At 42.9% G+C, this 121,896-nt stretch overlaps 1 protein-coding gene across 2 annotated transcripts; it reads right to left on the reverse strand.

Annotated features, from left to right (window-relative positions):
• Window positions 1-963: 963 nt before the first annotated feature.
• On the reverse strand, window positions 964-121,060 carry Neto (Neuropilin and tolloid-like). Of its 2 annotated transcripts, none has more exons than XM_076773488.1 (10): window positions 120,727-121,060; window positions 115,083-115,519; window positions 49,100-49,551; window positions 47,193-47,427; window positions 24,998-25,258; window positions 18,696-18,853; window positions 16,963-17,212; window positions 14,175-14,290; window positions 6,380-6,517; window positions 964-4,907 (listed from the first exon to the last, which is right to left on the reverse strand). In XM_076773488.1, the coding sequence occupies exons 2-10, from the start codon at window positions 115,225-115,227 to the stop codon at window positions 3,891-3,893; spliced, it is 2,772 nt and encodes a 923-aa protein (XP_076629603.1). In that variant the 5' UTR covers window positions 115,228-115,519; window positions 120,727-121,060; the 3' UTR covers window positions 964-3,890. The 2 variants fall into 2 exon arrangements, with proteins under 2 accessions (XP_076629603.1, XP_076629604.1); XM_076773489.1 differs by lacking the exon at window positions 120,727-121,060 and adding an exon at window positions 116,866-116,986.
• Between the last annotated feature and the right edge of the window lie 836 nt (window positions 121,061-121,896).

The following is a 121,896-nucleotide window of genomic DNA, read 5'->3' on the forward strand; positions in this document are numbered from 1 at the left end:
AAGCATAGCTAATTATTACGAAAAGTAGATCTTCAGAGGCGATCTAAGAATCATTTAAAACTAATTAAGCGCCGTACGGAGCACGAGGTTTCCGTTAAGAAGCGAAGTGCCCAGAGGCAACGAGGAAGTTAATAATGCCAGAACGAATAACCCGAGGAGAAACGCTTCCGTTAATCGTTACATTTCCGTGAAAAAGCTTTGATTAAAATACTGTTAACGCTGCGAGGCATGCGCCTGGCTAACGTGCGGACGTAAGTTTATGCAAAAATGAAACAATTAAGTGTAAAAAAAATCTAATCGACGGAAATGGGAGTGCCTACATAAAACAAACAGTAGAGCAATCAAGCAAGCGAACAAAAATGCTTGTACATCGTTATTCATTTATAATCAGCCAAAAATATGTACTTGTCGATTGATAAAAAAATTTTTTAAATCGCTGTTCGCTAATATCTGCTCGTAATTTGCATGGCGTACCAATGTGTTTCAGGTGGCCAGTCCGAAGAGAGCGTACTGGACGCTTATGGTCGTCCAGAGGTTAAACTGGGATATAACCGCATATATGCCTAAAGTGCGGACCAGTTTTGCCAAGTTTAAGCTTTGAGAGCTTAGGAAGGTACCCCCACTTCGTCTCCGTTTTCTGAGTACGAAAACATTGGACGATGTCGCGTTATATGCACGCGCCACCCACATAAATATAATACTATATGTTGTGGGGGGCAAAGCCGCCCACGACTTCCATCGATGGTCACCGGTAGTATAGACTTACCTCCACTAAAACGCTAAGCACCGTGAAAGTCCCTCAAGAGTCTTTTCTAGAAAGCGATGTAAACGGGGGAAAAGTCGATATTTCCGTGCTTTGGCTGCATTAATAATTCTCCAGGGTTACCCTACGGTTAAAGGAGAACCGGATTAAGAGTCTGGGATTATTTTAAAAGTACTATATTTATTATTCGTCTGGCGCATCACTGTTAACAGACGAACATGCGTCGTTTATATACAAATGTGTACACTCTGTACATTTTGTCCTATTAGATAAACGTTAACACGTAACCTGTACAGAAGCGAGAATTTTCGATTACTAACCTCTAAGTTCCTGACAGCTTTACAACGTATTTGCTTATATCAGTTACAGTTAACACGCACGTGGTTCGCACATTATTACACGTCCTTCTTTTATTCTTGTTCGATCGTTTAACATTTAATTGACTAATTTAATTATTCGTCTTATCGCGTGCACGATGGCGGTGCACACGATCCGCCGAAATTTCATTCGTCCCGGAAGCCTGTGATGTCGTTTCGATAGATCGATCGCTCGATAAACCTCGCGTAAGCAGAAACGATGTGAATGTGCGTGTGCGATCGTGTTCTTCGAAATCATAACAGATTATCGTACGAAGAAAATATTCCCTGTTACGCGATCCTGGGGCCCCGAGAAACAATTCTGGTCGCCCTTCGGAAAATTCGCGGGAACGGTAAACAAATTTCTTTTCGCTCGTCAAGACGATTTTTTAAGTCGACGACGCGACGATCACCTTCCCGATCAACGTTACGATTCGAATCGAACATGCTCGAGCTGAAGCGCGTTACCTATTATAAATGCATTCTTTCGACTCTCTCGACTCGGTGCGCGCAAACACGTTTACATCCTCGTCTATCAGTGGAAACACCGTGGAAAAATAGTTTGCCTAATATCGGAATATCGTACTTATTTCATACGTTAACGTATTCGGCGATCGTGCCGCGCAATCGATACCTCGTGTACAAAAGGGGTTAGACTAACAATAGGATCAACCTGAATATCATCGACCGTGAAACGGATTCACGTTCTCGGATGAGAAATCTACTTACTCGTTGGCGGAAACAATCAACCGTTCCAAACAGCTTTGCACGTTTATCCAAAGTATCTTCTAAACACTTCACACGCGTTTACTTGATCTCGTGAACAACATGATCACTCGTAACCTGTCGAACTGCGAATGGCGTCGCCACAACCGTTGCGCCATCTCCGGACGCTCGAGCGCAACTGACTATCGCAATGAAGTTGTATCCGGATCCGATATGTTTCGTTTGGATTTAACTGTTGGTGGGAAAAACGTCCTAGAGAAACATTAACCGTCGTGTTCGTGCTTCGAAGCCGTGCTTTGTGTCGTAAGGTCACGTTCGGAACGAGCCTATTGTTCGCCAATTTTAACGATGCCGTAATTAACGAGAACGCGATGGAAGCGGGGTTATGGTAAATACCAAGCTAACCACGTGTTTGTAAATGGCGCGAAACGAGCGTCGTCGCACCGATTATTTTCGTTCGTATTCGCGAATGGAAAAAATAGATTAAGCATTCTGTTAGTGCAACTTCGTTTTAGAACAATTATGATTTAAGTACCTGGGTTTCATTTATCTTGGCCAAATGATGCCAAAATCGTAATATTTATGATACTATGCGTACGTAAATTCATATTGAAAGTTGTGTCTTGATATTTAAGACACATTTATGAAACCAACCGACGAATTCTAAGTTTATTTTTTCGTAGCTACGTAACTCGAATGGCCAAAATGAACGAAACACTTCGTATCGTATCGGCGTGTACGATGTGCCATTTTGTAAAAGTTTGATTTTCGCGGTGCGCCGCCGTACGCGAATATGATATTCCATTTTTGTTCTAAACGACTATTCACGTAACGTAACAGGAGTCATAGACATAACGATTTATACCATAACCCCACACACTTAGCATAGTCCAAATAGTGTTGTCAACGACAAACGCACGAACTATTACGCGAAAAATCGTTACGCCTGTGACCCGTATAACAGTGACACTTGCAATCCCAGTGAAAACCATAACGGTAACAAGATTTTCAAATATACCGTAACGTACAAAGGAAACAGCGTGTACGGAACGTGCCCCATCCAATCGATAACAATTCCCAATCGAACAATAATACAACTGATGACTTTGGTCCATGATCCAATCGATCCAACGCGCAAAAGAAACACTTCGGTTCAGAAGTAACCACTAGAAAGGTATGGTAGCCCCGATGTCCAGATCCATCGATCTTTCCGTCATATCGATCGACCTGACGACGCAACGGAGAGCCCCGAGAGACGATCTCGAGCCGTCCAGTGAACTTTGCGTGCCCACGGTCCTCCTCAGCGGTCGTCCGAACCTTCTGACCGTCCTGTTCGGCCAGGTTCGATAAAAAGGCTCCTGGTTGCAGCGTTTCAAGGCACTCCAGATAACCGACGATCTTCGCGGCGGCATGTGAGAATGTGAAGGACAACCGCAGTGCTGCCAGGCCAAGGTTGGCGCTTTGCATCGGAAGATAGGTGCCCTGAAGCCCTCCGGAGGCCTCAGAATTGGAAGATCGCTAATTTTTAAAGCCACCCCCGCTCGCAGCGGCTTCGAAACCGAAACACCGTCCATTGATTCTTTTCTGTCGCGTCCAACCGACCGTACCACCACGGCATCGTCGTGCAACGTCTCCGCATTTGTCCCGATAAACTCCGTCCCGGAAACCCCGTTCGATTTCGTCCCCTCGATTTCACCGACATTGTCCGTAAGCGACTCGGCCCCTTTTATTGCGTCGACATCCGTCGGCCTCGATACGTCGTTCCGCTTTACTGAACCGGTTGACCGCGCAAACCCGCCCGAAGACGCTCGATCGTCCTGGTCCGAATAGTCCAATTGGTCGGGCGGATGCATCGCGCCGTTATACGTGGATCAGGAGGACGAGTTCGCCTCGATCGTCGAGCTGGTCGAGGCGTCGTCGTCCAAAGAGCTCTGCGTGGCCACGGTCACTTTGTTCCCGTTGCTCTGTCTCGTTAGCTGACGGTCGGTGACCGTCTGACGGGGATGGCGTCTCTTATAGGGCTCCCAATCCCCAGGACCCCGGCGTCAGTGAGTCGCGATCACGTCCGGAGCGCTCTTCGTGCTCTCTATGCTGAACGGTCGCCTCTGGTCGACCTCTATCACCGCCTCCGCCCTATACCTGGGATCGCTCGCCATTTGCTGGGTGCACTTTGGCGTGCCAGAGTGCGGGGTGCTCGACGCGTTGCTAGATCCGTGTCCAGACCCGTAAATGGAGGCGTACCGCTCGCCAGAGCCGGCCGTCGCTTGCCTCACGAATTTGGGTGATTGACGATAGGCACTGTTTTCTCTGCTGGGTTTCGGACTCTGATACCTTTGGTACGACGGATAGTCCGGCGGATCCGTGTATGGGGACTCTTGATGCGGGGGCAGCGGGTAACTGGACTCGTGGGTCGACCAGCCGGGCGGGGCTGGGATAGGATTGTGCTTTGGGCAGACGCCCATGCTGCCGTCCCGACCTCTGGACGCTGGACTGCAACCGGAACACTGGGTGCCAGGATGCTGAGGACTCTGCTCGGAAGACTTGTACGTGCTCTGGTGAGAAGGCTGAGAGCTCTGACGCGACAGCGACGGACTCTGGTGGTGGTGCAAGTGATGATGACGATGATGATGAAGATGACTGTTGGTCCCGTTTTGTGAAACGCTCGGCCCTCGGACGCCAAAGGTTGTAAAGCCTGGTGGCATCACGTTGTCCGGGATTCTGGCCTCGAAGAGGCTCTCTCGCGTCTGGCAGGAGTTGTCGCGCATCTCTGGCTCCTCGTTGGATTCCTGTAACCGTTCCTGCGTGGCGTTGCTGACGTTATTGCTTTGGTGAATGTCGTTCATGTCCCTCGCGTTGTAGCCCATCTCCAACACCAGATCCTTCGTGTACTCTTGCGCTATCAAGGTGGTGGGTGGCAAAAGTTCCTTGCTGGGCACCACTTCCAGGCTCGGAGACTCGCTACCCCGGTCCCCGATGTCCGTCCTCGAAGACGAGATCGGACAAGGTGTTGCCTTGCGACCCAGCTCGTCCAATCGATTTTCTCTGGACTGCCTGATGTGTTCCTGGGAGAAGACAAACGAATTCTTTCAATTAGTCGGGCAAATATTGAAGTTTCAACGGCGCGTGACCGTCAGGAGTCACGACAGTATTTTGCTGGCTCTGATAGAATTGTTCGAAGCCCCGAACAGTTTTGCAATCGCGAACCACTGCTTGTGCAAACTATTTCTGAAACGTTTATAGTCTTGAATATAATCTCTGTTGTATTTTCTATTTTGTGGATCGAATAAAGAACGATCAAACACTCCTTGCAATATTGACACATCGTTTGTTAACTTTCAATTAAAGTTACGTATCAGTGCTGGACCGAATACCGAAATATTTCGCGCACGCGCCCGTCCGTTTCTGTAATTGAAATGGGAATTACCGTGTTGTTCTTTGCGCAGTTAATTTTCGTAATGTATTGTTAAATTAGTTTTGCATCGAGCATAACGTAATTTGCATAATAATTGGAAAACCGGACGTTCTTGCGTTAAGAAGTTTCCATGTTGAAGCGGAAAAATATGCATGCCCAGCGAAACGCTTGGATAAATATGATTATAGCTCGTTAGAATATTAACGAGTAAAGTTTTACGAGACTGTAACAATTTCTCCTAACCAATTACCACGTGTCTCAATCAGATCGTTTCTACGAAATTAATTTTCGTTCGGTCCAGGTTTTTTTTTATAAAAACTGTTTCGATTCGTCGAACTCTACATTTTAAGCTCGATTTAATCCGAAAAACGCTTGTATTATTCGTATCCTCTGCTTGTCAGTACTTCACTATCCTTCGTGAATGGGTGAAACGAACCGTGGGCCTATTTCGTACCCATACGTTATCAGTCTTTTTCCTGCGTGTAGCGCGAATGTTAGCCACGTATGGTCGTACGTGACAAATACGAGCCGTGAATCGAATCGAAATCCTGTAGGTTCGTCGTGTGATTGAAATTCCACGAGTACCTTGCAACGCGACTGGCACATAGCACGCAAAAATCGTCGGTTGTTCGTGATTTTTTGATACATATATATATATATATTTTTTTTTTTCTGTTTCGTTGTATATACGATCCTCGAGACGACGTGTCTTCGAAGAATGTTCGAGCCATTCGTCAGCCTTTAGTTTCGACGTCCGTTGTAATGGTCTTTCGCGATGAAGTTACAATTTTAATGGCGCATAAAACGGAATCGCGTGGAATACTAGCCAGATTTTGACACGGAGGCCGAGAAATTCGTGGATAAATACTTCCACCGTAACCGGAGCTTTAATGGCCGGTAATAAAGTCGTTGAATCATCGTACGTCACGTCACTGCGGGACCTGTAAAGTTTTCGATTCGCTGATATACCGTTCGATCGTAAACGTCAGAGGTGGTCGTTGCTTCGAACGCCACGATCACCGACAGATATTCAACGGAACTTTTAATCTAGCATCCTATCAATTTTCCACCCGACTGTCGCAGTTACGAGCTCAAGCGATTGTTAAAGGTAGGTTCACTTACCCGAATGATTCGATGATCCCTGACGAGCTTCCGTACGCAATTGAAAACGAAGGCGAAGCTCATGCCGAACAAGATCAGGGAGAAAACGATGAGGATTATAACGATATGCTGGGAGTCGATCAACCGTGACTTTTTAGTCTGCAAGAATAAACACAATAAAATTGTTTATTAACCGTTGTAGACGCAATCGTTGTTTCCTCGGTTTAGTATCCATGCGTTCTTCGCGAGAGATTACGAGTTACGAATTTTACCCTTTAATTTATGGAACGACTTAACATTATACGTTACGATCGATGCGATCCCCCAGTTTTCCAACGGATCTCTGCGCGTCTGGTATTTAAATAATTAAATAAAAACCGATCGAGCGCGCAAATGCCAACACGTGACGGCAGCGAAAGGAACTGTCGCGCGTAACTCGCTAATCATCGGCTACGGTATGCAGAACTTTCACAGAGAACGGATATGTGCCCGTGTTGACAATAGATGACAAAGTACACATTCATCGGGAACAGTTACCATGGCACGATATAGGAAGTTGCGCATAACGTAGCAAACCGAATCTCATTCTCTTCTCGCCCTTTGTGTACCTCGTTTCTCGCGTTTGCTGGCTGCGAAGCCGCATTAAATACCCTGCTAAAATTTACAGAGCCGGTGCTATGGAATGCTCCACGCCCGCGTGTGTGTAGATCAAAATTCGCGGATGAGATTCTTGGCATAGCATTAACGTTTGAATGCACACAGATGGAAACAAGACGCTCTTTTTCTCTGTTTCTTTCCGGTCCGTCTTATCCGTGTCGCGTCTACGTGTCGGTATTTGGTCGGTTGTAAACTATGGTAACTATCGTCGGTAATTAAATTCGATAATCTTCCCACTCCGGGGCCAGAACTTTTATGAACAGGGATAAAAATAACTGGAATAGTTAAACGATCGGGAGGCGAGCTTGGGATATTTCGGCGGAAATAACAGGGACCAGAAGCGAGTTAGCCATTTATTAAAATCGATTAGGAAACGAACGTAGACTCGATGGCTCGTAATCCACGACGACTCACAGAGGACGATTTTAAGAATTCAGGTCGGGGGTGGGGAATTGGAAGTACGTCGATGCATGTCCTTTAAAGGTTGATTTCGTCCCCTAAAAATGAATGTACGCGCGAAAAATTTTACAACTTCTTCAACTATTCTCGTTAGAATTAATTTGTACAAAATCGTACCGTCGCATCGATCCATTTTAACTTGATAATGACTGGGTTTTGCCTGACCTACCGCGTATAAAAATTTAACGTTAATTATCTCGGTCCACCGGCTGGCAAAGGAGTTCGAAAAATAATAATGGCTACCATTCGTTTTAACTGGTATCTTTGATATTCGTAAGTGGATGAAAACGGGTTTAGGACGATGCTCTTCCATAGTTTTACGAACTATTCGAAAGCTGAAATGCGAAGCACCGTTTCGCGATAATAGTAATAAGAACAATGGCGTATAATGAGCACATTTGGCGGTGAGTCGGTACAATTAACAATATAGACGGTGTTATCGTGTTACGGGCTTTTGCGGTGGTTCTCGCGGTGCGTACACCGTACTCAAACGTCTCACGAATGAGATTTCTGTGTATTAGACGGTTACACGTAGCGAGAGCTGAACCCCGGTAGTGCGTGGATACGAAAGGATGGCCCAAAGAGGGAACGGGAAGCGCCGGTTGAGGGGTTGGAAATGCTTCTTTCTACTTCCGTAAGCCCGAGAGGTTTATTGTTATGCTTATATGGCCGAGCACACACTCGACAGACGTCGCTCGTGTTTGCGACAGTCTGTGCAAAAATACATCTGAAACGGTCACTGCATTCGCAACGAGGCAGGACACTTTTGATGCGTTCCTACGCTGCTCGACGACGGATTTATTCCGCTCCGAATGCGTGGCAGCTCGATATTTTTCCCTCGATCCTTCTCATATTTAATACTTCGATTCTCTCCGGTTCGTTCCCCTCTGTCTGGAAACGCGCTCTCGTTCTTCCAATTCCTAAATCGCTCGTCTCGTTTCGCGATCATTAAACTTCAAAGTTTATAGACGCGAATAATATTTTCACGTGTCCTCGTCAAAAGCAATTCACGCTCGTTCGTAACATGCTCTTCTTTCGTTTCGAATAAGAAATTAATGTTTTTTTTTTACCAAAACTGCATCAAGTCGCTAAGAGGGTATAATAATTCGTGGCCTGTACTAACAATATTATTTTCCGTTGCATCGAAATATACTCGACTCGAGAATACCGGGTCGTTATACCGCGTATAACGAAGGTCTTCTTTCGTGTACCAGGAATATATTTTTTTTTTTCGTTTGCAGCGCGCGTCCTGCTTTGTCGGTTTGGTCGATACTTCCGTTCCCGCGTTCTTCGCGTCCGCGCTTTTTGTCGAAATTAATGACTCCGATCCCGGAAACGATACGCCTGTTCAACGTCGATATCCGCGCGACGCTTTCGGCCTTCGATCGAGTCAACGGAAGTTTATATCCATCGACGTTTCACCAGCGTACCGGGGTGGCATCAAACTGTCTGTCAAATAAGGAAAACGGACACGCGACGTTCCTGCCCTTTGCTTCTCCCTTAGGTTTGCTGGAAGATCAACAGGAGACTCCTTTGAACAGTCTTGCGGGTCGTGTGGGCACAGATAATATTTACTCGCCATCGCATTAAATTTATGACGACTAAAGTCAACGATTCCGACGACTCCACGGACCTTGGAGTTCAAAACGTCTCGGGTCCACGACAGAAAGCTGATCCTTTGCGTAAAAGTGGAATGCAAGAAAGCCTGACAAATAACTTTAGGTAATTTTTCGCTTCGAGAGTATGAAATATAAAAATTCATTACTTTTCCAGCGATGTTAATGCAGTTTCAATTCCACCCTCGGTCGTAATTTTTTTATTCGCCTTAAAGGATCCTTTCGTTGCATCGCGAGATTCACGGAGAGCGGAACGAAAAAGGGAGCGTTAACTAAGAAAAGTTTTCAACTCGCGAACGCGTTAAATTTTCGCTCGGAAACGTTCGTGCTTGGTTTCAAACGATTTTACGGCGCGCCCGTGAATTTATGCGCGATCAGAACTCCACGTATCGCGAGAGAATCCAACGCGGTGTTCTGTTCTACTCAAACCGGCTGTTATCGAGTTTCCGCGAGCGCGAAACGTTCTAGGCTGACAAAGAAAAACCTTGTTTTCCGCGTTTCCGATCGCAGCCTTGTCAACTCCACTCTTTCGAAATTTCTCGTGCATATTGAAAGACGTACGGAGAGGAATCGTTCGGTTCATCCATTCCTTGACCCGGTTCGCTCCAGAGACAGAGATTCCCGAGCAGCCGGTGAAATTAATGACAGTCCAGTGAGAATCTCTCGTCTCTCGCGAAAAGAAATAATTAGTCGCCGGAACACCACCGATGAAGTTCTCATTAACGAGAAGTAACGACTGTACGGATTTTGTTATGTTACGGCGCTATATCGCCGGGAGAAGTATTAGGGGAAGGACTGATAATTAAAGAACATTCCCTGCGGTTTAATTATTGCAAAAATCCAGGCGGGATGGATCGCTATCGAATCGATGCTTCTACGAGGGATGTCAAGAATGATGGAAATAAATGGAGTCGCGAACTTATTTCGTTCGCACTGTACGATTCAAGATAACGATACAAAAACATCCCTGACGCGAAGATTGATAGTCCAAGTTAAACGAAATGGAAAACATTTTCATTTTTTCAATTTTCGTTTCGAACTTGGGCCTAACGATGCTCGTCCAAACCAGTAAAAAAAATAAAAATGTCTTGGCGAACTTAACTGGAACTATTTTTATTACACTCCCGATGGTGCATATTACGCGCCAGAGGGTTGGAGTATGAAAGGTTTCCTGTGTTATTTCTGCAGCATGTGTTTTACGAGCCTTCCTCTCGTTTCAAGGCAAATCTCCATCCCTTATCGAACATAAATATATACTATTTGCAATTTTACCTATTCTCCATAGTATTTCTTCCACCTGGAGTGCGTAGATCTACAAAACTCCCAATGAATTACAGTGAATTTTCCACGGGGTACTTTTAAAATTACCATGGATCATGCAGTCTAATATATCATCACAGAATATTTCCTTGACTTTTACAAATACGACGATATATTTAACAAAACTTGTTTTCTGTTATTTCTCGAAAGATCTCTCTCGTCGGGAACGATCTAAAATATTATTTCCGACTGCGAATCTTTGAGATGGAGATTTGTTTAGAGACGCGCTATTTTTAAGCGTTGCACCTGAAATTTGAACGCGTATTTTTGTTTCAGCGGGGAAACTTTGGCCGTGTCTGATTGTGTACTAGGAAAACACGTTCCCCGGATGTTTCGACCGTTCCTCCATCGCGACTCTTTCGCAGCGTCCGGTTTCCATTAGCATTTACCTGGCGAGCACGAAACGAGATAAGTGGTATGGGTGCAGTTTCCATTAGACGGGAATAAAATTGGATAGGACGGCTCGTATAGTGTATTCCTCCACGATTTCGTCCTGCGTTCTGTCCGTCCCGTCAATTTCGTGGCCGGTTTCCCACGTGAATAGGAAAACTCGCATATCGCGACGTACAATCTTGCCGTGGTTTACTGCAGCCGCGAGACACCCAGTAAATATATTTCGCGATAAAATAATAGAACATTGTCGGTCATTTGCATTTCACAGCATTAATGAAACGCAAACAGGAGCTTGCTTGTTCGAAACAAACAATATCCTATACAGAATGTTATCGAAAAGAGTTTAATATTTGTCGTTTAGATTTAGAAAATTTGTCTGGCTGTTGCTGGCTGACTCTACTTATTTGAACCAGTGGCTTTTAATCAGTGTTCCGTGAATTTATTGCAAGTGTTTCCTGAAATTATGACGACGGTGTGCTAGGTACGGTATGCCAGGTTAGCTAGGAAATTATGCTCGAACGAGCTTTAGTGTAAACGCGCCAAGTTTGCAACGCGAACAAGAAATGCAACGAATGACAACTGAAAGGCTGGAGATGTAATTGTACTTAGTTCGTAAACACGCAGGACACACCTTTTAATTAATTTTAATTAACTTGAGTAGCTCAGCAACCCCAATAACAGAATTCCCTGCAACACTAGGCAGCTTTGAACACTGCATTTGGACGAGCAATAAAAATACATAAAAAGTATTTTACATGCTACGAAAGATTCTCAGGTACGGCTTGAATAATTTTTAATATATCGAATAATTGTTTTTATAAACGCGTTATTCGCGTTCCGTGGATGTCGCGTAGCGATACTATTTCGTAACAATTTGAAACGCGCTCGACCGTATTAAAGAACGCTCAGAAAATTTCTCGTTACTTAAACGGTCCTGTAAAAAATGCCTACGTCGTTCGCGTAATTTCCCGGCGTGTCGGCTGCGAGATTACAGGAGCTTCGTCGAAAATGGAAGCGGAATCGCGATCATTTTTTACATTGCACCGTGAAGCTTCGCGAGTGATTTCCTAAGGAGAAAAGCTGCAAACTGGCTGCGCCAGTCGTGATAAATTCGCGTCGAACGTGCACGAATGGACTCACATCGCTTTCAAGACAATCCGTTTATTGATAATCGACGACGCCACGAGCAAATTTTTGCACAGAAAAATTGAAAGATCAGCACGAATGTAAATATACATCGCGAAGACTCGTAAGAAACAGTACGGGCCAAGTGCCGCCCAATTCCGTGCGCGAAAAAGGTTTTGGAAAATAGAACGGGACCTCGAGTAAATTGGAGGGAAATCTTTCTTGTGCTCTGACGAATCGCACTGGCAGAAAGAAATCCTCGAGCCCCTTCAGCCTGCGGCCTGTTTTCCAGTGATAAGAAACTCGCGATCTTGCGGATGGATATTGCGGAACAACCGACCGCAAAGAGTTTCATTTTTTGCGGTTAAAACGAGGAGAGTCTGCTTTTCCTTTGTCCATAGTAGAAATCGGGCCGAATCGACCTTATCCGCGGCCACTTCTTTTAATCCGAACGTTTTACTTAGGAGGCGAATTAAACTCTGACCGCGTCTTTGTCGCGTCCGTTTCTTCGACTTAACAAGCCACTCTCGATCCGTCGATAATATTTCCTATCCACAGACGCAAGACAGGCTCGACGGTTAATTGACCCGACGTTCCTCGTTTGACGAAACGATCCGTCCCCGTTGTATCACCGTTTCTCATGGAAATTTCAAATCGAAATGTTTAGTAGATCGCGAGATGCGCTCGACGATTTCTGTTAAGCATCCGAGGCGGAACTTTCTTTCGTTCCAACTTTCCTGGTAATTTGCACCTAGTGTCTCGACTAATTGCTTCTGGATTTTATTAGAGTAGATCTCAAGAGTTGGGCGATACAACTCCAAGAACTGTATCGCATCTAAGGACGTTCTCTCTTGGATTTTCTCTGTTCTGTAATGTCAGAACGACTCGTTCACGATTGAAGCAGGATGCACGCTGAAACAAGGACTCGATCGAACTAATTGCCGTTAGATTAATATCCCGTTGGTGCCGCGGTGCCGTCGTTTCTGGTGGCTGCCTGTTTTGGTAGTTTGCCAGCCGCGCGTACTATTTCGCGCTCCCGGAACCGGAAACAGCTTTCCGTACAGCGGGACGATACGTATTCGGATATCACGAAACCGCGAGTCGGAGGTCAGGGAAACGGAACGACTGGCTCCGGCCAGCGAGAGCAGTCCTGAATAAATTAATTAACCACCGAGAGAGCGGATAGAGAGACAGCACGGAGAGGCTGGAGGATATTAAGTCTCTGTTACGGTTCCACACACCGGATCCCCGCCGGTTTGTTACAAAGAAGTCGGCTTACAAATGAACGCGATCAAGAATTCATGGAATATTAATGGCCATCGACGGTGACGATAATCGTGGGGCTCGATGAATTCCAATTCCTGCCCGTAGAATCGATGTTCTAACGTTTCAATAATTCCGACATTGAAAAGTTAGTGTCAGGGCCATCTTTGAAGGTACAGGGGTTGGTGGATTTTTTTTTAAAGGATGATGATGTTGGACAAAATATTTCTAGGAACGTGTCGAGTATGGCTTACGAAACGATCGTAATTCTTATCGAGTGAAAAGAGGGTGGTTGAAACTTAACGAAAAAGCGATGACCCGTCTTATTACTGGCTCACCGGTAGAGCTACGACGTACATATTAAATATAGCGAAGGCGGTGGCTCGACTTTAGATGGGAGTGCTGAACTTCCCTCGAATAAATTAATTAGCCCCCCTGGAACAGGCGGAGGCGGCGCAAAAGGGCGGAAAGCGATTAAGTCTAGGCGACGTGCCATTCTTGCGGTGCAGGATATCCTGGATCCCCTGGTTTGGCACTAAGAAATGAGAAACCAGGATTATTTCAGCCAAGAAACGTGGACCGACTGCTGCGTAACCGAGTCACATCGTTCGTCAGACACAGTGACAATCGTTTGTTTACTTGTGTAATTGCACAGTGAACATATACCGAAGAACTTTTATCGAGTTCTCGAACGGAATGATAAAGAAATGGACATTCTTAAAGTTTCGTATCGCCTTTCTCCGCTACGATTTTTCTGAGGAGGATCAACGTTACAAAATTACGTTGAAACTTTTGCGCGGTGCTGTGCATGGAACTAGACTGAACGAAAAAAGCTCGCGATGCTTTTTACGAAAAGGGAGGAAATGGATGCGGGAAGGAACGACTCGGAAATGAGTCGAAATCCCAGAAATCGAAAAACATTTATCGACCTTAACAACACGACAGGATGGAATTTAGTCTGGATATAACGTTCGCTCACTCACGTTGCAGGCCTGGTCTTCCTCGTCCCACCGGAAACGGCAATTGACTCGTCCGTTGCACTGTAAATCCGCGGCGATGCAGGTCGCGTCCTCGCAATAGTACTCGCCGTCGAGGCAGGCTGGAAAAAGGAAACAGAAACGATCGAATAAGAACCTTACACGCTCGTAATTCCATATCATCGTTTAAGTTTTGGCACCGTCTACGTTCCAGCGAACGTGATTCGACGTTTTCGCGAATTAACACATATGCAACGAATCGCGAACCGGAGACTTCATTTTTACACTCGGGGAAAATATTCACACAGATTATTTCAGTCGTAATTACAATGGTAAATCGCACGGTGATTTTTTAAGCTTCCTCTACAAAGTAACTTCCATGTTTGGAACTTTATAGATTACATCGTAACGAGCTGTTAAATGCCGCATTGCAGCTCGTTTCCGGTAATCGATTAGAGTCCTCTATTTCACGGGTACGCGGGTACTCGTGGATTCAAGGTTGCGAGCAGTTCGTTACGTGGTTATCTATTGCCACGGCTAACAACTTCGATACATCAAACTACAACAAATTTAACGCTAGATTTACGGACATTGATTGCACATATTTTCATCGAAATTGGGTACAAGTGAATTGGCCACGTACGTGGCGATATATTAGTTTCGGTGGCAGGTGCGGAAAGTTGGGAATTCTTCCAGGATCGAGATATAGCAGGGAGTTCTGTACGCGTAACCGCATTACGGCTTACTCCATTTACCATTCAGCCAAGGGCTTTGCCGCCATTAATATAGAATTCGAATCGTTTAGCGACCGATTATTCCCTTTGCTACAAGCCGGTTAAATAGATTATCTCTTTTCGCCGATATCGTTGTAATTATCTGCTTAAACGTTCGAACGAAGTGGAAGTCGGATCGAATTCGGTCCAGCTATCAACCGATAGCTTTCAACGAACGATTCAATCGTTACCCTTTTAACGATCTGGGGATTTCGGTGAAATCGAAACACGAAGAATTCGAAAGTCAATCTCATCGTTTTTTCGCATGAAACATGCTTTTTACCAAAGCTTCGACCGGCTGTGGAATTCGAATCGCTATCGATGGCAAGGATTCCAATCGAATCGAAATATAGTATTGTCCGTAATAGGTTTTGGAATTCATTTAGGATATGGAGAATTCTTCGTTTAGAATCAGGCATCAATTTGGCGTGGAATGATCGTTACTCAAATTCCATGAGCGGTTTAATGTTTCGCATTTTGTTTTCCGCGACGAGATAGTCATTCGAAGCACGTCGCGAGGAAAATATGGTCGACGGAATTCTATTTTCCGATCGATGGAGATTGATATTCGATCTTACCCGAGTTTAAGGGATAAACGTACCCGGTAATCGATACGTCGAGGAAACTGTAAGACAATATTGTGCTCGGGAACGTTTACATTTTATTTTAATACCCAAGAGTTTCGATTTACTTTTCTGCCTAGCGAAAGATAAACAACAAGAATATAACCAAGGGGTTGATACACTGTCTGCTATCCTTCGCGGTAAAACCAACAAGAAAATTTAAACTTTCTTTAAGCAAGTCGATATCGCCGCAAGGCGTACTGTCCGACTCCTTTGACGTAACAAACTTTCTTTTTCTATTCAATTTACTCGTGCGACACTTTAACCGGTTTCTAACGGATGTCTTTCAGTCGACCAAAGCAATCCTGAGCGTTTACTACTTAACTAAAAGTACCAGAAGCGTTTAACGACCAGTTTGTCGTAGCAATTTACGATTTCGAATAACAACCAGGAGTTAACGACACTCTGCCTTACGCGTCTAGAGATCTACTTACGCAACTTTCCTCGAGTAAAAAGTAAAAAGAATGACGAAGAACGTTCGCTTCGCTGATGGATACGTCGATATCGGTTAGACGAATAAAGTGGTTAATTAATCTTCGTTTAACGAGCCTTTGGAAACAGACGAAAACTTCGTTGCAAACAAGATCGGGATTAAACGTAGACAAATCCGACTAGAATTTTTTAAACGATTCTTCGCGCGATAACAGGCTACGCACTAGTAATTGGCGAACAGGAAAGTTTAATTTCCATTAGGCGGTCACGCTAGAGGGATATTGCGGAAATCTTTGTTCCCTGCACGCCCGTAATTTCGATGTTAAGTTTCATTAAAGTTAACACCGACGTGTCGGGTTCCACCGAAACCGTTGCGTGCCCCGGGGATAGAGAGATACGATCTAATGGAAATCAACTAAATTAACGGCGCGCCGCGTGTTTTTACAGTAATTGAAAATAAAAGTAACTGGAATGACTGATCCCCCGGCAATTAGGAAATTGCCAGACTAATCACCGGAAAAGACAGAGGGTTATTATTCATCGGCGGGACCCGGCTCGCGAATTACTAGAACATTAACAACGCGAACGGTCCATTATTCAGAATAACTCGGAATCGCTGTTCCCCTTAACGGTTCCGCAGTAGAACGCTCGTACCGGGGAATTAACGAAATCCTACCGCTTGAGATATTTTATCTCGTGCAACCGGAGTTTAAATATATGCTTTCAAGCTCCGTAACGTTAAGTTTGGAATCTAAAACCAATCGAATCAACTTGTTCCGTAAATCTAGCGTTAAAAAGATACGATCTCGCTGCTGGACGCTACCATAGAGCTCACGTTCTCGATTAGAAGTCGTCTGGTCACGCGCTCGCATCGGGACGGAATATTGTACCCAAGCGTTAAAAATGACGTCTTCGACGATATCGAATGGAAGCTGAACAATTAATGGACTATGTATGCGCACTCACGTTTGTCACCCGGGTCTCTGTCCCTGAGGGCTGTCATGACGGCCTCGAAGCTGCTGTTCAACGCTTTCGGTTCGGCGTAAAACCTGACAAAGGCGATATTGGTCTGGATGAGGACGGTGTCGGCGATGCTGCCGCAGAAATTCTTCTCTCTCGAGGACATGTCAGTGCGTTCTTTGAATATGTCCACGAAGTTGGCGTCGCACTCGTTCGGTCGTTGCAGCTTGAAGGGATCCGAGAACGTCAGCTGAATCTGAAAATTGTACGTGTTTCCGCGATGAATGTCGGGGGGACTCTTTCCCGACGCTTAACGGCGTACCGTCAAAGGATTCGTACCAATTAGGACGGCGCGTTTTACGAGGAAAACGAACCGAAACGTCACGGTCGTCGACATTTTTACGTCGGATAGGATTTCGTTTGCGAAACCAGGACGAATGATCCCGAAATGGGAGGGTCGGGGACAGGGATTAAAGACATTCCCAACGAAAGGATGCGTCGAGGAGTCTTTGAGCGACCTCGTTGGAAATACACGTCTCGTGAACGCGGGTTCACTCTTCCCTTAATTGTCGAAAATCCAGGCGTCATCAACGCAGTGTCTGCCGACGCGAACAGAGAGGAGACTAAAAGCTCCATTGGACGAGATGCTCTGTTGCGGGACATTGACTGGCATCCCATAGAATAGTGATTCTCAATGGGAGCTCTATGGACCTTTCAATCTAGACCCGTCATTGAAGTTTCCAACAATTTATAGCGAACGTGATAGCCGGCTGACCGTTGTTCTTCGATGAAAAATTGGGTTCCGTGGACCGAGGAAGTCATATCCAGTCAAAAAGAAGCCCTATTTGTGAATTTTTTTCAAAGGAACCACGTGGACCGTTTGGTACGAGGATTTTGCTCGGTGCTTTGTCCATCTTTAGAGAATGCTTCATAAAACTACAACTCGACCTGGTTAATTTCAATATCATCAAGGGGGAAATTATTTCCAACAATCTGTGGACTAATATACGCGCGGATGCCTCAACATCGCTGTAAATTGTTCTTGAAGAGAATGTGCAATAAGGACGAAACGTCGGTACAACTACGAACGTACATCATAGACATAGTGTGAACGTTCAAACAGTAAACGCAGTGTAAACATTCTGATAGAACTATGCGGTAGCTTCTCCTTTTGTGTAGAATGTCAAATAGTTATTTCATCAAGTCCATTGCTTTGTAGATCACGCTCAAACTAACGCTGTATCTCTCGTCCCTGCGTTTCGTGTGTCCTCCGGGTCCTATTCTATCGTTCGTTTTCACACGACCACAGATGCTTTGAATTTGAGCAATTGTTTCGCCTAATCGACGCGAATAAGTAAACAATTAAAATAAATAATTGCGTGTGTACCGAGATAGATGCTTAGAGTCGCTCAATGCAAGTAGAAATATCGAGGTATGGTCAGGCGCGCCGGACGAGTCACACGATCACAGACTGATGCTTCGAATTTAAGCTGCTTTCGCTTAATTGTTGCGATTAAATAAATAATTTCGTATATACCAAGATAGATGCTTAGAATCGCCAAATGCTGAATGGATGAATTAATTATGTCAAAAATGGAGACTAGTATGGGAGAACTTTACTCTATCTTTTCGATTCATTTTCTTATACAGAAAACTTCAGAACAAAGTATTTTTAATAGTTGAACGTTTTAGGAATCTGTTTTAAGACGTCAAATGATATATACATATTTCAGTCTCACCTTCCATCCATCCTTAACCGTGATATTCCACATGCAGTCCAACGGGATGCCTTCCTTCTCGGAGAGTTTCTTCCTATCCTGGACGTCGTCGCTGTTAATAATCGCCTCCATGCCACCCACGTGTATCACACACGGCTCTGGTTCTGGTGGCACTCCCGCTGGAAATCATGCTTATTAAATCGTTCCGTAGCTGTAAGCCTTGCCGCGAAAACTCATTAAGAAGCTTGAAAACGGTCGGGTTATGAATCTGCGCGTATTGAAATGACCGACGCTGTACGACGAGTAGAAGGATGTAAAAACGAGACACGTTTGCCACGATATATGATTAAAAACAAGTCGATGACTGCATTTATACAAAGTGATTCTAGTAATTGAGCTGGAAGGTAGATAAATATCTCTGGTTTCATTGCAAGAAGAGAGACAGTGACGAAATTTTTACGACGACCTTTACAGTATTACGTTTCCTCGAGACTGTCGACGTCCTTTCGTCAATTTATGCGTGCTCGCGTTTCATTTGCTACGAACTCGCCAATATTCGATCGCGATTCACTCGAGACGAAGCTGAGCGACGGTAATGCAGAAGAGCGCCAGCGGAAAGAAACAAAAAATTCCACGGGGGGCCATTGTTCGCGGCATAATTCATTTCTCGTTCCCGTTTCGAATTGCCGTTGTAAAGTCCCTCAACACGGCGACGCACAATAAAAGCGCAGGAAATTAATCAACCGCGAAAACAGATTCGACCCTCGTCCGATTCATTTCCTCTTTTATCGTAACATTGTCCCACCGCCCACGGCTAGCGCGAGATGAGCCATGCCGCGAGCGATTGTTTTCACACTGAAGACAGTATACGTATGCATTAAAATAACACATAGAAACGGAAAAATGAATTTTTTTCATTTTAGATCCAGTTTTCTACGCATCCCACCTTTCGATCAGCTTTTGCATAGTGGTGGACGTTGACGTTTTTGAGATATTCGAGATTAAAGTTCCTTCGACGTTAGTTTGACGAATTACAACTACTACTATCGCAAACGAAAGTTAATAGGAAAGAGTGTAGCTGCTCGGTATTAGAATCACTTGCGTGTCAATATTTTTTCGAGGAAGAAATTTCCGTCCGTGTTCTTTTATTTCCTCCAACTGCACAAGTGATTCCTGTAACGAATAGCTTACAAAGTGTTCTACCAGTCTTGACGCGCGATTGATTTGCATTTTGACGAGGGGCGGGACCGTGGAACGTATTCAATTGTTAAAAGAGAACGGTCACGTTGCATTTTACAACGCAGACTTCGCGACATCAAAAATTCCTTTCATCCGCCGACGCTCCTCGCGATAGAAAAGGGCACTATTATCGAGTTCGAATTTTATATCGAGGAATTTTGCGTCTGGGTGGGTTCTTGCTGCCTCATGAACGACGTTTCCATCCGGAATATTTTACAACGTCGACGAACAGCAGCGAAAATGAAGCCTTGTCGCCGAGACGATCGAGACTGCGCTTCTATTATTTCCAACGTTATTTGTAGCTTCGATTTACCATCGATCGATGTTAAAAAACAGAATCACAGACGAGGTATACGAGTAGACCTTGCACCCAATGTATTTCTTCGGCCCATTTTTATGGGGTCTCGTTGGGGACACGTATTAACAAAAATTAACGAATAGAAAATGAGTAATACTTCAGATACAGAATAATACAGATTTGTAGTCTCAACTGCCCAGGTATTTTTATTTTCCAACCCATGTATACCTATTACACATAAACGAGGTAAAGAATAGGCCTATCGCTAGTGGGATGAACGCTATCGTTGTACCATGAGTGTTTTATAATATGAGATACACTCTTCCAAAGTAGAACAAAATGTTAAAAAGATCATGCATCAAATTGTAAGGGGATCCTCGTAAGAAGGCTTTAATCTTCGTAATGGTTTCAATGATGATCAATAATGACTAACTTATGGTCACTGGTGGTCAACAGTGAGGTTGACATGAAGGTCAGCGGTCAAGTGAAGATCCAGAAATGGTCAAGAGGTGGGACCAATCCAAATAGTCTTGTTCTCTAGGCCAAGCGTGAAGAGAACATTGACACTGTCTCCCCACTCTTCGACTTCCCCACTCGAAGACTACCGCTGGACAAATTCTTCAGTACCCCTGGAGCATCCAGGGGGATCGGGTCTCGCGGGCCTACGCCAGGCCATTCGTGGAGCGGTGACCACTGGGGGGACCAGGAGTGACCAGGACTGACCAGGGCTGACCAGGACTGACCAGAACTGACCACTACTGACCAGTGCTGACCAGTGGAGATCCGACGACTGACCACTACTGACCACTACTGACCAGTGCCGGACCGTGATGACCACTGGTAAGAACTATTTAAAATTGCTCTCCCCACTTCTATTTTGTCGTATGATACCAATTGAACGTTATGGAACTGTTCATCGCTTTTACTAAATTACGAATCGTTTCTTATGTTACAGCTGAACCTCCGGTACTGCTTCCTTGGTAATGGTAACTAATGGTCAACAAGTAGTAAGCTCACTTTACTTATTTATATTATTATCCCCAAATTGACCAGTTTATTTTACTTGTTTGGTCATAATTCAGTGTTGTTTGACTGTTTGATTTTATCTGGTTATTATGTATCCCTCCTCTATTTCTACTACTGCCTTATTTTTTGAATTGGCATGGTTGTGTCGAATCATATACCATTTTTGTTTGCGTACTATTTCACGAATTTTGATGTCAATAATTAGAATAAGATTTTTATTCTTGTTCTATTTCGCTGAGATATTTTGTTTAATTCTTGGGTATGTTCAATCTTCCATTTCATCGTTGGATTTTCAATTCTGCTCAATCTTTGTTTCTGTTCGTCTTCGTTTGTATGGTTCTTCAGATAATTTTTATAATCGTTTGCTATTTTACTTCGACATTATCTCTCCTTCTATTTATCTCTCATTACGAAAGTTAGGTAGAATACTTTGTTTCTATCATGTGTCAATTTTGTACATTTCCTTAGGTAGGTTTAATCTTATAGATTCTCACTCTTCGATACACCAGCACGACAAATTATTCCATCGTTTTGTCTAGTTTGCATGGTGTTTATTAAATTTCCTTTCGTATGTCACTAATATGGGTATCAATTTTAGTTTCAGATTATTCGCAGGGACATCGAGGGATTCATCCGCCGAGGGACATTTAATTCTAAGTCGATTAGATTTAAGCTTCGTCGCGAATCTTAAAATTAACGTCGAAGATTTCTTTATTATATGTATCTCCGCGTCTGTACCAAGCAATTATTCAATAAGTAGCTTCTCTCTCGCTCGTTCCCTCGTTCCTAGCTTCGATCACCGCTGTTTCATCGATTGAAACATGTGATCGGCCGTGTATCTGGTCCGAAAGATCTAATCGCCTTCCCTTGGTAAGCTTGGTTGAGGGAAAACGGCACTTCGCTGGAAGGTGTGGAGTTTCCGTATTCTGCGGAAACGCATACCTTCCAGCGGAAGTCGACCCTGTCTCAGGTACTCTCTCTTTGTCAGACAGCCTAAGTCGGGTCCTTCGGGCTCCCGGCGGGGTGCGTTGGAGAAATGGAGACCTCGATTCGGGGTTGCAGTTCTCTGTTTTCTTGTTGAGATCGAGTTAGCAAGGGCAGTAGGTTCGATCCTCGGATCCGCTGCACGGTACAGCATCGCGTCGCGTCGCGTCGCGTATCCCACGATTTAGCTTCATCCCTCTTTTTAACCATATAATTGCTTGGTACAACATCCAAGGAACTTTGTTTCCTTCTATCGTCCGAATTTTAGATTCAACTTGACTAGACTTGAGCTTCGACGTTAATTTTAAGTCTCTAGTATATCTGCGTATGCCAAGTAATTATTTAACAAATAGTTTCTCTCGACTCGTTCTCTCGTTTCTTGCTTCGGTCACCACTGTTTCGCGGAACGAAACATGTGATCGGCCGTCCAGTTTGTCCGAAAGATCTAGTCGCCTGCCAATGATAGATCGATTTCTAGAAATAGAAATCAATCTACCAAGGGTAGTGTTGATTCGATCCGAAGATCTGCTGCACGGTTCAGCATCGCGTCGCGTCGCGTCTCCCATAATTTAGCTTCATCCCTTTTTAAACGAAATAATTACTTGGTACAACTAAACTAGAAGATCGAAGGAACATTGCTTCCTTCTATCTCTCTAGTTTAGTAATCTAGTTTCTAGGGATGTAAAAGGGAGATCGATGGAACTTGGATTCCATCTATCTCCCTTCGGGTCTCCACTCGCAGCAACCTCCTCGTGGTGAGACCTGGTAATCGGTGTCACCCACGATAGAAAAGTTATTCTTCGTGGGTGGCACCGAGCTAATGGCTGCGAATTTAGAATTGTTTCTTGATATAATAAACGAATTTAGATTTTAGTTAGGCAGGTGTTTGATTAGCCATTATGTTAGGCAAGTTAATTCAGCGAATAGTTTCTCAACTGACCGCCATCCGTGAGAAGAGGCCGTTAAAGTCCATAAGGTGAAAGGTCTACTTGTATACCTCGTATGTGACAGAATAAAATATCTTTCGCCGAGATCCCTGGTGGATTGGAAGGTTCCCAACGTTCGCCGCCATTGGGGCTAATGTCCGAATGGGAATTCTAATCCGAGAGTCACTCGACGCCGACTACTTTTGTTTTAACACGCCTCGGAGTACGATTTTGACCGTAATGCATTAACCCATCCCATAAAACAGTGTAGGAGTATTCTATTATATTGTAAGAGATGCAATATGGTTCACCGTAGTTCCAAATTAATAATTACAATTTGCAGTCTTTTATTTCATTTTTTTCTAAAAGTAAAAGTGCTTTACGTATGAAATGATGCGCTAGATTTCGTTATTTCTATTTTTGCGAACATTTTCGACGAGACAAAATAATTTGCCAGGCGGAAGTGTTGCAGCAATAGCTTTTATGTTATTAGGTCATATATGAAACAGTCGATTCAACGAACGCATTTTTTTCGGAATTTTATAACTGAAAAGTGCTTTCATATGATTTTTATCGTGCAGCAATATAAAGATTGAAACTACCTGGATGTGTTACGATAAATATTTCGTAAATTGTTCCTATGCAAAATGACAGATTGTAATTTAAATAATGGATACTACACTTAATACTAAAATTTGTACATTTTTTAATTCTTCCACGTGTTAACGACTTTCACGTCTAACATACGCACGTAAAAATGTACAAAGTTAGTAGATATTATTTTCTACAATTTTCACCCGTAGCTTAATACGCGTCTCTTTAATTGTCCGCGTGAAATAATTCCAGAACCAATTACCGTTCGTCTCGGAATCTCGGATAAAATCTATCGTCGGTCGTTATGCGCGTTCAAAGGGCGTACGGCCGAATATTTTCGGCAACAAGCTAGGGAATCACGCGTCCGACGGTTATCCGACAAAATGATGATCGAATATATCACGCAGGTCGAACAATTAACGAGCCCCGCGGCGGTCCAAAGACGAGGCGCCGCTGAAAGGAGATCTATCAAGCAACTCGATGGCTCTTGCCGCGGGTGGATCCCGTGTATTCATAGCCTTCCCCTGTTCTTCCCGGTGACTATGAATTAATTTTGGCTTCCGTCCGCACTTGCACCGCTCCGGCCACGCGGATCATCCATTCCCGAAGTGTCTCGTAATTTCTCGACCAAGGCAAGGACCACCAAGCAACGACTATACAGTTATTCCCCGTGAAATGTTAACAACGATCGCGTTCGTTATTCCCGGAAGTATGACAGTCGCGCTCGATCGCGATAACACGTCACTTTTACACGTAACAACGAAACCGTACGCGGTATCGCCGAATCCAATTATTCCTGCCATTTCCCAAAATGAAGTGTAGCCGAATCTCGAGCTCGAATATTCGTTAACGTTGCTCGCATGTTTTCTACGGGTAAATAACGCACACACGTAACGCGTATCGCTTCGGGGGACCGATAATTTTAAGTGGGAAACAATCCCCACAAATTAATACTCCGTTCGAACCAATAATTTGATATTCTATTATATCCCCTATCGAAAACAGGCACTTTAAATATAATTGCGATAAAAGATTCGTTGTAAAATCTCGATCGTCCGAGGTTCCCAGCGTCCTCGATCTATCCGGTGACCCGTTTGGACCGGGCAACGACGCGCGTCTCGTATCCGATCTTCCGTCGCGTTGTTCATCGAATAGTTACGACGGCGCGAATTCTCGTACGGAACGAAGCTCGAAAATCTCGCATATCGTGGCAAACGTGACGGACTGGAAGAAGGATCGTAATTCCGTGGACTTACGATAGGTCGGTCTCGGTATCATGCTCCAAACGGCCTTGAAGCCCTTGCCTTCGATGCTATCGTCGCTGTGGAATCGTAGCCAGAGGTATCTCGTCTTCGACGTGATCTCTGGGGGGAAATTCGTGCCGCAGAAGTTGCCGAGGAGATTGGAGTAGCCGTGCTGGCCGTCACGTACCTCGAGGAAATCGTAACGGCAGTCGGCGCTCTCCTCGAGCTTGAACTCGTCCCGAAAGTCGAGCTTCAACAGCATATCTTTGTCAGCTGAAACGAGAATGAGAAAACGGCGACGTTAGTGACTGCGGACGAAACGAATCGCGAAGGCGTCGTCCAGCCAAAATTGGGTTCGCGACTTACAATACAAGGGGGACCGAAAAACAAAGGTTTCGCTGCGAATTTTTGTAGTTTCACGTATTTTAAGAAACGAGGGAAATATACTTTTCGAAGTACATTTCGCCCACTTTTGATTTGACCACGATTCCAAAAATTACATTTCGTCTTGCATCGGGTAATAAATTCCTGAGCTGCCCGCAGGACATCCAGCCACAGAGGAGTCTGTTACGGAGTTGGAAACGGACTCGTATACGTCGAGCCTTTAGATCAGTGACCCACGAAGTTTGGCTCGCGGGTCAATTCGGTCCTTTCATCAAGTTTGTCAAGCCCGAAAAGTTTTCTGATTGCTTGTTGGCATCGATATATCAAATTCGAAAGTGCAACGGAGGTTGCCATTTCTTTAAAATATGATTTCCAGTTGTTATTTAAATACTTTAGACGATGCATCGAAGGCCGATAATAGGTTCGATTCTTAAATCGCAGGTTTAAGGAAAAACGCATGGTTTGAGATCACCGATGTTTTCGCTCGTGACTCTTTTTTCTTTTAACCGTAACAAAGTAATATTACATGTTTCTATCTGCATCCAAGAGGTATATTTTATAGAGAGAAATTCGACGAAAATTCGCCTATGGTTTCGCTGGATCGACGGTCCCTGAATCGGAAACAGCGGTACGTTCGTCGGAAGCAACATTCCTGGCTCGTCTTTTCAAGAAAAACAATCTCGTGCGCAGGACACACATTGTTCGAATCCCTGTGCAAGAATGTGCCCGGGATCGGTCGGGTTACACGACAAATATTCTGATGTCGTTAGCCTCGAAAGTCTCTCTGGCATACGGCCAGGTTGTTCGTCGTAGTCATCGCGCGATTCCTTTTTTTTCGGAACGCTTCTCGTCCAAGTACGCGAGCTCGCCGACCCTCCATACCTCATCATTCGATAGTAGGACAAAATTCTTCTGTTTTAAAAATCGTAAAAATAATACAAGAAAACGTATGCGCGAAAAAATCGATGCTTCGAATAGCTTTTCTTGGTAAAGGATTTCAATGTTTGCGGTTCGAGAAATGTACACAGTCCTTAGCGCGCGATAAAGTGTATGTTTAGGTATGTAAAGCGTGTGGACGATAGGGATGGGCGAAAGTGGCGTTCGATGTCGGTTTTCTCGTTCGACAAATCGAAATCGATGCTCTCTTATCTGGCGCGTAACCTTCCCCGTGTGGCGGAATATGAACGCGCGATTTGGAAAAATCCACGGGACTACATGGCCTTGTCACCCCCCTCGGCGAGCGTAAATCTCGGCGATACCCGTTGCAATCTATAATGAGGCACTTGGGATGCAAACGGACCCTGGCTTTCTCCGCACGTACGAAGATTATCCACGAATTATTCAGCGCGATTCGATCGTTAGAATTCACTTTATCTTCTCGACGCGGCGGTCGATCTTTCCACTGCTCTATCTGCGCGATAATATTTTTTCTTAAAGCTAAATTTCGTTAAGAAACCCCCGGTGCATCGAGGCTTGCATCGTTCTTTATCTTTTAGAGTTTCACGATGACATTTTAAAGTAACCGAGCATCGATGGAGAAGCGTTTCGAGCGTGTCTGATCGTGGTTTTCTGATTCCACTTCCTCCAGTTTATTTTCATTCCATCCAAGCACGCGTGTCCTTCGGGACGAAAACGGGACAGTGACTCGCGTGGGTCGATCACGGATCATGTGCCAAACTTTCATTCATAGCTCGGCAAAAATACATGCGCTAGTCGCGATACACGTAGAACATAATAACGTTTCCGCGGACACCACATTCCCGTCTATGCGTTACGCTAAGAAACGTCATTCATCTAAATCAGTGGCGAGCAACTCGCGGCTCGTTCCACGTTTGGTTCGCCGGAGAGAAATGCTCGCCGCTCATTCGAACAATTCGCGCAAAAGTATCGGGCAATCTATCGACGAGAATCTTCATTTCGCGTGACAGGCATTAATAGCGGGTGGCGTTGGCGCGGCTTTAATCGCCACTGAAATAGACGGTCTATTTCTCGAGTGTGTTTAATCGTGGTAACCGGTAAAAGCAAACACGCGACCCGATAATCGACGGTAATTTCCAGTCAATATTTTTCTTTCTATCGCGAGCATAGAGCCGCGCGTAAATCTTCGCCGAGCACGCGAACGGTTATGCAAACGCTATATTTCATTCGCAAATACTGGAATATTCACTACGTCAAAAGTGTCTATTAATCTCGGGTTATTATATTGGGAAAGTTAAGTCTCCTGTTAGTCAGAGAAATCAAACACGATCTTCGTCTTTTTCTTCTAGTTGCTTTTTAAATTAAAATGATTCGAAGACAGAGGGCGGTAGAATTTTTTGACAGGTAGCTAGCGAAATGTTTATTCTATTGTCTCGACGATCCCGTATCGCGATGGTATAAGGCTCGTTTACGCTGGTATAACATTTTCATGCGGAACGTACCTTGGTATCCTTGAAAAGAAAGGCTTTAATGGGCAGTGTGCACGAAAGCGCCTAGCGGTTTGAGCTTTGCTGCGCGTTGTCGGAAACAACATGAAAGGAAGTTGCCGCGCCCGTGTATCCACATTTCAAAGCAAACAAACGCGTCTTTTTATGCCAGTTGTTCGTTTTCGAGTAGGCGCTAGTGTAAAATCGACTTCCGCAAAGGCTTGAAGGGCACTCCTCATTACTTGTATTACTTCTTGTGTGTTAACGAATAAAACGACCGACGAGAAGAAGAGAATTTTTTCTGTCCTCCATTACAAACGTTTAACTCGATTCAAATCACCAGCGTTCCTGTTGTTCCTCTTTACTCTTATTTTTATTTCCGTTTCGATCGATTACATAATCACACACCGGGAAATTTTCAAGTTACAACATCCATCGAGCGCATCGCGACGCATATTTGATAGCATCTCTGTGTGTGCATGGAAAATCGGGAAACGCAGGACTGAATTTTTGCATGTTGGCATCAGCATTCATTACTTTGACATTTTGACGCATCACGCATACGCGAGCGATGTTTTTCACCGATTCCGGTTAATACACGCACGGTAAAATTCATAATTTAACGATGAATTTTCTTCTTTGAAAAATTAATGTATGTTCGAAACCGAGCGCTTTTCAATGCGCATTTTTAAATCATATTTCTCGATGGAAATGATGCTTTTCCCGGGAATAATCCTACTAACGTGGTGTGGTATATCTTTTCCAATTTAAATAAACATTAAATTTAAATGTGATTTCATTTGGTACTTTCAACGAAAGCCACGTCGCTATCTGAAACTTCCATTGGCGTGAAACTACTGTTGTTACAAGTTTCAGTTTGCTCTTCTGGAAGCGTATTTGAAATTCCTGAGGTATTAGGCAAACGATTACACTTTAACCGACAACTAGTGCAAATGTAGTCGCCCAACTCGAGGTTTGGACTAGTCCTTTGCAGTTTATCCTGAAATACTAGTCGTGTGTCGGTGTTGCAAAAGCAGAACAGCACCTCCTTCGTCAATTAAGAATCGAAATCTGTTTCATGGCGACGGACCATAGCGATAAGAAAGTCTGACGGAAATGGCGACCGGGTAGCCGTCGCAGGACTTCCCGTTTCGATCGAGGATGTCGTTTCGAGCAGCGCGAAGAACGTCGTCGACGTCTCTTGGGCGAACCAAGGTTCTCTTCGTTTGGCGAACGGCATTTGAATAGAGGGTCTCAAGACGCTTCGAGCTCCTCGTTTAGTGAAACCGCGTTTTTTGAGGCGAACTGCGGAAAAGGCGGTAAAGGAGAGGACGAGCTCGTGAAAAAAGGAGAAACGAACGCTCCCGTCGCAGCCATTTCCTCGGAGGGAGAGAGGAAATTCCAAAGAGTCGGCAATCCCGCTGTCCGCCCCCGCATAGAATACCAGTATTCCGGTGTTGGAACGGTCGATCGCGTTTTTCGGCGTATTCGAAGCGTCTTCTTTCCGCCCTTTCACGCTTCGTTATCTCCCGATTGTGCCCTCTTCCACCCGGTACTCATAATCGCCGCAAAATTAAGAATTCCCCTCGAAGGACTTCCAGATTCCTCGTCGCGATCGCGATTTATTTATTCCCTCGAGCTGCGAACGAAGACGAGGAACGGCTCTGCACAGAAAATCTTTCAAAAGGCAACAGAACTTTCACAGAGATTGTTGTAGCTGGCAAGAAAATAGAGGAAATATGTTTCTCAAAAATTTGGAAAATTCTAATTGTACGATTTGCGGTTTCAATTTCGCAAGGGTCGCGAGAGAGAAACAGCGTGAGAAACGCGTCGCGGTATGTCGTTGCGTAAGAAACAAGGTTTGCGTCGACGGGGCGCGAGGTTATTATCGCGACGCGACGAACGTTTACACGGAACTGCAAAGTCAGAAATTTCAAGCGAGAACGGTTAATATCCATCCCCAAGTTCAGGCTCCCGTCCTCGTCGGTGTCTACCGCGAACTTCCACGACGCTCGAGTCATCGTGAGAGCACTGCTTACGTAAGGAATAGCTTCCGTCGCGGGGGAAGTTCGCCCCAGCCGCGAGATTCAACGCGCAAGCATTCGCGCGAATCCACGATATTAGCGTGCCACGGTTTCACCCTCGAATCCCCCGAGGCTCATCCGTCTCGGAATTGAGCCACTTTCTGTCGACTATCGGTCTTCGTAGTTCGCATGGTAACGACTAGCATGCTTTAATAAGGCCATCGGGTTCTCAACGATGTTCCAACGACCGTCCTCCTTTCGTTCTTCGCCACTCTTCGACTCCCTCTACCCCTCGATCCGAACCATCAGTCTACAACGCTTCGATTGCCAAAACTCTCTAATCGAAACGTCGCGTGGAATAAATTTGCACGTAGTGTACAATTGTCTAGAATCGAAGTTTTTAATGCACCGTCACGGAGACCGCGAGAACGTATTTTTACCCTCTTTAACCGCTGCCTCTCGAAACTTATCGCGTTAATTCCAAGGTGATTTCTTCGCGAACGTGGCCAGGGTTCGATTTCCACGCGAAGCGGCTGGTCCAACAGTTTATCGCTGACCATCGGGCTACGTGGCCTGCCTGACATTGACTGGTCTCTCTTGCCTCCAGAGAGAACGGAAGAGGTATCAACACGTATAAATAAGGACGTCTTCCTCCAGGTTCGTTCGTGAAAAAAATATCGAAACTCGAACAGACGGGCGGTACAGGCTGACACTAATTTTGTGCAGTATCGTTAGTCGTGGAAAATTTTGAATACTACGAAACGTACGCGTTTAGAAAAGCATTTGGCTTGGCTCCAAATCGACGTACAAAGTATCGCTTCGGAAAAATTGGAAAGTGCCGTGGCAACGAAAATACCGTACCGTCAATAAATAGGTTTCCTCCATGGAAATTAGTCGGAGAAATCTTGGAAATATTTGAGGGACTTTGTTTCATTATTTTACCTTTCCCTTGTTAAAGACATATTATTTAATATCTCTGCTTTGTAAACTGATAGAAATTAAAATTGCCAACTTTCTCGTATTTAAATAAACTCTTTGGTAAACTGGCATGTATACAGAACAAATCGTTCTAAAAAAATTATTTTTGGTTGTAAGAGTCGATTACAATCACTTTTGGTCATTACATATACCCCCGAAATCCTACACACTTTCTAGAAAAAAATTCAGTATGGGCGGAACTTTAAACGTTAATAACTTTTTAACGAAATCTCCATCGACAAATTGGTATTCTTGGGTTTCGTGTTATTTTGGCCTCTAGAATCTCCCATTAAAATTTTTCCCAGGGGTGGCCGAACACCCTGTATATTTCCAATGTTCGTGTTTTGGTAGTCGATGCAGGAGAAGTGCATCGGATGTGAATGACAAGTGTTTGGGATAGTACAGAGGGGATTTGGAGAAGTGTGCGACTGAAGGGATGCTAGCAATGCATTTGGAGTTTTGGGCTTAAGAGATTCCCGGTACGAACGTCTGATATGCATGCGAGTGGCGAAGAGTGCTGTGCGATTGAGGGGTGAGTTAATCCGTAGAGAGTTTGTTTGAGTTGCCTGATCGATTCTGAGCTGGCGAGAGTATCACGGTAAAATAGTAAATAGTTACAAGTAATGGTTGAACAGCTTCCAAGTATTTAGAAGCACTACGAAATATAGTCAAACAATATTACCAGACAGGGTCGTCCACGATTTTCTGAAGAACTATATTTTCCAATCTATTGATCCATCAAAGTCTTAAAAGAGCAGTTCATCCCATACAAAAATGTAAAATAAATGAAATAATAATTGTGGATGCAAGCAAACATCTTTCTTTTATCGTGGAATTTATTCGTATTAATTTATAACGTCAACGAGCGTGTGTAGAAAGGGTTTTTCCGTTAAGAGACGGTTTAACAAGAACTTAGGCATTCGCTAAATTAAAAACGTTCCCTCTTCAGGAAAGAGCATCGTCTTCTCCCGGAAAGTGGTTCTGGCGAAACGAATGAGGAAGGCTCGCGAAGCTTTTTCCAAGCTTCCAGAATTTGTGGTCTCTTCGCAATAATGATCGGCATCTCTCTCGGGGAAGTCATTGAATTTTCCATGGCTGTCCGCTAGATAAGGGTGTGCCTCGCGTGGTACCTGGAAGTTGAACGATCCCAGCTCTGTTCCGGAAACTCTGGCGAAACGGCGAGGCTTCGCGTGGCCCACGCTTTCCTCCGTACTCAATGTTTATTGCTTGTAACTGCGTGCCGCCGGGCAATATTAGCAAAAATTTTTCGCAAGGTAAGAGCAAAGGGGCGCTACGCGAGCAGCTTTTATGAAACGAAAGCAAACAGGATGTTTGCTAATACGCCGCGCTCGTCGAATATCCAGGATTTCTGCCCCCAGGGAAAGTGAAATGTTTTTGATGAACTTCGAGAAAGCTGTAATACTCGAGGGAAAAGTAGTTTTCCGCATTATTTTACGATTTTAGTGAACACTACTCTCGTACAAATGATTGTTATAGTTATTCTACCTCCCTCCTTCGAACAATTATAAGATATTGCACGTTTTTAGAGCTGACGAGCACGAGGTACATGTCTTACTTTCAACGGTGATAACTCAAGTTCAAGAGACGAAACTACCCTCGAAAGTTTCGCGCACTCTGGCTGCTGTACAAATTTGCAAAGTTTCGTCAAAATTCGGGGAGAACAATTCACGGATGCTCCTCGTTAGTACAGTGGAATCACTTCTGCAAGAATACTACTTAAAGTGCTAATTTTCACCTTTCTTCCGTAATTTGGATTCGGCGACATATCGTAAAAAGAATTTAATTATATTTTAGCATACTGCCCTAAGCTTAATAAAATCTTACGTTTCATAAATATTTTTACAATAGACGCCGGAGAATAATTCGTCGGTAAATATATTTTTTATTCTTCTGAGATTTCGCGAACATCCCTTAGAGGTCCACGGCTTGAGAGCCATCTCGCGAAAACGCGACTACAAAACAGAAATGTTATATCGAAACTCAATTTTACGTGGTTGTTTAAACGGCGCCCGAGGCATTGTTCGTTGCTTCAAAAGGGTGGTTGACATCGATTCGATGAAAGCACAATTTTTCGTCCCGATTTCGCGCTTTATACCGCGCCGAATGAACGTGGACACAGCGACCGACGGCGAGAAAATTTATTTGAAAAACCGACCGCGATTGGTCGCGACGTTAATTGCGTGCACCAAGCCGCGATAAGGTTATTCCCTTTATCTTCGAGGAAGGACCGTGATAAAAAAGATACACCAGCCGAGAGAAACGTCGAGTTTATGACACGGAACTAACGTCCAACTCAATCTTTTATGGAACGATAGGACGCCACGAGGTTTATGGAGTTTATCCATGCTTCACCCTCCTTTGTGTTTCCCAGGAATTTTTGGCCTTTCAATATTTCGCAATTTCCCCTCTCTTTTTGTCTATTAAGACTCAGGAATTTTTGTTTATATTTGAGTTTCGTAACATAACATCTTTGGAATCTCAAAAATTTTTAAAGGCAGGATTTTCGAGCGCTTCCGTTACTCTTTTCCGACGTTCAACACAATTATTCCATCAGTCGTGAAATGAATTTTCAATTTTCTCGATTATTTATAAATTGGATTTAAATCAACACGGTTAATCGGGCTCCCCGACCTCAAAGCGATGAAATTGCGCGCGAAACGGTGCAAGTGACGTTTCGCTGAATATTAAGTTTCTAAGGTAACGGATGTAAATAAATTTCCATTTACTTGTTCGGCGTAAGGCGAGCGAGCAAACTTTGTCGCGAAGTTTTATTTCAATTTTCTTACGAGAAAATAAGAGGGAAACTGGAATATCTGGCAAATAGCTTCCCCTTTTCCTTTATTTTTTTCCCCACCACTTAATTTTCACCGCGCGAAAGTGATTCGTAGCATTGCAACTTGCATCCAACTTGTTTTTTCGCACCCGGGATGATTTACCATCTACGATCTTCGAGCGTGCCATTAAACTTGCGTGTATAATGCATAACGGCCGTCAGATCGATAAATGGTCAACGATAATAATGGTTTAACCGCTTCAGGGAATCGTTTCTTGCGACCGATGATTAATGTACGCGGAAGGACCAAAACGGAAGGGCTACGGGCGGCTTGTTTAATTGCGCGTTACGAGCGTTCGTTAAATTTTATTTGGCCGTGGTCGGGATAAGAGCCTCGCAAATAGTCGAGCAAAATCGTTCGACGCGAAGGCAACGAAACATTGTTACTGGTTTGATTAGCGACGATGGTTGCTCTAACGCGATAAAACCCGATCGATTGGGTCGATTTCGACAAATTTCGTCGTGCGTTACCCGCTTCTCATGCATTCAAATTCAAATTAATTAAGAGCTTCTTTGCAAATTATGTAGTCGATTAAATAAAAGATACTCAAGGGGTACTTTATTTACACCGTATAATTGTGTAAAATGTATTTCAAGATGTATGTGCCCAAAAGTATTTGAAATTTTCCCGTGCATTATTTTATCTCCACTCAGCATATAACTATAACCCAGTTACTAGAATAATCCTGTATAGACTAGGCCATATTTCTTCCGCTAAGTGCTAGTTCTGTAAGTACTGCGTGCCGCTAAACCCTTCAACCTCTTTTTCAGACAACCTGGTATTTTGCGCGGGTCTCGAGGGCTGTAACCATATTTTACGAAGCATTAGGCAGGCTTAAGGTCGCTACGAATTCGGAAGAGAGGTTCCTTTTACATTCGCATCAAGTCGTATCTCGTGGAACGGGACTATTTAACGAGCTTTCTGACGGGGATGACCGTAAACGCGCGAAATCCGCCATGAAAGCCGGGTCATTTTGAGGTATACTCTGTTAAGAGCCAAAGGAGGGAGCCGTTTGTCGAGACAGATCTTTTCTCGCGAAGAGGAAAGTTCTATTCTATCCATGGGGAACAGTTGCTACGATCGCCTTCCGATATCTTTCAACTTTATACCAATGTGCATTCAAATTTCAAATGGAAATTCCACCACATAATATTCTTCTTATCGTTTCCCGTACAATTTAAAAACACTTACCGAACCTTTCACCGTGTAGTGAAAATTTATTTAAATTTTCTACCGAATGGACTTTATGGTAAATTTATTTTCGAAAGGCTGTAAGTACACACTGCATTAAATAAAATTGCTGCAATTGCGTTGTGGTTTGTGGCCGACAGTTTTCCACTTCCATGGTCACGGTGAACGCGTGAACGTACAATAATACAGCCGTTTTCTGGTTACGAGGTTTCAAGTAGCACTGAATGTTTAGTTTGGAACGCGACACGAACTGCAGGAGCCACGCGGACGACGAAAACCATTCAATTTTTCGCGAGTTTCCACGGCTTTCCTGGATTTGCTCCAGAAATTTTCTTTCGCTCGCTGCCAGCAGGTGCTTCTGTAGGTTGGCAAAAAAATTACCATACTCGTAAATTCGCACCCCTAACTCGCGTTTTGGCTTCCTTGCGATCAGCAGGGGAATTGCGATATAACCGGAAATAAATCGTTTTGTCTCCTGTAGGAATAAACAACGATCTCTCCTGTAATAACTAGTTGTATTTATAGTAAAAATAATATGCACTGGGAGTTAAAGCACGATTCGACGGTACCACTCATCCCAGAGCGAATCCACGAGGACAATGGGGCACGATGGAGCAGCAAGAAAGGATTAACCGACGCGAACTCAGGACGAACTGCTTCGAATGAATTTACCGATTCGGACACGGGCTCCAAGTACTTCCAACTATCGCGATCGTTAAATCGTGCTTAATTTCTAGCGTTGATTCGATGGACTCCAAACTCTGCATCATCTTATCGCGAAAGGGGACTCTCGTTAAATCGATTTCTGACAACAAGCACAATTTTTACTATACAGAGTGATTTTCGACGCTGGAACCAGCCTGGTTTAACGATGCTTGCAATTTCAAAACTGTCAATGTTTGAAAAGTTTCGAGATATTTAGTCACGGAACGCAGAATGGCGTACTCGAGTCCGTATCTCGAACGACGAACAACAGACTATAACTGCCGTAGTTAAACGGACTGGTCTGTCAGTGCATCACACCCGCCATTACATTGAGCGAGGTGATTATGGCATATTAAGCGCCCCATGTGAATTACGTCACCCAATTATCCGGACGTCAATATGGGCCTGGTAGGGATTAAGGAAGTTTCGCCCTGAACGCGATCGACGTTAACCCCTTGCACACCGGATTGTTCCAAATTACACAAATTGCCTGCTGTTAAGACTCCCACACGCGCTCGTTTCGAAATTCGAGATTTCCGCGCCCGTATCCTCGCATCGAGCATCGTCACCGTTACTTTTTCTCGCTCGTTTCGGCAATTTCTTGCGCGTCGAAACGGGAACTCGTTAAACTTGTTGGCCGAAAACTTCGTTCTCGCCAACAACCGGTAGATCGTCGAAACTTTTCGAGGATCATCGTGTGGGGCAAAGGTCACTGTTCCAATAACGTTTCCGCCGATGTCCTGGCAAACGCCATTGGAGGAGGCTCGATCAAAGTTTAATTGGAACAATTCGAAGTTCCGCGCCATGCAAAGACGAAATCGCTCGAAGCGGGAGGATCTATCGGATTCGCGTTTGCTTGGAATTGCCAGCGAATTGATGAACGATCCGACCAATTCCGCGGTTGATACAACGTAGATAACGTCCAACTACGGACCAAGTATACGAGTAGACCTTACATACAATGTATTTTTTCGACCCATTTTCGTGGGGCTTCGGAGAAACATATCTGGCCACACAGTATATCTTCGGTGAAGATTTTTTTTCTCGAAAATGCGTAGGATTTGGGGGGTACGTCTATTCACCAAAAATGTTTGTAATTAACCCCTGCGCCCGAAAATAATTTTTCCAGAATGATTTAAAAAATTTTTGAAATTTAAGGGAAACATGTCATATATGGTCAGACATTATATTTTCGGTAAGGAATTTTTTTTCTCGAAAGTGCGTAGGATTTCGGGGGTATGTGTAATGACCAAAAACGATTGTAATTGACCCCCGCAACCGAAAATAATTTTTTTAGAACGATTTGAAATTTTTTAATTTCGCCGAAAAACTTCTGTCGGCTGTTACGGAAACTGCTATCCTAAATCAAAAGTACTTTGAAATGAACCCAGATCGTACAATGCAATAGAATACATTTTCAGTATCAAAGTCGGGGGAAAGGAAACGACGTAAATCAGGCAACGAACTCAATTTTTCTTCCTGTTACATCGAGCTGACACGATCGACTAAATTCATTGCCGCGCATGATGGGTTTGCGACCGTTGCTCTATGCATTCGCAATGAAGTTTCGAGTTCGCGTGGTCCTGTATGCACCGGAAAACACACGCACGCCCGAAACTCGTACGACCCGGCCCCGCCAACGAGATCACAGAACTTGGCTAGAAAATCCATTAACGCTATCAAACCCTTTGGAGTTTACTTCATTAACGCGGTTATCGACTGTTTAAAGACTATAGAACGACCCTCGCGACTCGGGTCTGGGAACGTTTGGCAAATTTTCTGTAGGTTAAACGGTAAAACAAAGTCTTAGAGAGCAATAATGAACCACGATGGGGAACGTTACAGTGATAATTGAAACACAGAAAGCTGCAGACTCGGCCTATAGCGTCTAACTTTGTAGTTGTGCGTTAAGAATGAGCTAGTATTCGCACTACATCCGTCAATGGTCGACGTTTTCTGTAGATTTTGCTTAACCACAGGCTCCACGAAGGCGGAGCTGGCGTTTCGTGCCGCGTTTCTTCCGCGGCTTTTCTTTTGAGAACCTTACTTTACGTTTGCTCGCTTCTGGCGAAATCTTTAAAAAGGAAACCCGCTCAAATGCATAAAGCCGGGCGTAACGTGGTTCAAGTTGCACGAAATATACAGATCGAAAGGTCGTCGAACTTTGTTACTGTATGTTTAACGTTTGTAAAGTAAATTTAAGTCCAATAATGAAGATCATATCGCTGCGTCGCCTCACAATGCAACGAGTAGAATTATCGTTCACGACACAGCACGTATGAAAAGACTCGCGAGTGCTGAACGGTGGATCGCGTCTATCCAAAGTGCGCGCGATAACGTTTCCCGACTTAGAAAGATCGTTGGACTGTAAACTACAGATTCTCCCAGCGAGTTCCTCGAAACGATGGAAACTGGAACAAGAAGCGAACTCGATGAATCGACACGGCTGTATAAACCCCCTCAGCCACGGACGGGGCGCCTTCCATTTTGATTCTCTCTTTTGAAAGCGCTCCGCCGATCGTGGAACACGCGAACGGGACAAGCCGCCCTTCGGAAGACGAAAGGTCCTAATTGCACGAATGGAACCTTTTTAATTGCTCGCTCGCGAACACGGTAACGCCGTTACAGAGGTATCATTATGAAATGTGGGACACTTTTAAGCAGCCGTAGCCACTCAGGCACGTTAATGAGATCACAGTCGGTTGGAGACTGGATAAGCATTCGCCGGATGAAACGCGATCGAACCATCGCCGTTCTCCTCGAAGTCACGGGATTCCATTTCGGTACGGTAACGAAGAAAACGGAACCCAAGGAACGGCAGTTCGTTAAACGGGTGCGCTTCATCTCCCACGAGGACCGGGCGGTAACGAGACGAATGGCCGCAACTTCTTTTCTAATTACATCCAGAATCGCCTTCCCCTGCGGATGATCAAGACCGTGGGGGCTGTGGCCGACCGCGATAATGGACGGTGTAGTTTATAATAGTACGCAATTTACCGACGACAGAGCTCGTGAGTTATTAGCCTAATCCGCGAGATTGCCGCCGACGTTACCGAACAGATCAATTCCATAGTGAACGCGTATTCATGGCGATAGTAAAATGGCACCTCGAAGAAGTTCCACTCTCAGGTTTCAAAGACAGAAAAATTAATTCAACCTCGAATGTATTTACGCACACGTTACAACTATCTGTCCATCAATACTAATTCAATGAATAGTGTCTTATAACATGAGATACACTCTTCCAAAGTGAAACAAAATGTTAAAGAGATCATGCATCAAATTGTAAGGGTATCCTCGTAAGAAGGCTTTAATCTTCGTAATGGTTTCAATGATGATCAATAATGACTAACTTATGGTCACTGGTGGTCAACAGTGAGGTTAACATGAAGGTCAGCGGTCAAGTGAAGATCCAGAAATGGTCAAGAGGTGAGACCAATCGAAATAGTCTTGTTCTCTAGACCAAGCGTGAAGAGAACATTGACACTGTCTCCCCACTCTTCGACTTCCCCACTCGAAGACTACCGCTGGACAAATTCTTCAGTACCCCTGGAGCATCCAGGGGGAACGGGTCTCGCGGGCCTACGCCAGGCCATTCGTGGAGCGGTGACCACTGGGGGGACCAGGAGTGACCAGGACTGACCAGGACTGACCAGAACTGACCACTACTGACCAGTGCTGACCAGTGGAGATCCGACGACTGACCACTACTGACCACTACTGACCAGTGCCGGACCGTGATGACCACTGGTAAGAACTATTTAAAATTGCTCTCCCCACTTCTATTTTGTCGTATGATACCAATTGAACGTTATGGAACTGTTCATCGCTTTTATTAAATTACGAATCGTTTCTTATGTTACAGCTGGACCTCCGGTACTGCTTCCTTGGTAATGGTAACTAATGGTCAACAAGTAGTAAGCTCACTTTACTTATTTATATTATTATCCCCAAATTGACCAGTTTATTTTACTTGTTTGGTCATAATTCAGTGTTGTTTGACTGTTTGATTTTATCTGGTTATCATGTATCCCTCCTCTATTTCTACTACTGCCTTATTTTTTGAATTGGCATGGTTGTGTCGAATCATATACCATTTTTGTTTGCGTACTATTTCACGAATTTTGATGTCAATAATTAGAATAAGATTTTTATTCTTGTTCTATTTCGCTGAGATATTTTGTTTAATTCTTGGGTATGTTCAATCTTTCATTTCATCGTTGGATTTTCAATTCTGCTCAATCTTTGTTTCTGTTCGTCTTCGTTTGTATGGTTCTTCAGATAATTTTTATAATCGTTTGCTATTTTACTTCGACATTATCTCTCCTTCTATTTATCTCTCGTTACGAAAGTTAGGTAGAATACTTTGTTTCTATCATGTGTCAATTTTGTACATTTCCTTAGGTAGGTTTAATCTTATAGATTCTCACTCTTCGATACACCAGCACGACAAATTATTCCATCGCTTTGTCTAGTTTGCATGGTGTTTATTAAATTTCCTTTCGTATGTCACTAATATGGGTATCAATTTTAGTTTCAGATTATTCGCAGGGACATCGAGGGATTCATCCGCCGAGGGACATTTAATTCTAAGTCGATTAAATTTAAGCTTCGTCGCGAATCTTAAAATTAACGTCGAAGATTTCTTTATTATATGTATCTTCGCGTCTGTACCAAGCAATTATTCAATAAGTAGCTTCTCTCTCGCTCGTTCCCTCGTTCCTAGCTTCGATCACCGCTGTTTCATCGATTGAAACATGTGATCGGCCGTGTATCTGGTCCGAAAGATCTAATCGCCTTCCCTTGGTAAGCTTGGTTGAGGGAAAACGGCACTTCGCTGGAAGGTGTGGAGTTTCCGTATTCTGCGGAAACGCATACCTTCCAGCGGAAGTCGACCCTGTCTCAGGTACTCTCTCTTTGTCAGACAGCCTAAGTCGGGTCCTTCGGGCTCCCGGCGGGGTGCGTTGGAGAAATGGAGACCTCGATTCGGGGTTGCAGTTCTCTGTTTTCTTGTTGAGATCGAGTTAGCAAGGGCAGTAGGTTCGATCCTCGGATCCGCTGCACGGTACAGCATCGCGTCGCGTCGCGTCGCGTATCCCACGATTTAGCTTCATCCCTCTTTTTAACCATATAATTGCTTGGTACAACATCCAAGGAACTTTGTTTCCTTCTATCGTCCGAATTTTAGATTCAACTTGACTAGACTTGAGCTTCGACGTTAATTTTAAGTCTCTAGTATATCTGCGTATGCCAAGTAATTATTTAACAAGTAGCTTCTCTCGACTCGTTCTCTCGTTTCTTGCTTCGGTCACCACTGTTTCGCGGAACGAAACATGTGATCGGCCGTCCAGTTTGTCCGAAAGATCTAGTCGCCTGCCAATGATAGATCGATTTCTAGAAATAGAAATCAATCTACCAAGGGCAGTGTCGATTCGATCCGAAGATCTACTGCACGGTTCAGCATCGCGTCGCGTCGCGTCTCCCATAATTTAGCTTCACCCCTTTTTAAACGAAATAATTACTTGGTACAACTAAACTAGAAGATCGAAGGAACATTGCTTCCTTCTATCTCTCTAGTTTAGTAATCTAGTTTCTAAGGATGTAAAAGGGAGATCGATGGAACTTGGATTCCATCTATCTCCCTTCGGGTCTCCACTCGCAGCAACCTCCTCGTGGTGAGACCTGGTAATCGGTGTCACCCACGATAGAAAAGTTATTCTTCGTGGGTGACACCGAGCTAATGGCTGCGATTTTAGTATTGTTTCTTGATATAATAAACGAATTTAGATTTTAGTTAGGCAGGTGTTTGATTAGCCATTATGTTAGGTAGGTTATTTTTATTTGAAGACAAATTCGTCTCGTTCGTAGGATTTTTCACAGACGACGTAATTTCGTGTCGTCTCTCTCCTCGTTCTTTTTCGCCATTAGGTTGCCCACAGCCACCAACGATTCTCCGCCATTCGCAAATTAAAGCGTGTCGACGGACGCCGAATTTCTTACTTCCGCTAAGTTTCGCGTTTCACGCCACGGAGCGCGAACTCGCAATCAAAACTTTTTCCTCCTAACTTGGAGCCCTTTTCCTCGGCTAATTACATTCCCGCCTCCGACTGCACTGCTTTTAATTCTTACGTACATTCTGCCCCATCAAACGTGTAGCTTAATAAGTTTAAGAAGATCCTCGAGGTAGTTGTTCGAGCGCGAAGAAATTAATGACAGGGATGGGATGAGACGAGATTGGACTGTCGTTCAAAATACAGAACTTTTTAAACGGATGGAACGAAAAGAAATCGAAAAGTTCTTTGCCACTTTACGATCGGGGGCTTCGTTTTCGAGATATAAGCAGTTAAAGTTTTCTGGTGTAGCTAATGGGGCGTGCTAGTGATTTTCACGATTCGTTAGAAACTAGCCTCCACATGCGTAAGATTTTTAGTTGCTTATATCTCGATAAGAAAGTCTCAGATTGAAAAATGATAAAAGACTTTTCATTTTATTTTTGCACGAGGAATTTACTTGCTTCAGTTTTGGAATATTCTTTATATCAGTGCCAATAGGCAAGGGTTGAAGTAATATTTGCACGACTATTATGAATAATGGGATCAGGATGATCCCAGGTTGTCGGATGAAGGGATCTATTCGGCTCCTCGTCAGGAGGGTTAATACTTTCTGTACTCGAGGCCAATCCACGGAGATTCGAAAGGTGGAAAAAAAGAATTGCGACAGAGACCTCGGGGAGAAAAGGCTCTTCAGAGCCGTCGGAGACAGGAGGAAGTCGTGGCTCGGTTCCAAAGTGGACGAGCAAATCAAGTTATCAACCACTTAGGAAGTAAGGGGCCATCAAAGAACCGTTTAATACGATCCCACGTAAATCAAGGGTGACCGCCCCTCTGCCGTCTCCGTGTTTCGTGGAACATCGAAATACTCTAAGGCCGAGAGTCTCTGCAAGGGAAGCCATTAATTGCGGCAGGACACTGCGCTTGTCCTTGAACCGAAATGCCGGTAAAGACCACCCACAATGTGCTTTCCCATCGATCAGTTTCGCCCAAAAAATCTTGCGTTTCGAGGAAAGTGGAAATCATCGACGAATGTTATTCACATTTTTATCAAATTGTTAAACGCTTTAAAGTTTTATAGATAATTTCATCGGTTGCTTAATCAGGAGCAACCGGTTTAGTCTTTGACAAATACAGCCTCTAAACGTTTCACCTAACGCTGGAATTATATTTCGTTGGTCGTTCGGGTTCTACGGTATAGTCCTCTTTACACAAAACGTTAAGCAGCCGATTTGAGGCGAAGCACACACTTTGTTATCAGTTGGAAGCCAATTGCAGTTTCTTGCGCCCTTATCAGCTGTCCGAGACGAACGTAGGAAAGAATATTATCAGCGAAGTACATCCCTAAATGTATTCGGTGCACGTCGCGACGGTTTAATCCAGTGGCTCTCGATGGGACCACATCCCTCCGTGACTCACCCTACATTTCTTGGGGGATTAAACATTTTATAATTAGCCACGGAAAGCACTGGCAAATTATATATTGTCTCGCGAAAATTCGATAAGAACTTTCTACGTGACAGTGAGAATACTTAGACGCGTGACAACCGAGAAATTGTGAGTCGACAAATACATGTTAGGGGGTTGAAAAGTACATATTGTAAATCTACAATTATTATGGTATGATTTTTACCAACTAACAGAGGTAAATAGGGCTTGAAAGTGGGCCGTGAGCCAGTAGACGTTGAGAACCGCTGGGTTAACCGGCTGTGTTCTCCGCCTTCGATAGTTCACGACGAACTTCCCCATGCAAATCCGAAGCAATACCGCGTAACCCGAGTGAGACGCTGGAAAAGGAAATAAAGCACGTCGGCTAACATCGATACCGGCTGCGTATGATTTACAAGGGATTCGGTTCGAATTTATTCAACCGCGGCATCCAATACCGCCGGTTTACGACGTTGCGTCGCGATATTTATATTAAATTGTGCCACTTCGGCTCTATCGAGGAGAACTACAACGCTAGTCATCCCTTCGAGATGGCGAAACATCGTCCTACAATTTTACACGATTCTCTCCCCGTCTTACATCGTTCCACGAATTTCTACTCTCGACTAGCACCACGATTCTGAAATAAAATTACCTTGGTATATACTCCACTATATGTTCCAGAGAACAATATAGAAAGACATAAATGTTCTAGTTATTTCAACCCTCAACACGGAAAGCTCTAGATCTAATAAAAGTTGTATACATAGCGTATTTAGAAAATTTTAGCAATTTATGGCGACGATGGAACAGTTCTACGATCGTTCTGCGAGAACGTGAAACGACGTACGAATTTTTGAGATCACGTTTTCTGGATTCGTTAACAGCTGGTGCGCTTGCCTTTTGAAGTTTTACGATTGGATCAGGCGCGTCTGCGTCGAGCCTATCGTTTCCAAAACTCGGCCGAGGACCAGCAATCACCGTGGGATACTATTTTGGTACATCAGAAGAAGATTCGGTGTACACGGTCTGCGGCTCGTCGACCCTGACTCAATTTCGAACACGACCCTACTGCCCTCGTTTGCTCAATCCGTTGCGTTTCGAGACGTTCGGAGCGTCTAAAAAGAGAGCGTTTCTCGACAGACACGCGTCTCGTTTTTCTCGTACCAGTTTCCAAGCGTGAATTTCTAAAGAAAAGAATCGAATTTATTATCGTCGTTGTATTTCATTTAAATCGGAAACTGTTGAATTTTTCGCGTCCCCCAACAAAAAGCAGAAACGAATTTCAGGACAAAACGTTCGCCCACGCGTGCGTGAATTTCAAAAGTAAAATACGAACTCTCGTTTTTCTTCTGTGGTTTTGAAATTGTTGGCCAAAAATTTTTACCGTTAGATACGAGAAAATTTAATATGCCCTGTAATAGCAGCGGGGAATGTTCTGCAACAATATCGCCAGATTTCCTCCTTGCAATCAGACAAGGGAATAAATGGATCGCGGTCCCTTGGCGTCGCAATTCAGTTGACGGAAGTGGAAGTAAAAAAGGAGTCGTAAAGAGACGATTGCTTGGTAGTTACATGGAAATTGCTTTAAAGTTTGTGAAAAAACAGTTTTCTCGATAAAATATAAAGCGGCACACCAACATTTTCCTATTTATTTATCACTTTTTCTTCGACTCACAGGGAACAAAGTCGAGTTGAAAGGGTTAAATCGTACAAAATTATTTGTATTTCGCGAATCGAATAAAATCTTGTTAATCCAAACAGTGATTTCGGATAGAGGCTAATTCGTGCTGATATTTTATACGTTAGTTGACCGATTGTCGATGGATATCTTACTATTTTTATCAATGACAGCGCGATATCGAGTGTAGTCGAGCCCTTTCGAACGATTCTCTGGGCGACATTTGAAAACGGCCCTCTTTCTAGATTTATTGATTCGTTATCGAAGCATCTCGTTGGCGCGACCATGGTCAGGGCAAGAGTGCGCGGAATATCATGATTTATCGCCCCGAGCGCCGATCGTCGACGTTTTATGCAATTACTCTTCTCGCGCCGCTGGGAATTCTGAGTGCAGAAAAAGGGAGCAGCTTTGTATGCGGGAAGCGACTAGGAACGAGCACGGAGACGGTTGTTTGCTCCTCGCGAATCATAATGTGCTTCCCTTTACGACCAATCGGTCCACGAAACACCCAGTCAGCGATCGTTATTAATTCTCTGTGCTCGTTTAACGCGCGACTCGTTTACTATAAATAAGTCTATTAAAAAATAGCTTAACTGGCACTGGTCAACGTTTCGTTCAGACCTTTTTACTTATTTCTACTTCTATCCAGTAAAAAGTTTTCTGTAAAATTGACAGTGTTCGATGTTGTTATAAAGAAACGCGAACGAACTTATTGTACAATGTAATTATTGTAGAATATTCTTTCTCACAGTTTCATTTCCAATCGATACATTCAATCGTCAAACGATGGAATTGCTCGTATTGTAATATGATCGATACAAAGGCGAATGAAATATTAAAACTTCTTTTAGAAGAACCCTTTCCGTAAGGACAGGAGAACCGTGCTAGGATATAAGTTATCCGAATAAATAAATCATTCGACTGGTAGAACGATTCCAGTTGAATATTGACGGTTCTACGGGTAGCAAGAAATTCAGTTACGCGAGTGGTAGCCAATCTAACTTCAAAATGACTTCTGCTGAATTTGTCTTTCGAAGTCCTCCGAGGTACCTGTTGAACTTAATTAACTTCCGTCAAGTTTCAATTAGACGAATTCGCACTATCTATAGAGAAACATTATATTCCCCCAACCGATAAGTAGGCGCACAAAATGTTCTGTTTTCTTTATTAATTAATTTGGTAAGCCCTTTGTGCTTTACAGCGATAATCCCTAATGAGGTGTCACCGTAAGATAGTCGGGGATATAAAATATATAAAAAATGCTATAGGATCGAGTTGTTAAATCGCAAACGTGGAACTTAAGGTGTCACGGCGGCACGACACGACGTATAATGGTTTATTATAAATACGGGGGGCTGTTTGTCCACGGAGAGAAACTTATGCGTTTCTTTCGGCCCGGTGACGCGCACCGATGCATTGTATCGGCGACCAGGAGGATTTATACAGGCTGCTCGATCCTAGTCGAGACCGAACGCAACCACTGGGGTGTATCAATCACTCCGACGCGCTACCCTTTTCGAAGTTCGGCCGAGTTTCCGTCGGAAAGTTACGACTAACTTGTACATACGAAGCGACTGGAATATCAACTGCGAGTTGCGACGTTCCGCAGCCCGTCAGAGTCGAATTAATTCCGCGTGTTAAATAGATAAGCGAAAATTCGTTCCTTCGGGGGGATTTACCATCTACGATACAGGGGGTGACTTTGCAATCGCGGGGAAAAAATAAGTCGAGAGCGCGGGGCTTCGCTTTCGAGGGAAACAATTTTGAAATCGACGTGGATGGACAGCCAATTAATTTCGTCGGTAAATCATGTTTACGATTTTCTATATTATCGTCACGTTATTCATATTCCCGTGCCCTAGATGGAAGTATGCAGCAATATCATTCGTGGCATTATAAAATATGAGCATCCTCCGTGTTCGAGTGATCCCCTCTGTGGACTTTACGCGTCACCCTCGTTCGCGTGACACGTCAGCCATCGTATTAACAAATGGCTGCGAAATGGTACGTCTCCATCGTGCCTTTTAAACGTTCGTTCCGTTCGTTTGGATGCGTTACAAATTACGGGGAATCGCTGAATCGGTCCGAGAACTTTTCTTCACCCCCAAATCCCGGATTTCCCGTTGAAATTCTTTATTCTCCTTGAAACATCCCACCGATTTGCGCGAAGATTTCTCTATTAGAATCGAAGCGTCCTTGCCTTTTTATTCCTCTCGTGTCGCTTAGCTGGATTCGAAGTGATTTTAAATCTTAACGCTCGTTTATTTATAGAGTACGAAGGCAACGACGTTTAAATCCTCTTCGAGTTCGCTGATTAAACGAGCGGAAGATTTTTTGCAAAATAATTCGAGAAACGTAAAATTCTTTTGCATTTAATGCCATCACCGACGTTTCGTCGGTCGTTCTAGGTTCAGTATTGCAACAACGACCGAAGAATTTACAATTCCCCGGAGTTTCCACGTTCTGATCGTTGGTTTTCGTACGTAGAGAAACAGAGTTTGCTCACCTTCCAGAACTTTGACGCACTCGGTGAGGTTTGGATAGTTGTCCGGATAGTTGGGGCTGTAAAATTCCTGCTTGGCCTCGTCCCCGACGCTGAACTTGTCGCATACGTCTGGAACGTGTCTCATCTGTCGTCGTACGACGTCGCTCAGAACGAACGTAGTCGGCGTCGTGGAGACGTCGCCTGGTTCCTTCGACGAGATCTTGTACGGCAACCGATTCTCGTTCGACGCCACTATCTGCGCACAATTGAAATTCTCGTGATAGTTAACGCGCGAAACCTGCGTTTTATTTTACCCGAAAATTCGCGTATCTCGTACCTGAGCGTACATTAAATCCGTTGCGTATTAACTTCAGCCTGTCACGATCGAGAATTTATACGATCGATGAGCAATAATCCTGCGATACACAGGTGTCGGGCCGTTAATTAAATGAGAGCCCAACGACGCTTCTGGGCAACCGGTGTCGCGATACCGTTAAATTATAGGTATCGGCCTTCTACGAAATTATTGGGAACGCGGGAAATCTACTGCAACTATTATTGTGTTGCTGCTCGCTGTTGTGAATCACTCCGACTGAGCTTCTTTTGCTCTATCCGCGCAATTAAGTCTCGAATATTGACATCCGGGTACTCCATTAATCCATTCGCGTTCGATTATCGAATATCGATCGTTCGTTATCGTTGCGTTAAGGGATTGCGACAGAACGACGAGGATGAAAAATAAGGCAGCCTTCGGAGTTGTTTTCGAAAACGAGTAGCAAGTATTTGCACGGTATTTGGTTGTACGTTAAATTTATTAAATTTTTATTTAACAGTTTTAGCCCTTGTAAATTGAAAATTAAAAACTGAATTATTAAAATCACTCTTCTTTCTCTGATTTTATTCCACGGAGATATAACCAGCGAAACTGTGCAAAATACTTGGCTCAGTCTGCTCTGTTATGGTTGTCTTACTCGTCACCGTCGTAGATCGACTGTGTCAGTTCGAAAACCTTTCGGTTATTCGATGGCTAAGTCGAACGTGACTGAACCTTCGATCTCTTAAAGGTAGACTGACGTTTTCTCTAAAAGAAAGCGGCCTCTGTTTCCTCTAAGTGAAATTTAGTTTACGTTGGAACGCAAATGAATATTGTAAATTGTAGGAAAATTGCTTAGTAATTATTTAATTAGGTAAACTTGAAATACTTCGAACTGTATTAGAAAGTTATTACGCGATTTAGCATGACTTAGTATGGGGCACGTTATGAGGTAGATTTAAGCTGCATTTGCATACAGTAATAGTTTTACTATGCAACAGATTTCATGTTCAAATAGGATATTATGGAAATGTAAGACGCCATGGAAATTTTCATTTCCAACAGTACAAACAGGATTCGATTCACGGCTGGAAACACAGATTTAATAAGCGCTTGTTATTAATATTGACTTACATGCCTGTTTGTACAAGCATAACTCTCCATTTTAATAACGTTAACATTTCCGGGAACAAAATTATTGTAAAAGAATATTCTCGGAAAAAGTGAAATAACGTCCATGCAAGGACTCAAAGGAAAACAATGCCATAGAACGTAGGAATAATTACGTTTCGAAGTTTTTATTGGATTATTAATAAACAATTTTATCCGTGGTCATCTAGCAACGAACAAACAAAATAAAGAACATCGTTCAATCTCTCATCCAAGGTACAGTAATTAGTAAAAAACGAAACCAACTCGTGGTTTCATTATTCAGTACCAATAATGCTCCATCGAAGATCAAAGCTTTTTAACGAACGGATGAGTAATTAAAAGAAATCCACGATTCTGGCAGAATATTACGAAAACACGGTCGTTCTATTACTTTCCACGTTTTGGAACTTGGACGTGCATCTTCCACGGTACGTTAAATAAAAAGTGACGCGTCACGACTTACGTTGTCAAGGCTTTTGGAAGAGAGACCATCGTCCTCGAGCCTCGATCGGTCTGTCGTTGATTGGATAAACGTCCGGCCAGCGGACGGATTTGTCTTCTGCCTGGTGTCTGGCGTGCTCCACGACGACACGGTCGAATTTTCCGACGTGATTTTCACTTTTCCCGACAACGTCTCGATGCCCTGCATCTCGATCTCCACCTCCGCCTCCTCTTCCGGACTCTGACTAACCAGCTCTAGCAACTCAAGAGCGACCCGTTCCCTCGAGCTCGGACTCGAGCTTTCCGCGTGCCAGGAAGTCGTCTGACGGAACTTTCCGACGGATCTGGTCACTCCCGTGTTACGATCCGTGCTCGAGGACGACCAAGGGATGGATCTGCTGGTCCGGCGTGCGTCGTACGTAGTCCACAGTGACTCCTTCGTCTCGCGTGTGGCTTCCGCGGCCGTCCCAGAGACTGAAACATTAATTAATGCTTGGGGTCACTCGCTGCTCGAGACATCGATAATTAGAGAATGCACGGTTCGTCCAAAAAGTACATAAACATTTTTATCTTCCTATGTACGAGATGGAAATTTTATTTTCAATTTTAGACTACGACAGAGCGCTAGAATTAACGTCGAAGACGGCAGAGAATAATTGGTTGACCCGTTGTTAACGTGACCCACGAATGCAGGGGCTAATCGAAAACCGAACGTGCAATCTAAAATGAAAAAAAATTGCCGTACGGTACCGTGCTGGTTACCAATCGTTGTTTGAAATTGAAGCAAATTTATATATGGCAAATCTGCATGGAAGAAATTTCAATGTTTTAATCCTTTTGACTCGCAGAAGGGAGATGCGTGTGCGAATTAATTAATACGCTTCGTTTAATATCGAAAAACCAGGAATTTAACGAAACTTACACAATGGTTATTTTTTCCACGTTTCCCAGCATTGTTCCGGGATTTTTTTAAAAATATTCGTAACAGTCGAAACGGAATTTATACAATTAAAGTTCATACAATATTAGTTTCCTCTACTGTATTTTTCGAAGAAATCACAGAAATTTCTATTCCAGATATTTTTCAATAATTTCTGGTCCATGGAATCGCGAACATTTTATAAGCGCATAGCTCAAAGTGTTTACTTTAAAAGCCAGCAATGAACTCGTAGATAGAAATACACGGAAAAGTACATAGACAGTAATCCTCTTGGAAATTGGATTCGCGATTGTCTTCTTTGACAACCGTCTGGTAGAACGAGCGAGACTTGTGAAATAATTCGCCGGAAAATAGTAGAAGGTAATCGAATCGAGAGGACAATAGAGGCCGTTCGAAGCTGGAAGCTGCGTATCCTGTTCGCCGATCTCGTTTGGTTACGGTCAGCTTTCGGTGCAAACCTACCGTTTCCATTTTCCCCAATTTTTCCCTGGGTGCCGTCAACGCGCGACAATTCGAGTTTGACGTTGGTCGACGAACAAACGAAATCGGGTTCGGTCCAGCCCAGTAAATGAATTTTCTCGTGGATTTGCCTGGTTTTCTCGAGGAGACAGCGAGCTCGTGAACCTGGACTCGTTATCCCGCGTCGAAATTATGGCATCGTTGCACGAAAACGACACAACGATCCCCCGTGTCATTCTCCGCGATTTTACGAGGTTTTCGGGTCGACTCAGCCATTTTTTAATTCCATTCTACTGCGATCCAGTGGTTTTTAAAACACTGGAGTACGTTTTTGACAAAGCTTCTTGACATGTACGAAATAATTTGTTAGTTGTTTCGTCATTAATTCTGTTCTTTAACGAATTTTGATTTTTATTCTTCTTCCGAGCATCCATCATCCATTATTTGCAGGGGACATTATGTGATAAATCGTTGGCTAACAGTGACGCTCGTAATTAGCAGTCAACGCTTTATCCTTATGTAATTTATCAATACGTATTTGGTACAGGGAAATAGATAGAGTCAGAAGTTTGTATTTAATAAATACTACTAATCATACTTCACGTTTCATTTATTTTATTTACGAGTTATTCGTTTCAGAGGCATAAACGACCCCTTTAAATTCATCCCCGTTGCTTACCACCCCGGAACAGAGTCTCAAGACTTAAACCATATCTTTGGACAGCTCCCAGAATGCAATGACCAAAGTAAAACTTTGTTTCGAATGCTTCTCGGTTATGAGTACCGTCCTGCTTACTGCATTAATCTCTTTTCCGCTGAGCCAGGTATTAAAGGACTAAAAATTCTGCATGATTTCCACGGAAAATGGAATACAACGATCTGATTGTATTTTAAGTAAGAAAGTTGGGGAAAAAGAATCGGGATACCACATTTAAGTTGTTAAAAGGAAAGAGGATGAGATCGAGTGTATTGTTGTAGCTATTTCGTGTCGCGATAAATTAATATGCTTGTGCTTTGGAAATCCTGAAGAAGGTAAAGAAATCGAAGAATTCTTACCAACAAAATTCCGTTTCAATCTTATTTAATCGACCATAGTTCCGTTTCTTTTCGTCGACTGTCCAGTAATTTGCATCGTTCGCGAACGCACTTTTTCCACGCGGAACAGCGCGCAAATTGAGTCACGATGGTCGCTTAACCCCGCCCACGCGCTGCTTAATCATGTCCCGTGGAACTCGCAAATTTCATTAGCAGACTTCAGCGCTAGAAACGCGACCGTTTCCGCCCGTAGCTTTTTCGACAGTTTTCAAATGTCCGAGAAGAAATTGCAAAGCTCCGTCGAGGCACAGAAATTCGATAGATATTCCTCTTCCGACATTCTCCGACGCGAAACTCGAAGCGCAAGACAATGGACCCGGCATCGAATTTACCGGTCCCTTTTAGCAGCCGAGAACGAAACGCGAAATTTTATCATCTCCGCCCTTTGATCGAACCGCTACAGAAATATACCAGACTACAAAGCTTTCGTTGAAACGTCTCGATCGTAGTTCCTCGATGTATTTGTTTTCCCTATTGTCATGCTGATGACTGCAAAATAATATAAAAAATATAGATCTGGGCAGTTGTTCAATTTTGTGTTACCAAAAAGATACATTTAAGTTATTCACGTCTTTCCGTATCAAAGATTTTCATTCACGCCCCCTTTCTAAGGGACTAATCCCCCTAGCTTGGAATACACTACGGTCAGAAGCTGTGGCAGAGATGTATATCCACCCTGGCCTTGTAAATCTGATCTTCGCGCGCCCAGGATACGTCTGCTTGTTCGTTTCCCTCCCTCTCGACGCTCAGCTCCCGAATTCACAGATTTCTTCCGGTTCCATCCGCAGAATCTCGAGAAAGAACGACCCCCATTATCCACCTCTTTCCCGCGTAGCGAGATTTTACCGCGTTCTTTACGACTTTGTTCCTTTTTCCTTCGGCGGGCACCTGGATTCTTTCGCTGCAATGCTCCCTTCCGATCCAGCAACTTGTTTCTACATACTTTTCGCATCTTTCTTCCCCGTGTTATTTTTTCCGTGGCAGTGGATCTATCATCCCGCCATTTTCACCGAGAATTTCCGTACCTGGCTCCGCGAAATATTCTCAACGCTATGGCGCAACGCGATGCACATTGTAGAATCGAATTACAATAAAATTAACAAATCGCGTTCCCTTATTAACCTAATTACACGTTGCTACGTAACCTTGCGATAAACGTAACTGGAAGTATTTATTACATCACTCGCGCATCGAATCGCATCGAAATTGATATTAGCGTTAGGAAAATATTATTACCAGATTATTGACCAGGCACATAATTGCCTATTATTTCGTGACACAACGAAGCTGAATCATTACGGCAACTTTGTTGAATTTACGCTCGAATTCAGTATCCTGTAATTCAACAATTAAACTTCAGAGAATCGGGTTCCACGAAACGGATAATAGCGTCGAATGGCGTAAATCGAGTATTATAATTGCTTCGACTGCAAGAGGTCTTCCTACGCGAGCAGTTGCAAGCCAGAGTTGCGAGTCGAGCCAATTAACTGCGTCAAAATTATTAATAATTCGTAAATGGGCGAGAAATTTCGATGGGGCAACCAGAAATAATTTCGAACAAAAAGATTTTTGTCATTTTTGGTCACTGAACCAAACTTGCATCGAAATAAAAATTTTTTCCCTGAAAAGTGTTGAGAATACCCTACATTTTGGAAGTTTACCTCGCTAGAAAAGTTTGTTGGGTCGAGCATACGGGGCTTGGACGTATTAGATGGTCGTTTCCGAAGTATCCATAAAGGAAAGTGGCTCGAAAACTGCACGATGACCGATGTACAAATTGTGAGGCGAGTTTAACTATTTATGTTAGTTGCCGCGATGCCAGACCGCTGCGCGGCAGGCACGAGTATTACCTTCTATTTATAATTTCCCACGGGACAGCACTTTGCGGAACCAGTCTAGTGGCCCGCCCAACCGAGAGCCTCTTTTCCCTTTTGCGTCATTTAATTTCCCGGAGCATTTCGTTTTTCCGCGACTGGCCAGACACGCAGCCGCTCGTTACGTTCTACTATTAATTACCGACGCGTGCTCTTTAACCCAATTAACGATACAAGTACGGCGCGTTTTAGCGTAACGAGTGGACGGCTGAACCATGGAGGAGAATTGGACGTTCAATTTCTTCCTTTCGTCGGACGCTCTGCCCAAAATAAATCGCAGAGCCGCGAGTTCTTCCCTGTGCCTCGAGCCGCAGACTCAAAGTTAGAGGAGAAAAGTTTTTGCTAATCTGCTAAACTCCCACGTTGCTAAAACTCCTGGAGTGAATTCCAGCCGGAAATCGGCTCCCTTTATGCGTCCGCGAATGTGTGAATATCCTCTGGTTGGATCAGGATCCGCCAAAGTCTTGCGCAGCTAACGCGTGTATTTTTACAGCCGCTGGAAAATTTCTGGGACTGCCAAAGGCTTTAAAACACGCGTCGAACCTAGGGTTCTCTGAATATATCGCTGAATTTCGTGAAAAGCTCTGTGACTTTCCACAAAGACACTGTTGCTAGATATTGCTTCTTAATAGAATAACTGCCCCAGTGATCCGCTGGAAATGGAGAGGAGAGCGTTTCGTCGTTCAATGGTCGATCGAGCACTTGCGAGAAAGACAAGTTGAGCGTAGCCCTCTTCTGGCGAGCGCTAGAAGCGTCTAATTGAAATAGAACTGATATTTCTGTTAATTAAATGCCTTTTGCAGTCGCACGTTACAATGAATCCGTCGATATTTGACGCGATGTATGTTAACTCTGCACACGTTAAAATGGGAAACGTTTCCAGCAAATATTTTCCAAAGCCACATTATTATAACGGATGTATACACGATGATTACCGTGTATTTACACATACCCGATTATTCCGCGCAGTCGTAAACCGTTCGACAGCAATTTCCGCGCGGCATCGTTTCGAATAATCCTGAAACTTTCGAGCGTCTACGAAAAATTCGGTATCGTAAATGCTCTTTTCCAACTTCTTTTCAAGAATTTCCACGAATACCGGGACTTTCTTTCCGGTTCGTGATTTTTTCGTAAGTAGCTATTCCCGAATGTCTCGCTGGAGGCTTCCGTCGCTATCGAACCGGAGGGCAACTTTCTTCTTTGAACTTTTAATCCTTGCACATCGTGGAATCTATTCGTTCGGCGAAGTTGTCGGCGTTCCACGGCAACGCTCGATGATAAATCGAAAAACTTCCGCGCCGGGAATCCTCCGGAATATCGAACCACGTACACGTCCGCGCGGGATCTACGAACACACGATCCTCGCGAAGAATAGGTTATACACGGAGCCAGAAGTCAATAAGCAAAGGGAATCTTTTTGTTTCTAGCACGGAGAAGTTGCAACGCCGATGAAACGCAACACAGAATCGGGATATTGTTATTTCATCTCATTCTTATTCGACGCCTTCGCTCGTCGAACGAAAACGGGGAATTAACGTTTGAGATGTAGTTTTTTATTTTTAAATAAATCTTCGGTCTCGCTGTAAATTTGTTCGATTTCTCGCCACAGGTGCCGCGAGTTCTGCACATCCACGCGTTACTAAGCTGCGATTAAAAACTTCGCCAACTTCCGCCGGAGAAACCGGTGTGGATTTATGCAGCGCGGCAAGATGGAATTACTGGACAACTACCGACGGAAATTGTACGCGCGTTAATAAAAATAGGTGTTCCCTGAAAGACTTGTAGCTGCTCGTTGAATGTAGGCTGTTCCCATTATTTTTCTGCAAAGTTCACCCACCGTGATAATAACACTGGGAGTAAATATGAATTGTAATTCCCCTGGAGAATTATCGCGTAATAACTGTGGCTGTAAACTGTCGAACTAATAACGATCACCGTGTGCACGCTGGCGTAAAAAATTCTGCTCGGGAGGAGGATGTGATCAGAGAAATCCTTCAAGAATTTATTTGTCTGCAACTTGAATAACTTTTTGATCGAGATTATAGAAATTCTTTCTCATAATAAAATTATTATCTTCTGCACGTTGCAACAAAGTCTGCCCCGTAAGCAGAATCGAAGATATATTTTCGATCGACGGAGGATACGTATACTTTGAATCGACAGGAGGATTCATACGATTCGAACAAATATCTCCGACTCAAATGGGCAATAGCTTCGCGGCGATACGACGAATGGCGGGATCCTATCCGAATTTTATTATTTCGAGTATTCTCGTATTGCTCGCGGGCACGCAAATTCCCTTACAGCCAGTCGAATTTTTCCAGCCGCGTTGCTCGACTTTTGCGCACCCGGACGTCGACCATCCTACGCAACTAGAAGTACAATCTATCGCATAAGTTTATATGCACGTTTCAGAAACTGTACACAACACGAGGGGCCAATAAAAAATAATTTTTCGCTTAGCAGTTTTTACGGGCAAAAAATAAATGTTACTTTACACTTGGAATAATCAACATAGTTAGGAATATTTAAATTCTACTGGCTCAACTTCGATGCGAGGATCAACAGGGAGTTTAATTATTCCTAATTCACTTGAAAGTAATCGAGGAAAATAATACGTGAAATAAATTACTTTACTCTCGTACTCTTGATTTGTTATAAATTTAGTAAATACTATTATCTATTTTTAAAATATTCTCAAACGTAATTGGCAGAATTAATATACATGGGATTATCGAAATTCCAACGTTGTCGGTGATGTTGTAATTTGTAGAGGGTATTTAGACTTTTGCGGTCGACTGTATTCACATACACGCCCACACGCACGGGGACGCCATGAAGAATTCCATTTTCTTCGTTCCCGTGCAGCGTACATGCCTCGAAATTTTCCTCGTAAAAGGGGTGAAAGCGCACGACGCACCCTCGTTCAATCGAATTGTGGACGAAGTACCACGCTCGGGACGTCATCTATGCGATTATTTGCACTGCTCCGAAAGTACAAGACTCTTTGAATTTCTCTCATTTGTCAAAACCCCTGAACCATTACGTAAATAATGTGCATTCGACGAAGACAATCGCTTTGATAAAATTGATGGTTTTGAGAAATTAATTTCAATATCACTACTCTCAATCTAAAATATTTTCTACGATGGGCCAGTGTGTATTGTAACAATTATTTAATACACTAAAAATACATATTTCGAGGGGTTAATATTCCGTTAGTTGAGCACCACTTGTATGCAAACCACTTGTTTTGTGGAAGCGGTGTACCAGTAATTATGACCAAATTTCCTTGACCATGATTATTGCACGATCGAGACCTACAATTAAACGTTCATCGTTCGACTAATAATTGAGAATTTCAATTGTGATTTCACTAGGGTGCGAGTTTGGGTCATATAACAAGTTTCAATAGCAGCGCAGTCTCTACATAAATTGATATATTAATTTTATATATAATTAAATTATAGAATACACGTTATATTTTTACTCTATTAAATTATCTACCGTTCCCACAATTGCTACATTTTCTACATGACTCAAAATCACATCCTGGTACTTTAAATATTCGAGTAAAATAGAGTAAACTGCTTCTATACTCCGACTTACAATTATGCATAGATTTCCACCCAGTCTTACTAGGTATTCAAAATTAACGCCAGCGCATTAGTCTCTCTTGATTGGACTTTACCGAAAACCGTACATGCAGTTGTCCCTGCTATCTGTCTAATTTGTCACTAACTCTCTGCGCGAGAACTTCGAGGGACGATAAATAACGCTAGCACGAACAATATTCACGATACCGGACGCGGGGCCCGTAAAGTCCATCGAGCAGTAACCGTAAACAAAAACTTTTCTGTTTACCGGTGAATTATGGAATTTTATCTATAGGAGCGTTCCGATAAAATACGCCGAGGCGCAAAAGCCGCGCTCCGAAGACGAGAGAATAGAATCTACGGTTTGACCCCTCGATAAATCCAACCGAGCAAAGTCTGATTTATGTTTCTCGGTGTCTGAAATTTTATTTCGCGTGAGCCGGCGATAGGCGAAATCAATTTTCTTTCATTCTCCTCCCACATGCAGTTATTAATTATTGGTTTCTATTATTTCGCGAAAACTCGCCGTACACGGCGGAAGCTTCAATCAAACGCGTTCGACGAGCGATAGGAACACGCGTTTTATCAATTTTTCGCGCCCGGAGAGGCGTGACAGCTTGTCGTCTCCTGTTTTCCCCGACGTTGTCCGACGAAACGGTTCGCTGTGAACGAAGGAAGCGGCCAGATCACATCCGAGCGAAATTGATACGTCCACAAAAGCGCACGCGAGACTGAAAACTTGAGAATTTTCGTCGTAAATCCGTGGATCGTCGACCGTCAGCCTCGTAACCGGCTGCTAGTACCGCGCTGGCTTCGAATTTTCTTTCCCTTCCTTCCGGCGACGGTACAAGCATCGAACGTCTTCGTAACTTCCTTTGGAAAGTATCTGTTTGCCGAAATGGCAGCGGGCAAAGATCAATACGTCGCGCGTAACCGCGATTGTTCTCCTGGGACGCGACTTAAGCTCCTCGAAGAAACATTCGAAGTTCCGCCTCGACGGATTCGAGTGTCTCTTTGTGGTGGTTCGATTCCGGAGAAGCAGCAGTCGATCAGGGCCACTTTAACTTTTACATTCCTGGACGAATGTTGCAAATTAGTCCGACGCCCGAGTTTTGTTGGCGTTTTAAAATTCACCGAGTCGAGTCAAAATCGCCCCCCTGGAATCGAAAAACAATCCGACGGAGTCTCGACGATAAATTCCCCGGCAACCCAAGGAATAAATGCTCCTTAATTTTCGTTTCGCTCTTCGGAATAGCATGAATAATAATTAATTTATGCGTCGCCACAAGGTTTTTTTTTGAGATTTAAGTATCCGCAGAATCGATAATGAACTTTACATTGTCGTTGCAAAATTCTTCCCAGTATCTTCGAGGCAGTATACGAGAGCCTAGAATTTTTGTCTTCGAACACGACGTTTCTTCCTGGCGTCGCGAAGGATAGGAAAGAATTCGATACAGGTACGCTCTTGCCCCGCTCGAAACGTCTCTCGATACGTCTGGCAGCTCCGCTGTGTCTTTAGAGGGAAAAATTTCGAATGATTGATGTCACGAAGGAAAATTTGTTATCCGATTTCACCAAGGAAGGACGCGTTTAATCAATCTAAATATCTCCTTGATTGTAGATCGAGCTTTAGGGTTCCCTCTTGAAATTACAAATGAAAACATCGGCGAGGAACGGCTGCCGAACAGATTTATCATCGAGGCATTCTACTTCTGATGTTCCAACTTCCTGACGAGCGTCTTGCCGCTGACACTGATGAAACATTTCTCCGTTGAATGCCGTTTTTCCCTCACGATCGAGAAGTATTTCGCGTGCTTTTTGCCACTAAAAGTCAGTCGAATAACTTATCCGCGTAAGAAGTTATATTACGAACAAAGAACTCTAGGTATTCTATGGCTCCGTGGCTAGCGTAGAACCTCTAACGATTCCGTTGAACTTTTAACGCACAGGTTTTAGCTATTCGTTTCTACGTAGAAACCCTTCGATGGGGTAGGAGCTCTACGTTCCTCGAGATTCGAAGAACGCTCTCGTATATAGCAACTTCCGGTTACGCGAACGCGTGTTCGTTCTCCGATTCAGCTAAATAATTGAACGCTTCCCTGGAGATTGGCTTCTTTCCTGATCCAGTCAGGCACGAGTTGCCAAGGGATTTATACCGCGTTTATGGTATCGAGGTTTTTCCAGCGAGCGGAACGTTAACGTTGCTGAAATTAGGATTCCGCGCTCCCTTATTACGATGAAACGTAACAGAGATGGGCTTTATTGTTTTACGATACAATGTGTCATTTAATATTATATATTAATGACATTTCTAAAGTATTCCAACACACTAAATTTTTATTATATCCCGACGATCCGAAGATCTGTGTCTACAATTAGCAAAACAAGATGAACTTAACAGGCTTTAGAAATGATGATCGTTAAATTGTCCCTCGATTCCTCCATACAATATCGTATAGAAGCATGCAAAGTTTCGATCGGTGTAAATTTCATTTTGTTTAACCAGTTGACGTCTCGATCTGTTCCGCGACGTCCGGATTACCGGCTACGATACTTTATTCTCGATCTCGCGTTCGGTTTACGGCTTCGCAGTTTCAACGGCTCGTAAGGATTCAAGAACTCGCCGCAGGAAATCGGCACCAGTTTCCAGGATGAGCTCCGGTGGGAGGACATTTCCGCTCGGGGCACCGGGCTCGAAGCCAGTACCCATCGAAGGAGAGGATCGTAACGTTAGATCTCTTCCGGTCGAATCTCGGTGAAACTCCAGCTACCGTCTTTCGCGGCGCGCACCATCTATCTTTTTCGCTGACTTCGCCCGGCCCACGGCACCGCGACGGACGATTTATAATGGAAATTCCGTGGATTTCTCGAAACGGAGCTCACAATGGCGTAAAACCATTAGCAGGGAGACATTAATTGCGCGAAGGTCGACGAGCGCCGTCTCTCGGAACGGTTGCTGTAACGAGCACGCCGCACGATCGTAACGATCCTGTCCACTCGCGGAAAAGATCATTTTCACTATCGTTCGGCGTCTATTGTCGATCCTCTAAGAACACGTCGATAGAATGACGTGGGTGGTCAACTTTAGAGGTGGATCGAGGAAGAAGTATGAATCAAAATGAAATGGGATTCCTTTACTTTAATGCCGAGTGTTATTACGATAAACAAATTTAACTTCTTGTTTCGCTGAGGTTTCTTGTAAAAAACAATTTGAAATTTACCGAGCGAGGGATATTTCTGTTCGACAAGTACATACTCGCGTACGAGATGCTTGCCTGGACTGTACTTATTACCATATCTGTTTTCTCAGCGTTTGTGAATTCCATTTTCCTCGTTACGATAAGTAGTTGTAATCCCCGCTCGAGTTGTACCAACGGAATTCACGTCATTTCACGTATTCCCGAGTTTGACTGTTCGTTCTCACTGCGTGAACCATTCCTCGAATCATTTGCAACAATAATGTCCATTTCTAACGTGGAACAATCGGATGTTGCTTCGAAACGTGGAACGAAATGTTTCGTATTCCTTTCAAAATTCAAAGATAAGCAATTCGAGCAATTTTAATCTCAAGATTATTTTGTGTGGCGTCGTACGTAAGTTACCAACAACGAATACGCTACAAATCTCTATCGTGGATTTACAAAGTAGTTTTATATAAGTTTCATTTCATTAACTATTCCATTCTCGTTTCTGGAACATTCACTAATCGACCGCTGTACTTGTTTAATCGACGACGGGTTCAGAACTGCCGATTTGCAAACAGTAAACGGAGTTCGTAGATGATGACCCTCTCAGCGATAAGCACTAGCCCTTAACTGCCCAAACGCAGCTCAACTTGGGCAATTACAGCAATACCAGTGGTAGAACAATCAGCTTGCAGCGTCTCGAATCGAGCGTTGCTGAGTTTCATACCAAGACGGTGTTATTTTACACGCTTATAATTCTCAATTTAAGTAACAAACGTTACTGATTTTTTAGAATTGTTATTTTATGGTGAATTCGCTTCTTCGAGTTTCCTGTATCCGACAACAAGTCGGCGAGTATTACGACAGTCTGCAAACTTTCCTGATTGCAAATTGCATACGAGAGAGTAGAATTTTCCCCGATTTTCGATGATTTGTATAGCGCGTCCATTAAATCGCGCCGCGCCTTGGGAAACAAGGGAGCAACTACTCGCAAACTACGTAACGCGAACCGCGATTCACTTAACCAAGTACGGTTTTGCGGTAATGAATTCGTCTTTCAAAGAGAGGAAGCGGCCCAGAGGAATGGACAAGGGTGGCTCTGAAGAGATAAGTGCAGTTCGGAAGAGGCGAGAGAGGCATAGTTGGCACAACCACCGTGCTACAATATCTTCTACAGAAATTTAATGGACTCCACGGTCGTTTGCGAGTAACAACAAAGCGCGGGCACAGGTCTAGTGTCTCGAATCATTGAAAAGTTCATGAACACTTCCAACGTTACGCGAATATTGTTGTTGCGTTTGTTATTTAGAAAGCAAACACAATTTCGGCTATGCACAAAGCGTCGTGTTCGAACACGATAAATTTGTTCCCGCTTACGGTATCCCTTTACAAATTGATAATAGCACGGTATTCGATGACAAACAAAATTTCCGCCCAACGACGCGCGGTGCGTATGATGGAATTTTACGCAGATTATGATTTTAAACGATGTAGCGATCAACGATTACCGCTCGTGCAACCGTTACATTGGAATTGTCGAGTCAAATTGACTATGGAATTAAAATCAGATCGGCGAGTGTTCAGCGAACAAATTTCAATGCGTATTATGCAGAATTTGTTCGTTAACTTCTGTAAATAGTTTTTATTATTTTCCTCCACCTTCGTACCGATCGTATTCACGGTTTGAAACCTGACGATGACATCCGCGCGAAGCGTTTCCGTGTTATTCGCGTATATTTTGAATCCTGAAATCGACAAATGAATTATTAATGTTACCCCGGCATTCTATTTCGCCTTTTCTTCTCTGTATCGCGTGGAAACGCACGCTGTCGCTATTTGTAATTTATTAATTTCCAGTACTCCTATACTGACCAGTCGATAACCCAGACCGCGATATATGGTCGCGACGTGACGAGATTGGGCTCGACATAAATTAAATTGTAATTTCAGTTCGTTACGCGTACCTCGATCGACTCTTGAGACTGTTCGCGCGTTACCGTATCGATGGTTGACATTAACATTTTAGATTGCACGGAGAAAAATAATATTGGATATTTCTGTGCATATTGTTCGATTCGAAAGTTTCCAATACAGTTTGTCCATTGTAAATTGAAAGAACACTGTAAGTTCCCGTCATTCTGAAATTACACAAGCGTTCTGTAGCAAAGAAACTGTGTTACTTTTGACCTCTTCGTCGAGGCTAGTCGATTTCCGTGGCCGAGATCGTTGACAATGCCCGGTATGCGAGTTCTAAATATACGGTCCCCTCATGTTCCATCGTGTTCTCGTCGGTGCACCGCTTCTCCTGCCTTCGAGGCTCCCTTCGGCGTACGTTAATTTTGGAACTACCTTCGTGCGCTCGTAGGCGGTCGCCTGGTATAACTTATTGCCTCCGGACTCTCGTCTCTTTTTCCTCTTCTTTCACGTAAGTTTACGAACGTGGATTTCGCGCCCGAGAATCCCAAGAATTTCGGTGGGGTCTCCATGAATCCACGCTGGGATTACAATGAAAAATTTTGGAACGACAAGTTCGTCCAACGGAAACTATGGCCGCGGTCGACCCACCGATATACACGCTTAATCGAATTCTATGACGAGAAAATGTTTGAAAATTGTTTCCACGAAAAATGAGAACGCGTTACCGAGTCTCGGAAACCTTCGAGCACGATCGTTAACCATAACTCGCGGACAGATAGTGTGCTTCCTATTTCTTTTTTTCTCGAGGCTAGCAAAGCCACTGTATCTCCAGCGGATCCATTGTTATACGACAGAAGTTCCATCGCGCAGTTTTCAAAGTTGCCCGGAACTGTTCCGCATAAAACCAACGAAATTCTGCCGCCATTTAAAGCCGCAAGACCAAGCGAGAGAGAGGATAACGCGCATAACGCTAGTATGTGAACAAACTCTCCGTTTCGCCGAGGAAACGCTTCAAACTTGGACTGCTCCTTTTAAAAGGGGTGAGTTCTCGTGGCGGAGTGCCGAGTGTGCCTGCAGCAGTCGACTTTCTTGTCCCAAGGCGTAGCTCCAGGTGACGTTGGAAGTGTTCCCCAGTTAACACGGAGTTTATTCCACCTTTTCTTCCGCGGAACGGCTCTTCCCTTCGGGAGGGAAAACATCCGAGCGCCATTTTTCTCTGCCCCGTTACGACGAAATTCGCGATTAATCCTACGTCCCATATTGCACCCGATAAAAGCAACCCTTGTTCGAACCTGACGATAACACATGTACACCATCGTGCTTCAAACTCGATAATTTTGCGATATGCAGGGTGTTCGGCCACCCCTAGGAAAAATTTTAATGGGGGATTCTAGAGGCCAAAATAAGACAAAAATCAAGAATATCAATTTCTTGACTGAGGCTTCGTTGAAAAGTTATTAAAAAATAAAATTAAAAGATTTCAAATTAAACGTTAATAACTTTTTAACGAAATCTCCATCAATAAATTGGTATTCTTGGAACACCCTGTATAGTACAACTTTAGATGTATTTTATACATACACTTGTGAAAGTATTATTGATATTTATATGAAATCTGACCGAAAATCATATCTAAATTCCAAATTAATTTAAGAATATAGAAACGACAAGTAAGCAGTTTCTTTTTCGAAAGATAAAATGAAATTCGTCAAATAGGGGGTTGAAAGTAAAGTCGTTTGCAGCCCCGAGTCGTTAGCGTTTAACAGCGCGGAATGCGTCGACGAGTGGCATGCATTTCCAGCGTAAAAACTAAAAAACAGACCCTTCGCGCTGATTTTTTACCATTAGCCGGAGCCTGAATTCCTTGACAATCCGTTTTCAGCAATCCCCGTGTTTCGCTGGATTCATTTAAAGACGCGCCGTTTCATTTCGATTGCACGCTCCTTCGACAAAATATTTCCGGTTTCCCTACCGTTAATTGGCTATAGACGTGCAAAATGTTTCGCGAAACGAATTTATAAAATGAATCACGTAACAAGTTACACCGCTCACGCGTTCTCTGCAACGAGAAATCTTGTTACAGGTACGTCAATCGAAACAATTATAAGATCGGACCACTTCTGAAATACACAGCACGCATTTTATTTATTACCATGCGAATCGGGTACGCGCCGGATGTATTGAAAATCCGTTGCACGTCGGGGAACGTACTATTCAATTATTAGCGTCCCCTCACCCCCCGAATTTTATTCTGTGCGCGATTTTTCCTCCCTGGAAAAAGCACCAAATTCTCTGTTGTTTTAATTCGTCTTTTCAATTCGTAACGCGTCAGAAAGACAATGGTTACGTACTCGTCTTTGTCTTTACGTTGTCGTCTGTCCATTTTCCCACAATAGTGTTCGTCAATGGTAGAGTAAGCTATCAGAAATAACGAAATTTTCCAACGAGAACCGTGAAAACGTTCCTGAATTTACCAGATTTACGATACTCGGAGAGAGGGAAATGGAGATTCGTATTATACGGTTCCAGTGGCTCTTGTTTTCACGGTCGAAGAACGATGCGTTAAAATTCTATAATGGATGTGACCAGCTTTCCAGTATTATGCAAATCCTTGCTCGTGTCGCTTCGGATTAATTCGCCCCGGTCAAAGCGAAGAAGCGTAAGGGAAGAAACTGGTACAAATTAATTAATAGCCGACGGAGTTACCGTTGCACGACGCGCGATCCTCCAACGGCGAATTCGATGCACGAAACGAAATTGGACTATCGGTTTTCCCAGCCGTGTCGAGGCTCTTCGAAACGAAAGTTTCGTTCGCGCGAAACTTCGCGTTTTCCCTGGAATATGCGAATGGAACGTCCATCGTTTTCTCGTAAAGTTATACAGTCGGGAAATTTATGCGAGTGAAAGTCGAGTTCGGCGAACGGTCACGATAAAACGCGAGCGATTTCATTCCCATTTGCTCGGGGATGAAATCCACGTCGCGCATCGTTTCGATAAATAAACATCGTCGATCGATATGCGCTTTTATTCCAACGTAAATTTCGCGTCGACGCCCTTCCGCTCTTTCGCCCTCAATGTGCATACGAGCCGACGATATTAAGGTCCGCAGTCAATCTTCTGCTACTCTATCAACCTCAAGAAGCCAATACAAGGCACATTAATAAACGTTTGAATATATTTTATACTACGCGAGATAATGTGGAAAATATGATCTAGCGTGTAGCGTGTTTTACCTATAAGGAAACAATGATTTACAGGGCGAGAAACGAGAATAACAAAATTGCATTTGACACCTTTCTACGTTGTAACATATTATAAGGAAGATATTACAACAAAAATAAATTTGATTACGGTTTGATTACTAAAAGAAACTAATTCTTTTTCAATGCTTCTATGTAGATACTATCCATTGGCGGATATATTTTATGTCGCGTCTCTTTGCACCCTAATGCAATTTCACGCGAACGTCGCCGACAGGAAGAGTCACAGAAAAAGAAATACCTTTGTACATACGGTGTTTCTACTTCGTTTCCATCAAGCAATCGGTGTCATGCCCGACAGTATGGGGTTCCGCTGCGTGACGAAGAGAAATGTGTCCTCTCTGTTGGAAAACTGTGTTACACTCTTGGTCGAAGTAATTTCCAATACGAACGCAGAGAAAATATATTTCCTGTGGCATCTGTTTGCAAAATCTGGATATTCTTCGTAGTGCACGATATTCTACTTTCCCGAGCGATATTTTTCTGCGATGGAGGCTAGAGTCTTGAACAATATTTTACAATCCTGCATCTGCAGTCACTAATATCGCAGAGCAGTTGCGCACAATATTTTTCGCCGCACGGACTAAGTGAAATAAAATAACGTTACCTGCGAGCCAACTTTCGCATGTATTGAAATTCAACGTATTTGTTTGACTCTATTCATAGAATTAATTGCTTTATAAAACATCGAAGAATCGTATGAAAACATTTTTAATATCAATGACCTTACGAAGATAAACTAAAAATATAAAATCGAGAATAACGGCGAGTAGCAGATAAGATTGAGGAAAGTAGGGACGAAATGGCGGAACGTTAGAGAAAACGTGGCAGTATAAGTACCACGACAAAGTATAAATTGGGAAGTTGAGTGCATCTACGGGCAGGGACTCGTAGTAGTACGCAGAGTACTATTGTTGCACGATCATCGTCGGAGAAAACGGTTTTTATCAAATCGGAAACGCTCTGCAGAGGCGCGAGTTCTTTTCAACGATGCTCGCTGCAAACGACGGGCCCGCAATACCGTGCAAACAATTACATCAATTGCAGGCGTCACTGTTCGCTTATCAGAATTATGGTAATGTCGCGCGGTTATTATGGTCGTGTTTCGGGGACTAGCCGGAATTATTTATAGCGAGGCGCATTTTGCGAGCGTGCCAAACGTACTAATGCACGCTTAATGCGTGCACGCAAATACGATCATTAGGGCCATTCGCCGAACCGTTCCAACGAGCAAGAATGAGCGAAATTTGACGAAGAAATGGCCAATCGGATATCGTTGGTACCACTAACAGAATACCTGCCACTAACAGTATTCTAGAACATACTTGCCACTTGCGGTCAAATTGATAAATGAGAAACGTTCTTGACCGCGCGCCGAATTCCAACAGCGAAATAACGCCAAAATTAATTTCCCTCCGTGGAACGAAAAGATACGCTTCTGGACTAATTTAATTTCCATTCGTTGAACATTCGATCTTTTTATTTTGGATATATATTTTCTTCGTCATCTTGTATAGTTTCTAATGTAAATAAGAAATATGTAGCAAAAATGAAAGGAGAGAATCTTCAACAATGCGTAGTAAAAATACTAAAACTTTAGACGCGTGCAGTTCGAAAGATATTAGTGTTTTGTTAATAATTGAGCCACTGTTAGAAGCGGGGAAGCTTCCCCTTTGAAATGGCTTTTGGTTTTATGACGATCGGACTTTCCGTTTTCGAGATATCGTCGTGTAAAGAAGAGTATAATTTTTAAAATTCCACTATGCCTCGCTCTCCGCCTTACGAAGGCCTATTAAAGCGTATTAAAAATACATAAACTTTAAACCTGTGCAGTTCCGAAACTACTAGTGTTTTATTGATAATTAAGCCATCGTTAGCAGCGGCAAGGTCTCCCCTTTAAAATGGTTTTTGGTTTTTGTCGATCCGACTTTCCGTTTCGGAGATATCGCAAGTTATGTAAAAGGTAATTTTTTTAATCCGACTGTCTCACTGTCCGGCTCGCGTGTAATAGCCTATTCACGCGTATTAAAAATATTAAAACTTTAGACGCGTGCAGTTCCGAAACTACTAGTGTTTTATTCATAATTAAGCCATCGTTAGCAGCGGCAAGGTCTCCCCTTTAAAATGGTTTTTGGTTTTTGTCGATCCGACTTTCCGTTTCGGAGATATCGCAAGTTATGTAAAAGGTAATTTTTCTAATTCGACTATCTCCGTCTTCGTCTGACGCGTCGCGCCGGACCTCTCGCTCGCTCGTGCATCGTACTGACCTACCCTACGGACGTGACTGTCGTGACCTAGTTCCGGCGTAGTATTTCCAAGAATTTACTACGCACTGTTTACTACTTACGCGCGCGCGTCCATTGATGTCAACAAACTTCGAACCCTTCTATCTCCGTAACTAGCCACCGCATCGACTTGAAACTGAAAACGCTATATCTCCGGAACTAATAAAGCTATCGACTCGCACGAACGCTCATTTTAAAGGGCATTTCATCCCCTATCTGATGACTATACCAACTACCATATTTTATATTGTCTTCTATGTTTATTTTGCAATTTACTTTGACGTTACATACTAAAAGAAGTTTCAGCAATTCCTATTGATCGTACGACTTGTCCGCGATAAAACTGGATTATAAATTGTTTATTTAATTGAAAATTAATTTAAATTTGTATACAGTGTACATTGCATGCACGAAGTGTAGGTAGGTTTAGTGTTAAAGAATAAACTGATTAGATTGTTAGACAAAGAACGGGAATGTTTTATCATACAAATTCGACGATTACTATCACCCATAAGTTCCGCTTTATTCGCGTCAGCTGTTTATAAATCCCTCAGGGATTAATTACTCCGATACAAAGCCTTAAGTACATCCATGATTTTCATCTTACTTTGACGCGTAAAATCAACCCTCTGAATTTAGGGCACCTGTTGCTGCAGACACTGTTATATTGAAATAATTCTCATTCATAACAGATCTTACAATTCCTTTAACCTGGTTATTCTTAACATGAAAGTAAAGTTCAAACTGTACTTGAAATTACAAAAATATTAACAAACGTTTCCCTTATCGATAAATAAATACTCGCAAGTTCCTTTGCCTCGGCGATGAAAGGTGTCAGCCATCTACATTTTCGCTATGTCGAAAAGACACAGAATTATCCGAGCCAACAGTATTAATCGACGTTCACGAGCACGCGAATCCAAGCTTTTGCTCCCCTATTTTCTGGAGTCCCGAGAACTCTCGGTGAACAAATAAAATCCTCGTAAAGCTCGAAAGTTTCTCGAGACGCGATCACCGAACGACGCGGGGGCGGCGTGCTCTCGAAGACGCATTCGTTTTCCATAAAAGCGGCCGCCTTATGAATCTCGTTCCAACGGTTAAGACTTATGCAAACGTTGCGGGAACGATGGCTCCGTGGACGAATAATGTCGACGATAGGGTGAAGATAAAAATGGTCGAAGAACGTACCTCCTTAGCGATCGGGGAACGGGGCGAATCGAGAAAACGTTCGTGCCTAGGGGTGGGTGGGGTCGAGGAATAATGGAATCCGGCATTATCGGAGTATACGTGCGCCTCAATAAAGTTTCACCGTAAAAAAGACGAAAAAAGAGGTATGCCGGTCGGTAAGCCGGATAATCCGTCTAGAGATGGATGAGCAAGTTTGCTTGTGCCTGCAGGACTTCCTGCTTGAATATGTTTGCTAAATTCGCGGAAGTGTTCCCCAAGAATCAACCCGGTTGGTTATTGCTCCCCGTTCTTCGCGATAATCGGTTCCCGTCTTCTCTGTTATCGCGATGGGATGATGTCGTTCGCTTCGAACTACGATAAGTCTCCGACTTACTTTCCCTTCTTCTTTATATTGGAGCTGTAACATAAGTTCGTTCCGTTTTCGATGCTTGGCAGGAGCGTGGCAACGTTTGTTCGAATCATTAAGGGAGTATTCTATTGCAAACTTTATATCATTGAACACCAGTTTTAAGAAAGAAACGAATTCTCTTCATAAATAATACTTTATAAATATCGTAACGTAAGTGTACGTAAAAATCTGAGTCGAACCTCTTGAAACACGTATAAAATAAATTGCAGCGTGATTCGCTCGTATTTCGAGGGCCAAGCGCGTTAAAGTTATTTAGACGATGAAGTTGGTTAGCGTTTAATCGCATCAGTTTCTGCGAATGGTCAAGTCCCCGAGGCTGGAAACCCAGTGATATCCGTTCTAGCGGAAAATTAATTTCTCCTTTAAGAAGTTACGAATCCATCGGGCCGCGTCGAGCGCGATACATTCTCGACAAAAGGGGAATCCTCGCTGTCCACCGTCTCTGACGGGATACCCAACGGCCGTGGGACCGAACAGGAATGATAAATCATTCGTTTGAGCCTCTGTAAAGCTCGGGGGGATGCACTCTCCACAGTGGCAAACCCAGTAACATCAATTCCCGGAGTCAGTCTTCTTAAAGCTTGATTTAGCCCCGGTGCATTCAATAGCGTAGCCATGAATGATGCGCGCACTTAAAGGCTTTCTCGGTGTCTTATTGCAAAATTATGAGTAGGTATCGTCGACTTTCTCGTAATTTCGTACAGGTATCGCGAGAAACTGAATCTCCTCCGCTGTTTCTATAGCCTTGGTGTCGTTACACGCGAATGAAGAACGCGTCCTGCATATACCGAGTCTCCCAAGTTGTCCACCTTAACGCTAGATCCAACGAGTTTATTAAAATAAAAATTCTATAGATGTTGACGTACCACACCATCAAATCTCATTGAAATCTCAACTATGCCTTATAACTCTACCAGTTAAATGTGAACATAAATCTTGTTTTCCTACGATTTTATAATAAATTTGCCCTTCCAAGCAAACAATATTTTTCCAGCGACATTTTTTCCCCAAATAAGATATTTTGAAGTTGAACCATCCTGCGTTCGACATTTTCGCGGTTAATTGAATTTAGTGTAGTGGCTTTTGTCGGGACGCTGCGGCCCCTCGAAACGCGCACTCGTAATTATTAAAAAAATCATGTGCCCCCGTGTTGGACGAAATTGAGCAAACGTTTAAAATAATTCCATTACGCTCGACTCTGTCATTGGCCGCGGAAAACATTTGACGAGTGTGCCCGGCCTCCCAATTTATTCAAACGCGCCGAAATCGTATCGAGTGGCGCGAATGAACGAAACGATCCCGTTATACGATTCGAATTCTATTATACGATACAAATTTCGAACTTCCTTTGGCTGAATGTACGAACAAGTTAATTGTGAGTTCAAAGTAGAAGCGATTCGTTTTTCTAAAAAATTTTAAAAGTATAGAGATTGATAGTAACTATGTGACTTTTTTATTGATGTTGTTTGAAAAATTTCTTTCTATCTCCAACAGTATTCAAGATAGCATTAGGGGGATGAAACTTTGGAGGGTTCCATCGCTTAAACTTGGGGTTACTGCCGCTAAAAAACATGCGTATCTCATATTCTTGGCCCCGTGTAAAAACTTGTAAAGTTTCATCAAAATCGGGAAGGGGAATATTGCACGAGTGTTTCTTGTTAGCAACATTTCATCGTTAGTCTTATCTTTAACTTAGATTGCAAGTCTAGGGTTAGGTTACAAAGCAGAGCTTTCCTGAACTTTGTCCTTGTAGCTTATTTTCGTTACTGTATCTCGTGCTCGCATTTCTTTTCATTATTACTAGCAAATTCATCAACACGTTCCTTCCGTAATAATATTTATACAAATTAAGAATTCCTCTGACTCGAGATTTGACGGGTGTTCATTTGCATGTGCAAATACACATTAACATTTTGAGTGCCAGAGAAATACTCGTGGTCGCGGCCGCATCTGTAGCACAATATAAACAATAATATTATGTCGTCTGTCATAAACATAATAGTGCAACTCCAACTATTAAACTAAAATGAGAAAAGGAATTGTCCGATGTAATTTTTCGATGGAACGAGTATAGTCGTCCCTTGAATGCTGAAGCAGGTGAAGCCAGTTTGAATATTGAACCTAACTGCGTGTAAGTGGCTAGAGATCGTGAGGCGTCAGACGGGGAGGTTAAACGCGATACACAAAGAGACGGTTGGGAAAATACGATGAGCCGGATAAGAATCGAGAGAAGAAATGATGTTATCGAAATTGAACATTTTCGCGCGAAAATTGATCGTCGACCACCGGCCAATTCCATTTTATCCGTCGATTGATTATGAACCGCATCGCGGCGAACGAGAAGTAGATTGCAGGTGGAATAGAAAGGGGATTACCGAGAGGCTGTACTCCTTGAAATACGGGACACAAAGGGGAAGGACTCCGAATTGGTGTAGGAAATCGAAAGGTCGATAGTTCCAGGGATCGGCAACCGACCTACGGAGGCCGTATATCGTGCTTCCCAGTGTTCTAGATCGTGTGAGATTCTCTTTTTTTGCCATTTTCTTTTTTCCTTCCCAGACATGAAATATTACGACGCCAGCAGCGACAACTCTATTTTTATGACCGGGACGCTCGACGTGGACTTCCGGTCGAGGGCCCCAAAGCCATTCCATCGTGGCCAGGCCTCGTCCCTTGCCCTTTACGCCCGATTGAAGGCTTCCACGCCCCAAGGTTTCTAACGCCTTCTTACCCTTGGTACCTTTTAACCGCCAACATTCGACCAACACAATTGTCTAATCGCAAACTACCGTCTTTTTTTAATGAATGGGAAAAATAAGTTGAAAATGCGTAATAATATGTTTCCATAGGAAGCTTTGTTTCGCGTAAAATGGACTACGATATCGACTTGGACGTCAGAACAAGTAGAAACGGCGAATAATGGCCAGACGCGCCAGGCAAGTATTTGTAATTCCACTAGTATCCGATAAAATTTCAACTTCATTTATCTCGATAACAAAACATTTCATGTAAAAAGTTAGTTCCATATTTTTCATTCATTTTATAACGAATATGCCCCTTTTAAATCGTACCACGATAACTGGAAAATACTGCATACGATGCAACTATTTAATCCTACAATAGTATATTATTTATGAACTGTACCTTCCCACGACTATCAGACAATAATTTTAAAAAATTACTATTAGATATCGTGAATCTCCAGTCCTAAACGCAAGATCTTCCTATTTGAATCACCGTCGAAACTCGTCGTCCGAGTCGGTCGCGCCTGGTGATCGATCGATCCCGACCGGAAATCACGGGTTTACGATTTCCTGTTCTCGACCCGGCCGACGACTGAGAGTTTCGCGCGTAAATTTTGGGCTTTGCGGTCTGGTTGCGCGACTCAAACTTCCATGTCTCGAAAGCCAACGCGTCCAAGTATTCGTGCTCACGGTACCGTGCTCATCAGAAAATTACACGTGTGAACTGCCCTATTTATCGAGGCTACCTGGAACCTGTTTCAATGTTCTCTCCAAAGTCCTTCCAGTTCTTGCGACTCGGCGAAGGATAGCAAACTACCGAGCAATACGAGCGGAACAATTCGAACGAATTATGCAACTACGAAACTAGTATGCGAATAACACGAGTAATTCAGTCTGAACTGACACTTAACATCTCGGTAACGAACGACGCGGTATTATGCACGCCACGCGAATTACATTTCTCGAATCAATTACAGGATTATTCGTACAAGAATTAATCAATCAACTTTACGATTAAACCGAAATTTCTTTCTTGCTCTTCGTTGGGACTTTCAATACAATGAATGGCTAGCTTCGTTTTAAAATAACATTATTTTTGTATTTAGTTTGATGGAAAAGCGTTTGAATACTCGAAGTCTCGACTCAATTTCTATTGAAAAATTTTCCTGACGATGCTTTTCCATGCAATGGCATTACCTCCAAGCCGAGCGTGTCGAGGCATTTAAAATTCTTTGACTTCCAGGTTTTTCCCCCGTATTTAACAACGGGGCGTTACGCTCTGGACTCCGACCTTTAATTCTATCATTTGTAACGAGACTACAATTTTCGTCCACGCAGACAATGCAATTTGAAACAAACCACTGCAGCGTGGCTATGTATTATGAAATCCGATTCGTGCATTAATGTTACCAACTTGTGTCGCGAGAAGGTGGCATTGTCGGATTTAAAGCTCGCGGGAAACGCGTGTGGAATATGGCGAAACTATGGAATAAGTGCGACGTAAACGAAATATGTGGAGAAATTGCATGAAATGAAATATAGAAAAATACCACAACTTCATTGTATTGCTTTTGAAACTTTACACAGATTCTATATATATTGCAAATTTACTGCATACTTTCCGCACATTCCACAGACATTCCTCGCAAGGTGTAAGTTCGACCGTGGAATTTCCTTGCGGTGCACCTTGGGTAACGCTAATGCCAGCGACATGAATCAGATTACATTCCAAAAGAGCCTAAATGCAGGCTTCCTTTTGAATCACGATAATTCCGCGGAAGAATATGTAGTCTCGTTTGAATCAGACGGAATTTAAGCGTAAAACTCGACAGTTTAATGGTTCTACGACAGAAATAGCGAAACAAATTTGGTTAACTTCGTACGTGGCTTCAAAGTCGAACTATGAACAATTTCGCAATGTAGACTTTGAAGTAAGTTCGTGCCTCGGAAAAACATTTACAGTGGAAATTATTCGATCGGATTTAAAAGTTTCGAAATTGAAAATGCTTTCTTCCGCGTCGTAATACGGCTACTTTTCACAAAATTTCAAAACTTCGAAATTTCCGAGCGATTACAAAGCGATCCTTTAATTTTATTGCGGCATATTTCTACTGAAAATTTTAACAGTACGAGATTTCATCGGTTGACTCAAACGAAATTTAAATGTGAAACAGACGTTATACAAGCATGAGTATGGTACAAACTACACGCACAAATGTTTTAATCCTTTCAGTCCGTTTTCATTGAGAATGGACTTATTAAATTTTACGCAAACGTCACCTCATCGAAATGAAAGGAATATTTCCGACGAACACAAATTTCTCATTATTTTTTGAAATTTCAGTAATGGCTACCGCGACAACGAATTCGTGAAACCAACGGACGTGGCTTGTTATTTTTTGGGAACTAGAATTTTCGTTCATTATCCAGTATCATCGAGGTTGACATTTAAACAATAATTTATTCGCATTGTCTGTGAGCTCTTTTATGTCAAAATGCTTTAAAAGCTTCTACACATTGTTGATTTAATTAATGATTAAACCTCTGTACTTATTTGATTCGAGATAAAAATTTCATGAGCCGTTAAATTGGCTTTATATTAAAATTTATAATTGCAACTCAGTTTGTTAAAAAATCCTCTGAAATTTTATAATAAAATCCTGTTAGGAAAGTAATTAAATTATTTTTCATTAGAATATAAAAATGAGAATGGACAAATACGTGCTTATTAATTGAAACGAACAAAGCGTTAAAGTTAAAGAGAACAGACGCATTTAAACCAATAAGAATTTGAATTTGAATTTAAACTAAATATTCTTCCCAATAATCCCATGTAATCCAAGTGTTTGAATTTTTAAACTTACCGATTTGTAACTACGTAAAAGCTTTTTACGGAAATTGCTAAACGGGGTGTTCGTGTGTGTTGATCCTGTAGTGGGTTATACAATATCAAATTGATGTGTAGCTGGAAAAAAATATAGAATCCGTTCCTGTCAAACACAGCGCGCTGCAACAAATTGTTCGGTTTTTAAACAATGTAAAATCAGCGAGTTACGCGATTGTGTCAAAAATCAATTAATTGTTCGTATTTTCATTCAATGAAATTTTCAATTTGCGTGTGTTCACTGAGTGAAATAAAACAAATCAAAAAATACTGTCTCAGTGTTACTTTGTATCTGGCAGGATTACACGTCGAGCACGAAAAATTCTGGCGCTGGAATAAAGAAACCATTCTGTTCTCGGAACTCTAAAAAATGAATATCGCGAAACAAGGAATTTGGGCTTCGAGTCTTGTAGGTACATTTTTTAAATCGTAGTCTTTAAGGGCATAAAAAGAGTAGAGACATTATTTATCGCATCTTCGAAGTTTGCTCCGAAGGGATTCGTCAAGAAAATAGACCTTTCCATTTACGAAGACGCGCAATAAAAAGTAAAAGGTCGGGTCGATCGCCGTTTACTTGCAATAAATTCCCAAAAAATGCCTGGTTTTTATCCGAGGAAAACTAATCTCCGCCCTTAACTCGTCGCCCAGTAAATTTTCTTCCGCCACCTTGGTCTCGCTGTAAAACGAAGACGTTCGTTCGTTAAGATAAGTCAACAAATTCCCCGCGGAAAAATACTAAAAAGAAATCTTGCGCGTTTTTGCGGCCTCTAGGGGACAGGAGGATCGTCCCTTACGCTTCGTCGCCGCGTTTTTCACCCAGATCCGACCGATTAATCCTCGCCGGGTGGAAACTCGCCGATGTTAAATCGCTGGAAATTGCTACGAATTACTTCTCGCGAAGTCTCGGTTGCCTCCGCTTTCGTGTCCTCGCGTTTCGTTCGTCCACTTCGTGCCTTAAAAGCAACATCGCATTCTGATTATTATTCCACGATTCTTGCCAGGATCCGTGGATTAAAATTGTCGACGTTCGGTACAATAGCAGGCAAACTACAAAAGGAGACTGTTGTTCTTATCAGGACGAGATTTGGCTCGAAACAGTCGATGTTTTACCGCGTTAATGCCACTCGATTTGCCCTCGTCCATCGTCGTTTGTTTCGTAATAATTATGTGCAGTTTCACGGAAGTAAACTCAATTGAATATTCCAACGACGACACGACCGGACGAGAAACTGACGAAACGAAAAAGGAGGTTCAGAGCAAAGGGTAGTTGACTTTTACAGTATGTAAACCTAGAGAGACTGTACTACGAACTGTTATGCTAAAGACTGACTGGGTGCTTCTCGCGCCGACCTGTGGTATCCATAATTCCCTTTGAAAACCAAGTACTTCCCCAGCAGCAGTGTTTTCCTATTTTTGGAAAGAAATAATACGAGAACGAAACAGAAAAGGGCATTGAAAATTATTCGTGGAACGAATGTGTCTTGCAAATAAATTTGATTAACTTGACGTTTAGCAATTTTCAAATATATTTTTTTCTAAACTAAATTTTGGAAGGTTGGAAAAATATTAACCAATTTTCTTTAGGACGCAGTCTGTTCTCGATGGCGACTGACAGCGTCGTAAACCCACGAGAAAAGGGAATCCTAATTTATAGCCTATTTTCTCGAGACTAAAGCGTATCACGTGCAACGTCTCTGCACAGCTTGCACGCAGAATGTTGCAGAAATTAGGAAAGTGCTCTAAATTTGTGATCGGAGTTCCCTGTTTCCGCTCAGAGACTTGTACTTTGAACATCGTACTTAGAGTATTACAGTCTCCCTCGAACGTTAGTTTCAATTCACGGACCAAACTTACCTTGGAAAAAAGCCGAACTCGTATTTAATCCTTAAACATTTAGCACGAACGTGTAAAATTCTACGATCATTATATACAATTTGTCAGAAAGTGGTATTCCTTCGAGATAAAATCAGGCGAGTTTCCACGATGGTTCGAAAGGAGAAACCCGAGCACGGATAATTAATAGACTCCGGTCGAGTATCGAAATTATGGGAAAGAGTATTCGAATGGAAAGGCGGAGACCAAAGTTATGGGAAATTTTCCGGCATCGTAAATTTCACGCAGCCGTTCTCTGTCTTCGTTACGAGTTAACGAACTTCTTTCTCGTCGGTGCGTATCGAAACTTTCTAGCGGTTCGGATTTGCAATTAGCCAGGATCCATGCAAATTCATGTGCGAGCTCGAGCAAACTCTTCGGCAGACGTCGTTCGCGAGTTCGAATGATAATAGAATGCGGCTGCGCAAGCTGTTGCACGGAAAAATATCGCCGATAGTTTCACGGAAAATCGGCTCGAACTTGCTCCAATGATTTCAACGCCGTTGCGCAGGGTAGACGAACTACTTTTATTAAAATCCGCGGACGAACGTGTTTTATAAAATCCGAAAGTCACTGGATGAAAATGGAAAGTCGTGGATAATACTGAAAATCATTGGAAATTGTTGTTATTGTTATTTAAACAATATTAATAGGGAGACAGATACTATCGTGACAAGTTCAACTAAACATTCTAGTTTTGAGAAAAGAGGCTACGAATGGACGATGGAATATTTTTGAAAATAGCGAGGGAAACAACGGTATCAGTTTCAATGGAGGAAATTTTAACAATCGAGAGTATTGGATCCCCGAGCGTCGAACTTTCCGAGGATTCGAACAAGTAATTTTTTCTGCGAGGGCGAGACGAAATGGAAAAATGTTATCAAACGCGAGAAATTGACCGTGGTTTATAATGAACTTTTTGATGAACTAGCACGACCAATTTCCACTCTAGTATTTCATTATTCCCGAATTTCGCCTTTCCTGCATCCCTGCGCGACGCAAAATGAAGTTGTCCCGCGGAATGCGCATTTCACGCTCGAAACCATCACCTTCGTAAACTCGCTTCACTGATTGCCGTTAATAATGGCAAACATCGTCGGAACGAAGAGCACGTTCCCCTCACACTCAATATGAACGGTTTAATGACTCGCGTACGAACGGATCGAACGAGATTGGCCTATAACCCAGTCCTCTGTCAGGGAGCTCATCGATACATGCATTATGGCCCATGAAACTATAACGAGAATCTTCTCTCATTCTCTCTGAAACTGGAAAGGACCTTTGAGTGCCTTATCGTTGCTACAGATCCTTTTTTCGACGTACTTATTAAATAGATTCGATCTAAAATTGAAATACAATACGAAATAAATATTGTTCTGTATTTCTGTGTTGCTCGTGAAATCGATAATTGAATTTTCTAACACACAAATTTATTATTTAAAGCGTTAGTTTCATCATCTAAATCGGTCATACAAGCAAGGGTTTAATATCAGTATAATTTCGATACCGGTATTATGCCAACAAAACTATTCCCGACATCCATGTAATACCAAAACCGATTACTACCGAAATACCGATATCGTTATAACACCGAAACCGATACATCACCGAAAATATTCCGATTGTAGCAATTGCGTCAAATCGAGTAACTTCACTTTTTGAATTTATTTTAAATTTTAGAGACAGAGCACTCGACAGAACCCTAACTTTTTATATTTATAACAAATTTCCACTTTTCGTTTCGCGGAGTTAATTAATACGTCAACTAAGCGGTACAATTGTTATTTCGACGAATCCTCGGCGCTCTCGTCGTCGAATTCGAGAACCGATATTCATTTATTTATATTCCATAACCCCTCTAGTATCGAATCTGCTATCCCGTTCCATACGATAAACTAAACGTCGATACATTTTAGAATATGAGATTTCCACCGTCGAAACGTTACATCGTTTGATGATAATTATTTCGATTATTAACATAATTACGATGAGAAAATAGAGAGTAAATATACTGGTATTTTATATTTTCGTACAAGACTCGCTTATTTAGAATTCCCAAAATAGGAACAGTCTTTCCTCGACAATGAAATTTTCATTGGGTCGATTGGGTAGCGTCTCAACGGAGGCTGGGAATCGTACAAAGCGATCGTTAAGGACCCGTGTAAGGACGGATTCGATTACGAGTCTCATCTCGCCTAGGAATCGTCTCTCAAATTGAGATGCAATCTGTGCGTGAAGGAGCCTCCATTGCCTCCGGAGGGAATTGCGTGTCGCATTGATGCAGCAGCCAGTTAGCGTCGGACACCGGTTCGCGTTAATCGGATGCAAGTCCCGACTAATACTCGTCCGTCCCGGCGACGTTATCATGGTCATCGTGGGCACGATGACCATCGGTGCGATTCCAACCCTGACGAGCTTGTCCGCAACGTTTCCACTGCCTGAATCCACGTAACGAACAGAATCGCCAATCGCTAATAGCATGGTAGACCGATCTTTATTTATTTATTCAATCGCGCAATTTAACCTTTCGTCCAGAAAGCTCGTGCAACTTTAACGCGTTTAATTCGAAAAAAGCAATAAAATTCTAAATAACCATTACAGTCCTCAATAATTTCGATGTTTGTTAATTCAAACGCGTGTGGTATATGAATAAAAAAATCGTCGAAAGGATTGAATTTAAAAATGCAAATTTTGAACCATATGTAATCGAAGATATGAATAAATTGAATTTATTTCGTTTATTGTGATAATAAAAATGCAATCGCCTTGACGCGCGATGGTTCATTCAACTCGCGTTTCCGTGGCGGAAAAGAAACGCGTGCCGATATCTCTTCGCTATTTCCATGACGACTGGACGTTGGCTCATTTGCATAAAGACGGGCCTCCGCAGTCGCAGCGGGCAGGAAAAACGCCCAGTATTTGCCTATGTTTTAACTCTGATTAGGCGCCACCCTTCGACCCGTTGCAGATTAATGAATACCAGGATATCCATCAGGCTGATTACGATAGAAAGCCACGGCGTGTAAACGGCAATGTAGTAATTGGACAAATATTGAGCACAATTTCCGCTGCCCACTAGAAGAGGGAACCGAGAGGAATTACGGGGTAACCAAAGCGTGGGAAACAGCGGATGCCAGCAAGATAACGATGTCTTGACCAAGCGAGGCTAACTTCTTGAGAGGATGCTGTGGAAACTGTCCATTAAACTATGGATCTACCAGACAAATTGTCTTTGGATTTTACGAACTCCTTATAATTGTTCGACGTTAACTGTTTACACTTTTCTAGCGTTAAGAAATCTCTTTCAACCCTCTAATAAATAAAAAAATAACTGACTTAAGGTAAGAGCTTCTCTTCTACCAAGTTTTGCGTTCCAGGAATAAAAATTCCTGAGGTTACGTACCGACGAAGCGTAGTTGCACAAAGTTCACGACTCGGTGATTAAGAATCGCCTGTATTTTTACCAAAGTTTCGCGCGTAAACTCGGTTTAGCCATATTGCCGCGAGTCCGTTGGTTAATTTTCCAACGTACACTCGTTACATGTAATCACCACGCTATACAATGATGTACATCGTGCTGTCGCACGTTCGGGAATGGCAAATATGAAATTATTCCGGTGGCTGGCTGGCGCGAACGTTTGTAGCAATCTATTTACGGCGTCTCGTTCGCGGAGACAATGAGAAATCTGTAATGGACGGTTGAATACGCAATAGGCGAAACCTAGAATGAAACGAACGAGAAGAATTCGGTTTAATGTTCCACAGAGAGCCCCGTCTTCCATTTTCGTCTCGTTTCCGTGAACAATTACCGAGACTTGTGGGTGGGAGGAAATTAAAGGACGATTCGTGGAACCGGAAAGGCAAAATTCGATTCTTTGTTTCCTATCCGTGGGGATCCTCGAATCGCTTCGATTACTCGGATATTAAATTCGATAACTGCTGACACAGTATTGGAAACGTCACTGCCGCGCCTGAGATGCGCCCGATTATTTTGTCCGCAGGACAAATTTTCTATTCAATTTCTAGTTTAATGCGAAGGTTCGTTAATCTATGTGAAATGAAAAATAACTGTAATCCTCGCGTGGGTGAAGATATCGTACGGTATTTCGTAAATTTCAGTGATTTAGGTATTATTACGGAGTAAATTAAATCAGAGGCACGGAGAACACGATGCTACAACCAAGTATAATGGCGATCGTGGCATTTCCTCTTTGTAGATGACAAATAGTACCGTAGTTATACGGTGGATCGTGGAAACAATGGCCGATCTGTTCCAAGCTAAAATTACAAATGTTATAGATCCGATTATCGCGCACAGTCGAGGCGTATTTCTATTGTTTGTGCTGCATACAGACTGTATCATGTCCTCGCGAAAGGACATAATTCGTTCAAACATTTATAGGGCTGCCCGCAACGAGATACACCATGGAATGAAATAAAAAATATCGAATGCAAAAAGTCAAAGCTTTCCTGTTTCGTATATTCGGGGAAAGTAAAGAGTAAACCGTGAGACCGACAGATGGTGGGGTGTGGTTATTAAATAAACCACACGCATTACGCCGCCTCTTTTCTGTCGCTAGGTTTTATGAGCCACCGGGTGGCTTCGGTGGAAGTCTCCTCGGTCTTCGCTCGTACAAGGAAGAATCTTTTAAAATTAAAGGGTCCCGAGAAACCACCGGGAAAATGAATTCGCCCGACCGTAACGGAATCACGGCGAATATAAAACTTGCGCGAAATTGAAACTTACTGCGGAAATTGTACCGCGTTTGAATAATACGCTTCCCGATACTGCGGGGACATTTTGCAAGGAAGACGCAACTGACAAAAAGAGCAAAGTACTTTTTTATCCCTCTCGGCGAACCTACTTTAAATCCGTAACTCTGACGCGGTCTGAATATTTATATATACGATAGAAAGAGACGTCGTAGAGAACCAAAAGTGATAGATACCTGCGATGAGAATTTTCTTTGGTAATTAGGCGATGATTCGTGTACGTTAGAGCTTTCGTGACTTACCTGAAACAAGGAGAAAAAATCGTGTTAGCGAAATATAGCACCCAGAATTTTCTGGCATTGAATTTGTGGCGTGAAACAGTTTTCAAGTACGAGATACATTTTTTACGAATCGCGGGGGCGGTTAATCCAGTCTGACGGTAAAAGTAGCGGTCTGCTATTAATTATTCGCTCACCTTGACTGTACGTGCACTAAGCCTATCTCCAAACCCCCTAGCGTGGCGATGGAGAACCGGCAGGTAACACGTGCGTGTTCCCATCCATCAATCACGCGGTATTCTCGTGGGCCTATTATCGTCGCGCTCGCTACTGATTACCATGTATCCGGCTGGTTTCAACAGCACGGTGAAATCCACTCCCGAAACCCGTGACCCAGTCGACTGGCGTTAAGACGTCGCAGTCTTTATGATACGAACGAACGACTATTTCCGTGGAATATCCGCTAAAAATACTTGGGCAACATCTCACTGGTTTACTGAGGGATACAGGCGTCAAAGATTGCTTCAGAGTTCCAGAGTTAACGTGTTTACTCTTCAGCAACTCTAAATATTCGTTAAATTTGCGATAGAGTTTGCTAGTCTGCCCAAAAAGAGTACCCACGAGAAGATTTTAATTTTAAGTATTCCACGGTATCCAGGGAGGAGAAATTGAACGACGGGTATAATTGAGCGCCGGGTCACCGAGTCCCTTTACCAGGGAATTACTACCTCCGTAGATGCAGAGGAGCCCCGTTTGAGAATCCGAGGAAAAGAGGAGGCTCGTTCGTCGCTCGTCGCCGCGGCCTTCTTATTCATCGTGCACCCCGGCTGGCATAGGCGGTCCATCTAACGAGACATGCATTATGTACAAACTTCCCTCGCTCTGGAAGTCCGCGAGGATGGGCTGTCGTAGTGAAAACTGAAGGATGAAGGGAGTGTGAGTTACGGCCGATGCCGTCGAAATATAGTACCCGGTGTTGAATGCACGATGAAGGTGACGAACACCGGACTACTTTCCTCCTGGGCGTGCCTCCCAAGCAATCTGGATTGCTCTCGAAACGCCTGAGCGTCGTGTATCGCGATTGTTGGAACCTACCGTACCTCGTCGCTGTTTGAATACCGAACGATGCTCTGCACTAGAGCTATCACGACAAATTGCCAGAGACGGAACAAGAGACCCTACAACAGGGGATTCTCAATCTAGGGTCAAACTCAACGTTTAATATTCTTTATTCCCGTTCGTTCGGTCGATCTCGTTTTGTCAACTTGCTCTAAACTCATGTTCTCTCAATCGCCCGGTGGCTTGTTTGTGTCTTTGATTTTCCTAATTCCAGAATCCATTATTCGCAAACTCAATATATTTCTTCTACAATTAAATAAATATTGCCATCCAAACGTAGTTTGATTCAAGGATATCTTGCAAAAGTCAGCCATCTTCAAGCTATAGAATACCGTGGAAATAGATGTAGACAAGAAATTTGTCACCTCCAGCGAGCGAGAAAAGTGTCAATTACGGGAAACTTCCGCAACGTTTCGTTCCGAGCATTATTCCGTAGGCATTTCCGATCTTTGTACGCACAGTGGCGTTCCGCGAATCGTAAATCGCGTTACCGTCGGTTTCAGGAGAATACGGGAGAACGCGGAAACCCGTCAACGGTGCCTATTAAAATAGAATTTGTTGCGTACGTGAGGCGATAAACCTTTCGATGAGACGAGGGCAGCACCCGGGGCGCGTTTGGTCGTTTTGCATTCGGTTCGTCGCGTCGGAATTTTTACGCGGCGTCATAAATTCGCGCGATCCTGCGCGCGGAGGAAGTTACCGGGGCAGCTGTGTTTCCCTGGAACGAGAACGGCGCCTTATCAGGAAAGCAATATCGGGGCGACGCCTCGCGTCTCCAGAGAACGCGCCAAGTTTCGAGCTCCGTGCCGCTAATTAACGAACAAGCTGCTCGACGTCACGCATCCCCAACAAATTTGCCAGTTACGGTGAAACGGGCTAGCTGCGTTCCCCGTTCCCTGATCCCGAGGGAACGAGTTTCAATCTTTCGCGTCGTTTCGTTATCGCGCGCGTCGCGAACAGGCAATCACGCTGCAACAGAGATGATCGATGGGGTTGTTCGGAAATTTCGTTGTGCTTCCAACAAATCAAATCATTGAGACTCTGGACGATAGCTATTTGTCCACGTAACTCAAAAATCATAGTTTTGGGGATAGTTTCCGAATTGTGTATTCTCGATGATCGATCGAAACACAACGTGTCGACACCAAGCTGATTTTGGTTCGGACGATACAGAGATATTTATTCGAAGTTAATCGTCCTATCGGATCTGGAGGTATTACACCCTCAAAAAATAAAAATAAACGAATGTATGCAAACGAAGTACACCGAACAAGGTGACAGAGTAAACGCAACAGAATTTTATTTTATTCGACTAGCCTTTGTTTCTTCGAGTGGCCAAGACATTCCTTACGAATCGAAACCTCTCAATTTTCCTTTTTATTATCCTTTAAAGAGTAGCAATATTCCTTTAATGAAGCACTTAATTAAGAATCCCGTTCGGTCGAAACTACTTCACGAATCTCAATGTTACCTAATTCCCTGCGATAGAACTAATTTGCACGATAGGACAACCCACTCGAACCCATTTCAGCTTTGTTCATACTCCCCCGACGAGAGTCTCACACTTACGGCGTCACTTACTTCCCCTTCTTACGCAATACACTCCCCTTTCCGTCGATCAATAGCCAATTACGTCAAAGATCCAACTTCTCAACGAGTATAGACTCTCGTTACCAGAACACTTTCGTTAGCATCACTCAGTCTTGGAACGAAATTTTAATAAAACTATTTTACAGCCTACTCCAAAAGCATCGTGAAATATTAACCTTGGGATCACAATCTCCAAGAATTGATATTTCTTCTTGAATTTTCAGAACTAGTTTTCTCGAGAATGGAGTCTCGTACAGAATTACTTCCTCGTGTGTTATACCACCCGTCTCTAATCATTCTGATAATAGAGAAAACCACCAACGAGGCAATTTGCAGGTGAGACCTGTCTTCTCTCACCGTTCTCTTCCGTCTAAACGTTTGCACTGCTTGCAATGCGTCCCCTGACGTTTCTGCCGAAACGTCTAGTCTGAAAAAGTCATCGCAAACCCCTGCAGCGTTTCGATGAACCACTTGTAGACCCAAAGCAGAACTAGTCGCGAAAATTAACCGCCGGTACAGTGGCTGCAACAATTCTGTTGAATCCACAGGGTGCTGTCTACGGTACGTAAAAATTGCAACGTACTCGTTTCGTCGTATTAAAACGGATGCAACCGACTACGAAATAAAAGGGAGCATGTTGTTTTTAACAACGCGTTATTCGTTCGACCAACGTTTCGTGTCAGAAGTTTCCGCGCGGTAATAGCAACAGGAATGTTTCAAGCTGATGCGATAGAGCTCCATTGTTGCATTCCGCGGTGAAGAGTTTTTAAGCGCGATTAATGGATCATGGAACGCTTTTATTTACATTGTCTATTTTTTTTTTCAAAACGTATAAGCCTCTGTTCGTGACGTTACCGACGAACTTCCACGGGAAACGCTGTCTCGCCTTTGTTGTTCCCGCTTGCCATTGTTACTGTACGTTCTGTGTCACACTCGCGCTCGTGTTGCACCCGCGAGCGTGACGGAGAATTAATTATCGCGTTTCGTTAGAAAAACTGCGTAGGCAAGAAGCTGATTTATCCCACGAGAAATTAGTTGGACCCCGTTGATCAGACTTAATTGTTCGACCTTCGTCTCTTATGGGGCACGATTAAATTGTGCCCCATATTTTACACTTCAAATATAGTAGAATGTCCAGCGAGTTCTGTCGAAGACGTACAAAATTACTAACACGATTTTAATTGGTAGAAACGAAACTATATTGCCTGGAAACTCTGGAGAGAAATCTCGAGTGACCTAAGGAGACAATAAGGAACGAAACGTCCAAGTCGAGAGGATCCTCGAAATCCTTGTCTACAGAATTCACAACAAACGCTCAAAGTTACAAATTTACGCCCCCTCGACCGAGCAACACGAGAGTTTCTGAAGAGGCGTCTCTCAGTTATTGACAAGTTAACCATAGAGAGTAAAGAATTATTCACGTTTGGTCTAATCGTTAAATTATATAACCGACAAACAAACTCTCGGAGGTTCTTTCGGGCGGAAACTTGGTTAGAGCGATTTTCATGAAAGTTTCCCGGTGGACGCGAATTTTTCTCCTCGTTCGAATAAAGACGAGCCTCGTTAATTCAAAGGACGTAATCGAGATGTTAATTAAGGACGTCGGTCTCGCGATATTTCACAACCAGTCAGAAATTGCCAGCGCCAGATTTCCAACGCGTTGACTTCATTTCGCTCGAACAACGCCAAGGGTGTTCGCTCGAGCGATCCAACTTTGTGATAAGCAAGTGAAGACTCGCACATCGGCTTTCAGTAAGGTGTTCGATTACGCTAGTTCGAAGTTTGTCGTTCGGCGTCGGGAGGAGCGAATTATTCGGCGAGCAGAGGATCAAGTAGCCTCGGGTACGTAAACCTGATCGTATGTAGGCACTGGTATGCCGGCAGGAAGCGCCTAACTTCTCCGCTATCAGCGTAACCTGGATTTCGCGTATTGTATCTGGAAACTTGGTCAACGCCTTGATCTTGCGTTCTAGATCAATGGTACGCCTTCCTGGGGTATCATCTGTTCGATCTTCTTCTACTTCCGACGCGTTGCTTCGGAATTGACGAATATCTTACTCGCCACGATTCGATTACAACTCAAAACTAAAACAAATACCACCAGGAGTCGATGAACAATTGCCTCTGATTCCATTATCACGCACATCGAGCCAATCATTAATTTTCCACTCGTAGAATTCTGAATCAAACGGCGAATATTGCGGCTGTTTCAGCGCGTATTAGACTTCCCTGGATACTTGAGCAACGCCTCGCGGCTGCTTCTGCTATTGAATCGCGAACAGAACCGAGAGCCGTGTTTCTACGGCCAATTTCTGCGCCAGCCTCGGCCGAGCATTCTGAATAAAATTCGCGGCGAATCGATACGATGAAACGAGTGCCGCGCGAACATTTCGTTAATAATGCCCGCCACGTTTTGATAATTAGCAATTTGTCCATGGACCGGGCTTCCTTTTCGCAGCTGCGCGCACACAATTCCTCTCCCCGAAGGGCGAACAACGCCATCGACGAAAATGGAAGAAGAAAACGCGACAGATGCGACGCTACTCTCCATTGAATTCCGAGAGGAGAGCAAACAGAATCCTACGAGCAAAGCGTATTCGACGATAATTCGATGGCCATTCCTGGGGAACCCTAAACACCGCTAATGGGGGTCTCTGATTTCTTTACAGAGGGAAATTATTTGCACGAAACCGTCAAGCACGGTTCCTCGATGTTCGTAAATTGGTAGAGGAATAATAAAAATATTATTCAATTTCATGTAGTAATATTTCTGAAAATTCTCTAATATATGTACGCTAACCAACGAAGAATGTTACTCGCGCGTCGAGACAATTTCGAGGGAAAACATGAAAATGGAGCCCGACGAGTACCGGGCGAGAAAATTGCACGGTGCCCTCCCTCGACCGGAACTTCCTGAAATATTCATGAAGGCGGACGATACACCAATGATGGACGTTTGTTTGCGTATGAAAGGACTCGAATCGTTTAAGTAGTTTGAAAACGCGAATGCGTGGGAAGTGGGCGTGAGATTCCCCGCGTACATGCTGTGCTCGGGTGAGAGTGAGATTTATGTTTAATTTATCCCACAACTTCAGACGTAGGATTTAAATTAAAATGTACGTCTTCCAAAGCTGGGCAATAAATTAAATTCCACCTAACAAATAATTTTTTTCGCTGAAGGTGCGAGCTCTCGGCCAGTTTCCCCGCTCCATGTCTGACTAAAGTGTCGTCGTTCTACTGATCGGCTGTAATTAGTCGCTAGCGACCTGGGGCTTTTCAAATGTACCGATGCAAGCTATATAAATTAGTCGATTATGAAATTAGTATGACACTGTAAAAGATTATTGTATTTACCGTTTCAAGATACGAATAAAAAAAGTAAAAGAACAGAGACATAACTGCAGCTTCGTTTATTACTTTAACGTAGTTTCTGTTCCGAAAACTATTCCCGCTACCCAACCGTTCCCAAAGATTACTCCGCAACGGAGGCCATAACTATCGTCACGTTGGCATCGGATTACCCCAGTCGCAGTTATTGTACCTGCGATCATAAATGCGTTACACGTGTTCTGAACTCGGTCGCGTACCAGGAGGGACTGAGGTATTCCATTGCAGTATTTACTCAGCATAATGTGTGTAGATTGTATCTTCAATTCCATTTCTGGCGACGCAAAATTACACGTCCCTCGAATGCATTACGAATTCGTCGATCGACGGACATTTTGCTAGCCGTAACGTGACGCTTGCAAGTATCCACAGCCACGCTAATATTGATTTTCGTAAACTCTTCCGAGACAACTAATTTAGAAAATTGCATACGCCTCGTAATTTCTAAAAACCATCGTCGTACGTATCATCGAATTTAAGTTCGTGTACGTTTAGAGTAATTTTGTGGGCTCTGTACATTGTCAAAAATGACCGTTGGCTCGCGAAAGCTAAGCACCCTTTTAGGGAGGAATTATATCACGCTGCTCAGCATCGTTCGCGCGAATGCATCCGAGCAACCCTTATCGTCCGTCGTGCCACTCCCTGTTTCCTACGATACGTTTCATTCGTGCAAGGCAAGCGACGTGGGCTGCGGGAGCTTTCGAGGCACCGGAGCGGGTAAACGCGGCGAGTTTAGAGCGGACTGACGTTTACGGGATCGCGTGCCGACTAATCCGCCCGACTGGCGCGAGAGCATTTCGCAAATTTTCGTACCTCCGCCGTGTCAGAATACAGAAAGACCGTGTACCACGCTTAAGAGCCATCCGGAGCCCGTGTTTACAGAAGATTAGAACGCTATTCACCGTTGAAAGGTTATATCCCAGATACTGCGGACAAGATGACTCTTGCCCGGCGTCCACGTCCTTCTCGAGACGTCTCCGAGTTTATCTGACTAACCTACTTGAGCAAACGCGGCCGCGCGGAAAGGATTTAAGGTCCGGAGAGGAAAGGATGTTTGCGGATAATGCACGGGTTCCGACCTGCCAGGGAAACGCATCTGTACCCAATCTTCTCTTTCCTACTGAATTAACAATGCACAGAGCTTCTCGTTCCTACCGATCGATCGAATCAGACTTCGTAAAACTTTTCTTCCGTCTCTAAATTTCGTTGCTCAGAAAAGAGCGTCGAACAATTAAAAATACTTTGTTCCTGGTTGAATCGCTGGGGTATCAAAGACTCTAAGCAAATAGAAAAGACTCGAGGGATAACGTCCTCGCTATAGTGCTCGGTGTCAAAATTGGGTCGTTCGAGCACCCTTCGTGGATGATATTGAGAATGTTGAGAGGGCTAGTAACTCTGGATCCTTACCCTTTGGCGTGGAGCAGCTGGATAGATTATATAACGCAAGATAAATATCAAATGTTACGCTCTGGTTTCGGTGAAGCAGCGTGTTCACTAACGTGTCCGTTCTATCGGATGTTAACGAATTTCGTTGTCAGGATTCATGTAGACGTTAACGAGGTTTATTTCCAAGTACCAACAATAAATATACATGGTTATCGTTTATATTTTAACTATAATAATATCATTTAATAATATATTTTTCAGTAGGGCATGTAAAGTGAGCCGTGTCTGGCCACTATCGACTACTTCTACTTACGCTGTTATTTACAAATTTTAATGGTATCGTGGTATTATCTGTTTCCTGTCAGTCTTACCATTACCCAGCTAGTTAGAACTCTTCAAACGCAAGTAGAAAAGTAGACGTGTAATGGAAAGACACGTTAACGAAGCCGCATTGCATTTACATGCTGGAAATCGATATTCTCAATAACGATGGTTCCTACGAAAAAATTCCATTCTAGATTTTCGATGTATTTTTGCCCGTAGAATAATCCTCCACCGGATTATAAATGCCCCTCGTCCGTGTACACTGTGTACATCGAAGTACTCATTGCCAGAGAGAAGAGAACTTTTCAATCGAGAAGCGTAACGCGTTCAACGGTATGTTTGAAATATGACTTTTTTACCAAGAAGATACTAGAATCAACGACCAAATATAAACGACAGTTGAATGGGTCAATTTGACAATCACATAAAGAAATCCCTAAAGATGGTTCCAAGTTTCTCAATGTCCACCCCAATATTGTCCTTTTATGTAACTTCGTGGGTCCCTGTAAACTTTATTAGTTGCTCCCAAACAGTGTACGCTACTTGGAAAAATCTTCTTCGAACTAGTTGGTCGGTTCCACCGAAACTTCTCTATTATCAGTCCCCCATTGGATAATGGAGCGTCGCGGTCGGGTCGAGCGTGTAAGCAAATTAAAGTTGTTGCGTCGAACGCCCCCGAAACTCTTACAATAGCTTCGCGTCGACCGCCACGGTTGTCTTGCGGCTTTCTTCGAATCCCCAGCGCGAGCTTGCACGTGTAAATAATGGCCTGTGCTTGCGTTCCCCGGCAGTTGTTTCGGGCAGCCTTCCAGGGGGGACGCTTCATCGAATTTGTTTGCCTTCTTTCCCGCCACCGTTTGCTCTTAATTCGCGGCGAGCCTCGGGGAACACGTCGCGCGAGACAACGTGATATTTGCACGCGAAAATTGTCCGGGGCACTGTTTCCGCGTACAAACGAGTTCAAACTTACGGCCAGAATTCGGTAGCTCCGTCCGCCGGGTGCCCAGTAATTTCGAAAAGCCATCTTTATTAAAAGGAATTGGCACGATTTCGTTCCATTAATTCTTAACGGATAAAGTTCCCTTCGGTTGCCGCTAACGAGCTGGATACTAATGGAAATCAGTATTTTTTGGAGCCATAAATACACGTTTACAATTATTTTACAAAGATAGATTGCTCTCAATAGAGTACTAATGATGAGGAATTATTTATTCCTCACCAACCTGTTATCGCAGCAACGAGCGAATATAATTACAGTTTATCTTCCAGTTTATAACTTCGTGAATATTAATACTTTCGTTATACAAAGGATAGTAAAGTTTCACCAGAAATATGGAGTGTCTAATTTTTTTTTAAAATCGGCTAACGTTATCCTCGATGGATGCGTCCGTTGTTTTGCTACGGTTGCAGCGAAAGTTTCAAGATGAATTTGTTCGAACCGTGCAAATATGTCGGTAATGACAGGCGTTACGCACGAGCAGCGAGATAGGAGAACAGCTTCGATTCACCGTCAACGTCTATCCTATCCGTAATCCGAATTCAGTCGACTTCCGTGCGAGCGATGTCTACGTTGATATCCCGCTCAGCGATATTCCCACGAACCAATATTGTGACAGACGATGTTTATTCGTGACTCGGTGGATCAACACGAACGTCTGCGCCGATTTCTATCTGGCTGGACGAGTCGCCAGTTGTGCTGAACGCGGGAGCACTGTCAGTTGCCGCTCGATAAAACTGCGTTTACGGTATTACGGGCCGACAGAGGCGAGGACAAGGATTATACCACGCTCAACTGTAATATTCCGCACGGTTTTTCATTAAATGGCGCGTCCTCGCGCCAATTCCGATTTTAATTGACCCAGTCCACGCACGGTCGCTCGGAAAACCAAATCCCCCGCGAACGAACATTCCTGTTGAAACACCACGACGGCGAACCGACGTTTCGACGCTTTTGATGCATTTACGCGTCTTCCCACTAATTGCAATTTCAAATTTCGTAACCCTCTTTCGTTTGGAAAACGCTATTTCACGCAAAGATAAATCTGCACAAGGAAGATTGTCTTTGGAAACGAACGTAAGAGGTTCAAAGCAAGACGCAAACATTTGCAATTCATGGGCGTAATCATTCGCGAATAACACCCTCAACCGTAACGCAGATAAATGCTCGCAATTCGTGAAACAACTCGTCCGACGTTGAAGCGGTAGCTTGAGCCAGCATTCAGCAGTTTTCGGAGGCTGTAGCCTTTGGGTGGTATCTCGAAACTTCGCGAAGAGCTTTCGAACTTCCTCGGTGAACCCCCAGAGCTACGCAGGGTCTGCTGTAATTGTTCTGGCTCGTCCCGATTTTGAGTCACGCGTGAATGGCAGAGCTGAGCGCTCGAGAGCCTAAGAAATTAATTCTCGAAACACTGTTACAGAATAAATCTCTACTAGATCTCTTGGTGATTCGAAACTCATCGGTTGAAATTTGTCAGTACGTAGACAAGACCAATGAAACTTTCAATCACCTTTTGGTGTCTGGTCCAATGTGCAAGGCGGGTCGAAGCGTTGAAAAGGACGAGGTTCTCGAGCGGGAGAACAAAGGTTGTCGTGTTTCGCCTTGACACGGTCGATCGCGCGTTATCTTATCAGGGTATCTCTCGTTGGGGCCGCGGGCGTCGCGTTTTTCGGCTAATAAGATTTCACGGTCCGCGAGTCGCGTGCGCCACGGACGAGATATCCATCCTTTATCCCGCTCACGTACGCCTAGTCGCTCGAGGGGATTTCGAGGACCCACGTGCGAGCGTGTCTTTCGATTCCAAAGAGCAGCTTCGTCCTGTAGAGCGAAAGTGGCGTTTCTCGCTAGCCCTGTCCTCCCTCCCTCCTTGAAAAAGATCGATCGACGCTTGATTCCTGATTACGAGCGTGATCCGATTACACGCTATTGGCCGTAACTCCCTTTGTGCTACTTTTTACAGCGTCGTTCGCCTTTAATCGCGTCGCCCGTCGCGAAGATACAAAATAAACGCTCGCCAAGTGCCTCGAGGTGTTGAACGCGGACTGGTTTCGAGAGTCTGGACGTCCGTCGACCCGGGAAAACCGGTAAAGTTTGACCAGGAAAGCGATGATGAACCGTCGGACGCACGATGACAGCGATAAAATAGACGATCGTAACGTTTATCGAATGTCTCGCTATAAAAATAGCGGAATGGAGAAGCAGTTGAGCGCGAAGACGGCTGTAAAGCATCCGGCAAGTAGTAAATGTTTGATTCTGGGTGAGTCGGTAGGGCGCCACGCCAAAACCAGTGGGATCGTCTGACAACTTGGAAATAGGTGTACCGTAAAGGCGAACTTACAGTATCAGGGTAGCGGTAAAGTCGACGTAACACTTCGCGGGAGTCCGAACGGGATCAGCTGACGGTGTTTCCCGACTTTGCAACGCTTCGCGAGCTCCATTGTTACTGCGCGATCCTTTCTTTTCAAGAAACGGGGCTGGTAAAAGAAATCGAGAGACCGATTTGTACGTGTTACAGAAAGGTGAAGCCTTCTAACGGTGAATTATTGTGTCCCGACAATGGAATATGCAACAAGTGAAATTCGACTCGGTGTCACTTAAAAGTTACGATGCTATTTGTTAGCAATCTATGCTGAATCTGTTACGTGTAACGATGCAAACGTACATGCGATACGATAAACTTGAACCGAATCTTCAACTTCGATTATCTCGAAAACGAAACATCGTACGGGAAAACTTTGTTCCACATTTTCGACCGGCTTTCGCATAAAGTATCGCATCTTCTTGGCGATACGCTGTACAATTTCACCGTAGCAACAACAATAATGAACACCAGACGACGCGTCGTTATTGGATTTTTCAGCGCTTCGAGCACACCGTTTGTTGAAACTGTCAGCTGTCAACTGCAACGTGTCCAGAGTCCGCGATGTAAATGAATCCCACCGAAACCCAATCATTTCGCGACGAATATGCATTTAGACCAACGGGGAAACAGAAAGATCCATCTTCGACGGTTGTCTTTCGCGAACAATGGCTCGCGTGTGAAATGCAACGAGTCGTGAGTAATTCGACGGAATTCGACGACGGAATGCCATGATATTTTACAGCCATGCTCGGTGTCGTAAGTCCCGGCTATTATGCGAATGTACATTTTACGCGCGGGGAAAGGAATGCGCGCGAGTTCCGCAGCGTCAGGATTTCCTGCTTAGAACAAACGAACGGCCCCGCCTGTCCAGGAGAAAATATTCCCTGCTGTAAATTATAATGAAATTAGACGAATCTCTGGCTCGTTCGTCACGCCTATTATCTTCGTCCAAAAGTACGAGAACACTTTATACCTTCTCCGACTTGTCGTTCCGACGGAAATGCTACGGAAAGCTCGAAAAACGAAGAGGCTGTTGCCAATTTCCGTTGGCTGAATGCGAAAGACAAGTTACGAGTCCGTTTTCCACTTTGTATGCTTCAAAGGAATATATTTTATAATTAAAAATATTGAATACCGTTTCCAGAAAAATAATTTTAAAGCTTCGTGGTATGCGAATATTTTACGAAAGAATTCTTTTGTTATTTTTGACAGAAGCGAATTGAAAAATAATAAACGTTTTAAGTGAAAAATATCGCCGAGAAAATTATAAAAAAACAATTGTGTACGTTTCCACTCAATTATTTTTCCTCGATTGTTTCTACTTATAAATCACATATTTGTCGACCTCACATTGCAGGAGCCGAAAAAACAATTCCAGTCGTGTTTGAATCGTGAAACAGACAGATGATATCTAGTTTATTGACTGGTATAAATTTTTATTTTTCTCCCGGCAACAGGTGTTTGTGTCGTTTTTTAATTGATACGGCGATGAACTGACCCTGACAAAACCACACCCACCAAAAAGTCTTTGATGTCTGCGGACTGTTTTACGTACATTATCAGAACATAATCAAAACATTTTTAACGAAATTCCTTAATCAATCAACAAAGTTGTTGTTGAAGATTATCTGTGTTTCCTCTTTTGGTAGAATCTTTATTTTATTCTTTCCATCGAAATATACATGCTCACGTTTTGATATTTACCTGAATTCCATAATAAAATCTGTTTTTAATTTTCATATTGAATTTATATCTATTGATTTTTCAATATCCGTTTACTTTTCTCTATCAATATAATAAATGTTGAAGTTGGATTCCAGTTTTGTATTTATTTCCAAAATATAGAACTGCGAGGTTGTTCGACCGAAAAAAATACCTGGCACGTCTACAAAGCGCAACGTTTATCTACACGAATTATCTGATCGAAATAAGAACAGGTTGAGTCGACAAATACAGCGCACAATCTAATAAAAAATTTTTAACAGAATTTTATTACTCTTCCCTGAGTATATTGCATCGAAAGTTTCGGAATCAGGTCCTGATTGCTAACGGCCTGAAAACCCCACTTCACGAGGTTGTCGGCAATAAAGCAATTTGCTGGTTGTTAAAGTCTTTGTTACGCTTGAACGTTTAATTTCGGACGCTACGCAAAGGCTGACAGCACATCCGATGCTCTTTTATTCGATTTAGCGTGTTCCTCTGTTCCGATGTTGAACGAAATGTTATTCTTCTATAGATCTCGATACAGAGTCACTATGTAACTCAGCTTTACATAATATTTTTGGGTATGAATCCTATCCAAAATGAATTTTTTTACATCCACGGATGTCATCAAATTTAACGAATGAAACACTGTATATTTTTATGAATATTTTCAGAATCGGGAGTCTCAAAAAGCGAACGCAATTTCCCTGCATTTTCCTTTTTGCTTCGCCTCGTGGAACATAACTTCCTCCCGTGCTCGGCGAGAAAATCGTGAATCATGCAGAACCGTAAGAACCATCGTTGAACGGGAAAGGCACAGCGCCAAACGAACGACCTGAAACGCTTCACGGACCGGCGCACGTGGACTATAGGAATTTAATTATGTGCCAAGCAATAACGATTCGTCGTCCACTGCGTAAATGCCGCGTGCGTTTTTGTTCGGTCCTTTTATCAGCGGATCGTAAATTCGCTCGATCAGGGAGTATATTCGACCAAAACCGTAGGGAAAGTGTCGGCCGATCAATACGCAACACGTATTTCCCTGACATACGATAAACGATAATTGATTGTTATGTTAATGGCTATTGTTCCCTGCGGCTACCTGCGTGATTATACATTAAAATATCGGCAAAAGTTCGACGACCCGACGGCCGCAAATAGTGCTTTGCGGTCCCCGCGGAAATTTCGTGCCAAAAAATAAATAAAGGACGATACAAGGATTTAAAAATATTATACAATATTTATTTAATTCTACTTGGAAATATTAAATAGAAAATTTGCTTAAGATATTCCTGCTCGATAAGAATATTCATACTGCGAGAGCAACGAGGCGAGAAATCAAGTAACTTTTCTTCCTTGCAGAAGACCATCCATTTTCCGGTTAGCCGTCAACATTCAGAATTTCCCAAGGCTTCCCAAGAAAATGTTAACTTTCTTCGGTAAAGCACCGATCGGATTTTAAAGACCCTTGGATTTCTCGGACTTTGAACGTTTCAGACTTCCAGAATCCCTTCAGCTCGCAAACTTGAAAATCTTCGAAACCGTGGGAGCTTTAAAATTGCGCATCGACGAAACGAGGCCATTGGTGACTTGGCATCGGCCGACGAGACGTTGTTCAAACATTGTTACCGCGAGTTTTCGCCGAACAAACGGAATATTTATCGTAGTTTTTTGTCTCTGATCTCTGAAAAATAACGATCGCCCAACGTCTGTTTAATTGGCAAAACTTCGTTCTTTGGAAACGCGGCCAATTTGTAGATTAAAGAGCAAATCCGTGCTCGAAGAGTTCACGCGATAAAATGTGTTATTAAGATCCTCTGGGGCGTCGAGGGTGCGCCGTTGCATCGATCATTTTTATTCTCTCACCGCCAAGGGTCGTGCCTCTGCGTGAAATACGATCCTGACTTCGACTTACCTCTGCTCGTTACAATCTATCGACTCTTGCACCCTCGATCCCTCTCTTTGTATTCGACTTTTCTGTATTTCGTTCTTTAAATATTTTCTTTCCCCTTTGGAGTTCCTTATCGTTTTCTATAGCAATAATAACTGTATTACTAGAGTTGAATGTCGCAATGAGATGACTTTCCCAGACCTTTAATTTCCTCTTCGCTACAAACTAACATCGATGTACACGGTTTGTTCGATGCCTCCCTCCCCTAAACTGACGTGAGAACAATCAGTACGACCGAGTGCAGGAAATTGTAGCGTTAAACGCGTGAAAAATGCCGCCGTTAAGGTGATTGAATTTTGGGCGTTGATTCATCTTGTCAAAAATGAAATCCATCTTTTCCGGCGTGGCTCGATCGTTCGGAACGCGTAAGCACGGCTCCATTACCATCGGGAAACGTTTTTGCTTTCCGCGTCAACGGCCGTGCGACGTGGCTCGTTTGTCAGGCCGGAAGTTGTGACAGTTCCGGTCGTTTAGACGTGTACACGGTAGCGAGGCAAATACTATGTTGACAAAAAAAAGGAACTCGAAAGAGGAGACAAGCACGCGCGTGCTCGACCATTCCAAGCATCGTGTCATTTAATCTCTTTTTATTATCACTAACAATAAGAAGAAATGAATTATTTATTTTAAAATTGCTATTAATTCTAACAACGTCGACTTTCCTATCCTACATCGGGCCAAACATTTTTCATTCGGTTCAGCGAACATCAACGCCTTCAGAGTCAGTTGCGCTTTTTCCCCCAACGCGTAGTTCGTCGCCTCGAATGTTGTTAATTTCCCGTGCAACGACATTTAATAGCATCAGCGCTCGCGTCTGTACATATTAACCGTCTCTTCGCAAAGTAACTGCCACTTTATCCTCTTCCGTTTCGCTGTTCATCTCCGCGTCCCTCGTTCAAATGTTTTTCCTGTTTTCTCCCGCGTTCCTCGTCCTTCTTCGTCTCCGAGCTCTACCGTCCACCTCGTTTCCCATTTCTCTCGGTCGTTTCTCTTATTTTATTCTCTTTAGTCTCTTCCCTCTCAGCCTCTGCTCCAGTTACCCCGCGCGACTTCAATCTTCGCCTCTTCTTTCCATGAATTATGTCCGCGCAACTGTTTGACCTACCCCTTTCGCGTTGCGACGTTTCGAATATTTTCTAACCATCGTTCCTACTCTTGAGGCGATCGAAAACAAAAACCAATTCCAATTTATTCAATGTAATAATAAAACTGGCACGTTTTATAAATTGGTCATATTTCTATAATAGATCCATTCAAGTCCACTCTATATGGGATCTGGTCTTCCATTTCCAAAGCACAATTTCGTGACATTAGAGTGGAAACAATCTGTGGTTCCGTTGGAGATGCAGTGGTTAACTAATCTCGAAGTCTAAGGTTTCGGATTCATCGTCATGAGATGTACAGTAATATTCATAACGTTAGAAACCACCTGTTATGAGCAGCCATTGAGAGCCATGCATACATGCAGACTGCTAAATTCTAATGCGCCAGATAATTATACCCAAGTTACGATTCTCCAGCACACTTTAATTGTGTTACAGAACTGATTTTGGTCTCAATTTGGAGCTTACAGAAAATTAATAAGAACCTTAAAAGAAAATGCATTCCTTGGAAAAGATTCTTATTAATTATAAAATATTTTGCAGAGGACGGATAAAAATTTATTCGAGTAAAACTAGTCCGGACTCTGTACGAGACACGATAACTGGAACAGTGCAATGTCTTAGATGCAGCGACTCTTATTGCTGACGCGCAGCACGTATGCAGGACCGTGAGCAAAGTGTGAATCTGTTTCTGTCTGCATGTTTCTATTTTTCTTCGTTATCAAGAAGAATGTCTTTGTACAATATCTCTTAGAGGTAAATAGCATTGTGACAGTGACGTAACCCTAGTACGAGCTCCAATAAATTTCCACGAAAACAGTTTGGCAATTCGGAAGGATAATACGCGTTGCTCGTCAAACTGAGGTACGAAACATCAATATATGCGAAGAAAAGGAGCTACTGTTCGACTGAATCATATGTTAGTAAACTATATGCGTTTATGCTGCGCGTATTTACGTCTGATTCGATATGCAGATTCTATTCGGCTTGGAATTCGATCGGTGGTAGCAAAACGGTAACTCAAGCTCTTCAGAAACTACCCTCTCGGCTATAATCTCGAATAATCACACATCGAATATGATCCGTCTTCGTGGCGTCGACAAAGTTCTACTCGAATCGTGTTAATTCACGTTCGATCTGATCGATGGTTCCCGAAGCAACCCGGATGCGTTTATCGAACCGAGGTGGTCATCGGGATTAATTTCATTCAATTAATTAATCGACTAAGCGATGTGATTGAAAATTGAATCGCCATAAGCGATGCCCGTTAATTTTAATCGATTAGTAAAATTAAATTCTCATGTATCGACGACAAAGCGTCTGGGATTATTGTTTCGACGTGAAAAAATTATATCGATTTGTTTGGGAAATTTTCACGCGTCCGCCTTATCACTTTTTCTGCGCGTTGCAACTTTTTGATGAGTAAAAATTTGAAATGGTCAACGCACTAGAAAACAGCATCGAGCAATATTTCAAAAATCAGACAAGTTTTATAGCGACGGTGTAATGGCTTTGTCGGAAAAAATGGGAACGAATTGTCGGACGAGAAAGGGATTACGGTTTTTCATAAAATCTAACGGTACGCTTGAAATATTGCGTTAAGTTCTAGTACAATATTTGACACGAGCTTACGAGGCCAATGCGTGTAAATCACATAAACCTGTATGTATGGTTTCAATTGCTTAATAAAAAAAAAAAAAGATTGCAAGCTGAATCACGAGACGTGTCAGGTGTATTTGCATGGAAATGCGATCCGTTGGTCGCGAGGAATCGATACTACTCGGACACGGGCGGCTTCGTCTTGGCGCTAGAGCAGCGTTCCGTTTGTAAAAAAGGAGCGGCCGGAAACAGACGTTCCCTTAAAAGCGACGGGACCGCCAGGACGTCGCCTGGATGTTTTGCCGCCGCGGCGGGGAAGATGTACGATCGCGAACGGCGCGGAATCGGCTGCCAGAAGTCGCGGAATTGGGTCAATTCGAGGCACGCGGCGTCGAGCGGTTTATTAACAAAACGCGCACCCGTAACCTTCGTCTCTTTCCCTTCTGTGCCCGCCGACGACCGCGCTCCTCTTGAATGTAGGTTGATGTATTAATATCATTAAGTCGCGTACGAGCCGTTTCGACGCGTGTACTCGTCGCTCCGCTCGTCCAAATCGCGGGAGCCCTTCGCCACGCGATATTTTAAGACGCTTTTGTCCTGTCGAGGGCGTCTCGAACGCCGGAAATCGACCGTAGAATCCGGGAGAAACGAGCAACATGCCGTCGTTGGTCTAATTAAAGGCAGGACTATCGTCTGAAATACCTGATTCTATCGAAAACAATTTTAATTCAATTTTGTTGTACTTAAAAATTTTCGTGGTGCTTTTCGTCGATCTGGCACGGACCGACGAATCGATTTAAACAATTCCTACAATCGCAGGGAAACGATTGTGTTTCACTGTTGCGCCCGTTCGTACTGCAAAGTCCACAGGAATGCAATAATGTAGTTATCTACAGTGATCGATTAAATTCTTACGTTTCGAATGGTTCAGCTTGCATGGACGAATGGAGAAATCACTACTACCACTTTCCGTCGAATCGATAAATAATTCTATGCAGACAGCTTTCCAACTATGGAATTAGGCTTCCTTGCGGCGCTCTATTGAGCACTTCTTTTATAAAAATTAATACCCAATCGTGTACTGTGGTTTGCCGTTGTTTCGTCTCGACATTTAACTGAACGCTTTCATTGCGCGCATCCCTGACACGATACAATATTCACGGTCCGAGAGCTTTGTCCGAAAGTTTCTACAACGCGAAACTATACCTGCCGCTATAAAACCTTGCAACCGCAATGCACGAGACGAGATTATCACGTTTTACGGTTATTATCCTGTTCAGTTCAATAGCTACGGTTAAATGAACGTTGACTCACGCGTAGGAAAATTTGTCTTAAAAAGGAGAGAAATAGTTTTATTTTCGATGTAATTTCGGTCAGATCGGTCTGGCCTGACAAAAATCCATCTATGCACAAAATTCATTTTCCAAACAATCAACTTTTGAAGCAAAAAAGTCGTGGAAAAATATGGGATCAGTTCCCTTTTCCTGGGTCGCGTCGAATCGACACAGTGAAAAAACAAACCGTATAAAAAGAGAATCGAGTGTGCTACACTTGGCACCTGCACGGCGAAACGCTAATTGTTCTGTTACATTTACGAATTTCAAAATATTCCAGCGGAAAAATGTGTGAAACGAAAACCACTTCAGTTCCTGAAGGAGACTCTTGATTCGAGCCGGAGCTAACGAGGCATTTAATTATTCTTAATTCTACCAATTATTTGATCTCCGGAGCTTATTTTCAAGAGTCCAAGCTGCGAGAAAATTCGAAATGAAATTGTGATTACAGAAGTTTGAAGATGGAATAAATTCTCAAACCTTTGACTACGGTGCACTGTAATAAAATTACTTACTTTATAGAACGACATTTCATACAACTTTATAATTTACAACACGGTTTCGATACAACGCGAAACGAAATAGCCGTGTTAACGTAGGTGGACGACAAAAAGTTTCGAAACTCCAGGTGGTTGTTGCGCGCGAGAATACAGCCAGCGTATCACAACGATCGGGGACACAAAATAATTCGATAACGCCGACCAAACGAACCAATGAACATTCTCGTGAATTTCTCTGCGGGTACCCGACGGTGGAAGTTCCGACGAAAGCCAATTTCGAGGAGCAATATCAATTCTGTGAAAATGCTGCCCCGTTAACGATGCCGGAAAAGACTTTCGAAACCGGTCAATTTTGTATCGAGTTGGTTCAAGACGATCGCGCGATCCCTGCACACGTAGATGGCAAGAACCAACAATTTGTAGCCAATGCAAGCTGTTCCTGCTTCCACAGTTCCTTTTTCCACGTACAAACTATGAATATTTTCACATTCACCGCGAGTACCCGGCGTTCGGAGCGCACACGTTAAATATTACAATGAAAATTGAAATGCGAACCAAGTTACAAAAACTTCAAGGAATTTTGCACACATTCTTTGGAAGGTTTTAACAAACGTATTAACTATGTATTTAAACGTTTTCATTATTGTTTTGCTCCGAAAATCAACAAGGAATTTAATTATTTCTAACCTGGACCCTTCGCGGTCCGAGACGCCTTTAATATTTTGTTCCAGTTGGTTCACAGCTCTTTCTACTTATATGCATTTCCTTTGGAACAATATTTAATGAAATTAAAGCAATAGCGTACAAGAATGCTTTGCAACTTGTAATTAGTTACCTTGTGGTACATTTTAAAACGCTCTCTAACGTGCACTTCCGACTTTGTTTCATATAACATGTTCGTTTTCTTTTTCCTTGCGTTTTACGGTCGAAGTATACTGCTTCGTGTTTTCTTTTTTTTTGTGTAAATGTTGAATAATTATATTCAATCTTTCAACTAGTAGTGAAATATAATCACAACATTATGAGAAGATAGATATAGTAGTCAAGAAATTCTATAATGCAAGGTGTAAAAAGATGAATGCCCTTGGAGGAATTGCAGACAATTCCTCTGGCCACCCTCGTCGCGAAACTTTCTCCACGCATATGAATTTTTACCATACACGTTACTCAACCTCCGACGAATTTCGCGTTAAGTCCTGCGGCTTGGAGAAATCGAATTACGAAGCAATCCTCGCACTTAGCGGATGCGTTGATCGTATTAGGCATGTTTACACGCTCGCTACACTATCAGCAACGATGTAAATGGCCAACGGAAGTGAACGGGGGTAAAAGACAGGTTGATAAACACTGTGTGAGCGCCACATCGTTAATGCAACAGGTTTTGTTTTCCCAGCTTGTCGGAGCTTGACAAAAAAACGATCCTCGCGTGTACCAGGCAATGACTTCCGCGATGTATGATGAAACAATTGACTTGAAATTTCCTATACAAGTTCCACAAACATCCCTCCGTACTCCGTATGGGGAATGATAAACACATGTGCCTTAATTGTTTGAATTTATACCTGATCACAGAAAAGTACCAATGGCACAAACGAGATAATCTAATAAAGTGTAGACTAAAACGATCGACGAGTATTTTTTTAACGCAAGAGTTAACCCAACATCATTTTGAAAAATAGTTATTGCTGGCGATCGGTGTTACAGAAACGTCCAGAGGCAGTTTGGTTCGACAGTGGACAACGACGGGGACCTGTTTTATGTCCTTGAAAAACGATGGAACCATTTTTACAGAGCCGAATCCGGTTCGAAGCGCTCGGTAGCTGTTAATTTGCGATCGAATCGCGCCGTGCGTTTTCCGAAGATATCGCGTTATCGCCAGCAATCAGTGCGCGGCGCATGCGAGGAAAAAAGAAAAATGAACAAAGAGGAAGCGTTCCGCGAATTCCAATTTCGAATAATTTTATCGGGATCGGTGAAGTGCTAAATAACGTAGCGATTGTTGAAATTTATTTCCCGCGACATCGCTTTGCTCTGTTCAAATAGAACGCGACGTTATTGACGTTTGGGATTGTTTAAAGCAGAGGTAGTCGTAGCACGATTTTCCAGGTTCGCAGGCCATTTTTCTCAACCCTTTGAGCGTCGAAAAGTTTCTCAAACGTATTAACTGCAGAGTCCAAAATATTACGGTCCAGGATATTGTCGAAGTTTTGTTTAAGTATCGTCAAATGGCATTTGTTTTATACTTAATTTGTAAGTTGGTAGGTCGGATAGTTTGCTGAAGAAGTTAATTTTAAAAAACCGCGTAACTGCCGTGAAATGGATAATGTTGAGCAACAGTTATTAAATGTTTCGTTAAGAAAGGCTTAACGTCGGTGGAAACTTTTTATAAAATGGAAAATGTGTTCACTGGTAAACCGCTGTAATTTCGTGAAAAGAAATCTCACACCTGAGCTCATTTTTAAAGGTGATGCCTTCGCTTTCAAACCCCAGAATTGACTTTTCTCGAAGAACTTTTCTCTCTCCATATCCCTCAACTTTCAGTTTTCACTAGCTATTACTTTTCTAGTTCAAATATAATCAAGTTCGGTACCACTCTCATCGTGAAAATATCGATCTTCCAAAGAAAACAGCCTTATATTTGCAAATTAAGAGGTAAATCAAATGCAATTCGTAGAAATGACTAGAACGAGGACGAAAAGAGGTTCTAGAGAGAAATTCTCAGTGAAATATTTTTTTCGCCGGTAGATTGAATATCGATATTCGACTGCTCGAATATTCGGTGCGATTCTTCGCGAATGCGGTTTCCGAGGCTTGCCATCTTGCTTCGGTTAAACCATGATTTATGGTTTTTCGATAACGAGTCGGGGTGTCGCGAATCGCGCGAAGTTTCGACTCTTCTTCGAGTTCGCAGGAACGTTTCCGCGATCATATTTCCTCCACGAAACGACTACGTGGAATATCGTAGCAGCTCCTCGATGGCACGCTTCGTTGGAAGCTCGTTCATGCGCGGTAACAATAAAGCGTGAACAGAAGTTCCCACCGAGCGTTTACGGATCCGTCGCTCTGGCCGGAAGCTTCCGGACGGAAGTGGACTGCTGCGTCACCGGAAACGTCCCTGCTCCCCGATATTTTCCACCGTTTGATTTCATACGCTCCTCGCGTCTTAATAAATTTCATTGTCCCTGTTAATTCCCGCCGTCGAAATCGTATCGATCGAACTTCGTTCTGAGAATCCATAATTTTTCCAAACACGATACACTGCCGGGAAAAATGTCTCTTAGTTCGAGTTTTAATTGGTCTCAAAAAACTAGTCTTCAAAATTTTCTATAAATCTAACGATCTCTATAACGATCGCGACGTGAGAATGTTTCATCGATTACGCGAATACTTGACGACGACGGTGGACTCTGGCGCCGCCCCAAGGATGTTTACAAGTGCCCCATTTTTCAGAGCGTCCGCGGAAATCCACTTCCGACCCTCTCGTACGCCCACGACTTCTTGAGAACTGCAAAGACCGCGGTCCAGGGTTTGTGTTTCTTTCAAATTACTCGTCAGCGAGTGCGCTTAAATCCTCCTCGAGGCCCGTTTACGCGCTTCAAACAGCCCCGGGAGCGCTACGGAGCAACGAGTTATCCGTTTTCGCCCTACGGCCACCCTTTCTTCTCGCGCGTCTTCGTCACTTTCGCTCGGCCGCGTTTCCACCCCCCCTGTCACCGCTTTCTTGCCGCGTTTCGCCATTCATAGTCGGCCGGGTTCCCCCGAAAGTTCACGCGCGGCTGTTTTACCCGTGATTTATATCGCCGGTGCTCGCAAAACAGTTATGAGACCTCGCCGGGACGCCGGACTTTAAGACGTCGATGCGAACAAAAAGATCGTAATGAACGCGACTACGAAACTTTTCGCCCCACCCCCGAGAGTTATGAAATGCTCGTTGCCCGAACGATACGGATAATCGAAATATAATTTCACCTGTACTAACAGCGTATTAATTCGTACGTCAAACATGACGGATGGTCGAAGCTTGAAGAAACGTTTCTGTAGTTTTACTTATTTATATTAAAACCGGTTTTATTGAATTTTCTTATTTGGCACGTTCGGAGGAAAAATTGGACCCAGATTTTACTGAAGAATAAACGTAATCAGTGATTTTATTTGCTTCCGACTGTGCTTTCTAATCATTTAACTGTATCTACAGAATGGATATGTCTAGGAGCTAATCCATAAAAAGGACAACATAAATAAGTTTTTTTTATGAATGAAATATGAGAGATTGCGTGCCCTAGAGAGTTTGAGGACCCTAGTTAGAGAAATTCTGCTGCAGGCAACATTTGTCCATATGCATCCCGGCGAGTTGTTTCGAGCATCGCGAATACGTAATTTTAAGGGACGAATGCGGTCGACTGAATTCCACGCTACTTATTGTTTAGCCCAGGGAAAAACGACCGGAAACGAGGGCTTTCCTGAACCACGACGTGTAATCCAATTTCACTGATGAACGCCTCCCGGTGCAATTAATCGAAGTCTATCTTCAGCGATGCAGGCGCGACTACAAATTTAATTAACCAAATTTCCACTGTTTTCGCGTTTCGCACCGAATGAAATCCCTTTCGGAAATTTCGCTTTCGCTGTCCAAGTTCATTCGTTACTTTGATCCTGTGCCCACGATCCCCGAGATCACTGATTCCCGACACATTACCGATAATTTCATAACTCATAATACCTTCCTCTAACTAAATTGCACTAAATATTTAGTTTACTAAACGTTCGTGTTCACCTTTCGTTAAATACCTTTTTCTATGCTACAGAAAGCTCTTGGTTATTTTTATGTGCTGTATAAACAGTTCATATTTTCTATATAGTTCGAGAACGAACATTTTTGTTTACTGCGTATCCTCGAATGCAATATTCTGTCTGCGCAAACGTTGTGTGGCCAAGGGACAAATAATATTCGCGTAAAAAACTTTTTTCCGTTTGTGTTCTGTCAATATTTTTCTGAAACGGCCCATAATGTTACAATTATGGAAAATGAGAGCTCAAGAGACTAATTTTGACGAATAAGCGATGACAATCAAATGCATTCACATCCATATAAGGGTTAACGTTTCTTCGATACATTCTGTACGCGTTTCGATAAGCCGCGGGGCAATAAATTTGTTTACTGGTTGCTCGTATTTCGACGCTCGATATTCGACGACTGGTTGGTACGCATCACTGGTCAGAATTTTCGGTCGCATAAACGCGAGAAAGATAACTCTGTCATGGGACAAAAAGAAAGCGACGCGCGTCTATTTGTCAGGATTTTATCTACTGCGGACGCTGCAGAACCGCTGTACCTGGATTCCTGTATGGAAATATAGGAGCCTCGGTGATATATGTTGACGAATACTACTCTTTCCCTTATTCTACTAATATTTCCACGTTTCTTCTTTTCCGTTTTTGAAACAATGAATCTACGATGCCATTCAACAATATGATCTAGTTTACATTTACAAAATGAGGTCATAAATTATGGTATCTTCCCCGAGGATCTTCCAAAATCGAATTGATTCTCTAAACTGTAGATTAATTGCACTAATTACAAAAAATAACTGACCTTCGCTACTGTCAGTAATTTTGTTTTATTTGAAATTACGATTCTGTACAGTGTCTCGATTTTCTGAGATGTTTAATAATTTGTTTACACTTGATAGAGACGTTCCGTATTGCGTGTAATTGGTTATTTCCATGAATTGTCAGACAGATTGTCGGAGAGTGAATTCATGGTTTCGTAATATCATGAACAATGCTTTGATCAAATTTCTCAACGTAGTCTACATTACATTGAACAAATGCAACCAAATTACTAGAGTTAGTGGTGAAATTGAAAACATTTTTAATTGGCAGTTTACAATTTTATTAATAATTCCATTTTAGCTGGAGAAACATAACTACCATAAATAATAAGAGAAAACTGAAGCAGAAATATAAAGTAATCAACAAGTTTTACTTCTTATTCTAAAAATATGATTAATCTTCCTAACTTGTAAGTAATACACAACTTTAAATTGTAAATTTCAAGAAAAGAACAATAAACCCAGGCACGGAGAAGAAGAACAGCCGTAATGAATCATCTTAATATAACATGTGAAAATTCAATGAATAATGCACTATCAGAAACCATTATTCGCTTCTTCGTGACATAAATAAAAAATTAAGAGATTAATGACGTACAGAAGCATTTTTATTGGAAACGACCGTGCCTGGGAAACTCTTATCAAGAATTCCAGAACCACAATGAACTCCACTCCCCCAATAGATTCACTGATTAGTTTCATAAAACGAAACTTATTAATTTCACTGGTACCATGAAAAATTCTTTAGCGGATTACCAACATCAGAAATGTGAGATAATTAAAATTGTACCTGAAAATAATATACGATTCCATGATTTTTCTTTTCAAAATTTCTCTTCGTTTGTTTCTCTGTTGAAAATATATATCCATGCTACATAATATTGCCACAAACCAATTTGTATTTCGAATCTCTACATCGAACAAGCATTCTTTATTTGAACAAAAAGAATGGTTCCAACTAATTGGCGGTGTAATGAATTTTTTCACAATTAAAGATCCGGCGCTCGTATCGAAACCGAATTCCGCGCTATCGGAAATTCGAGATGGAGCGCACCGATGCGGATATTTATTGCCAATTAGAACTGCAAATTGTCCGCGCGATAATACTGTATTTAATAAACCCGGAGGAACTTTTGTACTTTAGTCGCGCGGCTGGAAATTTCGCCTTTAACTAACGCTGATAACCAACTTTATCAAGCTTTTCCTCGCGTTATTAAATTTGCGAACTCGCTGATTACCATCCTCGTTGGTCTTGCAATTCCATCGTAATCGGTACACCAGCGAATTCCAACGTCTCTCCTCCAGAATAACTGGATCAGTCCTTGGAACAATGCTGAGTTTTATAGACAGTCATATTCATTTATAACTCGTTAAAAAATGCGAAATTTACGCAATATTAAAAATATGCAAAACACCGGTTGAAAATCAATATTTTTCAATGCAAATACATCAATTTGGTGATACTTAAGCGTAACTCGAGATGAAAATTATACTCGTACTTGAGAGAGTTTGAATATCGTGATATCGAAAAATTATTCGAGACATAACGATGATATTAGGATATCGATTCTTTAAAAATTTGATATACATATTTATTGATGTACGTACTATCCAGCAATATTTATAAATATTCATATAGTGACACGGGTAATGGACTTTTGGAATGCAGTTGTTAATGAAGCATGTCGAAACAACTAAATAATTCATCGCCAAAATATACATACGTATTCGGCTAACTGAGCAAACTCGATGTTTCGTATTTTTTTCGCGATGAGCAATTTTTCCCCTAAAATCTCGTCCATCCGTATACGCTATATACACACCCGTGAACGTGTCAACGCCATAACCAGATTGGTTTAACTTTAGAACTAGAATTTATTTAATTTCACAGTTTCGGTGGCTGCAAAGATCGTCTTTACTTTGTCTGAGAATCGACTCTGACAATTATTTCCTAATGCGGATATCCTGACCGCGAGGATATTGCGTTGTTTCTCGTACATTACCGCCTCGTTGCTCCCTTATTTCATCGTGCCACAAAAGTCCGTCGTAAATGCGTTACTACCGTCGTAGCCGGTAAGTCTCGCGTGTAGCACCACCCTTTGTGCGGCGAGATTCACTTTCGAGCTATATTGAAATGCTTCGCCTCGTTGGCAGCGTTCAACTCGTCGGCTACTCCGACGCCTGGCGTCGTCGTGGATCCAGGTGTCAAGGGAAAAATGCGACGAGGAAATGGGTGTTACATCGTGGACGTGACTCGATATCGATAGAGACGTCATCCGTGAACGGTCTATGCGTCAAGATTTTCTAGATTTCGAGAAATCTCCAGCCATGAAAATCATCTTCTTTTAGCCTGAACGATAGTCGCGCTTATGCAATACAAGAATCTCTTTGATCTTTTTCTTGATGTTGGGTATAACTTTCGTAATAGCAAGTATTACTTCGACAAAATGGACTGTTTGTACTTGAGAAAATTTCTGTAACGTGGTGAAATATTGATAAACATTCTTGCGAAGTTTGCGAAGAATTCTCAAATTCCAATCAAACTAGATGGACTCTTATACTCTCATTTTCGTTTTTTTTAAATAGTAAATGTAGGACGAACAAGTAGCCAATGATTCGGGGTCAGGGATGTTTAATGATTGCGAAAGTTAAAAGCCATTGGCTTGTGGACCTCATTTTGAAAAGCACTGTTTCGTAGAAATAGAACACGAATTCAATTTTCCACGAGTTCATCGGGTTTTCCATCAAACGAATAACGAAGCATTTACTAAAAAACGAAGAAAACAAAGAAAACAAGGTACTTGGAGAAGTCTGGGAACGAAGTTTCGTCGGAAATCTTCAAAACTTCGCGGTGCGCAATTCGCGGCAATGCTGCGCTACGTCGAGAGGAAGGTCGAACGTTTTCCTGGCTTCCTGCGCGTCGCGGAAACAAAAAGGAACGAGCTCTGTTTCAGAGATGGAAATGTTGAGCTCTAACGAAGCAGTAAGCCGATAATGTGCTTACTCGGGGCCGGCTAAAAGAGGATTTTAAACCTGTTTGTGTGCGAAAGTCTCGACAAAGATGCAGAGAAACGAATGATGCCGGACTTGGTTTGCTGGACGCCAAGAAAATTGTAAAATTTGTCCTGGTCAAATATCCGGAGAATAATCGAAGGTTCCGTGATGACTGATCACTGCAAAGTACTATACAGTAGAGTTCCGATTATGCGGAATGACACAAATAAAGAAGTCACAGTGACGTCGATACCAAACAAACTAAACTAAATTTTTCGGCGAAAAAAATAATTTCAAATCGTTCTCGAAAAATTATATTCGATCGCAGGGGTCAATTACAATCATTTTTGGTGATTACACATACCCACAAAATTCTTTACCGAAAATACAATGTCTAATCATGAATGAATGATTCCCCTGAAAATGTTTAAAACATTATAACTCCTGAACGAAGGAAATTCGAAGTAAAATTTGTGTCCAGTGTAACTATAGAAATAGATTATCAAATTGAAAATTTCCAAGAATAATCGGAGAATTTAATGGCACGGAGTAGAAGCTGAGTTATGCAAAACGTTCGATTAAAAAAGAAGTATAACACGGTCTAGACATTGAATTAGATTTGTGTAACGTTAACTTTCGCCGAGCTCTGACGGATTTTGACGTTAATTGTCACTAATTCTCAAAAGATCTGGACATTGAAATTGCAGCTTCCGATCCCCCGCAATTTCCAATCCTGGCCATCGAGTCGACGAGCGCGATAATCAATCAAACGTGATCGCGGTTCGTTAGAAAAGCTTCGGCGTATCGTCTGGTCGATGCATCGATCGAGATCGCCCCGAAGAACGCCCTCGCGAACGGATGAAATCCGATTACCACGGGGCTGCGTGCAACGTTCCTTTGTGAATCAGCGGTGTAATTAGCGGCCTGCTGAGGCGTTATCGAAGCGTATCGGCGCGTACGCTGCGGGACGAGCGAGCGTCCAATAAACCAAATTGTACCCGGCGAGAACCGAATTCTCCGGAAGGTGACAGATTCCCGTCGCGACACGAAAAGGAACTTTCTTCCCTCGCCCGTTGACGGACACGTTCGCGACAAAGTCGGAGTTCTCGCAAAACGGAACGCTCGGAATTAGGTGGTATGCAAATAAGTCGACTCCTTTTATTGCTATAGTGGACAAGTTCGCCGGCGGTTGGGATACTGTTTTCCAGGTTCCCTTTGGTGGTTCGCGTCCTCCCTCTGCTCGGCATTGTTCCGCGGTCTCTGGGAAAACTGCTGCAACGACGGAACTTGCCTGGGTTCGCCGCTAAAAAGCCACCAACCCGAACGGGACGCGAACAAAGTGACCTCGTCGGATCCCGAACGCTGATGCGTGCTATTTCGCGACTCGCCAAAACGAATTTCGATGCAAAGTGGCGTCGAATTATTTTCCACCTAATTCCATTCTCCGCCATTTCTTCTCAAAGATAAGAGCAGTTTTTATCCGCTCTAAATATGCTTTGAGTTTGGCGAGTAAATGTGAGCCTTCGAAACTCAGAAATAAAATATATAGTTCGTAAAAGAATTAAATGAAAATTTGAAATCCGTGACCCCCGAATGGGTCCTCAGAAATCGTATCAGAGTAGCAACCATTAAATTTCCCAGTTTTCTTTCGAATAATAAAAATCGAGTCTGAGAGTCCAGAAGGATACATCGGTTGCTCGAGCATTGCCTCTGGAATAAAAATAGTTTCGTTTCGCGGATCGCCGTCCCGACGCTTTGATACTGCTTTGACGGATGGAATTCGTTTGAATAGAGAGGGAAGTTCTTCGGAGGAGGCACCGGAAGTCTCACTTCCACGTTCGCTGCGTCTGCTCTCAGACAAACAGAACCTTCCGCGAAAGCATAATGTTCGAAAATAACCAGTGTTGGTTCTCGTCGGGCACAGAGAATTTTCACGTAACTTATTCGTCCATACTTATATCTGGGCTCTGTTGAACATTTCGTACAGCGTACAACTCGTCTAATTAAACGCACGCATAACGCATAGGGGTATTCCGATTAGGAGATTTGTGTGTGCCCGTAGCAGTTACAAACGTTGACTTTTACGTTGTATTTCATGATATTTCTCCCGTGAATGGGTACATCGAATAAATGAATACGAAATCTGAAATTTTTTCGTCAAACTCGCTCGACACTCGACTCCCCAATTACCATAGAACGCTAAGTATTTTCAGTACGAATTCAAAAACGAACAAGTCTTCGCGGCATGTTTATGTCTGACAAAGTCTACTGTAGGTAGCCACTCACGATGTTCTTTAGGAAACTTTATTCACTTCAATTTGAATAATCCTGCTTAATTAAACTTCACTTCTCGCTGCAGCGGCGCACCTTAGGGGCGGATTAACTTAAACGAACCGACGAGTGGGGCCGATTCGAGTGGAATAAAAATGCGCTCTTCGAGGAGCAAGAATGGCCGAGTACAAGGTTAAAAAATTTTTGCGTAAACTCGGCTTCAAAATCACGACGAATGCATTAAAATGCGCTCGATCGTTAAGCAAAGCTCGTCGGGGGAACTTGAACAGTTTTTGTCGTTCGCTTTGAAAACAAGACGAATTCTCCATAGCACTCCAAGGACTGGAATCCGCGTCATTAAAAGCTCCCGGCAGTTTACACTTTGCTTCACCGGGAACAATGCAAATTGTTCGACTCTCGGTCGGCTCTGAAAGCGCAATCGAACCTCCTGGCGCGGGACAATGTAATTGATCGCCCGAAACGTCTCGATTATGCGCGTCGCTTGACACGCTGCCCTATTGACGGAGAAATTGATTGGCAGGCATCTTTTTTTTCGTTAACGCGCGACCCAATCGATGACGCCGAGAATCGACAGAAATCAGAAGCGACTACGGCGACTCCAATGACGGAACTTCGCTCGACACGCTCGACAATTAACTGGATTTGACAAACTTCCCGACAGACGCGCACCGATTACCTAAACTTTCGATCGACAAAATCATCAATTGAAATTCCAAATACCCCTTTGTCCCGTGATTTCTGCTCGTATTTGAGTCCCAACATTGCAAAGTAAAGTAAAAAAGTACGCTTTTATGGCTTGCGTGATCCTGTAATAACGAATATTACGTTTCCGTCGAGAGTGTCCCGTTTCAAACGATTCGCGCGAATATCGTTGAAATTGTTGGCGATGAAACATTTTATCTTTATCTCCTCGATCAACGAAGAGAACATTCTTGGTATCCGATATACCAAAGAGAAGATTTTCAAAGCTTCTTAAATACAAACTGTGTAATATTATCGTTACGTAAATAGATTACAAACTTCTACGTAATAGATCCGTGAAAATTCCTAGTCTCCTTTTTCTGAGTAGATCCGAACGCTGTGCACGAAGTTTAAGCGAACGATAGAGATCGATAAAGCGTTTCATGGCGATTCTTTCGTCATATTTCTCAAGACTTTTGTCGTCATACGACGTGAAAATCGATCTGCAGGCGTTACACGTCTCGAGAACGAGTTGCCCGAGTTTGTCGCGAAAGAAATTGTAAAAAGTTGCGCGCTGGGCGTTCGTCAAATCTGCCTGACCTCTGCCATTGGCGAAACGAGAGAAGTCTCTATACTTTTCGACTTCCGGTATCTCTGACGCGTAACAGGTAGCAGTTTCACCCAGTTCGCCGTCTCGAGAGGACGAAGACCCCGCCGGAAGCCCGTTCAAATATAAAATACGTAAACCGGAAATTCGCGATCGTGGACCATGTTTAGTCGTTTGTTTAAGACCGATCTTTGGACTTTTGTATTTTATTTTTGAACCTTTGACCGAAATAAAATTTACGCGCTGACAAAATCTTTTAAATTGACTAATTTTTGGTACGTGATTCGCAAAATAAAATTTTCAAAGGATGCATTAAAACAATCCGTTGCTAATGTGTTATTAAATGAGTATTTATTGGACCGTTTAGAGCAGTTTAATTTAAAATTTGGCTTCTCTAATTATCTATCGACGTTTCAACCTTAATTTTTGAGTTCTCTTTGGGAAACGTGTTCTGAATATAATGTCCAAATGATGCAAATATCAACAATTTCGGTTACCAAAAATGCAAACATAAGGGGTAGTATAAACTTGTATGATTTAACTAAATAAATTTACATGGTTATGTTATTATTAGAATTTGGGGCTTTATTTACGTACAATTGTCCAACGACATAATTATTAAAATGATATCGATGCTGAATCGTTATAAAAGTTATGAATTCGAACGTGGCTATACGACTTATTTTGGTGAACATACCCAAAATAATGAAAATGGAAATTTTGCTAGCACAGAGTAATATAGTAAAATATAACATGTATAATATAATTATTATTTGGTTTGAAACGAATAATGATTCGAAACATAAATTAACACGTTGCATCATATCGTTCCTCTCGCAAAATATCGGTCCTCAATGAAAATTTTGAAAATGAATATGAAAACGTCGAATGTCCGACTTACTTCTAATTATAGACCAAACCTATAGATGTGTACAATAGATATCACAAATGATTATGCTGTAAGCTTGATTCATGAATGTCAGTTATTGTTCAGCTTCACAATGCCAGAACTTCGAATTTCAGAATGTATCGAATCGCACATTCATAGTTCTGGCATACATGATACGATATTATCTTACTAAATTGGAATTCTTTAAGTACATCCAGAGTAGGAAATCAATTCCTTGTATGGAGAATACTATCGAAGGATTCGTTTCGCATGAATAAATTCTCAAGTCGATACCAATGATCTTTACCTTGAAACATTTCTCTGCTGAACTATAAATACCGACTCGCATATTGCGGCGCCCGATTTACGAACTCGCTATACTTCGTCTATTATTCCAATAACATTCTGCCCATCTCTGGCTATGATTCCCTATTCCCTCTAGGCCAAGGCGCATCAAGCCAAATGCCAAAACACATAGAAAACAGTTGGCGAACTCTGATATATAAGGTGTCTCGCAAATAACTTCTACGAGTAACGAACAAGCGATTGCAGGTTCAAAAATAAATCGATAACAGAATGAATTTTTCTACTTCCGTAGTGGTAAATCCTATCACATATGGGTGACGTGGCAGTCAAAGCGTTAAAGTAAATTTCCGCGGTAGAAAGAAATTGCATAAGTATACCCTATACGTCTTTTGAAATTTCAGGGTGTTTTAAATTTCCGGTTCGGGGGATCATCCCTTATAAGTTACTAGTTTCACTCCGTCAGTACCTAAGAAGAACGAACGGCGCGATCTTATAGGATGACGTAATATTTAAAAATATTATCCTAGAAAGAGGAAATTAAGAATCTAGTAAATTTGTGGTTCGCTTACCGAGTACGAGCAGCAGCAGAACTTGTTGCGGGAGCCGAGCCACCATTGTGGGCTCCTTCTCTCGCACATTTATGAATTGAAATCGGCCGATCCCGCCGTGCACCGATTCTACTCTCACGATTACAGCCGCCCCTTGCAACAACATTCATTTAACGTTCCTGCCAGCTTCCACGTATCGCGTTGCTCCTCTGGTCGCTCCTGGTTCCTGCTTCCGTTGCACACACGCGATCACCACACACTTCGAGGAAACACACACGCGTAAGGAACCGTTTCCCGCACTGGACGCGTGCGCGAGCACAAGCCTCGTCGACGTGGTTTCCGGTACCACGTGTTCTCCACGACTCGCAAACGCTGTTTCGTCCGCACTCGAGGAACCCTCTTGCACCAATGGAAGACACGCCTCGGGATTTCATCCGACGCGTGACCGTCGCGCAGCGCTGAAATATCATCGGCCGGAATCAGCGTGCAAATTGCCTGGCGATCAGCGCACAACACAGCCGTTTGATCGCGAGAATTTGCTCGTTCGGGGATGTTTGAGCCTCCGCGAATCTCTCCGACGACGATTCGTTCGGATAAGTGTCAATGAAATTCAAATAGTTCCCTCACCGATTTCATAGTCGAAGTAAAAGTGCCGCTTAACTTTGAATTTTTAGCGGACTCTAAGAGTTTAATTAATTTTCGAACTGATTTTGCGCAAACTTGTACATTTTGCTAGAATAAATTCGGCACATTTCGCTTTTAAAATGCAATTGCGTCATCCTGTTTCGCGAAGTTACTTTGACAGTAATATTTTTGTAGTTGAAATAACGAAGTAACGAAATACTCTGGGATATATCCAATGCGCCACGAAAAGATAATATACACGGAATTATAAACCTCTTTGTATTATTAAACTGATGAAAAATTTTGTATAATTTTAAATATATGATTGATACGCCTATTAACGTTACGGGAGATATTAAATCGATACGTCGTTTCAAATATTTATTTTTTATTATCGGTTCAAACGAAGCGCATACGTGAATTGAAATCAGTCCTGAACCTGACACGATTAACTCAGGTATTATCTATCCTCGTTCCCATCTCGATATCACGTTACCTTATGAATATTTTGCCCGAGAATTCTGCCATGTTAATTGAAATATATGAGAATTTGACTAATGCGTTTCTGTCTGTTACACGGTCTGATGTGACTTTTATACAAATCATAGTTTCAAGATTCTCGACAGATAAACCCGATAACTATCAAAGTTTGAGTATAACGAAGTTATTAAAGCATTGCATGAAATAGATATCTTTTTAACTATTTTCAAGCATGAATTTTCGCTTGATAATATCTTCGCTCGCTAAATCCGTGGCTAACGACTGCTAGAATCGAGCTCAGTTTCGAGAGATTTGATGCTTGTATAAACTACACCCTTTCAGGAACGCAACCATAATGGAGTACTTAACGAATTCACAGTGTTAAACGAATAGTATTTCAGAGAAAATGTACGGAACACTACCCCCGGAACGATAACTTTTCACTTGTAAAAATGAGCATATAAGAAAGCTAGTAGACAGATAAGACAGAGTTGGAAAACTTTTGTTCACGGATAACGTTTACGAGTGTCGGTTCGAAAAATCCGGTAATGGATTCTAAATTACGGACTGAGCGTAAATAGCGGATCTAGAATTTGTATTTGTTGTTCGAGAATAAAATTGCCCGACTCCGTACATCGTGTACGATATACGGGCCTCGAGACCAAAGGGCTGAGAATTCACGATAAACTTAAGCACTCACGGTACGACGTTGTTCGCATTAGCGGAAAGAAACTGCATTCGCGAACTCGTAGCGAAGGTAGATTTATTATACTTAGCAAGGTATTCGAGGATTACCCGTCGAAATTTACGGGCCACGGTCGTCGATCGGACTGACGGTTGCGAAGGGAAAACGTCGAAGTAAGGATCGGTGACAGAGCAGAGGGCCTAATTAGGTAATAACATGAACAAGCGGGCGAAAGAGGGATCGACAAGTAGGGCGAGGAGCAAAACAGGAGTGAGAGGAGGAGATGCGTAGACAAGGACGGAAACGAGCGATAACACAGGAATCAGATGACGTGTCGACGATGATGGACAAGGTGCGATAGAAACGAAGTAGGACAGCGATGAAAAGGAACACATTGGGGGTCGTGTCTCTATTGTCGTGAATAGATTGTGAATTTTCTGCGTTCGTAGCCTATACCGATACGTTAAATTGTACAGAGATAAATATTTCGTACGTTAATACGATAGTATCAATATTTTATACCGTACGAGTGCATTTTGCATAAGTTATGTAAACAAATTCTGTCTGGTGTTCGACGACATTGTAAAGTTGGTAAAATTGCAAAAGTTGGAACAAAGGTAATTCAATTTAGCAACAGATAGGACATAATTAAATTAATTACTAAGTTTCAGTAGAAAACTATGTCGCAATACGGATGGAACTAATGCACGTCGCAGCTTCCAACTTTAACGACGTTTTCCTCGAAACTACTTTTTCCTAGCTGACATTCTTAAAAATTTTCACATCAGTAAACCTGTCTTTCTAGAATTTGGAACACATATACAGAAAGCTTACTCAATGGCTGGGACCAGGGAACGTTTCAACAAATTTCAATATATTTTGTCTCTTTACGTTTTCTTAAAATATGTGATGACCGCGCAAAATCTCTAGAGCCTGTTATTAATAGCGTTTCAGTAAAAATTCACAATGGAACACGTTTCTTTGATATTCTAGAATGAAAGGCCATTAATCGTCTATAATTCTATGTATATTAATTAAAACTACAACTTTGCCTGAGGTACACGTAACAAACAATCTACCCAGAATTATAATTTATAATTTATCTCGTCGAAATGTAGCTAGAAGGTTGCGTGGATTAAAATTTATCTTTCAATTTATACCCCGTGTAATTTGGGTTATAAGTGGTTACGAAGGTTAAGACCACTGTTCTTGGGGGTTAATCCCACCAGTAATCGAATGAATAAGTAAATTGGTCGACCAGTGAAGAGAGAAAGGAAAGCAGAGTCTGATTTATCTTGCACGAGTTCGCGTTCGATGAAAACGGATAAATAAAGGCGAGGCGGGAATAAGGACTAGCCAGAATTTTATGGGATGGTTCGAGGGGATCGAAGTATATCGTCGAATGTCGTTGGCGATCGGATATTCGTCGCGTTGGATGGGAAGAAAAGTGTTAGAGGGCCGGCCAAATTGAAAACCGATAAGCCTGTCCTTTTCACGAGTTATCTCTTCGCCGCCGTCACTCCGCGCGACTCTGAAAGACGCCTCGTTCCTTCGGAGCAATTAACTTCGTTAATCGATTTGGTCTGATTCTATGCTCGTATTTTTTCAACGAATGTCTTGAGGACTTTCCGTGCAAATCGAATACAATTTTATTCTGGACACTTTAGCAGAGGGGTGTCCTTTAATTTTTAAAAGAGTTGCTATAACTTGATATCGAATTTATATGACCTCAAAGTTTCGTATAATTTTCAATGCTAATATTTTGTTAATAGGGCTACATAATCGTCCAAGTTAATATAACACACTTTACATGAAAAAATACTATACTGAATACAGCGTGTTCGGCCACCTCTGGGAAAAATTTTAATGGGGGATTCTAGAGGTCAAAATAAGACGAAAATCAAGAATATCAATTTGTCGATGGAGGCTTCGTTAAAAAGTTATTAACAATTAAATTCAAAAATTTCAAATCGTTCTGGAAAAATTATTTTTGGTTGTGGGGGTCCATTACAATCATTTTTGGTGATTAGACATACCCCCGAAATCCTACGCACTTTCGAGAAAAAAATTCAGTACGGTCGGAACTTTAAACGTTAATAACTGTTTAACGAAGCCTTCATTAACAAATTGGTATTCTTTATTTACGTCTTATTTTGTCCTCTAGAATCTCCCACTAAAATTTTTCCCAGGGGTGGCCGAACACCCTGTATATGCGAATGAATATTCAAATTAAACGACATTCACTTTCGATGAGCAGCGAAAGTACACTTTCACTGAAGAATGTGAACCAAAAGCATTAGAGTACGCATTCACTAGACAAATTATTAAAGATTCCATTCTTACGATGACATATATAATATCTGCAGTCTTGATAAAATGATAGAATTAGTTATAAAATAAGAGTTTGGCAAAGGACAATATGTAACTATTCTATGATAAGACTTTGGTATGGTCTACACCAATTTCTAATTACCATCAACTTCTTGTAATGAGATGAACCAAAGTCTCTCTTCAGAAAGTATCACACCTGGACTAAAACGTTAAAGGATAATTGTTTTCTTCAACACCTGGCAAGTCTACTACTCCTATCTTTGATTAGTAATGCTATTAGCTATCATTTCACGCGAAACAAAATCCCTATCAACGGAGAAATAACCTTTCCCGGAAGATTTCGATCGCTAGATCCGTATTCCACCCGTTCTCCTCGATTCTCCAGTACAGATACTTTATCGAGCCGACGATTTTCGTTATCCTTCGCGAGTTCTGCGCGCGATCGACCATTCCTGGCGTCGACGTGTCGATAATCGTCACAGCATGTTCAGCGTATTCGGCGTCAAAGCTGCGTCCGTTTCTCACCGAGAATCGATAGCTACACCTAGCTCTGCTCCAACTTTTCGACTAGATCTACCTCCAACCGTTCCTTTTATCCTTTCCAGCAATAACTATTTAACCCTTACGAATATCATAGTATTAAATATTGCCCTCGCACGTTACAACGTTTAATGTGAAAAAGCCTCTCAGGTTCCAGCAACGTTTATTCCATATTCAAAATCGACCTTTTGAGTCAAAGTGTTAATTATCCTCGTCCAGCCTGACGGAAAATCGGCGCATCGAGATAAAAATCGGAGCATTTCCGGGCGTATAAACTTTTCATTCGCTTGTTTGTCCCCGGCTAACTGAATATGCATGGCCACGTGAAGGGCCACTTCGCGAAAATAGCTTGCTCCACGTTCGTGACTCTCAATCGTGATTTTTTTTTCACGTAATTTTGTAAGTCTTTGACCCGCTGGACGCTTCCAGGACGTTGAATATTATTCGTACGTAAATCGTCGAAACGAACCTTCCTATTAACGCGTTTGGTATCCAAGATCGAGTACCTGGGCGCTCTCGGATTGAAATACGCGTCTGATTAAAACAGTTTTAGTTAATTGAAGCAATTCGGAGGCTCGTTCTCTCTCTGGACTTTTACGCTATTTGGGATTAAACCCTCGCCCTTATTGCACGCTTTTCATAAAATGCGAGTCGACAATGGAGTTAAAAGCTTCCATAGGCTCACGACGCTAACGTAATAACGATGAATTGAAATGGCACGAATTCCCCAAAAGGACGGTGGAGATACGGTTAAAAAAAAAAGAAAGAAAAAAAACTGAAAACTTCATAAAATAATCTGAATGGCCGCGGGTTCCCCCCTTCAAATTATCTTATCAAACCCGTCTCCCATGGCTATAGCGATCTCCCGAGGCCGCTTGGCCGACTGCCGAGATTTTTCGTGGATATTTCGGTCGCGGCCGTGCATCGGTCTCTGTTCCGACCGAACCGATCGACTAAAATGTAACACGGAGGCTTAACATCCACGATAGAACAAAATCAATCTACCGTGTTATCGCGCGCTGAAACGTTCGAGCAAATTTGCGAACGATCCGGATCGGCGGACCAATTGGAAAACCGTGGGTTCCACGTCCCGGGGTACGTGCTCCAAGAACTATCGTTTGCACAGGAAAATTGCACGAGGACCACTCTCTTCCCCTATCTATCTCTCCCTCTTTTCCTCTCTCTTCCGTTGTATTTTTCTTTTTCCTTTTTATTCCTCGACGACGAGTTCACACGTGGCGCGGTCGCGTTCGACTGAAAAATCACGGCGTCCCGTCCCGTCCCGTCCCGTTTCGTTTCGTTTCAGAGGGATGATAGAACCACAATAACGACGCGTCGCACGCGGAGTCTCACCGCCGACTGACTAGCGCCGCGACGCTTCTTCGTTCGCCCCTCCTGCGTTGGTACACGGCGCGAGCAAGCGGAGGAGTCGCGGCGGCTCGTTCGACCGTGTCCGGCTCTGTTAAACGGGGTCTTCGAGTCTGAAATCATAAGCAAGCCGTTTCTTTATTATAATAATAACTAGCAACCATCAGCAGACACTGCATGCCTTGAACAACGCGACAATTAATAACAAACATTTTGTATCTCCATTTTTGGCGATTTCGCGATAAAGAGGATTAAAGGTTTTGATGGTATTTTATAATTGTAAGCACGATATGCATATTTATAATTCATAATGGATCAAGTCCACAAATTAATCCTTGATCCTTGCATTAAATTATCCGTACAACATTTATTTTAATTGAATCTTTTTTCTACTATGTTGGTGTTACAAAGTAGCTAGGGAACACCGATTTTAGTTTTATTTAAAACACATCACCTCTCTTTGTTTCTGTCGCGCCTGCTCCATTCCTCTCTCAACTACCCTAACTTCTATCTTTTTATCTCTTTGCTTCTCCCACTCTTATGCTAAACTATGCACCGCCCGCAGTCTCGTCGAATTTAAGTGTCCAACAGATTGATCCCTTGTACCTGCACCATTTCTCTCCCCACTCTTCTACTCCTATCTTTTATGTCTCCACCTCTGCAACTCTTATCACATTATCCTACTTATCTGGCTACGATTTTCACTCGATTGATTTTTGACATTTTTTTTCCTACGAAAAAATTTAGAAGCAACATAGATTTGTTTGAAGATCTATTTGGAAACGTGAAACAGAACAATTTGGAATT

The sequence above is a fragment of the Colletes latitarsis genome, chromosome 9, assembly GCF_051014445.1.
Source record: "Colletes latitarsis isolate SP2378_abdomen chromosome 9, iyColLati1, whole genome shotgun sequence".
Classification (NCBI taxonomy): Eukaryota; Metazoa; Arthropoda; class Insecta; order Hymenoptera; family Colletidae; genus Colletes; species Colletes latitarsis.

What these genes read in the sequence shown, in the direction of transcription:
- Neto (XM_076773488.1), bottom strand. Translation starts at nt 115,227, where the DNA reads ATGTTGTTGCAAGGGGCGGCTGTAATCGTGAGAGTAGAATCGGTGCAC. An exon ending in GATACCGAGACCGACCTATC is followed by an intron (nt 18,854 to 24,997) that starts GTAAGTCCACGG and finishes CATGATTTCCAG; the next exon opens with CGGGAGTGCCACCAGAACCA. An exon ending in AGGAAGACCAGGCCTGCAAC is followed by an intron (nt 6,518 to 14,174) that starts GTGAGTGAGCGA and finishes TTATTCTTGCAG; the next exon opens with ACTAAAAAGTCACGGTTGAT.